Source organism: Ipomoea nil, unplaced genomic scaffold (genome assembly GCF_001879475.1).
Source record: "Ipomoea nil cultivar Tokyo-kokei standard unplaced genomic scaffold, Asagao_1.1 scaffold1895, whole genome shotgun sequence".
In the NCBI taxonomy this organism is placed as follows: Eukaryota; Viridiplantae; Streptophyta; class Magnoliopsida; order Solanales; family Convolvulaceae; genus Ipomoea; species Ipomoea nil.
Window position 1 is genome coordinate 1 of NW_017618323.1, and position 115000 is coordinate 115000.

At 35.7% G+C, this 115000-nt stretch overlaps 5 protein-coding genes, 1 long non-coding RNA gene and 2 other non-coding genes across 10 annotated transcripts; 2 read left to right on the plus strand and 6 right to left on the minus strand.

Annotated features, from left to right (window-relative positions):
- Positions 1 to 14235: 14235 nt before the first annotated feature.
- On the minus strand, positions 14236 to 15015 carry LOC109193541. The gene is made up of 2 exons (XM_019344379.1): positions 14611 to 15015; positions 14236 to 14526 (listed from the first exon to the last, which is right to left on the minus strand). The coding sequence occupies exons 1-2, from the start codon at positions 14743 to 14745 to the stop codon at positions 14242 to 14244; spliced, it is 420 nt and encodes a 139-aa protein (XP_019199924.1). The 5' UTR covers positions 14746 to 15015; the 3' UTR covers positions 14236 to 14241.
- An 8346-nt stretch (positions 15016 to 23361) lies between these two features.
- Positions 23362 to 40323, minus strand: LOC109193500. The gene is made up of 3 exons (XR_002056297.1): positions 40170 to 40323; positions 31642 to 31648; positions 23362 to 23371 (listed from the first exon to the last, which is right to left on the minus strand). It is a non-coding gene; the product is annotated as an uncharacterized LOC109193500 (long non-coding RNA).
- Positions 40324 to 45847: 5524 nt separating this feature from the next.
- TRNAY-GUA lies at positions 45848 to 45932 on the plus strand. The gene is given in 2 exon segments: positions 45848 to 45884; positions 45897 to 45932. It is a non-coding gene; the product is annotated as a tRNA-Tyr (tRNA).
- A 57-nt stretch (positions 45933 to 45989) lies between these two features.
- Positions 45990 to 46060, minus strand: TRNAD-GUC. The gene has a single exon. It is a non-coding gene; the product is annotated as a tRNA-Asp (tRNA).
- Positions 46061 to 58056: 11996 nt separating this feature from the next.
- On the minus strand, positions 58057 to 63221 carry LOC109193598 (probable galacturonosyltransferase 11). The gene is made up of 2 exons (XM_019344477.1): positions 62613 to 63221; positions 58057 to 59718 (listed from the first exon to the last, which is right to left on the minus strand). The coding sequence occupies exons 1-2, from the start codon at positions 62766 to 62768 to the stop codon at positions 58264 to 58266; spliced, it is 1611 nt and encodes a 536-aa protein (XP_019200022.1). The 5' UTR covers positions 62769 to 63221; the 3' UTR covers positions 58057 to 58263.
- A 3800-nt stretch (positions 63222 to 67021) lies between these two features.
- Positions 67022 to 71807, plus strand: LOC109193599 (ADP,ATP carrier protein ER-ANT1). Of its 2 annotated transcripts, none has more exons than XM_019344478.1 (5): positions 67022 to 67241; positions 68223 to 68516; positions 69263 to 69634; positions 69893 to 70747; positions 71295 to 71807. In XM_019344478.1, the coding sequence occupies exons 2-4, from the start codon at positions 68259 to 68261 to the stop codon at positions 70199 to 70201; spliced, it is 939 nt and encodes a 312-aa protein (XP_019200023.1). In that variant the 5' UTR covers positions 67022 to 67241; positions 68223 to 68258; the 3' UTR covers positions 70202 to 70747; positions 71295 to 71807. The 2 variants fall into 2 exon arrangements, with proteins under 2 accessions (XP_019200023.1, XP_019200024.1); XM_019344479.1 differs by having other exon boundaries at positions 68232 to 68516.
- LOC109193600 lies at positions 70458 to 71802 on the minus strand. 2 transcript variants are annotated; one of them, XM_019344480.1, is made up of 3 exons: positions 71430 to 71802; positions 71253 to 71338; positions 70458 to 70995 (listed from the first exon to the last, which is right to left on the minus strand). In XM_019344480.1, exons 1-3 carry the CDS (start codon positions 71776 to 71778, stop codon positions 70711 to 70713), a joined length of 720 nt encoding a protein of 239 aa, XP_019200025.1. In that variant the 5' UTR covers positions 71779 to 71802; the 3' UTR covers positions 70458 to 70710. The 2 variants fall into 2 exon arrangements, with proteins under 2 accessions (XP_019200025.1, XP_019200026.1); XM_019344481.1 differs by having other exon boundaries at positions 71253 to 71322; positions 71429 to 71802.
- Positions 71808 to 91439: 19632 nt separating the features above from the next.
- LOC109193495 (truncated transcription factor CAULIFLOWER A-like) lies at positions 91440 to 97678 on the minus strand. The gene is made up of 8 exons (XM_019344336.1): positions 97200 to 97678; positions 93618 to 93696; positions 93447 to 93511; positions 92861 to 92960; positions 92677 to 92718; positions 92515 to 92556; positions 91892 to 92016; positions 91440 to 91798 (listed from the first exon to the last, which is right to left on the minus strand). The coding sequence occupies exons 1-8, from the start codon at positions 97382 to 97384 to the stop codon at positions 91684 to 91686; spliced, it is 753 nt and encodes a 250-aa protein (XP_019199881.1). The 5' UTR covers positions 97385 to 97678; the 3' UTR covers positions 91440 to 91683.
- Positions 97679 to 115000: the final 17322 nt, after the last annotated feature.

Genomic DNA, 115000 nt, shown 5'->3' on the forward strand with positions numbered 1-115000 from the left:
CCGAACCGCAGGCAAGAAGACGTACAGATGCAGGAGGCTAGCCAGGAGGCCTCATCTGGGTATAGCGGGTCGAGATCTCACGACGACGACGCGCTCGGGATACAGCCCAAGCCGCTCAAGCCGCTGAGCTCAACGAGACCGAGGATTACTCTATAACCTCCAGGCAGAATTTGCGCAATTCAGAAACGCGCACCTGCAGCAACCCCGGTTGGACAACCGACCCTGCACCAGACGCCTTTCACAGCGGCGGTAATGGCTCAGCCTTACCCGCTCGATTTAAAGGTCTCTGGAGAGAAGAGCTATGATGGCCGATCAGACCCTGAGGCTCACGTCAACGATTTCTACAGCAATATGACGCTGAAGGGTGTGTCGGACGCCATGATGTGCAGGGCTTTCTATTCCACGCTTACCGGTCGAGCGGCGGAGTGGTTCCGAACTTTGCAGCCGGGTTCGATCGACAGGTTTGACACCCTGGCGGTCAAGTTTGTGAGGAAGTTCATCACTTCCAAAGTGGTGAGGAAGCCTTATATGTATCTGGAGAAGGCCAAGCAATGAAGGCGAGAGCTTGACGACTTCCTCACCAAGTGGAAGGCGGCGGGGGAGAGCCATGGACGATGCCACCGCCACCACATGTTACACATCTCTCTCCGGGCGGGGGTATTTATTAGGACTTCATTTTACACCCCCCGTCCACGTATGAGGAGGCCCTTCGAAGGGTCACAGATTATGCCAATGCTGGCGAGGCGAACGCCGTAAAACGCTCGCAGGAGGTCGGATCTTCATCTCGTAAACCGGCCGGCCGGGCGGAACACGATCGGGTGATGACCATCCCGATCCCGCACCAGGACTGGTGAGTTTACGGCCTTGAACCGATCCGCAGCGGAGGTCATGCAGTATGCTCAGTCTTGCAACCTCATTAAGCTTCCCCATCCCGATCGAGATGGTCCTGACAAGAGTAAGCATTGCGCTTACCATCGATGTGCTGGGCATGACACTGAAGAGTGTACCCATTTGCTCCAACTGTTGGAAGAATTGCTCAATCTAGGGAAGTTGGACAAATGTGTGGGGAGGAGAGAGGACCCTAAGAGGAATACCGATCGGAGAGAACAGCGGCGCTCTCATCACCGCTCCGATCGGTCGGGTCAGGACCGAAGAGACGATCGAAGGGATGATCGTCGCGATGACCGACGGGACCCTGACCCTCCATCTAGCAGTCGACCAGCAGGAAAGCCGACCATCCACGTTTTTGGTGGATTGGAAGACGCTTCCCGACCGCGAAGTAATTGCCCGGTCGCTATAGTGGATTCCGGGAGACCGGGAAGAGGCAAAAGATGGAGCCCATAACCTTCACCTTGGAAGATCAACCCAGCAGTGGTGACCACGGCATAGAGGCGCTCGTGGTCACAATTGATGTGAAAGGGACGGACGTCCAGAGGGTTATGGTCGACACTGGCAGCAGTGTGAACGTCCTTTATTTGGACGTGTTTGAAAAGCTTGGATTAGACAGGAAGGAGCTGACTCCGGTCGGTGTACCACTGTCTGGCTTTACCGGGGCTCTTATTTACCCCGAGGGAAAGATAACGCTCCCGGTCGAGATCGGCACAGCCCCGAAGTCGACCAAGACGGAGTTAGAATTTGTTGTGGTCAACCTCCACTGCGTCCACAACATTATTTTGGGCCGACCCGCCATTATGAAGATCGGTGGATAATTTCAATGCCTCACCTATGCATGAAATTCCCACCCCCAAGGGGGGTCGCGTGGTCCGTGGCCATGTCCAATCCGCCAGGAAGTGTTACACCCGAGCGGTTAACAGACGCGATTCTGGTTCGTCTTCCCGGGTGAACACCATAGCCAAAGAAGAGGCTAAAGATCGGAAGGAACAACCAGAGCCTTCCGAGGAGATAGAAGAAGTTCCCCTATCCGAGGACCGACCGGATAGGAAGATCAAGATTGGTCGGGCCCTCATCCCTGATCTCCGAGCAAAAATTTTAGCCATACTTCGGGAGTATGCCGATATCTTCGCTTGGGGGCCCGAGGACATGCCCGGGATCGACCGGTCGGTTATTTGTCACAAGTTAGCCGTCGATCCCGCAGCGAAGCCGGTGGTGCAAAAAACCCGGCACCTTTCTTCCGATCGCCGCGAGTTTGTTAGAGAGGAAGTCAAGAAGATGGCGGCGATCGAGCACATCCAACCCGTGATTTATCCCGAGTGGGTGGCTAATATAGTTCTTGTTCCGAAGCCCCCAGCGTGGAGGATGTGCATAGATTTTACCGACCTCAATAAGGCCTGTCCGCTCGACCCGTATCCTCTACCGAGTATCCACCAGATGGTCGACGAGACGGCCGGGGCCGAATTGATGAGCTTCATGGATGCATTCAAGGGTTATCATCAAATCATGATGCACCATGAAGATGAGAGCAAGACAGCCTTCGTGACCCCGGACGGGCTGTATTGTTACCGAATGATGCCGTTCGGTCTCCGCAACGCAGGAGCCACCTATCAGAGAATGGTCAATATGCTCTTTGCCGATTTGCTGGGCCGAACGATCGAAGCTTACATTGATGATATGTTGGTTAAGAGTCGGGACCGATCCGACCACACTCGGGACCTCCGGGAATGTTTTCAGATTATGAGAAAGTACCAGTTGCGGTTGAACCCAACCAAGTGTACATTTGCGGTTCAAACCGGCAAGTTCCTCGGCTATATGATGACTAAGAGAGGAATCGAGCCCAACCCGGCCAAAGTAAAAGCGATTCTGGACATGCAACCACCTTCTACCGTTCGGGAAGTCCAGCAATTGACCGGTCGGTTGGCAGCCCTCAGCCGATTCCTCTCCAAGTTAGCTGAGCGCGCTTTACCTTTCTTCAAGGTATTGCGAAAGGTCAATGGATTCGTCTGGGACGAAGAATGCCGAGCGGCTTTTGATGAGCTGAAGGAGTATCCCATGTCACCAATTGTGCTCTCAAAGCCCGAGCTCGGAGAAGAGCTAGACGTATACCTCGCCGTTTCCGATCGTGCAGTAAGCGCAGTACTGTGCCGAACCGATCCGGAAGGGGTCCAGCGACCGGTGTACTATGTAAGCCACGCGCTACATGGTCCCGAGCTCCGATACTCCCGGTTAAAGAAGGTCGTCTACGCCTTGTACATCGCCGCGAAGAAGTTGGATCCCTATTTCCAGGGTCGAGCAATTCGCGTATTGACCGATCAGCCGATCGGGCCAGTCCTCCGAACTGCTTCGTCTTCCGGTCGCCTAGTCAAGTGGGCGTTGATGTTGACCCAGTACGCGATCGAGTACCGACCAAGACCAGCCATTAAGGGTCAAGCTTTAGCTGATTTCTTGGTCGAGTGCACCGCCCGAGATACCCGACCCCCTGAAGTTGCGGATCCCGAAGCTGAGTGGTGGACGTTGGCTACTGACGGGTCGAGTAGTAAGAAAGGCGCAGGAGGAGGAGTGGTGGTCACGAGCCCGGAGGGATTCAAAGTTTACTTTGCCCTAATGTATCAGTTCCATTCGACCAATAATGAGGTGGTGAGCTGTCGTAGGCTCCCAAATTAAAACCTTACAAACGTAGTAGCGGGAGTAAGGATCGATCCCACGAGGAATAACTAGTTTAACTTTTGTGCTCAAGGAAATAATGGGGGGTTTGGAATATATCGAGAATAAATATTAAATAAAAGAGAAATTAAATAAACGAGAAATTTAATCGAACGAATAAACAGTGAAAATAATATATCGAAAACACTTATAATAAGAAACCTTGGTCAGTAAAGATCCACCACCGAGTTTAACACTGATCATTGATTTATAAAGTAATTAATATGCAGTTGAATATTTGTCGTGAAATTATTTCATTTCCGTTTTCCCTTAGTTGTAGGTAACTAAAGCACACGCGGTTTAATTACCCCTAACTACTAAATAACCTAAGACAAGCGCTATAGATTTAATTTAATAGCAGCAATAGGAACTAGGAAAACCGACAAACTAAATAACACAAGCACAAGCGGTTGCATTTAATTTAGGAAAATATTCTACCCGAGTCCAATTATCACTAAGCCGTCAATAAATAACCCCAGTTGCTACTGAATATTAGAGTAATTTGTAGCACAACATTATCTAATATAGCAAATAATTATATCAAATAAATAACTAGTAGGTCTCCCTAGCAATTAAATGACACAATTATTTCAAATAACTTAGAAGAATATTTAATACTCAAATGCATAAAAAATATATAATAAAAATAAATAAATAACCTTACAGCGTAATGAACTCCGGGGCTTCAATTCACTAAACCAAACAAGAAATTAGCCGCGAATGGCATTGATAACAACCTTAAAGAATATTCGAGAGGGGAAGAATGAACATTTTACAATAGAAAACCTTAACTATTTATATATTTTCCCAATCATTTTCTACCACTCATTTTTCCTATTATTTTGCCTTATGCCTGAGTCTTCCACAATTCCAGCCATGTTATTATGATGCATGCCTGTAAAAAAAGAAAAAATCAATTATAAAGTTTAGATTTATAATATATATATATATATATATATATATATATATATATATATATATATATAAGTAATTATAATGTAGTACGCATTATATGTATACTATAATGCACTCTATATTATATATATTATATTATATATTATATTGTATATATATATATATAGTATTAAGTACGTAGTATGTACTCTTATAAATTATATATTATATATATTATATATAGTATAAGAATAGATTATACTATGTATATAAAAAGAACTAATTATTAGATAATATTAAATAATTATATAAAAAATATTATAAAGATGTACCTAAAATATGAGTGTAAAATATGCCCATCAAATTCCCCCACACTAAAACGTTTGCTTGTCCCCAAGCAAAAATATTATTTGCGAAGTAAATAGAAATGAAATTCCCAAAACTCATAACATATCATGAACAACAATCTGAAGCACCCTGCAATTAATAAGTTAGCACCCTGTTTGAAAATGGAGAAAACTAAATAAGTAAGCCCTCACAGGAATATCACTCATCACTCAAGTGTTTGATGGGTATAAATTTCACTCAAGTCATTCCTATAAAATTGATCTACCATAGGCTTGCATATCTTCTCAATCACCACTACAAGAGTCATGCATGACACAAATCATAAGGACTTTTCACAGGTTGTAATGGGGCTAGGGTTAAGGTAGGGAATTTTTAGGAAATTAGCTTAAACAAAAGCTTCAAACTAGAGGAACAAATAAATACAAGTAATCCAACACCCTCAATTTCCAATCAAAAAACACATCCCATTGAGGTACAGAATGCTTCCTCAGTATTACCAGAATTTCCCCCTTACTTCATTTATTTAGAAGTAACTTCAACTCAAAATCAATTGCTGATTCTTTTCATTTTCTCATAAATTTCAGCAATATTTTTCTTTTTCAAACATATATTCTCCATTTTTCCATTTTCATTTTTTTCAAATTTTCAATTTTTCCTCTTTTTTTCATAGAAGACCAACGACATATTGGCAACGAAGATACAACCCACCTCATTCTCCATCATATTAACACAAGGAAATGACCTCCCCCACACTTCTTCCTCACAACCTCACGTAGATTACAAGAATAATTCAAAATTTGCTCCACTAGTTATTCAGCTGGGTGAAGGTATTATTTTTAGATATAAAAGGCTTGTAATGTGGTTCAAAATAAAGAAAAGAATGGCCATAAAGCTCAAAATGGTTAACAAAGGGAAATAAATCATAGGACAAACCGGTTATTTGGCTAGTGAGGCTCAAAACCAAATAATGGCCTTAATCACACTTGAATCATGCATGGTCTAATTAGCTTTAAAAGAGAATCAAGGCAAGTTCTAGAGAAACAAAATTATGGAAGAAATCACACAAAAGAAAGAAAATAAGACCGAAGTGTCAGTCAGTGGCTCAAAACACTCACAGGTTTATTGCTTACTTAATATAGCCACTACATATCAAAAGAGATGCTAACAAACTAATCACAACTTGCCAAACTATTTATTCAATCATGTTATGCATTCCAAGAAAGAAAAAAATATATTATTTTTCAAAATAATACTTATTTTGCATAAAATATTAATAAAATATTTTTTGAAAATTATGAAATAAAAAACAAATAATAATAAAAATTTGTTTGACATAAGAAAACAAACAATAAAACTAAATTAAGTAAACAAATAATAAAACTAAATCTCCTCCCCCACACTTATTATCAACATTGTCCCCAATGTTGAATAAAAACATACAGAAAAAGGTTATTGAATGAGAATAGGGAATAAAATAAAATAAAATAAAATAAAATAAAAATGGAACAAACACACCTTAGGTTGCCTCCCAAGCAGCGCCTTTGTTTATCGTCGTTGGCTCGACTTATGATATATCCTTAAATTTTCATCGTCTTTTTGAGTACCTTCGATGATTATGAGTATTCAAAGAAACAGCCCCTTCATGCAGATTAGGACTCAAAGATGATTTATTATTTGGTTCTTCTTTATTTTCAATAGAAGCAATTGCATTAAATTTAACAAGTTTCAAGGAATCAACAAAAATTGCAAAATTATCATCACTAGGAGATTTCATGGTATCATAAATATTAAAGTTCACAAATTTACCATTAGACTCCATTGTAAGCATGCCACTATGAATATCAATTTTCGTTTTTGCGATTTTTAAAAATGGTCTTCCTAACAAAATATGAGAAATTTGATTATTATTTTCCATATCAAGGACATAAAAATCAGCAGGAAAAACCAAGTTATTAACTTTAACAAGCAAATCCTCAACCACACCCTAGGATATGTAGTAGATCCATCAGCCAATTGAATTACTATACTAGATTTATTCAGCGGGTCCAAGATTTAAAGAAGCATACACGGAATATGGCATAACAATTAATAGAAGCTCCTAAATCTAACATAGCATTTTCAAGTTTAACACCACTTATCATGCACGGAATAGTAAACATACCTGGGTCTTTGCACTTTCAGGAAGATTGCCTTGACTAGCCATAGAGACATTCTCTTGCACTTTCACTTCTTCAACTCCTTTATTTGGTTTCTTTTTCAAAGTGCATAACTCTTTAAGAAAGTTTGCATAGCGAGGTACCTTTTTCATAGAATCTAAAAATGGTTTATTAGCCTCACATTCACGAAATGTCTCATATAAATCATTATTTGAGTTTCCTCTTATTGGTTCTAAAAGAGCTTGAGGGAATGGGGGTACTGGTTCATAATCAGAAAAATAAGAAAGCATACCTTGGGACGTCTCTTTATTATTGACATTGATACCTGCACATACTCCCTTGTTTATATCGACGTTCTTTTCCAGCGACATACTTCTCACAGTAATTGCATTTACATTCTCTTTAGGATTAACGATCGTTTGAGAGGGTAATTTGCCAGAACTCTGTGCTTCCAACCGGACTTACCGTAGTTGCTAGTTGGCCACTTGCCTTTTAAGTTTTGTATACTAGCCTTTGTTTCTTGAATACTAGCCCTTGTCTCTTGTTGAATAGTTGTGTTTCTTGTTGAAACTGCAAAGTGTTAGTAGCAAGAGATTTAACAATATCTTCTAGATTTATACCTGAGCTAGAGCTTTGGGCTGGCTGTTGTCTTGAAGGAATGGTTGTCTATACTGCTGAGAATTGGGATAATTCTGAACAAACTGGTTCCCTTGTGAGTTCCCATAGCTAAGGTTCGGGTGATCCCTCCATCCAGGATTATATTTATTAGAAAATGGATCATACTTACCTTGAGGTTGTCCAGGAAAACCTCCAGCCATGTTGACTTGTTCGACTTCTTGAAGAGTTGGGCAGGCATCAGTTTGGTGCCCAACTACCGAGCAAATTCCACATGCTTTTACAGTTTGCATATTGCCTACTGCTAATTGACGAAAAAGAGTAGTTAAACCAGTAATTTGTTGTTCAAGAGCAGAAATATTTACCTCATTCACTTGCTTAGACGGTTGGACAAGTCTATTGCCAAACTGTTGAGAATTCGCAGCCATGTTTGCAATTAGAGTTCTTGCGGCGCCTGGTGTCTTGTCAACTAAAGCACCACCGCTTGCGGCATCAATCATGCTTCTATCCATTGGAAAGAGTCCTTCATAAAAATACTGAATGAGTAATTGATCACTAATTTGATGGTGTGGGCAGCTTGCACATAGTTTCTTGAAACGCTCCCAATATTCATACAATGACTCTCCATTGTTTTGCCTTATACCACAAATTTCCTTTCTAATGTTGGCCGCCCTTGAAGCTGGGAAATATTTTTCAAGGAATAGTGTCTTTAAGTTATTCCATGTGGTGATGCTCCTAGAAGGTAGATAGTATAGTCAATCCTTCGCTGAATCTTTCAACGAAAAGGGAAAGGCTCTTAACTTGATTTGTTCTTCAGTAACCCCAGTGGGTTTCATACTCGAACACACCACATGGAATTCCTTTAAGTGCTTGTGAGGATCTTCACCTGCAAGTCCATGAAAAGAAGGCAAAAGATGAATTGATTTCAGTTCGAATTGTACATTAGCATCTAGAGCGGGAAAAGTGATGCATAAAGGTTGCTGATCCAAATTTGGAGCTCCAAGCTCTTTTAAAGCCCGATTTTGAGCCATGGGTTCCTCTTCTAAATCAGAATTGGTAGAATCGGTAAAATCGGTAGCCAGATCACTAAACTCCAATTTTCTCAAAGCTTGTTTCTTCCACCTGCGTATAGTTCTTTCAATTTCCGGATAGTACGGCAAGAGTTCTTGATTAGCAGATCGAGTTATAGGCATAAACAAAAAGAAAATATATTTTGATTTGCAATTATGTAAAAGTAATGAAAGAAAAGAAAATTATTATTTTTATTTTCGTTTGGGACAAATTGAAAAACAGATGAACAAATAAATAATTAAATAAACACAAAATAAACAAGAAAAGCTCCCCGGAAACGGCGCCAAAATTTGGCGAGCTGTCGTAGGCTCCCAAATTAAAACCTTACAAACGTAGTAGCGGGAGTAAGGATCGATCCCACGAGGAGTAACTAGTTTAACTTTTGTGCTCAAGGAAATAATGGGGGGTTTGGGATATATCGAGAATAAATATTAAATAAAAGAGAAATTAAATAAACGAGAAATTTAATCGAACGGATAAACAGTGAAAATAATATATCGAAAACACTTATAATAAGAAACCTTGGTCAGTAAAGATCCACCACCGGAGTTTAACACTAATCATTGATTTATAAAGTAATTAATATGCAGTTGAATATTTGTCGTGAAATTATTTCATTTCCGTTTTCCCTTGGTTGTAGGTAACTAAAGCGCACGCGGTTTAATTACCCCTAACTACTAAATAACCTAAGACAAGCGCTATAGATTTAATTTAATAGCAGCAATAGGAACTAGGAAAACCGACAAACTAAATAACACAAGCACAAGCGGTTGCATTTAATTTAGGAAAATATTCTACCCGAGTCCAATTATCACTAAGCCGTCAATAATTAACCCAGTTGCTACTGAATATTAGAGTAATTTGTAGCACAACATTATCTAATATAGCAAATAATTATATCAAATAAATAACTAGTAGGCCTCCCTAGCAATTAAATGACACAATTATTTCAAATAACTTAGAAGAATATTTAATACTCAAATGCATAAAAAATATATAATAAAAATAAATAAATAACCTTACAGCGTAATGAACTCCGGGGCTTCAATTCACTAAACCAAACAAGAAATTAGCCGCGAATGGACATTGATAACAACCTTAAAGAATATTCGAGAGGGGAAGAATGAACATTTTACAATAAGAAACTTCTACTATTTATAGCATTCTAAAAATAAACCTAAACTATTTCCTACCACTTGTTTCCTACTTTTGTGCCATATGTTGAAACTCCTTGTAATAATGCCTTGGAATAGCTCCCATTGACTTTATTTTTGGTGTTGCACCATACGTTTTGTTAGGAAAGCAAACAAATTAAAATATTATATTTATTTAATTTATTTGTTGATTTCTAATATATATATATATATATATATATATATATATATATATATATTTATTTATTTATTTATTTATTTATTTACTAGTAGTACGTAATATATATATTAGTATGTATATTTATTTATTTATTTATTTATTTACTAGTAGTACGTAATATATATATTAGTATGTATTCTTATATATTATATAATATATATATATATATATATATATATATATATATATATATATATATATTATATATATATATATATATATATATATTATATTATATTATATATATTATATATTATATATTATATATTATATTATATATTATATTATATATAAAAAGAACTAATTATTAGATAATATTAAATAATCAATGCAAAATTATTATAAAAATGTACCTAAAATATGAGTGTAAAATGTGCATATCAGTTTCCAGTGAGTAATCCATATTGTAAATATAACTTGCTTATTTTTTAATGTTATTCATTTGTAGGTACCTGAGATTAATGAGGTAGTAGCTGGACATAGTGATGTACAAATTGAAGACCAGTTAGAAGATATAGCAGTTGAGACACAAGTCCCATCTTTTGTACTTGATGAGATGGTAATTAAATGAACTACTTTGAGCATTTAATACTGTAATTTTCTCAGTTGAATTTACTATTTTTTCTGATGTAATTTCAGGAGTTAATGACATCTCAACCAACACAAGTAGCTCATAGGCAAGGCCCTCCACTGCCAAACTTTATTTCCTCACAACAGGTTAGAAGTTCTACTCCAAATGTCATCACAAGATCAGGGAAGAATTTTGTAACGGTTTCAAGCCTACAACAGGCTCATGCAATTCAAAGAGAGGCTAGGAAAAAGAGAACAATTGAAAAGAAGAAACAAAACTGAAAGTGCATTTTGGTATATTTTTGTATAGTCATATGGAATTTCACATGTTGTAGAAGTGACTTTGGTTTACTTTGGTCTAATTTGGTAGTAGTTGTCACCTTTGTAAACTTTGATATGTGATCAACTTTGATATGTGATCTTTTGGTAAAGTAAACCAAACAATGACACTTTTGTTAACTTCAACATGTTAATGAATTGACTTTTTTTAATCTTTATTTGTTAACTTTACACCTTAGCAGTTTGGTTTGCAGTTTTTGGTCAGTAGCAATGTAGCATATATTATTCAACTTGGCAGTTGGTTTCTGGCAGTAGGCAGTAGGCTTGTGGCCTTTGGTTTGGCAGTTGGTTTTTGGCTTTTAATTTGGTTTGACACACTCACTTGGAGTTTAGCAGTTTGGTTTTTGTGCATCTTAGCAGTTTGGTTTGAACTTTTTGGTCAGTAGCAATGTAGCATATAGTATTCAACTTCGCAGCATGCCATTCAAGTAATTACTTGGCAGCATGCCATTCAAGTAAACAAAGTTTACCTTCCATACAAAAATATACTTCCATACATAAACAATGCTTACATAGTTGATACTACCACTAATTTCTAAATCCTAATGGAGCTGGAAAAGCTTTGGACTTGGTTCACCAGTTTTCATCCCAAGTCTCATACAAATAAGGGCAACTGCAATTCCAAATGCAAACCCATAGAAAAAGTGACTGGGCTGGGACGGCGTCGGAGATTGGACGCGAAAAGAGGACGGTCGGCGGAGAGCACTGGGCTGACTGTGGAGATGGCAGAGATGGCGGTGTCTGAGGAGAATGGAGATCGGCGGAGAGCACTAGGTTTGCAAAGAGAGAATGTCTGAGAATGGCGGTAGCGGAAATTTTGTCTTAGAAACTAAAGTGTTTGACGGGAAAATTTACAAAGAGGGAAATTTCTCCCGCTTAAGTGTTCTAACTAAAAATTTGTAGAGGGAAACAATTGAATTGAAGGAATTATTTTGATTTTGCAAAAAGAAAAATAACATAACATATACTATATACTATATACTAATATAATTAGAAAAATAACAAAATTTTATTTTAATTTTATAATAAGTTTTCATTTTTTCAAAATTAAATAAGTATATTCATACCAAGACTATGTGGTCTAATGGTACCCGGGTTGGACTTCCATTTGGAAGGTTGTGAGATCGAGCCAGTAACATTTAAAAAAAAAAAGTATATTCATGATTTTGTAGGGACCGGATCCACCATAAAAAAATATTAGCTTTATTACCCAGGTTGCTAGACCCAAAATAGTACCAGCGAGTATATATGTACAGAACGCGAGATTCATAATTTATATACTGTAGATTCATAAAATCTTTACTCTAGATTCATAATTTCTAAATCGTAGATTCATAATTTAAATACAATAGATTCATAATTTAAATACAATAGATCCATAATTTTTATACAATATATTCATTATTTCTATACTGTAGATTCATAATTTCTAAACTGTATAGTTATCAAATTATGAACATATAGTTTTATGAATTGTGAATACATAGTTCAACAATTGGGAATATGAACATCATATAGAAAATTATGAATATAGAGTTCAATCATTATGAATATGAATTTTCAAAAATTATGAATATATAGTTCGGTAATCATGAATATAGAACAGTGTGCACCATGCATGGTGCACACGGTTGCACAGCATAATTTGCCCTTTATTACTCGGAGGTTTATTACCCAAACAGCTGGCGGCCCAATTATTACAAAGATCACGGCAAAAGAAATGGGCTATAGCTTACTGTACGATATCAACTATTCTTTCATATCCATTCTCCACGTGTCTCATGCATGCCGGAATGGTCGATTACCAACATATAGCTAACCTTGTTAGTCATGCGCTAGCCGGAAGGGTCGATTACCAACCCCGGCCCCTATCATACCGCCCTTACCCTCCACACCATACCGCACCATTCGGAACACCACACCGCACCGCCGGGGCCATTCTAGGCCATGTCGGACCGGCGCGACCGCATAGGGCCCCCAATTTTTGGAAGCCCAATTTTTTTTAAAAAAATATTATAGATATAATCTATTATTTTTTATACTTGATAATAATTATTATTATTATTATTATTATTATTATTATTATTATTATTATTTTGAATTCATAGATTGGTCTTAATTGTAATTGAAAATAAAACTTTAATGAATTGAAATTGAAATTTTGGTGAATAATTTTATATTTAAATATTAACGAAAATAGAACTATTAAATTAACTTTTGAACAACCGTTTAGCTTAGTTTGTTATGGCTTGGTGGGTGTAACACTTTAGTAAACAAGAGTTGGTGTGGTTTGGTGGGTTTAGCTTTGTTTGTTAGATTAGAAATCTTGGGTTCTATCCTTCTTAAGGGCATCCTTAACATATTTCATACAATTATTGTCTTGGTTCTCAGAGACAACACAGAACCAAACTGGTTATATCCTAGATGTTGTGCTTAAGTACATAAGTGTTGGTGTGGCTTGGTGGGTTTAACTTAGTTTGTTATGTTAGAGGTCATATGTTCGACTCTTGTTGTTAACATACTTGTTTATATTTTATAAAATAATGATGCGCAAAGACAACGGTTTTTTTTATAACCGTTGTCTTTGTAGTGTTGTGTATTTAAATACGCTTAAAGACAACACACCAACGACAACGGTAAAAAAACCGTTGTCCTTTAAATAAAAAAGAGCGTGCAAAGACAACGGTTTTTAAAAACCGTTCTTTGTAGTGTTGTGTATTCGAGTGCGCTTAAAGACAACACATCAACGACAACGGTTAAATAAAATCATTGTTTTTTTTTAAAAAAAAGAGCGCACAAAGACAACGGTTTTAAACAACCGTTGTCTTTCTAGTGTTGTGTATTCCAGTGCGCTTAAAGACAACACACCAATGACAACGGTTAAAAAAACCGTTGTCTTTTTAAAAAAAAACGCACATAGACAACGGTTTTAAAAAACCGTTGTCGTTGTGGTGTTGTCTTTTCACAAAATGCACAAAGACAACACACTTACAACAACGGTTAAGTAAAAACCGTTGTCTTTGACAAAAGTGTTGCATCAAAGAAAACGGTTTTGGACCAAACTGTTGTCTTTTATACAAAAGACAACACTTTTCTTAAAAACTGTTGTCTTTCTAGTGTTGTCTATGTGCATTTTTCTTGTAGTGTAAACAAAGTTAGGATCTATCTTACTTGGCAGCATGCCATTCAAGTAAACAAAGTTTACCTTCCATACAAAAATATACTTCCATACATAAACAATGCTTACATAGTTGATACTACCACTAATTTCTAAATCCTAATGGAGCTGGAAAAGCTTTGGACTTGGTTCACCAGTTTTCATCCCAAGTCTCATACAAATAAGGGCAACTGCAATTCCAAATGCAAACCCATAGAAAAAGTGAAACATAGACTCCAACTTCATCTTCATAATCACACCATTTTCTTTTTCAATTATGATTTCTAGCCTTTGGATTTCACTCTCCTTCTTATCCAATCTTTTCAATAGCACTCTAATAATTCTGGAAACACGCTCTGAGACATCGGAGTCAATCCATTCAAAATACCTACAGCTGCCATTACCCTGAAATGAGTGTAACAAACAAAAACAAATGAACTCTGTGTTTGTAAGAGTTGGTATTCAAGTAAAATGGTTTTGTATACTTACTCCATAATGTGGACAAGCTCTATATCTCTTCCCTGGATTCGTAGTACTCCACGACATCTTGACCGGAGCCAATTTGCCGCACCAACATCGCACTTCTGCCATCCATTGTGTTGAACCCACAGTGCTTGAAGACATTATCTTCAATAGCGTCTTCTATTCGAAGAGGTAGAAAGCTGTCAATGGCAACTTCAATTCGAAGGTTAGGGTTGAGGAGTGGTGGCGGAAATGCGAGACTTGGCGGAGGAAGGGTGGAAAGACAGTTGGCCGAGTAAATGAAATGTGAAATTACATGTATACCCATGCTTTAAACGGTGTTAGAATTACAAACTCACGGAAGGACCAAAACGACTACGGGTCGAATAATTGAGGGACCAAATGTGTCCAAATTAGAAATTAAGGACAACATTACATGGGAATAGAAATTAGAAATTCCCCCCATTTTCATGGAATTAAAATCACATGCCCCCCCCCCCCCACCCCCCCTCCCACCCGGTATTTTAATTCCTGGAAAAAAAAGATAGTGACGAGTCAAAATTACCCCTTCCTTTTTTAACCTAAAATTAATGTCTAACAACAATAATGGACATTTTTGACTTTATACTACTTATTCCCTTTCAATTCCCATGTATACCAAACATTGGAATTGAAATTACCAGTAATTCTATTCCTGTCAACCAAACACTGGAATTTAAATTCCCACTTTATTCCCAGTAATTCAACTCCCATGGAATTACAATTCCTTTCCCACATAATTCCCCCCTCCAACCAAACGCCCTGTTAAAGTTTGCGTAATATTGTAAAATAGTGTAATACAATTCCTAATAGAATATATTATTGTTTCCTACTTTCTTATTCGTACTACAATTCTACATTAAAATTCTTATTTGTATTAAAAAAAATATATAAAAGAATCTGTAATTCGAGAAGCCATTATAAGGAATATTTTGCAAGAAAAAAAAAAAGAAAAGAAAAGAATCGGTTATTTATAATTTAGATTAAAATTACAAGTCGTTATTTTAATATTAATCTAATAAATATAATAAATATTTTGCCAAAAAAATGAAAAAGAATCAGTTACGTTATTAATAATCTATATCTATACTATTATTAAATACAAAACCATCCTTTTTAACTTTCCACCCGAACACTTAATAATAATAAGGTTAGGTTGGTTAGCAGTAAAGAAGGAGAAATGGAAATGAATACGTAATTTGAGAAAATATAATGTTCGCGTTATTTTACTAATAATCTAATGAATATGAATATAAGGAAAATTTTGCAAAAAAAAAAATGAAAAAGAATAAGTTATTAATAATTTAGATTAAAATTACATGGTGTTACTTTTTTTTTTTTAATATAAAAAGGAAGGGGGAAACCCAAAGAGACTACAACATATTATCTACGGCTAAGAGTCTCACGCCATCTAGACACACCAGATTTGTCATCATCAATTAGTCCTAATATTTCCTCAGGTGGTTTCCAAAGGATGTGCAGACCAAACGGGAGGTGGGCAGAGGTCTTAGCAAGGGCATTCGCTACTTGGTTTTGCTCACGAACAATTGATTCGACCTGCTAAACCTCCATGCTCCGTAACACTTTTTTACATGCTTCTAGAATATTATGAGCCGCTATCCTTGGTCTATCATCTCCATTCATGTACCTTATGACTTCCTTTGCATCACTTTCGAATACTGCCCTTCTGGTTCCCATTGATGTTGCAAGCTGGATACCCTTCAAAAGAGCTCAGGCCTCAGCTTCTAATGGAGAGCAATTGCCAATGTTATATGTGAAGCCCATCTTCCAATCCCCAGAGCTGTAACACCCCACTTTTCTAACTCTTAATTACATCTCTAATCAGTCATTAACATGACTAGGCAGCGAAAAACTAGAAGTTAATTAGTGGGAGTGTCACCGCCACAACCACCACTCTTTGGAGATTGCACAGGCTAAAGGGGGTAAAACTGGAAATAAGATTAAGTTTGGAAACTAAATATAAATACTGGAAAAGTAAGGGGGGAAAATGTCACCCCAACACAGTCTACATCAATCCTCAAACATAAAGTCATAAGTCTAAATCCATAACATGATCATAATTAAAACTAGAGTTTAGACATCTCAAACTAAGAGACTACTCTAACTCGATCTCTTCTCACTGCTGGGCCCACCTGAAAGGGGTTTTGCAAGCAACACATAGACAAACAGGAAGAACACCTATTAGCATGAAGCTAAGTATAACCACACTCAACCCTGTAAAGCATTCCAGCATACACTTTGAAAACATTTGATGCCTTTATAGCAATAAGCTAATCTCAAATCATCTTTAGATTATCATATTCTTTCTAGATGCTTGCGCCCTATAATATCAGCTGGCATGCTTATATATGTATATGACTGATCACGTATATTCATCAACATATAGACTTCTCAAATAACTCAACAAACAACTTATGCTTACGGATTGAATCAAGTTAAAGGACCATACAACAGGTATTTACATGCTTTCACACCCTTATTACATAACTTAATAAGTAGAGTTTCTACTACAACACGATAATCATGCTCAAAGGAATATCTTAAGTTAAACTTCTCATTAAACAATCTCTTACGATGCTCTATTCGCATACAATCATGTATAACATTATGATCATACTTCTTATGAAATCTAGTGCAACAACATATTCATACTCATATGCAATCTCGTGCAATTATATATTCATACTCTTATGCAATCTAGTTCAACAATATACTCATACTCATATGCAATCTCGTGCAATTATATAATCATAATCTTATGCAATCTAGTGCAACAATATACTCATACTCATATGCAATCTCGTGCAATTATATAATCATACTCTTATGCAATATAGTGCAACAATATACTCATACCCATATGCAATCTCGTGCAATTATATAATCATACTCTTATGCAATCTAGTGCAACAATATACTCATACTCATATGCAATCTCGTGCAAATATATAATCATACATTCATACTCTTATGCAATCTAGTGCAACAATATACTCATAGGCATATGCAATCTCGTGCAATTATATAATCATACTCTTATGCAATCTAGTACAACAATATACAAATACTCATATGCAATCTAGTGCAATTATATGATCATACTCTTATGCAATCTAGTGGAACAATATACTCATACTTATATGCAATCTAGTGCAACCATATACTCATACTCGTATGCAATCTCGTGCAATAATATAATCATGCTCTTATGCAATCTAGTGCAATAATATAATCATACTCTTATGCAATCTAGTGCAACAATATAATCATACTCATATGCAATCTCGTGCAATTATATAATCATACTCAAAAATATGTAATACTATGTTAATGCAAGGATTTGAACCCAAGACCTTTCCTATTAAAAAGCACATGCCTTACCAACTAATCTAGCTAACTCATTACTTGTTGGCATTTGCTAGTTTTTTTATATTAATACTAAAACCTATACTATATATACACATATACATACAAAGAGTATATATGGGGTAGGGTGGGGTGAGAGGGGACAGCTAACCCCCCTTTGGCTCCGTCCCTGTACTCTTATGCAATCTAGTGCAACAATATAATCATACTCATATGCAATCTCGTGCAATTATATACTCGTACACTCATTTATAAATTAGAGTACTTTCTGTGGAGGTTTCTTTGTTACTTTCTCGAGTCGCTCTTGACTCTCTTTCTTTCTCTCGAGTCTTTATTGACTCTCATATTTGAGTCTCTATTGACTCTCTTTCATGAGTCTCTGTTGACTCTCTTTCTGTAACACCCCGAAAATTTTAAAACTTTTGGATCTCATAATACGAAAGCAATTCTATTAAGTAGATATCAAATGAAGCATTCTAACATAGAGTCGGGGGTGTTATGCCACATCTGAGCTGGAGAGCTCAGATGCACAGGCTGTTCTAACTAACTATCCTCAAATATTGTCATTACATCATCAAGGCACGCAGGCCGAAAGGAAAGACTAACTATCTAATCCGAGTTCTTCTAGCGCGCTTCAGGAGCTAATCATCTGTGCCTGAAAGCCAAATATATCTGTTCAGCGAATGATGCTGGTAACCCACTCTAACGCGTTAAAATACAATATAGGTAAATATATATACATAGATACAGTAAAACCATTTTGAAGTAGTAAGATATATACTTAGGAGACTCTAACTTTAAAACCAGGATTATACTCGACAGATAGGGATAAATTGTAACACCCCAGATTTTCAAGACATTTAAAACTTATAATAAAGGTAGAATCTTATTAAATCCCAAGATATAAATACAAGCGTTTCGGGGTGCTATGCCACACCTGGGCTAGAGAACCCAAGTGCACAGGCTAACTAACTAATATCCTCAAAGCGTAAGTACGTAAACGTGGCACGCAGGCCAAAAGGGAAACTGTCTACTTCTAAGTTCTAGCGCACTCCAGTGACTTAATCTTCTGTGCCTGAAAGCCAAATATATCTGTTCAGCGAGAGATGCTAGTAACCCACTCCAACGCGTTGAAATACAATACATATAGCAATATATATATATATATATACGAAAACCATTTTGAGCATGAGAATATAACCTACGAACTCTAGTTTTAAAACCGGGAATGACTCGACAGATAAGGCCAGACACAAGCAGCAGTTATAACGAGCATATGCAGTTCACAACAGATAAGGCAAAGCATAACAATAATCATAACCCGACATGAACAATCCCCAATATAAATCCCATAGTCACATCCCCCAAGACACTCATAATCACCACTCATCCGTATCACAACACATAACACACTTTGTTGGCGCCACAGGACCAATCGCATGCCCATACATGAGGGTCAGCGCATATAGCTCTGACACGGCCCCGCAGCACCCTGCCCCGTATCGCAACACGGAGGGGTCGATCGCAACCGACCGATGAACCGCAGCTCATCATAATGTTTGATCGCAACCAAACAGTGGACCGCAGCCCAAGAGAGTGTGTTATCTGACTGTTGCCAGGAATTCCCATCTGACTACAGCCAGCCTCTGAACCGCAGCTCAGGAAAGATGTCACCTGATTGCAGCCAGGAATTCCCATCTAACTACAACCAGCTTCTGGACCGCAGCCCAGGATACCGTCATCCGACTACAGCCAGGAATTCCCATCTGACCATAGCCGGCTTCTGAACCGCAGCTCAGGATACCCAATCCGATCGCAACCGAATTGGGGTAACACGCACACATAACACATAGCAAGCACATGCAACCCACATTACACCTTGGGAAAGGGGATAAAACGTATAACAAAACCTATGCGTGATCCATCACTTACTAAGAGTAATCCTAAGGGGTTCATACTTCTTCCACCTAGGTCAACGGGATACCAATTCAACTAGCATGCAATATAATAGACTCATAAACCTACGAACGGTACCCGAAATATCAAACTAGACATAGGCACGAAAAACGGGGTCCGTTGGGACACCACGGGGATCGGGGAAACATCAAACGGGGAAGCCGGGGTCCCGGGTGGGAACAAATTCCAGCGGGTAGCCGGTGGGTGGTGGGCCACCCGCCGGAGTCACTGTTACGGGCAGCGGGTCGCCGGCGGGCAGCTGCCCGCCCGCCGGCCACCCGCTGCCAGGCGATGGTTCACGGCGCCGGGTAGGTGGCGGGTCCCCTACCCCCCACCTACCCCCCACTGACTCTTTTTCATCACATACGTCCCGGGAACCGTTGTGGAACCCGAAACCATGCTTAGACACTTTACAACGCAATTAACGACAACACGTAGACAATTAACGGATCAATTACGAGAAACGGACGACACATAACCTATCATGCTTTTCTAAATATACTCAACACCCAAACATGCGATTTCCCCACCCGATAATCCAAGAATAAGATCATACGATACAACCTAGGGTTCTAATTACTTTTATATCAACAAGAATACGATTCATCTTCTAATTGCAAGATTCGGTAAGGATAACACACAAACATCAAGGATGCCAATTAATCATCAAGAACCACACATAATCATCAAGAATATCATCATTATCAAGAAACTCCCAATTATCAAGATTATCAAGATTCCCCATGGAATCATCAAATCGACATCAATAATAATCACCATAATTTCGCCATTCACAATAACATGGGGGAAACCCTAAGGGGAAATCATAGCTATGAAAATAGGTTTTGTTGAGACATGGGTTACCTCTTAGCCTTAATTAATTCCTTGGCTATGAAGGATCTTTCTTTAAGCTTTCTTGCTTTCTTGATTTCTTCTAAGGGAATTCTAGGAGCTCTCCTGGGGTGATGGGGCGTCTAGGCGTGTGGGCAGTTCTAGGTGTCTCCTAAGTCCCTTATTTATATATTTAGGAGTCCTAATTAGGAACTAATATTATAGGCTTGCTAATTCTATTCCTTTTGGAACTAAGGATTGGGTTTAGGGATAAGGGTCCATGGTTCATGGTGGACCTTTATTAATTAATTAAAGGAAACCTAACCGAATTAAATCATATTTAATTATTATTAACGGGATTAATTTAATAATTAATCCGGGATTGAAGGCCGTAACACGGGGTGTTACATAAACACATTAAACAACGATAATCAATTTATAGAGGCAACATCATAAATACACACATCTAAGGTCATAGTTCACTTTCAAATCATTCACATCATCATTCGATCAATATCCTTGTCACACAAGCACACTTTGGTGGCGCCACGGGACCAATCGCATGCCCCAAACATGAGGGTTAGCGCATATAGCGCTAACACGGCCCCGCAGCACCCTACCTCATACCGCAGCATAAAGGAATTGACCGCAGCCAATTGTATAGACCGTCGATAGTTTCAACGGCGAATCATAGCCCTACACACCGCTGACGCGTTCAGTCTGTGGACTGTGATCCTCTTTTGGGGACTGCGACCCTACACACCACTTGACGAGCTCAGTCGGTGGGTCGTAGCTGATCATAGCCCTACACACCGCCTGAGGGACTCATTCGGTGGACTGATCAATCAGAAGCAACAACAGAACGACTGACACTGAAGATCTGCTTTAAGAAGTTGTTTACTTAAAAGCTGTACGCGGTTTTACAGAAGACAGATTTGGAGATTAGATCAGCGTATCTGCTTTGGAAAGGTATGGACCGAATCTTTAAGATTACATTCTTCAAATATTGTCCTACCATCTACAATCAAAGACATCTATGGAAGGAGTGTTCTATCGACGGAACTATAAGTATCCTCATTCGAAGAGAATTATAGTTACGCTTTCAAGAGAGAAGAAACACTCCTTATCAGTTTTGTGAGATCAGCTCTTTGATTCCTATGCCTCTTCTCAAAACAACATGTTCATGGTGATTAAGATGAAGAACTTGAGAAGAACCACTGCTGCTTAAACGAAAGGACACTGTGATCACACTGTTGTGGGAACAACTGTAAAAAGCGTCATTGAAGTGGACTGCATCAGAGCTGGCTCTCCAAGTGAAGGGATTTCATTGGACTTCTGTATGCATGACTCTCCACCTTCAACAATCCACTAAACCTGTGTAGACTGGGTACGTACCTTGTGTGGGGCACTTGGGTGAGATTATTGTTTCTCTACCTTTATACATTGGATTATGATTTAGTGGATTGGACGCTTATGTGATCGTCCCCCAGACGTAGATACACACTGTATCGAACTGGGTAAACATCGTGTGTTTTGCTTTGTGCTGTTATCTCTTTCTTTAAACATCTCTATGATCTGTTATTACTGACTGACTTCATCGCTGAATCTGTCAGTCCTTTTCATCAGTTGGTTAATCCAGTTAATCCTCTAAGAAAGGGACACAATCGTGAGGAACGGCGTTGAACAATGGGTGACTATTATCATCAAAGTATTCTCCTTGTAAAACATAGACATAGTTTTTTGAACCATTTTTCTCTTGTAATTCTTTCTTGTCAACCCTATTGAAGTTTCTTTCTAACTAGCATATATAATACTCTTAACAAGTAATTTCCAAGATATTCCATTTATCATGAATTATTGTCTTACCCTTGAGGTCTTTTAACCATATAAGAATATTTCATGTAAAATAACATCAGACTACGTAACAGCTCTTCTAGCTGTAGTAGATAAGTCGGTGTAGTTCCAACGGCTCTAGTGTCTGATCTGCCAGATCTTCAATCAGCATCATAATTTACACTAAAGCCTAACCTATCTATTTTACTATAATAATTCTGTCAATTACAAGCTAAAGTTTACAATACTAAACACTAACAAACTCCTCGTTTAGATTATTTAGCAAAAACAACTCTAAATAGATCAATACATTTAAACAACCAAAAGAAAAACTTAATAAAACAAGTGGTTGCGCAGATAAGATAAAGTCCTTTCCAAAGGACAATTGTTTTAAAGTTACAGACTCAAAGAGTCAAATAAGACATCAATCATAAGAAGGTCTGCAAAAGGGAAAAGTGTCAAATAGGCTCTCGAACTTTAATTGAAAAGTCAATTAGCCCCCTAAACTTTTAAAAGGTGCAATTACACCCATCAACATTTTATTTTGATGCAATGAAGCCCAAAAACCGGTAAATGACCTGCTATCACAGGTCATTAGGTTTCTGGAAACATGCTAGCAAGATTCCGGTGAAATAAAGTGAAGTAGATCCTCGCGAAGCCGATTCAATTGGCGAACCAGGTGACAAAGGCGCCGACGAGGCTAGCTATTTCTATGGGAACAGATTAATGTGATTCCCTACACCTGATCCCTCGACGACTGCTCCGACACCGCCGCCTCCCTGGTTCCCCTCGGCCACGACCCCGAGACCGTCAAACAAATGCTCCACATCAGCGTATGCGAAGTGTTTGCGAAAATGCTTAAAGAAGCTCCGATGAAAGTCCAGACTGTCGTCGCCTAGGACACTTCCGAGCTCGCCAAACATTTCCCCAAATCCCAAGATCCTTTCGCTTAGAACAATATAATCCGATTACTAGTCAAACATCGAGCTTTGTCTCCTTCTCCGTAGAGAAGGCGACCACTGGGTTAATATAATCCATCAGTGGCCAAGTTTGAGATGGAAGTTATCGAAAGCTGAAAACAGAACCATGGAGTTTTTGCTCTGTAATTTCATCAATGTGTCGTTGCATCTGTGGAGCGAGAAGATTCTTCCAATCCCCAACCATTCCTCTCATAAAGAAAGAGGAAATGAGTTTGGGATAATGTTGAGCGTAGGCCAGGTTGGCCGAGTTCAGCCCATGCTCGATTCGAAACGTGATACTATGACTTACAAATGAGGAATGTCGTTAAATGGTTATGTAAAGGGTGCAATGCGACTCCAGACTTGTGGTCCGCTAAGTGACCGGCGAGTTTGAGGCCAATGAGGAAAGGATGAGACAGTATGCGACGTGGTGCTCCAAATCCTAGGTCAGTTGATTCACTACGGATTGGAGTATAAAGACACTCATTTGTGTCTTGTTTAGACCTCTCTGATCCATTATCCATAGCTCTATCTCATTACTACACAATCAGTCCTAATTCATAATTTGTCTTGTTATTACATTATCCGAATCTTTGTAATAGCATTTCATACGCAATTAATACATTATTTGTCCTTGTGACTTATATTCATACACACTTCGTCCCTTTATTTCGTTACATCATCATCTACATTGATTTAATCCTATACTTGTCATAATTCGTTCATTTAATCGGGTTAATTAATTCGGACCCCCGGGTTAATATAATCCATCAGTGGTCATGCTTGAGATGGAAGCTATCGAAAGCTGAAACCAGAACCATGTAGTTTTTGCTCTGTAATTTCATCAATGCGCTGTTGCATCTGTGGAGCGAGAAGATTCTTCCAATCCCCAACCATTCCTCTCGTAAAGAAAGAGGAAATGAGTTTGGGATAATGTTGAGCGTCGGCCGGGTTGGCCGAGTTCCGCCCATGCTCGATTCAAAACGTGGTACTATGACATACAAAGGACGAATGTCGTTAAATGGTTAATGTCTACCTACTTATCACAAATTGGTTTTAAGTAAGATGGGACAACCAAATAGTCTAAAAATTATGTGGTTAAGCATGTTTGACTTACATAAAAACACATTGTTTTATATATACATATATATATATATATATATATATATATATATATATATATAGTTCAATAGAGAAAACAAAGTTAGACAAGATAATATAAATCTTGAGCGAGCCACTGTACTCCAAGTCTCCAACCACATTTATCACTTGAATTCATTCAGCCAGACTGGGAAAAATAACTAAATAAAGATGTCATTCTGTGTACAGATTCGTATTTGCTTTCCTATAAATATGTCCAATAAATTAAATACATCACTATTGTTGAATTAACCTCTGATGGGGAATATACATTGAGTTCAGACTCTCCGTATGTTCCGTACTCCTATTTGGATCGGGATCAAACGGTTCGCGTCGTAGTCATAGTCAGCGGATCATGGTCAAAGATGACGGGTCAAACCCGCCATCTTCTTGTGACCTATAAAAGGGCCCTTAGCCCTCATAGTGGGGGTCCTTCTTTTCACTCTCCACTCTCTCCCTCTCTACAATAGGCTCCTTGTTCTCCGTTCTCTCTACAAAAGATACAAAAACATTAATAAAAGAAGCACATTTGCTCTATCTCTAGTATATTGTTAGTACATTACATACATACAATATACACTACGAGTACACCGAGAATTAGTACTATCATTTTGGCGCCGTGGCAAAAAGCTATATTCCTACCATTGTAACAAAGGGATCGGGCAAAGTTGGTTTAAGGTTCGAACCCAGGCATTCCCACTGCCAAGAAAGGATCCCGACCACTGGACCGCCTCACTTGTTGGTTCACCTTTCGCATCTTATTCATCTTGATGTTTACAGGGATCCTGGGCATCAGTTTCTTATTCGAAGAAGATACTGCAGTCACATAGCCGCATGCAACCACCGTCCCTTCCATCGCAACTCTAGAAGCTCGCCGCCGGCAAGAGTCTCAGGCCACGACACCATCCGCAAGTTCTCTTCACCACTGCCTTCGGGGTCACTGCCCACTTGTTTCGCACCATTTCTGTGATCCTTCAAGTTTCTTGAATCAGACTCACGCGGGTTTGCTGTTGCCGCTTCACCGACAGAGCAATCAACGAAACCAGTGAAGTAGAAGCCATCTTGATTCATCATATGGATCTTTGTTGTTCGAGTTGGGCAGAGAGTATTTTCCTTTTCAGCGGCCTCATCTTCATCATGTGGATCATCTCATCGCTACCATCACCGTATTCCATTTGTTCGTCTTCAGTGAGGCTCTACCCACCATGCAGAGCCGGAGCCAGCACCAGGTCCTCCGCGTCATTTCTTGTTGTGTTTCTTCCTGCTTTCATGAAGAACACACAAGTTAAAGGGGGAACAGAGGGGATATGGCAGCATAAAGATAAGAACAGAGGGGATATGGCAACATAAAGAGAAGAGCAAGAGATAGTGGCAGAGTAAAAGAAAAATAAAAGTTAATATAATTATCGTATTCTTTTGATTGGTTGCATGTGGCGGTGAACTTTAGGAAACAAATAAAATAAAATTCAGACTTTGCATGCAAGAGTGGCGTGAGGATCGAGTTAGTGGAAAAGGAGAAGCGAAAAAGGAAAGATCAAAAGGGAAAGAAAATAATGCACTGCTAGATAGCCTCCGGCCTCAGCACAAACTTCTCGATCGTTCAGTAATGTATGCTTCCCGTGTAACTTTTCCCTTATTATTATTATTATTATTATTATTATTATTATTATTATTATTATTATTATTATAACAATAATAATATTGAATAAGTGGTGCAAATCAATAGGCTGACTAAGTATTAGAACTTAGTCAGCATTAGGTAATTAGTTACCTACATTGAAGGGATGTAGGTTATTTAGACTTCCAAGTCCTCTCACTGCTCAGTTGACGTATCATACACCATCTAAAAGTCACTGAGAGAAGGGAGAGAAACACAACCAAAATCTGCGGTGATTTACAGCAGCCCGAGGAACTTCCGTTCGTGACCCACGCGTCCCAGGCAAACAATTTCTAAAGCTATGGCTGGATCTTTTCCGCATTTAGAATTTTTTAAAATAAAAAATAAAAAAAATTTACAATTGGTTTTTTTCTTTTCCCGTCTGGACTGCTATTGTTCTTACCGTGTTTGTTCGCCGGAATTTGTTCGCCGGTAATGGACGTCTTCGCCAGATTGTGTTCGCCAGTGATGGACGGTGTCCTGGTGGCACCGGCTGACTGTCCGTAGAGGACGGTGGTGGTGGCGGAACTGGGTTACTCCCGGTGGTGACGCCACAGGCTGCCTTCAGTCACGCCTGCGATTGTGCAACCCATTGTTGAGATTCCACAAGCTGTTGAAACTCAACCATTGGAAGAACAAGTTCAGGACTTACAGCAACCTCCTAAATTAGACTTTGAGCCAATGGTTGAACCAATTCAGGATTTTCAGCAAGATCCTGAACCCACACAGATTGAAATTGAACATATTCAAGAACTACATCCAGTTCCTGAAGAGGTAGTTGCGCCACAACCTTCACAAGGTACTGGTGTTCCAACATTAAGACGGTCTACTCGGGTAAGGTGTTCAGCAGTTCCTAGCTATTATGCACCGTATCTACAAGAATCTGACATTGGAGCTGAAAATGATCCCATAACGTTTTCACAAGCTACGAATTGTGCACAGTCCGATTTGTGGTTAGAAGCCATGAAAGATGAAATGAATTCCATGAAGAGTAATGGAGTTTGGAACCTTGTTGAGTTACCTAATGGGGCCAAGCCGATTGGCTGTAAATGGGTATTTAAAACCAAAAGAGACTCATTAGGTAACATTGAGAGGTACAAGGCCAGACTCGTTGCTAAGGGATTTACTCAAAAAGAAGGAATTGATTACAAGGAGACCTTTTCTCCTGTATCAAAGAAAGATTCTCTTCGAATCATTCTGGCTTTAGTTGCACACTTTAATCTTGAGTTGCAACAAATGGATGTGAAAACCGCGTTTCTAAATGGTGATCTAGAAGATGAAGTTTATATGAAACAACCTGAAGGTTTCTCTTCTAGAGGTGGTGAGGATTTGGTGTGTAGGCTTAGGAAGTCCATATACGGTTTAAAACAAGCCTCCCGTCAGTGGTATATTAAGTTTGACGGGGTCATTTCATCATTTGGTTTTGTTGAAAGTCCCTTAGATCCTTGTATATACCAGAAAGTTAGTGGGAGTAAAATCTGTTACCTTGTTTTATATGTGGATGATATCCTACTCGCCACTAATGAGGTGGGGATGCTTCGTGACGTGAAACAGTTCCTTTCCAAAAACTTTGATATGAAAGATATGGGTGAAGCATCTTATGTCATTGGCATAAAGATTCATAGGGATAGGTCCCGGGGCATACGGGGTCTATCGCAGGAAACCTATATTAACAAAGTTTTGGAAAGGTTTCGGATGAAAAACTGTTTACCGAATGTTGCTCCCATTGCAAAAGGGGATAAGTTTAGTTTGGACCAATGTCCTAAGAACGACTTGGAGGAGGAGCGTATGAAGGATATTCCATATGCTGAAGCGGTTGGATGTCTTGGCTATATTCAAGTTTGTACAAGGCCCGACATTGCCTTTGTCGTTGGTATGTTAAGGCGGTACTTACATAATCCAGGCTTAGACCACTGGGGAGCTGTGAAGAGAGTTCTGAGGTATCTCAAAGGTACTAAAGATTTCAAGTTGGGTTTTAGGAAGACGGACATCCTGGATGTTGTTGGTTATTATGATGCGGACTTCGCTAGCTGTGTTGATTCTCGTAGATCAACTTCCGGGTACGTCTTCATATTGCCTGGTGGGGCAATTTCATGGAGAAGTGTTAAACAATCCTTAATAACTACTTCTACCATGGAAGCCGAGTTCATGTCCTGTTTCGAGGCTACTTCGCGAGATGTGTGGCTCAAGAATTTCATCTCCGGGCTTAGAATTATGGATTCTATATCTAAGCCATTGAAAGTTTACTGTGACAACTTAGCTGGAGTCTTCCTAACTAAGAACGAAAAATGTGGGAGTCGAAGTAAACACATCGACATCAAGTTCTTAGCCATTAGGGAGTGTGTCAAGAATAAAGTTGTATTCATTGAACACATTAATACTGAGTTGATGCTAGCAGATCCCTTGACTAAAGGCATGCCTCCGTCTAAATTCAAGGATCTGATTCAGAAAATGGGAATTTCGTCCACTTTGTAATTTTGTATATACATTCAGTTTAATAATGAAATTCTTTTGCAATTAAGTTTTTCTTCAGCTACTTCAGATATTTTCTTTGAGTGTGTACACAATTCAGTTTATCTCAATAAGAAAATATACTTCAGTGGACTTGAAATGAACATATGGTTTGTTTCATTAAGTTTGATTACCTAAAGGACTCAAGGACAGTTTGCATTTGATCATAATGGATATTACTTGCGCTAAAGAGGACATGTCATTATGGTTGGTGTAAATCTTGTTCTTGGGTTCCGTATTTGCACCAAGTGGGAGAATGTAACGTTTTCCCTTAATATTATTATTATTATTATTATTATTATTATTATTATTATTATTATTATTATTATTATTATTATAACAATAATAATATTGAATAAGTGGTGCAAATCAATAGGCTGACTAAGTATTAGAACTTAGTCAGCATTAGGTAATTAGTTACCTACATTGATGGGATGTAGGTTATTTAGACTCCCAAGTCCTCTCACTGCTCAGTTGACGTATCATACACCATCTAAAAGTCATTGAAAGAAGTGAGAGAAACACAACCAAAATCTACGGTGATTTACAGCAGCCCGAGGAACTTCCGTTCGTGACCCACGCGTCCCAGGCAAACAATTTCTAAAGCTGTGGCTGGAGGTTGGTGATCTAACTCTTTAATTCATAGCCACGTATTTATTGTTACAACATGGAATTATGTGCTTACATCCCGAGTAGGTGATTGGACGGGACTACTAACAGAGACCCCGCTTTCCCGGCCTCATACCTTCACTTTCCCGGTCGACCCATGATCGGGCATAAACTTTAAAGAGCAATAGGCGCTTAGGTTAGCTTGGAGGACGATTGTCGTTCATAATGGTGGTTCCGATCAAAGCAACGTGCATCCATCCAAAATAAGTATATTACATGCATGAAGATCTCATATCTCGGGGATTTATAGCCAAAGCTACAACAACCTCCAGTGTTTGATCGTTCCTGAACTCCAGAACTGCGTGCCTCGGCACTGTGGATAGTCTTGTTATTCATGTTCTCCCGAGCATACCATGGCGGAGCGGTCGTTAGCCTCATTCTTTCTCAGGGCTGATCGGCCGTGCTATGGACCTCCCAGTCCAGTCGGGTTTAGCTTGCTGAAAAGATTAGAACTTTAGTGTATGAGGAATGATCATCATATTTTCTTCCGAGCGACCACCGGCCCCCAGGAACAAAGGTTCCGTTACCGGTCTTCTTCGAACAGGCCGGTGAATCCGAGTGTGCGCATCAAGCATATTCGATGAAACAGAGCACTATCATAGGCAAGAATGAGAGTTGTCGATCGCCAGATAGACAACTGGAATACCGTACGGGTATCAAACAAATTATGAGGCTTATCACATGTCATCTTCCTGAGTTACCAGTAGAGCAATCAGCTGGTCAGGTCATCGAATCTTTGTTGTCCGGTTCCGCCAGTCGGTTCCGCGCAGTTCAAGTCAGGGTCGTGAGTTTTGTCATCGGATGCGCGGGCTTCTTATCGCTTCCCGATCAAGTTCAGATGAAGTTTAATGCATAGATGAATGTCATCATAACCGAGGCGATTGTAAATTCAGAGAATTCACCAAGCAGAGTACCAAGTCCGAATAACGAGCATTGTTTTCGGAATATCATAATTGCATACCCAGCAGTGCGGAGAGCCAGTCAAATCTGCTGATTGAGAGTTCCGCACCGATCAGCATTTTGTCGAGGATATTAAAACCATGCAGAGAATGCCGACCAGTCTGCGCCGATTCCACTATTCATGTATTTCCGAGCGCCCCGGCTATCGCGATAGCAGTAGCACCGACAGTTTCATTTTGATTCACCAGTCAGCCTTGTGACCTCCGACCAGCAAGTTGATCGGCTCCCCGAGCAGCCATTACGGGCTTTGGTGTTGCTTTATTTCCCAGGTAACCATCACCAACCAAGAACCATTCCCAACCGGGCAGAAAGCGTGAATGCGGAGAATAAAGTGTTAGACTAAAATATCACATGCATCATATAATATGTGATAATAGGATCGACTAACCTCCAGCCATAGTTCTTGTTACGGTTGAGCGATCTGGACTGCTGCAGAGATAACGAGTATTTTGTCTCTCACTTTACTCAGCTCTCTCTAGATGGTGTATGAGGTATGTAATGTGAGCAGTGAGAGGACTAGTGACCTTATATAACCACTGACCATCATTGTGGTTGATTGTCTTTAGGTCTCCTAAACCCTAACCAAACTCCTAATCATAATGGTAGTCTAGCTATTAGGTTATTAGTGTTGCACCACATATCAAACACTGAATATTATCATAACTTATCCTAATATTATAATAATAGTAACGGATAAACGTTACATTCTCCCACTTGGTGCAAGCACTACCACTCAACAACAGAAAAACACCAACCATAATGATATGTTCTCATTAGCACGAGTAGTATCCATTATGATCAAATGCATATTGCCATTGAGCACTTAATTAGGAAACAAAACCCAACGAAATAAACCCTATGTTTATTCCAAGTCCCTGAAGTGCATTTTCTCATCAATATGAAGCAAATGAAGGTGCACACACTTAATTGAGAAAATGTCTGAATGCCAAAGAATTTTATTGAAACTTAATGTATATACAAATTCCATAGTGGGAAAAAGTCCCATTTTCTGAACCAGATCCTTGAATTTAACTGAAGGCATGCATTTAGTCAAGGGATCTGCTAACACCAACTCAGTATGAATGTGTTCAAAGAATACAACTTTATTTTTTTGACACGCTCTCTAATTGCTAAGAACTTGATGTCGATGTACTTAATTCTAAGCCCAGAGATAAAATTCTTTAGCCAAACACCCTGTGAAGTTGCCTCGAAATTGGAAACGAACTCGGCTTCCATGGTAGAAGTAGCTATTAAGGACTGTTTAATACTTCTCCATGAGATAGCCCCACTAGCCATAATAAAGACACACCCTGAAGTTGATTTTCAAGAATCAACACAGCCAGCGAAGTCCGCCTCTGAATAACTGACAACATCTAAATTATCCGTCTGCCTAAACCCAAGCTTGTAACCTTTGGTTCATCTTAGATACCTTAGAACCCTCTTTACAGCTCTCCAATAGTCTAACCCCAAATTGTGTTGGTAACGCCCAAGCATTCCAACCGCAAGAGCAATGTTCGGCCTTGTACAGACTTGAATATATCCAAGACATCCAACAAGGGGTGTTCTCCATGGATTCTTTCTCCAAGTCATTTTCTGGACATTGGTCCAAACTGAATTTATCCCCCTTAGATATGGGAGCAGCGTTTGGTGAACAATTTCGCATATGAAATCTCTCTAAAACTTTGTTTATATAGGTTTCTTGAGATAAACCCAGTATACCCCGGGACCTATCTCTCTGAATTTTAATGCCAATAACATAAGAGGCATCACCCATATCCTTCATATCAAAGTTCTTAGAAAGAAATTGTTTCACATCACGAAGCATCCCCTTATCATTGGTGGCAAGTAAGATGTCATCCACATATAAAACAAGAAAGCAAATTTTACTCCCACTCACCTTTTGGTATATACAATTATCTGAGGGATTTTCAACAAAACCAAATGAAGAAATTACCCCATCAAACTTTATATACCATTGACGGGAGGCTTGTTTTAAACCGTATATGGATTTCTTAAGCTTACATACTAAATGCTCACCACCCCTAGAAGAGAAACCTTCAGGTTGTTTCATATAAACCTCCTCTTCTAAATCACCATTTAGGAAAGCGGTTTTCACATCCATTTGTTGCAACTCAAGATTGAAATGTGCAACTAATGCCAGAATGACCCGAAGTGAATCTTTCTTTGATACAGGAGAAAAGGTCTCATTGTAATCGATTCATTCTTTTTGAGTAAATCCCTTGGCAACAAGCCAGGCCTTGTATCTCTCAATGTTGTCTAATGAGTTTCTTTTAGTCTTAAAAACCCATTTACAGCCAATGGCCTTGGCCCCATTAGGCAACTCAACAAGATCCCAAACTCCATTGTCCTTCTTGGAATTCATTTCATCCTTCATGGTTTCCAACCATAAGTCAGACTGTGCACAATTTGTGGCTCGAGAGAATGTTTCAGAATCATTTTCGGCCCCTATGTCAGATTCTTGTAGATATGAAACATAATAACTAGGAACTGCTGATCGCCTTATCTGAGTAGACCGTCTTAAGGTTGGACCCCCATCGCCTTGTACAGGCTGCGGATCAACTACCTCTTCAGGAACTGGTGGCAGTTCTTGAATTGGTTCAGTCTGCATCGGCTCAGAATCTTGTTGTATATCCTGAGTTGGTTCAACCATTGGTTCGAAATCTAGTTCAGGCGGTTGCTATGAGTCCTGAACTGGTTCTTCCAAAGGTTGATCCTCAACAGTTTGTGGAACCTCAACGGTAGGTGGTATATCTGCAGGCAGAACTAAAGGAGCACTGCGGATAAGTACAACCCCACCAGATGACATAGAAGGTTGAGAGTCAGTATGATCAAAGGAAGGAACTAAGTCCTTAAACCGATCACTCCCACTAATCAAGTCATCTTCAAGAAATTTAGCATTCCTTGATTCCACTATCCTAGTAGTATGAGATGGACAATAGAATCTATAACCCTTAGAAGATTGTGCATATCCAATAAAGAAAGCACTAATCATCCTTGGGTCAAGTTTCTTCTCGTGTGGGTGATATATCCTCACCTCAGACGGACATCCCCAAACACGCATGGTGTCTTAGGGACAGCCTTGGTTGGAACACGATTTAATATATACGTTGCCGTCTTAAGTGCTTCATCCCACAACGACTTCGGAAGCTTAGAGTTGCTAAGCATACTCCGCACCATATCTAGAAGAGTCCGATTTCTTCTTTCAGCTACACCATTTTGGTCCGGAGAACCAGGCATGGTGTATTGGGCAACAATCCATGCTCTTGAAGAAACTTAGCAAAGGGACCAGGTGCTTGTCCATTCTCAGTATATCTACCATAGTATTCACCACCCCTATCAGACCTAACTATGTGTATTTTCCTGTTACATTGGTTTTCAACTTCAGCTTTAAATGATTTAAAGGCATCCAATGCTTCATGTTTATGATGAAGTAAATACACATAGGAATATCTTGAAAAGTCATCAATAAAGGTGATGAAATATTTCTAACCAGGTATTGTCATGTCAAGACAACATATGTCAGTATGAATAATTTCCAACAACGTTGTACTTCTATTGGCACCTTTCTTTGACTTGTTTGTCTGCTTACCCTTAATGCAGTCAATGCAAGTCTCAAAGTCAGTATAGTCTAGAGTAAAAAGTACTCAATCCTTTACTAACCTTTTAATACGCTCAAGGGAGATATGACCTAATCTCCGATGCCACAACATTGAGGAATTGTCGTTAATACTACACCATTTGGTGCCGTTTTGAACATGTAAAGAATTGTAAACTGAATCATTCTTTAATTTAAGACGGAAAAGACCATTGGACAATGTACCAGTACCAACACAAGTAGAATAATGAACTAACTTGATATTATTGGTATTAAATTCAAAAGAATATCTGAAGGGTACAAGTTTAGATACTGAAACTAAGTTCCTAGAAAAACTAGGAACATAAAATGTCTTTTCTAATGTCAATACAAAACCATTGTCCAAAACTAAATTGCAAACTACGACAGCTTCGACTGGTGATGTAATCTTGTTTCCAGAGAAGATGCTGCACTCAGTTCCCATCGGCTGTCTCAATTTTGTCAAAACCTACGAAGAGTTTGCAATGTGGATTGTAGAACCAGAGTCAACCCACCAAGAATTAGTATTAACTTCTGACATGTTAGATTTGAAACAAACAAAAGAAGATGGAACATACCCAAGCTTAGCCACAAGATTTTGTTCCTCCATTGCACACCTGGTTATCAATTCATTGATAGACCAGTCCACTTTTTGTGTGATGTAGGAAATCTTAAAAGGATTGTACTCCTGAGGGAGGGTATCAAGTGCAAAACGCACCAAATAATCATCTGGTACAATGATTTCCAACTTCTTTAATTGAGCCGCAATATCCCTGAGTTGCACAATGTGTTCACGCGTTCCCTTGACAATGAAAAGACGCAAATTTCTAAACTTCATGATTAGAGTTATTGCCAAAACTTTCTTTGATACAATGAAGTTATCATCGATAGCATTGAGCAAGGGCTTAGCTTTCCTAATGTCCTCAAAGCAAAAACAAATTTTTCTGGAAATTCGTGACTTAATGAAGACCACACATAATCGATTGGATTTCTCCCATCGTAATCCAGTAACCTCTGGGGGATCCTCATTGAGAACAGCGTAATCCAACTCTAACAATCTTAATTGCAGGAGAATAGCATCTTTCCACTCTTTGTGGTTATCTTCATTAAGGATTGGAACATTAATTTGTGTTTGGGTGATAGGATGAGTTACTGTAAAGAATAATAATTATTGCTTGGTTAGAATTTTCGAGGCACAAAAAATTAGAGAGAGATACTGAAGTACATAATATTACCAATGTAAAATTATGCAAAAAATAAATTCGGATGCCATAAAAATTGCCTGTGGGCTAAATTTTTACGCATAATGAATTTACCAAAACTGAATGGTGGAAACGGAATGGGTGCGATTTTGATTTTTCCACCCTTAATGACAAAACTACCAAAACTATATGCCGATACATAATCTCTGTGGGCAAATTATGATCATAGTATGGTATTTCATCCTAATTCACCCTACAAATATAACAAAATTGCCTGTGGGCTAAATTTTGCCATATCACGCAGAGTGAATTACAATATTCTTGCATTAACTTTATGTGAGTAAAATTTAATATGTAATTTTGGTAAATTAAAGATGTTGTGGCTACTCTTTAATTAACCAAAGAACATAATCACATTAGCAAGAAGGCCTAATAAACAAACAGATTAAACCAAAATATGATAGACAATTCTTAGGTATACTCCCAAGAAAGTTGGTCGAGGTGAAGCTCGGTTAAAAACCAACTCCTTAGACAGAGTAGCGTCGCAAAGGGACTAGTAGCAACAAAGCTTTTAAGCCAGGGCCATAGAACTAGTATTCCTCCCCAAGAAACTTCTCTAATTCATGGGTTCCCTAGAACGGATAAACGTTACATAAAGTTGTTCAGAAACCAACATTGCAATAGCATCAATGGTTCCCTAGTTCAACCTTCCTCGAGAATCGCCGAGCTAATATCGCCATTTGAGTAATCAAGAGCTGTCACCTTGGCTTGTTCCCAATCTAAGAGTAAGTATGTATACATATTTGTATTCCGAGCATCAGCTAACCGCTGTAGTTCCGAGCGTATTTCTAGGGCCACCTCCGGGCATGTCTCCGATCATTTCTTGGCGCAAAGTTCATCACGGCCTCTCAAGAAAGGCGCACCAGCCGGGAAGTTACCGGGCATCCATGGCAAAGCTGGTTGAAGTTTTCTGCTCGAAGGGTGAGGTGGCGGACAGTCAGTTTCTCATATGGATTGCACTACGAGAAGGGACTTCTGTGTTTCCCCAAGCTTGAAGCTTTTTGTTACTTCCAGAGCAATGGTCGACCGTTATAACTCCTCCAACTACAGTAACTGGACAGACTAGTACAGTAACTGGTCAGACTAGTAATCTTTTGTATTGTCTCGCAGAGCATGAGCTCGAAGAAGATTTTCAGTCTGGAAGAATCAGTGTCACCCGGCAAGTATCCAGTTCCAATCAGATGTCAGATGATCGCCGGCCCCTCTTTAACCGCAACGATCATTTGTGCTATGAACTGCATGTTAGATATACAATAGTCTAACTATATGAACCATAGTATACGAGAAACCTAACCTTGTATGATATCGGAAGCGTAGCCGTGTTGATCTCCAGCCATAGTTGATGTTCCTGTTGTGTTGCCTCCTAACGGTAGACCGTCAGCCATGTTTTGCCTCAGACCTGACTCAGAACCCTAGATGGTGTATTGGTATCTACTGAGCATTCTGAGTACCATAACTGAATGTGATATCTAATCCATAATCCTGTATCCCATCAATCCAGGTTATATTAGGCACAGAGTTTGGTTGACTAACAACTACTAGTTATTAAGTCCAACCAGACCACTTAATAAGCCTACTCAAGTTGCACCACTTAATTAAGGCCCTAATATATAATATATAATATATATTATTAGGGAAAATCTTACACTGCAACATTGCTAAGCGTAAGTCCGGTCGCACCGACAGCAATAGGCACGGATTTCTCAACTTCGCTGACCGGTGTTGTTGATTTCACTGATGTTTCAGAGGGTTATCCCGAGCATGGTAGAAGCTGAGTTTCATTGACTGACCGATTGAGAAATTAGGATCGGTGATGATCGTTCCTTCCTCTACATACACGAACTCTGAGATGAAAGTAGACTGTATTTTGGGTGTAGTCGGGTCCGGGTCTACATTAACAGACCGGTAATATTAGCATTTGATTCCCGAGCAGATTAATCTATTGAAAATCCGATTGATGTCCATGGCAGAACCATTTTTAGTATTTAGAGGATATGATGGTCGGCCTGTTACGAGGTGTGTGGAGCCAAACACGCGTTATCTTCTTTGAGCAAAAGGCACAACAAGCAGTATCCCAATATCTTTAAAGTTGTAACACTTTAATTTATATTTAATTGTAAATTGTAGTAATTCTACACCATAGAGTGTATAAGCTAAAGTGTAGGTTGTATTAGTCACTTAGTTCTAGTTTAGTGACTTAGAAAATTGTAATAGTTAGCACAATTAAATGTACTAAGTCCGGTTAGGGTACGGTGGTATTTCCACCACTGGCACCTTAAGCTCGGCTAGGTTGGGCACGCCACCACCGACATTGTTAAGTTCGGGAAAAGTCCCGGCATCAATCCCTACTAAATAGGCAATTTTGGTATCCGGACCAATCGGATGAGGCTCCGAACTTACGACCGCAAGGTCGCATAAACTATAGTTCCAGTTCCATACCGAAAAGACAGGACGAGGTTCCTATAGTTTCGGTTCCATACCGAAGAGACAGGACGAGGTTCCTATAGTTCCGGTTCCATACCGAAGAGACAGGACAAGGTTCCTATAGTACCGGTTCCATACCGAAGACGACGAGGTTCCTATAGTTCCGGCCCAAGCTCGAAGAGGACAAGGTTCCTTTTGTTTCAGTTTTGTACCAAAAAGGACAAAGGTCCTCCAGTTCCAGTCATATGATAAGTCCGGTTAGATCGGCATTGCCACCACTGGCCTAGATATCCCGAGATCGTATCTCAGCTTTAAGCCTTACGAGGTAGGCACTTCTTCGACCATTTAGGTTGGCCTTGCCACCACCGGCTCAGCTGGTTCGAGATCATGATCATGTCTCGGTTTTAAGGCCTACAAGGTAGGTATTTTTCGACCGGTTGGGGTGGCCTTGCCACCACTGGCCTAGTTAGCTTGAGATCGTATCTTGGCTTTAAGACCTACGAGTTAGGCAATTGAGCCCGCGAGGTCGGACTTCCGACCCAGTTCAAAACTAATCTGGTGATTGGTCAGTTTTTTTATCGCTTAATCACACCCAAAATCTGATCGCTCGATTGGTAGCGTATAAATCCTCTATCGCGTTAGAGGTCCGATCCCTTGATCGGTATATTTTAGATCTAGCAAAGTTTCAAAGTCCTATAGATTAGGCAAGTCGCCCGGTGGTGCACCGCCGCGGTCAGCTAGATCAGGTCATTCCCGATCGCAATCAAAGTGAGAAGGCAAACTCGAGAACCCACCGCATCTACACCCTTATGCTGACGATTCTCGCACCTAAGGGAGTGGGGGGCTACGCTGTAGAGTAGCTCGTTCGCCAAAAGCACTTCTTGTGTAGACCGATTTTCCCGGTTCCGTCATCATTTCCCGAGTTAACCGACCTTCCCGATCTCGCTATCATTAGACCATCGAGTCTCCTAGTGTCCCTTTGTCTAGGATTTTTGATTCGTAAACGAGCACATCTCGCTATCGTTAGACCATCGGGTCTCCTAGTGTTAGATCGTAGAAAGTTCGATCCCTAAATCGAAAATTAGTTTAACCTCCCGTTCGTACCCAGCAACCCGGTCGATAGACCGATAAACTAGACCTCTAGATCGCAGCTAACCCGATCTCCCGATCTTAGCCAGCTTCCCGTCTGGGCAACCCCCATTTTAGTCCACCAGACTGCGTTTAGCGTTGTGCTCTTTTTTCCTTGGCTAAAAATTTTTCCCATTGGGTTTTTTATTAGCTGAAGGTTTTTAACAAGACAACCGACGTAAGTCGCGGACCGAAGTCAGTTTTCCAGCCCGAACCCTTCCTCATTAACTCATCTTCAGGGCACGGACTGGAGGGGCTTCTTGATGGGAAATATACCCCGAGTTCAGGCTCCCCGTACGCCCCGTGCTCCTATTTGGGTCGGGGTCAAACGGTTCGGGTCGTGATCATAGTCAGCGGGTCAAGGTCAAAGATGACGGGTCAAACCTGTCATCTTATTGTGACCTATAAAAGGGCCCTTAGCGCTCAGAGTGGGGGGTCCTTCTCTTAACTCTCCACTCTCTCCCTCTCTACAATGGGCTCCTTGCTCTCCCTTCTCTCTACAAAAGATACAAAAACATTAATAAAAGAAGCACATTTGCTCTATCTCTTCTCTAGTATATTGTTCGTACATTACATACATACAATATACAATATGCACTACGAGTACACCCGAGAATTAGTACTACCAACCTCTAATTGCAAGATTTTGTGAATTATAATTTGAGAATTATTATATCCATTTCAATCCACTATCTACAAAATTTGTTGCCCACACAATTTTAGGATCTTAGCTTGGTTTCTATAAGACATAGACAAAAAATTGTGAATTATAAAATTATTTTTTTTGGTACACACTGTTGGTGATAATGAACCAAAATCGATTTAATATCGCAAAATAATATTTATATACACACACATAAGTATATAAAATATTATTCAATATATATCCGAAATATATATATATATATATATATATATATATATATATATATATATATATATATATATATATATATATATATATATATATATATAGCTAAAATGGTTTTTCGGGCGGTAGAGAAAGCTAGAAAACTCTATTATCAATATTGGAATTATCAAATTTAGACCCCTAGAAGAAGAAATTTTGTTTCTCTAATTTCACGAAAGGAAAATCTTTTTCGCTCCGCTTAGCCTTATCCCCCTCTAGGGGTATTTTAGTGATAGGTTCTATAGGAACTGGACGATCCTATTTGGTCAAATACCTAGCGACAAACTCCTATGGTAAGTAATCATGCATTACAATCGGAACTCCCAATTCTCTAGCAAATATAGCTCTTTTCATCATTTCTTCGCATGTACCTGCAGTAGCATTCAAGTAATGTCCTTTGATTTCACCTGTTTCAGCCTGTGATTTATAAATTGCTGCTTCTTCTGCCCTAATAGTGCCTATACCTTCAACTCGTTCTAAAAAAATGGGATTCTGTGTAATAAGTTTTTGATATTCAGCAACCCCTGTTAAAAAATAATTGCAAAAATCCAAACATTTATCTATCCAGCCATGGGGTAGTTCTGAAAAAGAAACAGTTCGAGAAAGTTCAATTGGCCGAAATGAATTTCTAGACTCGCAGATTTAGCGACATCAAGTTCGTAAAAATGACCAAATTCTTGTTGGGGGATAAGGCTAAGCAGAGCGAAAAAGGTTTTCCTTTCGTGAAATTAGAGAAACAAAATTTCTTCTTCTAGGGGTCCAAATTTGATAATTCCAATATTGATAATAGAGTTTTCTAGCTTTCTCTATCGCCCGAAAAACCATTTTAGCTATATATATATATATATATATATATATATATATATATATATATATATATATATATATATATATATATATATATATATATATATATATATCTACGAAAAAGATATACAAATATATATCAACCAAAATTGGAACGTATAATCCTCATATTATAATTGCATAATCCAAAACCGAAAGATGGCTCGTCTATGAGTATAGGATTTTTAGCGCGAGTCAAGAGATCACTCTTTCCTTAAAAACCTTATTTTCCACCTCCCAAGAGTGCTCAGAGCGTTGTGGCCTAGGTTCGAACCTATCAAACTAGAGCAATTGGCCTTCCAACTCAAGTTTGAATCAAGCCACCTATCAAACTAGAGCAATTGGCCTTCCAACTCAAGTTTGAATCAAGCCTTTTCAATCACCCCCTTTGCGCGCAAGAGAGAGCCTTTATGCTATACAATTCAATAAGCCTTTAAAGGACTCTTGTATAAATAGTGGGACAAATCCTCTTCCCAAACCAATGTGGGGCAAAAGCTCACTTTTTCCCTTAATTTTCCAACTCAATGGGTCTACTTTGAGAATCAATATCTCATTCACCTATTATCCGTTTTGAGCGTACAATATATCAATCTCTTCGTCTCACTACGAAGAACCCAAATCCACTTTGACCCGACCCAAATCGGAAGTGGACCCTACTGATAATTGTACCACAAAATAGTTACTTAAAATGTCATTTTAATGCTATTTTTTCAACACACATGACATTATAAAAGCAAAACTTAAACAAGAATATGACCCTGTTTGGTAAATGGTTGTTAGCTGTTAACTGATTGGGTTAATTAGTGGTATAACTAGTTGATAACATTAGCTTATTGTAGAAAGGTGTTTGGTAAATTAACTGTTACCTGATAACTGTTTAGTATAATTTCTTTTCTCAAAAAACTAATTGAAAAAATTGCTTTGAGTAGCTTTTTGAATTTTAGCATTTTGAAGTTACAGAAAGCTAATTAACCAAACACTTATATTGATTTTTTTAACCAAGTCAAACTATTAATAGTAATCAATTAAGAATTAAAATTAACTGATAGACTAACATTTTAGCAAACATAGCCCATATAAATCTAGAACAAGCCACCCAATTACATCAACAAAAAAGTAATAGCTTAGCTTGATTCTATTCGGCAAGGCAAGAAAAATGACCAAACCAAAATGTCGATAAGCTAATAAAATGTTATCTCTGCAGTCTACACTCATTTGCTTCCCTAATCCCTAAACATATGTGCGATTAAACACGCCCACCCTATTTTCAAAAAAAAAAAAAAAACACTCTCATTAAAGTCAACCTTTAATAGCAACGTTTGAGAATTAAATACATTTCAATTCCCATCAGTAATATTTTGTTGTACAATTTTAAGATCTTATATAGCTTGGTGTCAGTAAGACATACACCGTATACAATTCAAACATATGAATGATGTAATAATAAGTGTGAATTACAAAGACAATTTTGTTATTGAAATTGGTATATAGTCACTCATATATACTATATCCAATGAGCGTACAAAAAATAGCATATATAAATCTGATCGACTTTTCGCCACTTTTTTTTTTTTTTTTTTTGAAAAAAAAGGTTGCAAAAAGTTGTTTTTTTTTTTAAATGTACATTGACAAACTTGTAAATAAACTCATAAGAAATCGCGACCATTTTTAAACAAAAGGGACGCATTTTCTTTTAAAAAAAAAAATACATGTCGAGTTTCCGAGCAGAAACGCAGTTAATATAATTTTTTTTTTAAATGTGAATACTTTGCATAAATTCTGTGCTCTCCATAGTGAAAGTTCCAGCTGTGTAGATTTTAGGAGTTTTAATATTTATTAATTTATTTTTTAAAAATTAGTTTTTTGAAATAAGGCGTATTTATAACCGTGTCTACTGAAAAGGGTTGCGGATACCCTATGTTTTTAAAAATAAATAAATAAATAAATTCGCGACCCAACAAAAAGGGTTGCGAAAAGCTCAATCATATGCGACCCTTGTACAAGGGTCGCGGATACCCTTGTATAAGGGTGGTAGATTAGCAGTTTTCTTTTAGCAGAAGCTGGTTATTTAAGGAGGATTTTTTAAAGATAGGGACCACGGGACTATTTGTAGCGATACCCACGAATAGAGCGAATATTAGCTTTATGACTCTTGGACAGTCAACGGCAGATCAACACAACCATTATATTAAAATAACGAGTATATGAAAAAAAAAATATAGAGAAAATATATGGAGAGAATTAATATGTTGCATTGCTCAGAATTGTTTGTCCTTAGGGGTCTATATATATATATATATATATATATATATATATATATATATATATATATATAGAGAGAGAGAGAGAGAGAGAGAGAGAGTTGAGTTCAAATGAGGACCACTATATTATAGAGGACTGTGCGGACTGGTGTAGTCGTGTGCCATTAGGCTGTATGTCGTGTGCATGGCCTAATGTAGTTGTGTGCCATAATTTGTATGTTGTGTGCATAGGTTTGTTAATTAATAGAGCTTGGGTTCGAAACATGATGTTTACATATATTCTTGTATGCCATTGTATATTAAATTGTGTGCATGATACTAATTTGTTGTGTGCCCGTAATCAGTCCGCACAGTCCTCTATATATTGTGGTCCTCATTTAAACTCAACTATATATATATATATATATATATATATATATATATATATATATATATATATATATATATATATATATATATATATATATATACACATATATATAATTAGGTTCAAATGCGGTTGGTGCGGTTGAATTTAAGCCATTGATCTTGCTTAAATCAATGTCCAAGATTACTAAGATTAAAAAAAAAATGCAGTGGCAATTTGGTCATTTTTATATCTAGGGTGCGTGGGTGAAATTATTTCTCTTTTTAAATTTTTTATAATGAATAATTTTAAAAAAATAAAAATAAAAGCATTATAGACATCTAATTCTAAATTAATTAAATGCATATGTATTATTTTTTGTTGTAGCTACTACTTTATTTAATTTAATAAGAGTAATTAAGTGACGTACATACTTTTCATCAACAATAATGAAATCATAGAATTTTTTTTAATTTACATTCGTTGTTGAGACAAATTATTTTGAGAGTTTGTACAATTGTTACAATTAATGTCAATAGAGGATGATAATAAATGATTCAAAATATATAGTTACAATAGATATTGTTATAATGATATAGTAAAAATTAACTTACAAATTTCTTTAGAAGTTTTCATGCATTGATAACATTCTGATGTGTAAACTTATGGAGCTAGTGGGATGTCAACATTGTCACTTCGTTAGAAAATGATCCTACCGTGTTAGAGTACAGGTGTAATTGTATTTATGATTAACAACTTTGTAGTTAGGTCGCGCAGGCTTGACAACGATGTAAGAATAATTTTGTCCGATAAAAAAAATAGTATAATATTTGTAAAGTAATGTACAATTGTACCATTATAAAATATACATACCGATAATGCAAAAGTATAATTGAAATATTAAATTTTGTTCTGATCTAAATAATCAAAAAAAGATTAATTAAACGAAAAAAAAAAAAAACTTAACCTAATTTTTTTTTTTATATTCATAAAAATCAAATGATTTTTAAAGTTCTTGATTTATAATCTTTGATTGTTAACTTTGAATGTTATGTATTTAGCTGGACTAATTATTTGAACAAAGTTTATGTTAAATTTTATATTATATATTTTTTTAAATATATTTTAACATATTCGTAGTATATGTTCAACAATTATGTCAACTCTAATTGGGATGGGATTCGAACCTAAGACCTTTCTTTTAGAAATTAATGAGTAAGTTAAGAATAATAAATAGTTAACCGAATATTCCGTTACTAAAGTTTATACTAATAAAATTTATGTTATTTAAGGGAAGAAAATAATATAATAGAAGGTAAATAAAGAAAATCATTAAAAATACTAAAATCAAAAGGGATAAAGTACAAATAAGCCACTGAACTATTTGAAAAACAGCAATTAAGCCATCGAACTCAAATAACCATCAAATAAGCCATTGAACCCGAGAAAAAAGAGCAAATAAGCCATTGAACCCTGAAAAAAAGAGCAGTTAACATTTTTTACAGGTTAACTCTAGGTTTTTGCTAATTGGATTGCCAAATGTTTATTTTATTTACGTTTATTATTATTATTTTTAATAATATTATCCACTTGGATAGTATTATATTTTAAAGTAATTATAATCAAAATAGTTTTGTCTTGTCGAGATTCGATTTATTTATTATTATTATTTTTCACTGGATCTTTTGTTTAAAAAATAATAGTAAATAAATAAATTAGATCTAGACAAAACAAAACTACTTTGATTATAATTACTTTAAAATATTTTACTATGTAGGTGGATTATAATAATAAAAAAAGGTAAATAAAATAAACATTTAGCAATCCAATCAGCAAAAACCTGGAGTTAACCTGTTAAAAATGATAATTGCTCTTTTTTTCCGGGTTCAATGGCTTATTTGGGAGTTATTTGAGTTCGATGGCTTAATTGATTTTTCCCAAATAGTACAGTGGCTTATTTGTACTTTATCCCAAATCAAAATAATATGAACCATTCATTTTAAAAAATAATACTACCGACATTTTTTTTTATATGTAAATGTTGATATATAAGTAATTAGCATATAAGTCTCAGCATACTATGGATAAAAATAATAATGTTGAGAATGTTAATGTGGGTGAAGAGCTATATAATAAGAAGAATTTTATTATATATTATAAATGTTTTGTAAGAAAATTATAAATGATAAGAATCAAAATCATTGAAAGTTTGTAAGGATGTATTCAATTTAGAATTTCAATGACTTTCGTAGATTTTTTAAAATAGAAAGTTATAAAAGTCTATAAATGTTTTTTATATAGACTTTTATAGAGTCTTATAAAGTTTTAAAAAGTTTTGAACAACTCTATAAAAGTCAATTAAAGTTTATTAAAATTTATCATTTTAAAAGTCTTTAAAACTCTACAAAAGTCATGATTGAATACACCCTTAACAGTAAAGTTTTAATTTCCTTACCTTGAAGCCATTGATCGTACTATACATAATAACCAGTTTGCACCATCGGTGCAAACCCGACCTTAGCTCAGTTGGTAGAGCGGAGGACTGTAGTAAGTGCTGTAAATCCTTAGGTCGCTGGTTCGAATCCGGCAGGTCGGATTTTCTTTTCGTATACATTTTCTTTCATCCTTAAAACATAAAGAAATAAACGGAAATCGCCGTTGCCGGGGATCGAACCCGGGTCACCGCGTGACAGGCGGAAATACTCACCACTATACTACAACGACTTTTGGATTTTCTTTTAAAAACCGAATACATAACCAAAATATTTAAGTTCAAATCTCACTTCAAATACCAAGATCAATTAAGACGATATAGTTCATAAAAATGTGGCTAAATGTATATACTTTCCCTATTTATTGCAACTCAGAAAGTCAATATCCTACCTCCGAGATTCAATCCTATAACCTTCCTTCAAGAAGAGTAACAAAGATGCATCTAAGAACACAAGATAATTAGCCATCATCATTTTGCTTAAAACAATTAAAATCAAAACAAAAGTCAAAAAGTATTAATCTAAACTTAAAAATCAAATTACTAATAAGATGGAATGATACTCATTTTTAATTAAGGAATAATATCTGTAATTGTAAGGTAATCAAATCTCATAGTTGTGTTTTAAAAAGTTGTCAATCAAACACTAACTATGATTTTGATTCACATTCACAATCAAAACAAAAGTCAAAAAGTATTACTCTAACTTTATTCCATTTGTGCATATAAGCATTACATTTTCATCTTGGCTCGACCCGTCTCACGACGAGACGGTCCCACACAAATTTTTGTCTTACATTTTTTAACTAGTTTTTTACGCGCATTGTGCAATTGAGATAATGCCCAATGTTTTTTTTTTTTTAAATAAATACTTTAAAGTATATCAAGGCAAGATTATATTGGAATTGTTCATGCATAGATAATTGAATGTTGAATTTGCGTATTTAAATAGGTAATTTTAAGTTTACAAATACAAGATAATATAGTCAAGATTAATTATAATTGTCAATAAAATAATTGTATAGGCATGGTTGAAACCAAATACAGGACATAAGGGAGAGCAAATAAAAATTAGGGCATAAAATATTAAATATATATTAATATTGAAGAGTTAATTGCTGATTGCCAAACAAGAACATTGTGAGATAGTTTTCCACTTCAATTTGTTGTGTGCGTGATTTGAATACTCTCTTTGTCAACAAATCTCTCAAGTAGTTAATATGATTGGTTTTAATAATTATATATTTTTAATTTTTTCATGATATTAATAAAATACTTGGTAAATAAATATATAACATTATTTTGTATTATAACTTTTATATTTAATTAAAAAAATAGTGCACAAAAAAGATAATAGACAATGTGGTGAATATAATCAATTGATGAATTTGAATGTAAAGAATTTTTACATTGGAGAAAAATAAAGACAATATAACTAATAAAATTATTTCTCTTAATTAATTTATTGATAATGAATAATTTTTTTAATAAAGACATTATAGGGACAATGTAGCGAATATAATCAATTGATGAATTTGAATGTAGAGAATTTTTATATTGGAGAAAAATAAAGGCAATATAACTAATGAAATTATTTCTCTTATTTAATTTATTGATAATGAATATTTTTTTTTAATAAATACATTGTAGACACATAATTCTAAATTAAAGAAATGCATATGTATTATTTTTTGTTGGGGCTACTAAATTATTATTTAATATTTAATTTAATACGAGTAAAATAGAGTACTAATTACGCCAACTTTGATTGACATGGGGTTTGAACCTAAGACCTTTATTATTGAAATCAATGAGTAAGTTAACGGTAAACTAACAGAAATTAACAGAACAAATAATATTTAACGGAAAAATTAACGGATAATCATATTCATTAGGGATACATTAGGAAATCTTAAGGAAAAATTAAAATCTGATCAATCTGAGTCATTCATTTGATTAAAAATTTTGTTGTCATTTTTTCTACCCATTATAGACCTAACTCTCTTGGGCTTTATTAGTATATATATATATATATATATATATATATATATATATATATATATATATATATATATATATATATATATATATATATTATAGAGAGAGAGAGAGAGAGAGAGAGAGAGAGAGAGATCAGGTGCGGGAGAGGCTTCCCGTGCGGTTGTGCGGTTGGACTCTCATTAAGCATTAAACTGACACACTTTAAGTACACAACACACGCACATTAAGCACACAAACAAAATACCTTCAGAACACAAACCAAAGCACCTTAAGCACAATCCTCACGCACCTTAAACACAAAATTCACGCACCTTAAGCACAAAAACACATGCATCTTAAGTTTCAACAACTACTCACATTAAGCACAAATGCACGCACCTTAAGCACAAGACTCACGCACCTTAAGCACAAGACTCACACATCTTAAGTACAAAACTCACGCACCATAAGCACAAGCCTCACGCACCTTAAGTACAAAACTCACGTACATTACTCACCGGAGTCACCGCACGGGAAACATGCACCCGCACTGGAACTTAATTCTATGTTCCCAATCTGGTAGGAACAAGGTGTTAGGTGAGAATATGTGGTCAAATATATCCACACTATTGAATGTTTGATTTTACACGGCCAGGATTAGATCCGCGTGTTTTATTATTTTATGGGATTTGTTGGGTTTTATTTCGTAAGTGAATATGCATCGGGGCAATTTCGTAATCTATTCAATAGGAGGGTTGTGCCATTTCTGAAAATACATTCTTTGTGCGTTTCGATTCCCCTAGCCCGTCAATCCACAGTGTAACACCCCGTGTTACGGCCTTCAAATCCGGATTAATTATGGAATTAATTCCATTAACAAATAGTTAAAAAGAATTTAAGTTGGTTAGAATTCCCTTGATTAATTAATGTGGTCCACAATGGGCCATGAACCCTTATCTCTAATTAAGCCTTTAATCCTGTAGGAGTAAAGAACGTAGACATTTTACTATTCAGATTCTAATTAGGAATCCTAAACCTATATATATATGTTAGGAATAAAGAAAGAGGGCCCATTATTAATCAGATTCTAATTAGGAATCTTAAAACCTCTTACCTAGTTAGATTCGTATTAGTGATCCTAACCTATATAAAAGGGGGATTAGAAGGCATTAGAACCCTATCACCTATATCTCCCTCTCCCCACACGAAATCCCCTCCAAGCCAAGGATTTCTCCATCACCAAGCTTAGGGAGGATCGATTGAGGAAAGATCTTAGGAAGGTGTAAAGGAGTTTTAATTAAAACTACCAGGTAACCCATGTCTTACAAAACCTATTTTCCTTGCTATATCTTATTTATTGGCTCCTTTGATGTGTGATTCTGTGATTGAGTCTTGATAAAGCTTTGCCTAGGATTTATATTGTGGTTATTCGATAATCTTGGTGATCTTGATGTTGTGATTGATTATATGTGTGATCTTGTATTTAATTATGTCTAGAGCTTGTCCCTAGGGTTTGTATCTTGAATCTCGTTGTTGCGATGTTCTTGGTATATTTGGGTGGGTTTATGCATGATCGGGTGTTAAGCCTAGCCTAGGACTTGTCTTTAGGGCTTGCATATATATTTCTTGATGTTCTTGAGGTTCCGGATGCTCCCGAACCGTTACTTGAATTGATGTTGAGTCTTGACATGCTTAGGAATCGTGTTAGAACGTATTTGGAATGATTCTTGGTTTAATCTTCGTTAATTGAATCCGTGATGTTGTTGTTGCGTGTCAGAATGTGTTTGGACATGATTTTGAGTTCCACGAGTGAACCCCGAAACAGGAATTTTACCTTCGTACCAGTGGGGGGACGAATTCCCACCACCTACCCGCTGCCCCGTATTGCCCAGTTCCAGCGGGCAGGCGACTGCCCGCCGGGCACCCGCTGGAAGTTGAGACTGTCACCGGCGGGTGGTCGGCCCACCCACTGGAAATTAATGGTGGGTCATGATGTTTTTTCCCGTTTGATGTTTTCCTGTGTCCCGTTGTGTCCTGTTGTACCCATTTGTCGTGTATGAGTCTCGTTTGATGTTTTGAATACCGTTCTAGGAATTTATGTATAGTGCGTGCCGTTGTTGTTATGTCTTGATTGTTATTGATTGATTATGTGTTGATTGATTGAATGATGATGAGTATCGTGGTTATTGCGCAATGATCGGTGTGACTGATGATGATGAGATTGTGATTGGTGGAAATGAATTATTGGCGGAAAGCACTACGAGTGCTCGGTTATCGTGCTAAATGCATGGACCACCCTTAGACTAGCTGTCTAAAGGCATGGGTCAGGGTATAAGCATCGCGGTGTCATGTTAGAGCTATATGGGCTAACCCCTTGGTATTGGTACTAGAGGTACGGACCATGTGAATGACACTTCGGTGCTACCATGTTGGTGGACATGTTGGTGGTTACGGAGTGGAGCATGTAGTTGCTCCGGAGGAATAAGGAGGAGGTATAAGAGTGGCCTGGAGGTACAGGTTGGAACTAAAATAAGGATGGAGTGGAGTGAAAAGGTTAGAAGATGGATTGTGTGACTTGATGATTACTTACTAATTGATTGTCTTGAATTCCTTTGTTGTCTCTATTTGTCATGTATATGCTTATCTGTCTATTACGTCTTGTATCGTGTTCTTAGGATGCATGCTAGTCTTTATGATTGTTTATAATGTCAAGTCTGTTATCGTGTCTCGAGTCTTGATCCTGGTTTTAAAGCTAGAGTTGCTTAGGTTATATATGTATTCCGGTTTCAAAATGATTTTCTTATATCTACTAATATTGTACTTAGTGCGTGGGAGTGGGTTACCAGCATTATTCGCTGACGGTTGTTACACCGCATGTTTTTCAGGTACCGATCAGTAGCTTCAGAGTGCGCTAGACGGACCTGCTGATTTAACATTAGTTAGTCCTAGTCATAGTTGCTATGGCCTGTGTGCCTTGAATTGTATTTGAATATTAATTATGGATTATGCTTAGATTAGTTAGTTGTAGTCTGTGCATCTAGGTTCTCAAACCTAGGTGTGGCATAACACCCCGACTCTTATGATTAGTTTATGCCATGTTTAGATGATTAATAATAGCTTTGCCTTGATTTCATAAGCTTTAAATGTTTTAAAAATTAGGGTTGTTACACACAGAGTCTACACATTCTACTCCTGGTTGTCCCCAACGAAGTTTCAGCGAACGTGGTGCGAATCAAGAGTATACGTCGAGATGCCCAGCAATACACGGAAGCGAACTCGGGAAGCAGAAGCTCTGGCAATGCAAACGTCTGAGGAATGGCATTTCCCCCAAGTTTGATGTAGCATTGTAAAGATTTATAAGGGTGAAAATTAGTGATTAATTATTTGCATGTGCAAACAAACTGGGAATTTAAACTCTGTACTCATGGGTTTATTAATTTCAAACGTTTTTTTTTTTTTTTTTGAGGTGGGGGGTTGGGGGTTTGCTCCTTCATATCATATGTGCGACAGTGTAGTGTTTGGGATGAAGGGAAATACTCCATGAGGTGAAAATTAATGGGTACCCGTATTTTGAGATTGGAAGCAGATACAGGTGGGGTTTCCATTCTCGAAGGGGTTTTTGGGTTTGATAGCAAACTGATAGTACGTTGGGGTTTTGTCAGTTGAGTTTGGGTTGCACGGGAGTTAGTTGGTGAGTTTGGGTTTAATTTTATTGATCAAAGCTGCTAGCTTCCACTTATTTTGGTAGTATGCATTTTTTTTTGAGCTGCACACTGCGTTGCGTGCCTTTTCCTGCAAGCCTAGGTAGGGGTATGTGCCACTTGGGCCTAGGGCCTAGATTCTATCCGAGCCTCCGGGCCAAGTTAGTACAAAGAGAGTTCTAAGTGCGAAAACGTGCAAGAAATTCTTATTTAGATAGCAAGGAAAACGTATGTACAGACTATATATGAATACCTCGTGGTGATGTTCTTGCGTGATCTTTCTCAAAAGATGCACTAGTTATTGGAAGAAACACCTCAGGTGATGTGCGTTCCAGAGGTGGCTCACTGAATGCCCATGCATCTTTTCTAGTTTGTAGGTGTCGTCCCGCACAATGGCCGGCACCTTGTAGGGCCATTCCTAATTCTTAGCCAGCTTACCCCCTTAGAGAGGTTTGCTAGCCTCCCTTCTGCGTAAGACTAGGTCACCCACCTGAAACTTCTGCGGGCGTACCCGGGAGTCGTGATGTTGTTTGGTGATCCTTTGATATTCCGCTATGTTTTTACGGGTCTGCTCCCTCATTTCCTCTATGTTCAACTCAACCCTTAGGTTTTCATCATTCTGCTCAGGATCATACCGCATCGCCCTGCCAGATGGCATCAGCGCCTCGTGCCATGGTGTGGTTCGATATGCCCATAGGATTTCCATGGGCATATGGTGTGGTTCGATATGCCCATAGGATTGATGACAATCCCTCGTGCCATGCAGTTCCTGCCGCTTCGACTTTCTTTTTTATGTCATCCAGTATTATTCGGTTGGTATTCTCAACTTAGCCGTTCACTTGCAGGGTATGCCACGGCCACCTTGGTGTGTTCTACCCCAAAGTATGCATAGAACCTTCCGACGTCGGGGTTGTAAAATTGCTTACCATTATCGGACACGATTTGCAATGGTAACCCGAATCTTGTGAATATGTTTTCCAGATAAACTTGCGGCACTCATGCCCCGTGATGGAAGCTAGGGGTTCTGCCTCTACCCACTTGGTGAAGTAGTCTATCACTATTATGAACTTCAACCCACCTATCGCTTTAGGAAAGGGTTCCAATAGGTCGATGCCCCACCTCGCGAACGGGATCGCTGAAGTGACTGGGGTGTAGTAAGATGCCGGCCTACCGGGCAAGATTGCGAACAGTTGACATTTTTGGCATTTTCTCACATATTCCATGCAATCAGCCCTGATGCGAGGCCAGTAGTAACCCTATAAGATTATCCACCTAACGAGTGTCGTTTCCCCTTGGTGGGCGACGCAAGAACCCTCATGCATCTCGGACATTACTCGCTTGGCTTCTACTCAGGTAAGGCACCACAACAATGGCCCCCCGAAAGACAATTTAAACAATTTACCTTCTATCACCTAAAATGAAGGGGCCATCATCATTACCTTCTTTATTCAAGCAGGATCATTCCGATTAACCCCATTAGTTTTGTTAGGAATATAGCGGAATAGTGCGGAAGCGAAGAATCGAAAATTGAGAATTATAGAAGTTAAATAATAGAAATAAGGAAAACTATATAAATGACATATGAATTATTAAGGATGGGAAAATATATATATATATATATATATATATATATATATATATATATATATATATATATATATATATATATATATATATATATATATATATAAAAGTATGTGAGAAGAGAGGAAATTGGAATGAATCAATTGAATGAATAATGTAAGAGGTGTGAATTACAAAAGCAATTGCCTAACCTATTTATACAATTTATAAGAGAAAATTGTGCATGGAAAAAAGGAAGGACATGTGCAGTAGCTGCAACGTGGGGAGACATGCGGCAGCAACACTTTGAGAGCCAAAGTCGGATGATGTGCATAGTGGAGGATGTAATTAAGCATGCAACGTGGAAAACGGTCTTCATGAATTTGAGCCACAATTATTTTCCTAACAATTATACAAAAGCATCTCGTGCATCCATTCATCCTGAGCCGGGAGGATGGCTAACACCTCATCTTTTTCGATACTGGACTGTCGACTTCTATTACCTAGGCTATTCTCGAACTGTACTCGAGGTGTTCGTCCACCCCTTGGGTTAGGCGAGAGAGAAGGTCTGCTTCCTCATTTTCCATTCTCGGGATCTGCTGTAATTCTCACTGTTCCAACCCCGCAATTAGTTGCACCACCACCTCCTTGTATTTCCTCATCCGGTTTTCCTTGGTTTCGAACAGATTGTTAACCTACCCTACTACTAACCAGCAATCAGACCTGATCCTCAGGCGGCGCGCTGATAGTGTTTTCGTGAGCTTCAGTCCTCCTAATTAGAGCCTCATATTCCGCTTCGTTATTAGACAACTGAAAATTGAAGAGGAATGCCCGGTATATCTTGAACCCCTTAGGTGATACTAACACTACGCCTCCGCCGCAACCTTTCCCACTAGAGGCTCCGTCGGTGAACATTTCCCATTCTCGTGGGGGTAACCTTAGTCCCCCTCCCCCCTTCCTCTAGGTTCTTGGGAACCGTGCATTCCACTATGAAGTCTGCCAAGGCTTGTCCTTTGATGGTCGTTTGGGGTCTGTATTCAAGGCTGTACTGGGTGAGCTCGATGGCCCATTTTACCATTCTCCTAGACGATACGAGGTTCCTCATGACCGATCTGAGGGGCTGATCCGTCAAGACCACAACATAGTGGGCTTGAAAGTAATATGCCAATTTTTTAACTGTTCGAATTCTCCAAAGGGATGTACCTCAATTCTGCGTCGTGTAGGGCCCGACTGGCATAGTAGATGAGTTTTTGGATGTCATCCTCCTCTCGTAGGAGGACTGAACTCACAACCGCTGGAGCTATCCCATGTAGACATACAAGACCTCACCTTTCTCCGGTTTGGACAGGACGGGCTGAGGCTAAGTAAGCTTTGAAATGGTCAAATGCTTCCTGGCATTTGGCCGTCCATGTGAAGCCTACCCTCCTTTTCATGACCTGAAAAAGGGTTAATGATTGTAGACTTGCAGTATAATTGACAAACAAATAATACCCGGAGTATCGGGTTATCGATCCACAGGGAAATGGGGCGTATTAAGCACTAGCTACTAGCGTATTAAGCACTAGATAGCTACTAATCTATTCATGTGAAGCTAATCCTAAGGAATATCATGGATAGTTGATTAATTGCAAAACTAAAATAAAAGAAAAGTATGCAGGTTTGTGAAAATAGTTGGGAAAGAATGAGATTCCTAGGATTCAAGTATTTAATCACATAGTGCCAAACTTAGGAACAATATTAAAATCTGAGTTTAACAAGTGTGAGAATGCAAATAGTGGGAAGAGTTACTCGCGTAATCTCTAACCTATGTGAATATTCACTCCCGTAATATAAACACCCAACAATATAAGAACAAGCATTCATAATAAATCCCTAATTACTACCATCTCCCGTTGTACAATAACTAAGGACCAAACTCCATAACATATTTGCCCTCTCCCAAGGTGCAACAGTTAAGTGCAATTGTGTGTGTCCTAAATTATGCCCAACTCCCGTTGTGACACAAAGAAAGCAATGAAACAAGTAATTACGGCTGTTAACTACTAGCATCAAACGATATAATCACAATTGCAACACAAGTTATAACCCAAATAATATATATATATATATATATATATATATATATATATATATATATATATATATATATATATATATATATATATATATTAAAGAATCATAAAAGTAGGTACATTGGTTCATAAATACTTTTACCCAAGAATCTCTAAGAAAACTTAGCCACACATGGCTAAGATGTAATACATAGCAACAATTAAGAGTTTACAAATAATCTAAAAGAGTACAAGAATTAACCAAGCGATTCTCCGAAATCTCCTTAGCTTTCTTCTTGCTTCCAAAGACAATTCGTAGCGCTCTCAATTCTCCTTCTTCTTGTCTCCAAAACTCAGCATAGGACTTCAAGAGTTGAGGAAGACGTCCTTTTATAGCGGGAGTCAAGCTAGGGGCTAAATAGGAATTTTCCTCGCGATTTTGGAAACTGGCGAAATTGCACTTTTCGCCCAGCCCACGACGACTCGATGCGTCGAGCCTATGGCGTCGATTTTCCAGGTTGCCTGCTGTGACTTCTCGACGCGTCAAGTTTTGACTTCCAACTTTCCAGACCCTACTGGAATTATTCAACACGTCAAGCCTAAGGCTCGATGCATCGAATCCTCAGTTCTTCTCGGACTCGACTACTGATTTGGATCGACGCGTCAAATCATCTGTGTACGCGCCTTTCTCTAGGCCTCCCTTGCCTCTTGCTTTTCACACCCCCCCCCCCCCTCCCCTCCTCTTTGAGCTTGGCCCCAAACCAAAAATAAATAGAGGTCCACTCCTTCATAACCCCCATCAATAAATAAATAAATAAATAAATAAATAAATAAATATATATATATATATATATATATATATATATATGTATGTATATATATATATATATATATATATATATATATATGTATATGTATATACACACAAACTTTTGTAACTTTTAATATACTAAATTTAGAATAAATACATTTTGCAAATAAGGACCTAATTAATGTTGATTTTCTTTTTAATGAGATGTCTGTCATACCTCATCACCACTAGTGTATAGCACCTATACACCGACGAGTGCATCAAATATTTTTCTTTTTGTTTTTATATCATTTAGACTAACTAGTGATATTCCTGACATTATTCTATTTTTGAAAGTTTCTTTATAATATTGGGTAACACTTTAGATCTATTTTCACATCCTCTTTTTTTTTTTTTTCTATTTGTTTATTGTATTCTTCTATTTCTTACTCTATTATGTATATGTTTTTAATAGCTTGTTTATGTTTATCAACAATTCAACATGATATTGTTTTCCTGATCTGATGTATTATCAAAACAAGTAATATATATTTTCTTTTATGGTCATTACGAATTTTTCTTTAATTTAATTGTTCACTTTCTAACTTGTTTTTGTTATTAATCATTTTATTTTTATCTCTATCTTTAACATATATGTCTTACTAGTTGAGGCTTCATTGTCATTCATTTTTATGTGAATAGGTAAGTTAATAATTACCTAACATCTCTAGCTCTTTAATTGTTTCGTCAATATCTATTAGATCAATATAATTTCAATTCCTTTGTCAAAATAATACTTAAATCTTCAAATGAGACAAAGAGAAAAATCAAATCTAACATTACGAATATACTTGGTATCTGTTTTCAAAAATAAAAAATAAAAAATTATATATATATATATATATATATATATATATATATATATATATATATATATATATATATATATATATATATATATATATATATATATATACATACATACTTGGTATCTTGGTAAGTAGTGATGGTAATTTCATAGAAAAATAGATTGATATTTTTCTTTTGGTGCGTAGGAGGGACCGGAAAGTCCCAAGGGTTAGTAAACTCTTCCAGTTGCAATATTAATGGCGTTAGTGCGTCACGCTTAAGGATGTCTCTTACACCGGTAGGAGGGTGAATCAAAATCGATGTACCCCACTGGTTGTCTTGCCCCATGTTAGCTAGGTAGTCAGCACATTGATTACACTCACAAAGCACGTAAATGATCTCACTCTCTTGAAATTGCTTCATTGTGAATTTGCAGTCAGTAATCAATGTGTCAGCTTCCGGTCTGTACTCCGTATCCCTCACATAGTCGTTATACCCTGCACATACCCTGCACCACGGTGCACATAGTATTGTGGGCCCCGCGCCTCCCAAAACGACGTTGTTTTGTTAAGTTGTATGGAAAGTCAACGCGACAGAGTGTATGTGTATTATGTTATATAATTATGTACATTATGTTATACAATTATGTACATTCTGGTATACAATTATGTACATTATTTTATACAATTATATACATTTTTTTTATATAATTATGTACATTCGAACACACGATTTTTTTAACAATTAAAAGTTTGTGTATTCTGTTATACAATTATGTACATTCTCATATACAATTATGTACATTTTTAAAACATGAAATTTTTTTTTAACAAGTTAACAGCAAACACAGAAAAGCAGAATTTTCAACAAAAAGAAAAGTGCAAAACCACGTTGTTTTGCACCTGGACGCACAATACAATGTGCACCCTGATGCACGAAATAAATTGCCTCCATCACATATATACATCACAATCACTGGACTTCATATATAGAGCTACATGCACAAAATCTCTCTTACAATCTCTCACACATAACACACAAGAAACATATATGAGAAAGATATTCAATCTCTTAAGTAAATCATTCTTCTTACAAATTTACATTATATCAATAATTAGTGGTTCAATCCAGGAAGAAGTGATGTTTACGGTTTACTAAGCTATTAAACAATCAATACCGCACAAAGTACAAGACTTCAATCCATAAATCTATATAATTCAATCAAGCCAAGATTTTCTACTTCACTAGAAAATGCAAATGCCATAAGCCCAAAAAAAAAAAAATAATAATAATAATAATAATAATAATAAGAATATAATTTCATGCATAACCTGGTGTCCTGAAAACAAGTTCCTTTTGGTATAGAAGAATCATTTTTACTCTCCCAGCTATTAAAAATTCATGAGAAGCCAAAGAAGGTCAAAATTTCCTAAACCTAAATCTATGGCAATGCCAATATCAGGGATGGAATAAGTTTAACAATGCCAAAAAAGAATCATTTTTCACCGGTTAACACAACCCTTAATGTATAAATTGCTGCGATCCACATACCGTTCCCATAAAGGCTTGTAACTACTAATCCCCAAGTTTAGCCATGGCTTCATGTTCCCGTTGAAGTGAATCACAGCTGCGCTCTCGATCAAGTTCTTGTCGATGTGAAGGTCGTACCCCAATCCCAGAACGTGCCATCTCCGGTCCAGTGGCTCTGTCCTCCCGTAAAAGGCTAATAGGCCCGGAGGAAGGGTCCCCGTCTTCCAAATGCTCCCATCACCGTTCTGTTCTTGCCAGTAATGGTATTGTGCAGTCACGTTTGCTTTCCTCCACGCGATCAAATCGAACACATTCACACCGAACGCCCACCCGCAGGCCTGCGGGTCAAAGTTTGAGCTGATGAGCGGGTTCGAGAAGTTGAGATACTTGTAGAAACGGTGATAGGCTTCCAGACATGTTTCCACCGCGCCGTTCACGTTCCCGTGCAAATCCAACGAGAAGAGCGGCGTGAGATCCTTTTGCACGACAACATCGTCGTCGAGAAACACTACCTTCTCCAGCTGGGGGTAGATTTCCGGGATATAAAAGCGGAGGTGATTCAACAAAGATACGTACTTTGGGTTGCGAAGCTTTGGCTCGATATTCGCATCCTCGGACCCGCCAAAATAATATTCCTGCACGTCCGCTTCTTGCAGCTGCTTAACGACGGGAGAGTAAGAAGCATTCAGCCATCTCAAGTCTTCGATATTTTGCACCTCGATCGTCGACCCTTTAAAATCATTACTGAGAAACCAAGTTTGCATCGCTCCATAATGCACCCCGTTTGTCACGATATGGAACACGAGCTGCTGGGGATGATTAGCGTTGGAAACGGTCGAGTTAACCACAGCCGAAACCGCCAGCACGTTATCCGAAAACACGCAGAAGTGGTACAAGTTGTTGTCCACTAACCGAGGAGAGTTTCTCGTTTTATCCGCGAGATCCCGCAGCGACATTTTCTTAAGCCAATCAGTCGTGAGCGTAATATCTAGGCAGTGAAGGCTTTTAGGAACCGATTCGGCGATTAGCTGTCCAAACGCTGTACTTTGAACGGACCCCGCATTCGCACGCTCTTCGAGAGCTTGGATATGCGACTTCATTGTCATCATAGTGGTCGCTATATCATAGTGCACATCCTGTGCCTCAAAGATTAGCGACGATAAGCTTTGAATGATTGGCTCCGCTTCATCTAAAGAGACGGGTTCTTCCCTCATAGCAGCCTTGGAAAGCAGAAACTGACAACTTCTTATCTTGACGCTAAGCTTCCACGCAAGATGAAGATTATTGTGCTCCTTTGCTATAATCACATAAGCCTTGGCAAGTGTCATCTGCTCCGTTAATTGTCGGGCATATGATCCCGCACTCGATATTTCTTGGGTAAAATTTAAACGCTCATGTACAACCTGATCATTTCTGGAACCTCTATCCTGAAACCAGAAAATTCAATATAACGGGAGAGAGTTAATAAGGCATTTCAAGAGTGAGGCAACATAGTGACAGAGAAAGTACAACGTGTTTTGAGAATAAAGGGATATTCTACATTATATATTCTTTTTCATACGGGTTTCATGGATAGATTTGGTTAAGTACTGTCTGAGTTTTTTTTTTTTTTTTTTTTTGAATGCTTTCATCTAGTACAGTTAACAATAGGCTAGCTAAAAACAAGTTGAAACCCAACTCACAGAAATTAAGAACAGTTCAAGTAGAGCCAGCTAAGCTGTTGTTCAGACATTTTCAAAATTATTTTTTTTTATGGAAGTGAATGAAGTATATTGTATTAGTATGCAAGCATTATGTTCTGCTCCCTATTTTTTGGGTGTTTTTGTGTGTTTAGGATTTCAGAAAAATAACATAAATCTTTCATTATCACATTTTCTCATAAGGACATTAATACTTTTTGGAGGAAAGGGTTAAGTAGGCCCCTAAACTTTATTCGAAAAGTTAATTAAGCTCCTGAACTTTTAAAATGTGGAATTAAACTCATCAACGTGTTATTTTGGTGCATTGAAGCCCAAAAACCAGTTAGTGACCTGTAATAGCAGGTCACAAGGTTCCGGCAACACTCCAAGGACTAACGCCGGCAAACGCTCGCCTTCTCTGATGAAAAAGGCAACCAGCTTGGTCGCCTTCTCCAATGAAGGAGACTAGCTGGTCACCTTCTCCGATGGAGGAGGCGACCAGGAGAAGGCAACCAGTGGTTGCCTTCTTCTTCTTCAAGAAGGCGACAGCTGGTCGTGGAGAAGACAACCGGGAGTCGCCTAGGTCGATTTTTTTTCTTGAACAGTGGTGGTGGCGGTTTACGGTGGTCAACGTGGCGTACGACGGTCAACGGCAGCCACATCATCATAATTTTAGTGGTAACCTATAGGTTACCAGTAAATAGGATTTACTTGCCTGATTTTTATAAGTTGGAGTGTTTAACTGAACCTTTTAAAAGTTCAGGAACCTAATTGCTCCCTCGCGTAAAGTTCAAGGGCTTATTTGACCATTTTCCTATTTTTGAAGGACCAAGAACATTTTGATCATCATATTATCATTCCTTAAGTAATGCAAAGCTATGTATAGCTCTAGATATTGGCAACACATTCAAAACAAAACAAAAATCACAAGCCCCAGTTAGAGCCATGACTCTAATAGATACATATATTTACTTGAATAATTCATGGGAATCATTAACTATCATATAATATCCTCATAGCTCACCACCCTGTAACACCACAAATTCAGGTGCAATTTAATAAAGGGAACAAGAAAATGTGAGAATATGAAAATGTATAAGTAAGCTAAAGTCCAGATTCTCATAGCAACTTCCAATTTGTTTGTCAATTTTAATATTCAATGTTAACAAAGTAAAATAAGTGTGATGTATATGGCACTTATCCTCTTAACTACAGCCACCTTTTTATATGAAAAATCACAAATCCAGAAACATATTTACCAAGAAGAACCCCAGAACAACGAAGCCAATTACAAAAATCCAAGTTATCATTAACAGCCATTTTATATATTTGACAATTTTAAAATTTGCAAAGTGTAAAAATCAAAATTTAAATGATCATATGATACAGATTCCAACTATCGTTAAATAATCACACCCAAGTAAAGCAAGATGCTTGATTTGAAATGAAAGTGCAATACAACTTAGACATGTTAGTGACCTTCAAAAACACATTCACTATTCAATGTCCGAAGCATCTGACTAAGTTCCATGTACCGTTTTAAATTGTATCAATTAAATTTGAAAAGAGACCTTAAGCTGGTTGAGGTTAGAACCGGTTGTTAAGAAGGATATGGCAACCAGATAATCAAAAAACTCCGTGGTTAAGCATGCTTGACTTACAGGATGGTGACCTATTGGGAAGTAAGCATAGTGTAGCGCTGAGATCCATCAAAGAGGAAGCCTAATATGCTACATGGGAGATCGGTATTAAACCTAGTTCTTTAAAAATGAATTATAAACTGAAAATGAACCAAGCCAAATCTGAAGATTCAAATGAAAAATATAAATAGAGCTCAAGCAAAACCATATCACATCTTCATAAAGATTAACCAAGCAAAAGCTCAGTACAAATTAGGACAACGCAAGTTGAAACAATCCTTTGCATCTTTTAGTCGTTAATGTTTTGCAAATTTACACCCTTGCTGGTAGTTAAATCTCTTACAGAGTCAAAAAGTGAAGCCTTGGCAACATGTATACATGATGCAAGGTTCAAAACACCATGGCTAAACCCTCGAGCTCATAAAAGTGCAGGCACTACCAAAACATTGAATATGAAGATCACTGGAATCATTTTAAAAAGGAGTTAATACCAGTTGGGGTCCCCACATTTAGTCCTAAACTCTCAATTCAACAACCTGTGCTCCTTCAACTTTCAAATTAACCACTTATAATCTTTTTAATTTCCTAATTTTTAACCGGCCCTAGTCCTAACTTTGCCCTTACTAAACTAATGGAAGGATCACTGTTGATTAAATTTGAAAGTTGAAGTACCATGGTTGGTTAAATTGAAAGTTTAAGACTAAAAGTGGCGGTACCATTATACTCCGAGGACCCAAGTGGTATTAACTCTTTTAAAAAGCCAACTTTATGAGTGCAAAAGCAAACATATAAGAAATCAAGTTGTACATCATCCTAAAACCGCACAAAGAGGAGTTCCATTATCCCAAATTTCAAGCTTAACCAATGCAGCCAAAGCAATGAGCAATGTTAGACTAGAAAATCTGAGGATGGAAGAAAAAAGAAGTAATTTTGAATTGAATGAAATAGAAAGCACGTAAAATTTGAAACAGTTGAAAAGAGTTATTCAAGCTGAGGACTCACCAAATTTTGCTGTTCTACATGATCCTTACTGTCATGCAGGTGATGCAACACAAACAAAACGAAACCTGCGACAAAGAATATTCCGAGTAGCGTCCAGATCCAACAAGAGAACCTCCTTCGAACCGGGCGCCGATAATCGGCCGCCCGCCGCCGCATTATTCACCGGCCCCTTCCACAACTCACCACCGCAGGCAAAACCCGGCTTCCAGATTGAATCCAGAAAAAAGGAAACAAACAAACTCCCCAGATGAATCAGGAAAAGCTCAAATCTTTGACCCCAAATCAAGAATCCCAAACACTGCCCTTCACTCAATACAGCCTGGACTCAAAGATTTTGAAGCAAACCCATTCACTCAAATTCAAATGAAGAACCTCATACTGGGATCTCTACAATGCGGAAACCCCAAATATTTGAATACGATCTCTGGGGGCAACACAAAGTGGGAGCTATGCCTCGGGAATTGAGGTGAGAAAATCAGAATTAATGGAGCGTAGCAGTGAAGGAAAGTATACGATAGATGTTCAAAAGTACTGTAGAAGAAGAGAGGTTTGACACATGAAATGTCAGGTTGTGAAGAGATAAAAATGCGAGAGGGTCGTCCCATTTGTTCAATGTAGATAGACGGAAGGCGATCAAGCAAATCCAATGGAGGGCGGAGCACGTGCACTGCATCACTCAAACAGCGCCTTTTTTACCCTGCCCAAAAAAATTATTTACTCCGAATTATTTTTAAAAAACTTTGATGATTTTAGTTTTGATGGACTAATCTTAGAGTTATTGTGGAGGTAAATGACAAGTTGTGCAATCAGTTTATTGGTTAGATTCTAGTTTTCATGTATACACAAAAATCCTATTTGGTAACATTATTAAGAAATATCAACATCATTTTCGAAGATTTTATGATGTATATATATAAGAGCATCTACTATGGTGGAGTTATTTTATGATTTTTGATGAGTTTTTGTAAGTGTAATTAGGAAATAGAGGATGAGAGAAGAAAAAAAAAAAAAAAAAAAAACCAAAATTGATTTTAAAATAATAATAATAATAATAATAATAATAATAATATTTAATAGACCTGTCAAGCACGCCTGACGCGCCACCGGGCGCGTGCAGTCGTGGCAGTTGTTGTGCGCGTCTCTCCTCATTTATTTCTTGGGAAGAGAAATAACGCACCCTTTGTAGAAGCTCCCCACTCTCTCTCGCTTGCATCTCTCTTGGCCAATATAGCATTGTGATCTCAAAAAGCGTGAAATAACTCTCCATTATGCGCTGATATTGTTGCTCTAACTACATTCATTCTATTCATAGTATATTCTCTAAAATACAAAGAAATATGATACAATCTCATATCAAGGCTATGCATTACTTAATTAGAGTGGGTCATTATTCTCGGAAGAGGATGGAGGGGGAAGAGTTGATAGTGAGAGGGGAAGGGGGGGTATTTATAAAAGAGAGATGGAAGAATAGTACACAATGAAATGATATTGATCAATATTGCTCTCATACATAAATGAACAATGAATATATAATAAGGAAAATGTATAATAGAGCAATTAGTACACAATGAAAGGGGAAGGGGGGGTATTTATAAAAGAGAGATGGAAGAATAGTACACAATGAAATGATATTGATCAATATTGCTCTCATACATAAATGAACAATGAATATATAATAAGGAAAATGTATAATAGAGCAATTAGTACACAATGAAAGGGGAAGGGGGGGTATTTATAAAAGAGAGATGGAAGAATAGTACACAATGAAAGAATATTGATCAATATTGCTCTCATACATAAATGAACAATGAATATATAATAGGGAAAATGTATAATAGAGCAATTAGACAATGATCTTAATATATTAAGTAATCATCATGCTTGGACACTAATTTCAGATAAACAAAAGGAATTGATACTTGTTGTTGAAGTGTTGTTTCCTAGAATGGAGCATAGATTTGTGTTAGGCATATACATACTAACTTTCTAAATGATGGTTTTTACAAGGCATATACTGAAGCAGATCGAAATTGTGGACTATGTGTAAATCAACAACATAAGCAGAATTCAAAAGGCATAGGGAGGATTTAAAGGAGTTAAATGATAAGGTTGCTGGGTGGTTAGCTGCTAGAGATGCTAGACACTACTGTAGGGCATTTTTCAGCACATTTCAATTCCTAAGTCTGGTATGCTTTTGAATAATTTGTGTGAATCATGGAATGACACTATCCTAAATTTCATAGACAAGCCTATCTAGCTATGTGTAAGAAGATAAGAAGAAGTAGAACTGACTTTGGTCTAGTTTGGTAGTACTAGTTTAGCTTTGTACTAGTTTTTGGGAATTTTGGCAAACTTTGGTATTTTGTTTGGCAGTTTGTGCATCTTTTGCATATGTACACATTTATAAACTTTGGTATTTTGTTTGGCAGTTTGTGTATCCTCAAACTTGTACAGTTTGGTGAACTTTGACTTTTTGTTTGGCAGGTTGTACATCTTTTGTATATGTACACTTTGGTAAACTTTGCCAGTGAATGAATGAACTTTGGTATTTTTCTTGTTTGGCAGTTTGTGCATCTTTATTTATTGATCTTTATTCATGAATTAATGTGCATAGCTTGCCATTGAACTACCATTATCTAGATGGAACTAAACAAAGTTTCACTTCAATACAGTAAATACACATAGCATTCAATTCAACCAAGTCTCATTCCAAACAATATAATATCCAATTTAATAACTAAACAAAGTTTACATAATCAAAGTACTACATCACTACCAGTAATTTATAAATCCTAGTTCAGCTGTAATAGCTTTTGACTTGGTTCACCAGTTTTCATCCACAGTCTCAAACAAACAAGGGCAACTGCAATTCCAAATCCAAACTCATAAAAAACTGAACTTTCGACTCCAACTTCATCTTCTTAATGACACCATTTTCTTTTTTAGTAACTGTTTGTAGCCTTTGGATTTCACTCTCCTCCTTATCTAACCTCTTCAATAGACCTCTAATCACTTTGGAGACACACTCAGAGACATCAGAGTCAAGCCATTGAAAATACCAACAGTTCCCATTCCCTTGAGATTAAGTGTAAGTAACAAAAACAAATGAAGTTTGTATTTTGTAACCCTTATAATACTAAAGTCAAATGGTTTAAGTTTTGTACACTTACTCCATAATGTGAACATGCTCTATATCTCTTCGTTGAATTCGCATAACTCCACGGCATCTATATCGGAGCCACATCGTCGCACCAACTAATATCGCACTTCTGGAATCCATTATGTTGAACTGATAGTGCTTGAAGACATGATTGTCTTAACAATGGCATCCTCTGATATGAAATGGCATCATTCTCTTCAACGGGTTACAGTTATGGAAAGTGGAAAGCTAGGGTTGAAGATTCGGTGGTGTAAATGGCAGACGGAGGAAGAAGGGAGAAGAAATCGGGTAAATATATTCAGTGGTATGTGAAATTCCAAAAACATCCATGGTCTAAACGGTGTTTACGGGATTAAATAACAGAAGGACTAAATTGACTAACGTAAGAAAAATTGAGGGATCGAATCTGTCAAAATTGAAAACTAGGGACTACATTGCAAATGCGCTAATAATTGAGGGACCAAAAGTGCAATTCCTCCTATATACACCGTGAATATTTATAAATTTATCCTCTTTTACTCTTTGATGTGACAAACAATAATGAGCTATTTTCATTATGTGTGGTCTAAAAAAGTGTTCACATCAAGCTTTTGAGAGTAAGAGTAAAAATTGCGAGTAACAATGAGAGAATACAAAAGAGTGTGTTTGGTTCACATGATTAGACAAAATGAATGAGAATGTAAATCATACACATTGTTTGGTTGACAACTCTTTAAAACACAGGTATACTCCATTACCTTATAGTTACAAAACACATTACCTAATTTAAATCAGGTATCATCCCATTAATTCAGTATTATCCTTCATCATTTCATCGTCTCCTCGTTGTATTGCTTACTCCCTTCATCGCCACTCTTAGATCAATTACATTAGTTTTTTTTTATTTTTTATTTTTAAAATCTTTATTCCGATTATAGGGTCATACGTAATAATCAAACATCAATATTGATAATAATTTCAATTTCACATTACTACTAAATATACAAAATATTTTTACTAAAACTCATCCAATTACCAAGTATTTAATATTAATTCCGATTCCGTAGTTAAAACCAAACACAACCCATAGTATTTTTCTTTTTTTGCAAAAAAAAAAAAAGTATTTTCCTTTTGAATTTAAAAAAAAAAAAAAAATGATGATGACAAGAGGACGAAGCTCATGGTTATCCCACGTCAGATTGTGTCGGACCAATCGTCTCCGCCCGCCAAATACATCACAATCTTCATTTCAGAACTTCAAGGAGTATTTTCAGAAAATATTTAGAAATTTTTCGGTTAGGATTCCACATACTTAGATTTTACACGACGCGCAAAACAGTCCACATTCAGGATAGTATAAAAACTGAATATTGGTTATTTGATTTTTGCGTGCCGCTTTCATCCTCCTCCTCCACCGTCAGCGAAAGCTCGGTGGTTAGTTCTTCTTCCGCTCCATCGCTCCGTCCGCCGGATACCCTTTGCCTTCTTTGGTAATTATTTCTCAATATCTATATAGTATATATCTATAGTACATATATCTGCTCTTATTGAATATTGTATTGCCTATCTTCATTATGAATTTTGTTCTTTTTGCCAATGGATTTGTTGAATGTATTGGTTATCTTGAAATGTATAGAACTGTAAAGAGAAGACCCAGAGGGCCAGATTACAATTTGTTTTGAATTAAGGCTTTTATCTCGATTTGAATTTTGAGGAATCAATGTAGTTTCTTGAGGGGAAAAGGGGGGAAGGAGATGGGTAATCGAAATCTTGAAGTAAATTTCCCCAGCAAGTTTTGAATTCTAATTATGTTTCTAGAAACCCCTATGGCTATACCCGTAGTTGGTTCTTTCTGCATCCCTTGAGAATTCAAGAAAGGGAGAAAAACCGAGTTTGAATCTCAACACCAAAATATTTTCAAAAGCTTAGATTCAAGGCTGAAGATTCATTTAAAATGACTGGAATATTAATATATTATACCATTGTATAATTCCTTTGCATAGGCCATTTGGTGAGGCCTCATTTTGAAAGTTAAAGACTGTGTTTGGGTGTGTGTATATTCTTGCAAGACACCTTTGTTTCCAGAATCTTTTTAGGCACTATTTTCTTGAAAACATAAATCCTCTCTAGGGTGCCTTTTTCCTCCCCATTACGATTCTTTTTTATCCCTTAATAGACTTGGGATAAAATCTTGTTCATTGTTTGTTCTAGATCTTTCTGATTTTTATTAAGTAAGAGGCTATTATTACTTCACTTCTACCATTTGTTAGCATTTTTGCTTAGGGTGTCTTGAGTTTCTACTGTGATATCAAATTAAATTAAAAGGGTAATAGTGGGTGCTGGTCACAGATTGCATCCTAGATTCCTAGCTTTCATTTCATGTTAATTCTTGAAATTCTGTAATTGCTTCTGAACCTCAGCTGATACATTTTCTAAGTTCAAATGGTTAATTTATTGATTTGCCTGTCTAGCTTTTACAGGAGGAAAGAGGGCAAGGGTGGGTGAAGATGGAAGCTCAATCAGAGAAATTTTCTGTCAATTTTTTGATGGGAGGAGCAGCAGCGGTCTTATCAAAAAGTGCTGCAGCGCCAATTGAAAGAGTAAAGCTTTTGCTGCAGAATCAGGGAGAGTTGATAAAAAGTGGACAGCTAAAAAGGCCTTACACGGGCATTGGTGACTGCTTTCAGAGAGTTTTGAGAGAGGATGGTCTTGCCTCCTTCTGGAGGGGTAACCAGGCCAATGTCATACGATACATCCCAACCCAGGTAGACATGCATCTTTTTAATCACCTGTGTACTTTGGGTGATTTTGGAGACCATCTTACGGTCCGTTTAGAAAACCAGAAAATGACTTATGGTGTTTAGAGACCATCTTAGAGGTCATTTTCCGGATTTTCTCGTGTTTGGGTATTCAAGGAAAATAAAATCAAAGGAAAATATTCCTTTCTTCCTAGCTTTTTAGTCGGAAGATATTTTTTGAATTTTTTATTTTCCTGTATTTATCTTCTTTCCCATCTCTTTACAAGCTAGTTTTCGGATTATTATTACCACCACCACCACTTATTATTATTATTATTATCATTATTATTATTATTTTTATTTTTATTTTGTAACAAAAAATCTGTTCATTTTCAAGAAAATGAACTAAAAAAAAAAATGCAATTTCTTAACTTTCAGCCAAACAGAAAAATATAGTTTGTTGACCTTCAGCCAAACATTAGAAAATTAAAATTTTTTTTCGAAAAATGAGTCATTTTCTATAAATCATTTTTTCCAGAAAACATTTTACAGGTTTCCAAACTGACCCTTAATCTTTTCTAATTTTCCAACTAATGTCAAAAGCTTCACATAGTTAATTTGTCATAACGACTGTAGATTAAATTTTGTATACTTTTTGAAGCAGTTGTAAGTCCAATTTATATTTAGCTGTTGTTAATCTTTCGAAACTTGTATTTGTATGTGCAATGGCAACGTCTGTTTGTTCCTGATATTTCGTAGTTTCTTGTTCACAGGCTTGCAACTTTGCATTCAAGGGTTACTTCAAAAACTGCTTTGGATATTCAAAAGAGAAAGATGGGTATATGAAGTGGTTTGCTGGAAATGTCGCTTCAGGTAGTGCTGCTGGAGCAACCACCTCATTATTCCTTTATCACTTGGACTATGCTCGAACTCGGCTGGGCACCGATGCAAGGGAATGCCCCATTAATGGAAGACGCCAATACAAGGGACTGATAGATGTTTATCAGAAAACATTGTCAAGTGATGGTATTGTTGGGCTCTACCGTGGATTTGGGGTTTCAATTATAGGAATAACCATGTATCGGGGCATGTACTTTGGAATCTATGACACCCTAAAACCAGTTGTTTTATCTGGAACCTTACAGGTTAGAAAATCCTAATTGGTAATCGTTCTTTGCTTGACTAAATGTGTTGTCTGCATCTTTCTGTGCTAGCTAATCGGGATTGATAATATCTTACGTATAAAGGCCTTTCATGCAGCATGATAGTGGGTGATTGTTTGATTCTAGTGTTAGAAGTTATATATGCTTAATCACCTTAAAGATTACACAATTAGTAGCCCTCTTCTCCTTTCAAATGTAGCAAATACAATGTTATATATTTATACCTCTTTGTATTTGCAGGACAATTTCTTTGCAAGTTTCATGTTGGGCTGGAGTGTGACCACTATTTCTGGGGTTTGTGCCTACCCTTTTGATACACTGCGGAGAAGAATGATGCTAACTTCTGGGCAGGAAGTGAAGTACCGTAACGCCCTTCATGCACTAAGAGAAATCATTCGCCTTGAAGGATTTGCAGCACTTTTCCGAGGAGTTACAGCAAACATGCTTTATGGTGTTGCGGGTGCTGGAGTACTTGCTGGATATGATCAGCTGCACAGAATTGTATATAGATCTAGTTATAGCTTCGAGTCTCGAAGAGCCTTCAAGTAAATTAGTTTGTGCAGTAGCCAAACTTCTTAGAACGAAAAAGCTCAGAAGAGATCACTCTCCGTTCATAATGAAGGAAGGAGAAACAAATAGAGAAAAGCCAATTTTGGGAGATGAGACTGACTTCTTAGTGCTGATTAGAACTTCTTAGTGTGTTCTCTCTGTACAGTTCAATGTAAATGTACATATAGCTTACAAGCAAGCTATTTTTCTCACCATAATAGGTTAAATGTGAATAGTAGCACACCCACCATATGTCTGAATTGATTCATTTTGTCATTAGCACAAACAAAGTTGGCTCTGTTTCTTTGAGGAAAGATCAAATGTATAGAGACAGTTTGTCAAAGTTTTTACATTCAAGAATCTACCCTATTTAGAACATTGATTGTGGATGTGGAATGTGCATAACAAATAACGTAACAATTTTGTTCTCTCTTGCGAGGCAGCTTTGTATCTAGGCCATCAAGACTCGAGATGCAGAGGCAAGAGTGAGACGATTGAAGTATTTTTTGCTAAGCCAGCAGCCAGAAGTCCTTGTGACGCTTTGTGGTAATCAAATATCCTCCATGTTTCCTGCTTTTCCTCCTAACTGCTATTGTCATACAATTGGCGTTTTGAATACAGTAATTGACAACCTTAGGGCGTGCCCTTTTCCCGGACCACATGGTATGCAGTCTCCACATCATCGACCTTTTTCTTTGTCCCAAGACCAGCAGAGACACCTTCTGTTGCTTGGCTGCTTCAACAATAACTGGCCCTTTCTCTTTTCCTTCTTGCAGTTGTATCTCTACTTGCACCTATTTCATTATATCATGTAGTTTTAGAACTTTTTTTTTTTTTTTTTTTTGGTTAGGCTATGAGGTGTCCTGAGCAGGCCCTAACTGTAGGAGGCACCCGTACTCAGACTAATCCCCATTCGCACTGGGCCGGCCCAACTAAGAGGCAAAGTGCTGGCCAGATTGGTAGTTTTAGCACTTTCTTTAGTTTGCATAATTAATGTGGCAGGCATATCATATTAAGTAGTTGTGATAGAATATTGACGACTGATACTTACCCCCGGTCTTCTTGTTTGACACATGTTTTTCATTGAGGAAAGAAGTTCATAGCTCCTTTGGTCGAGTTCATTGTTGGTGTTTCCACCTGTTTTGGTTTATAAAAGAGAGATAAGTTTTGGTTTATATTCACAATCGAGGAGAAGAAGGGAGAGATCGAGAAAGCTAAGAAGATGAACCTTGTTTTGATGGCTTGGTTACATGCACAAGTATGACAGTATCCTGGCTCTGAACAGTGTGGGAAAGCGCCCATTGCAGAGCGGCTTTGGCTTCGAGGCTCTTATCGACCACAACCATGACTCTGTTATTCCCGCCTCCGCATTGATCAGATTCTGGCTTTGACCCTTGGCTGTTGAAGCTCATCTCCTCGCTGTTCTTGCTGGAAAACTCAGGCGCTGCCTTTTCATCAGCTCGTATCAGGCTACCGGACTTCTTGTATGGCTGGATAGGCGAGCGGGCACAAACGTGAGCCACTGTGCGTCGACTCATGCAGAAACCTGCTCGCAGCTTAGCTCTCACACCAATCATCCTTGGTACTGCACCTCTGGTCTGTGGGATTTGGTGTTTGATTTGTAAATTGTAATATTGTTTTGGTGGGGAATTGGAGATTTTATATGAGTGAGAAGTTAAAGGTCATGCAAATCACTATCTTGAATCTGTTTGTTTATTGAATTTTCTAAGTGGTGGGGCTCTTTGTAGTTGACATGCCTGCCATGAACCATACCAACTAGTCAATTGAATTATAAATGATGTTTTGGATGAGAAAGTTATATTTTTATCCAGTTTATAGGATTTAAGAATGTATTGTATGAGACAACTTTCTGTGAAATTTTTCTTTGTAATTGTAATATGTTATATATATATATATATATATATATATATATATATATATATATATATATATATATATATATATATATATATATATAATATTATTCCAAAAGGTTGAACCCCAACCCTAAGGGCCCCCCACACCCCGGCCCGACAGAGCATTTGGGAGGATGTAAATCATGGTGACTCAACTGAACATGAACCATAGAGGCTAGACCGGTGCTCACTGCGCACAAGAAGCCCCCCTCACTTCGAGAGGTTGCTCTCACACTGCCGCTGGTGAGACTCGATCCCTGGTATATAAATCTAATATTTTCCTTATGAATGGTTATATTATTTTGATTTTAGTAATTTTTTTAATAATTTTCTTTAGTTACCCTCTATTATATTATTTTTTTCCCTGAAATAATCTTACATTCCGTTAGAATAAACTTTAGTAATGGAATATTTCGTTAACTATTTATTATTCTTAATTTACTCATTAATTTATATAAGAAATGTCTTAGGTTCGAACCTTATCCCAATCAACGTTGGCATAGTTCTTAAACATATATTACGAATATGTTAAAAACAAATACAAGATAAAATTTAGCATAAATTTGGTTCAAATAATTAGTCTGACTAAATACATAATATTCAAACTTGAGCATCAAAGATTATAAATCAAGAACCTTGAAAATTATTTTCTTGTATTTAAAAAAAAATTAGGTTAGTTATTTTTTTCTTGTATAAATCAAAAAAATTAGGTTAGTTATTTTTTTTTTTGGTTATTTTGATTATTGAAAATTAGATATCTATAATGCCTTTATTTAAAAAAAAAATTATTCATTATAAAAACAAATAAAATAAAAAACATATATAATTTCATTAATTATATTGTCTTTATTTTCTACAATTCAAATATTCATTACCTTCAAATTCATTAATTATATATATATATATATACTGGTTCAAATGCAGACAGTGCTTCCCGTGCGGCCGGTGCAGATTCACCATTAGGTATGCAAAAATGCATCACATAGTGTTCGAAAATGCACCACACACAAAACAAATGTACCACACTACACCACACCTAATGGTGCATTTCTGAACACTTTGTGACGCATTTACGTGTACTTAATGGTGAGTGACAACATGACCGCACGGGAAGCACTGTTCGTACGGGAACCTAACGCTATATATACATATAGAATTCAGTTCCCGTGCGGTGTGGTGTCTCCCATGCGGTTGTGCGGTTAAATTTGAGTCATTGATCTTGCCTAAATCAACGTCCAGGATTAACAATGATTAAAAAAATGCGGTGGCAATTTGATCATTTTGCATCTAGGTCAAATTTAAGGTGCGTGATTTTTCTTCTTAAGGTGCGTGGTTTTTGTGCTTAAGGTGAGTGGTTTTTGTACTGTGTGGCTTAAGGTGCGTAAGGTGTTGAAAACTTAAGTGCGTCGATCTAAAGCTTTAAGTGCGTGGTTTTCCTTCTTAAGGTGCGTGGTTTTCCTTCTTAAGGTGTGTGGTTTGTATGCTTAAGGTGTGTGATTTGTGTACTTAAGGTGTGCCATTTTAAAACTTTAGGTGCGTGGTTTGTGTTTTTAAGGTGCTTTGTTTGTGTGCTTAAGGTGCGTGGTTTGTGTACTTAAGGTGCAGCATTTTAATGTTTAAGGTGCGTCGTTTTGTGTTAGCCACACAACCACACGGGAAGCTATCTCCGCACCAGAAATCATCCCTATATATATATATATATATATATATATATATATATATATATATATATATATATATATATATATATAGACACATTTTATATATTAAAAAATATATATAAATTGCTATACTTGATTAGCGAAATGTAAATTACACCTTTATAATATTTTATTTTAATTATAAAACTAGTAATTTATTAGTTCGCCAAGCAACTTGTGCTCAGATGATATGTAGTGACTCTCCCATATGAGAGGTCATGAGACCGAGCCTCAATGGAGGTGGTGTTGACACTTTGTGTTTTAACAGATTGAGAAAGTATAAATGAACAGATACTACAATGTAATAGAGTCAGTAGTACTAAAAAAAATTAATATTAGTACATATTGAAAAAATATTTTTTTTTGAGAAAAAATATATTTATAAATATACTCATGCTTTATACACTTAAATATTTTTTCGTGTTTCATGTTTTGCATTAAGTGAAAATTATTGTTTCCCATAAGACTTAGGACTTTTAGGAGAGATTTAGAGAACGTTCGTAAATCGTAATGTTTCTAATCCCTTTGGACTTGAATGAGAATCTCCAGTCCAATGGGGTCCACCGGCTAACTTACCCAAAAATAATAATAACAATAAAATAGTTTTTGTTTTTCAAAAAAAAAAGAAATTAATAGTTTTTCCTGTACTGTGCTTGACTGTTTGTGCATATCCGTGAGAGGGACCAAAAATGATAAATAAGTGAAACAAAACCTATTTCTATGAATCTATTCATATCAACTCTACTATTTTATTAAACACAACATGTTATACCTAATTAATATTTTATGTCAATAATGTTTAACATTTTCGTCGATTCAACGTGAAGCCAATTAAACAACCTTAGCTTAAATTCAAACATCTTATCACAAAACCAAACATGAAATATGAACAGTATTTGCAAAACTATGATCCAAATTTAATCATAAATTGATAAAATATATATTCTAAAAATTATTTCAAAACATTCAAAAATGGACATATATTTTAGATATTTAAGTACTGAAATGTGCCTCTATTAATCAATTCCTATTTTGTATGCTCTTATAAGGGTGCCTTCCAATCAATCACTAACTTCTTTTTTTTTTTTTTTTTTTAAACAATCAATCACTAACTTAGATATTTAGGTGTTGAAAATGTAATTTTTTTTTTCTTTGATTTATGAGAAACCGTGTAGCTGCTACCTCAATGAAACTCATATGTGATCGTAGTTAGCAAAGGTTTACAAGTAGGTAAATTAAACTAGCTTAGGTAAATAATCAAGAAGACCAATAGATACAGGGACGGAGCCAAAGGGGGAGCCCCCCTCACCCACCCCCACCCCATATATAATTTTTGTATGTATATATGTATATATAGTATATTACTTAGTATTAGTAAAATAAAACTATTGAATGTCAGTTAAATTAGATTAGTTGGTTGATGAGCACATGTTAAGTTATGATGAATGAATAGGGGTTTGAATCTTGGTATTAATATAGTTGGGTTTTTTTTTTTTTTTTACTCCTTCCCCGTAGTTTCAACACAGTCACGTTTTTAAAAACTTTTTAATATTTAATACACACATATATATAACATTCTTTTATATTAATAATGAGATGTGTTTATTATTTTTTTTTAAAATTATCTCTTTTGTTTTAATGTTTCGCCTATACTGAATTTTTTTTTTTGAATCCATCCCTACTTCTTTGCCCCCCTCAACCGAATTTCTGGCTCCGTCCTTGAATAGATAGCTCCCACGGAGAGTTGAACTTACCAAGTCAACCATCTAATCAACTTAATTGGAGATTTCCCTTGAAAATGTAATTTTTCAATATTTATATGTAATCAACGTTTTTTAATAGGGTTTGATCGAAATTCAACTGTATTAGCCTTATTCAGCAAAATGTGGATACTAATGCAATATATATGGGAGGGTTTAAATGAGAAATGCTTTCAAGGAGCTGAGTAAGCTAGGATTTATCTTATACATCTATTGGCAATTTTTACTGTACACCATGGTTTATGTAGCAGCGTGGACCATGCATAAAGTATGTATCACTTTAATTATACTTCATTTTCATTTGACAATATTGCTATGTTTTTTAGTTTCATTTTCCTTTTACACTAGTTTCATTATAGAAATATTAAAGTATCATTTTAATTTTACTATAGTTTCATTTGATAATATACATTATTGCTTGAGTTTTTTTTTTTTTTTTTTTTTTTTTTTTTTTTTTTTTTTTGGTTTCATTTTCCAATTTCCATACACATTAGTTTGACTAGCATTTTGTACATGCAATGCGCGAAAATTCATGCCCAATATTAAAATATTGATAAATACAAATAATTAAAAATTATAATTTGAATTATATATACACAAATAATATATGTATTTTGTACACACACACACATATATAATTTATCATTCATAAAAATTTAATTAAAATATAATTAAGTATTAAATTAATATATAATAATTTTAATAAAATGATAATTAAAAATAGGAAAAGATATGATAGATATAGGTGTATGGTAATAATGATGTGTTTGTTATCAATATTAGAATTAAAAACTAACGGTGTTATAACGGTGTAAGAGTAGTTTTGTCTAATAACATTGAAATGTACAACATTTAAAGTAAAATGTACACATTTATTTGCATACAAAAAGTCAAAAAGAGGGACATAAATCAATGATATAACTTTAATTGAGGCTTATTATGTTTTTAGATTATAGAAATGTTGAAGTATTATTTTAATTGCACTTCAGGTCATTTGACAATATATGTTATTGTATGGCTCTAGATTTTGTTTCATTTTCCACGCACACTAGTTCCATTATAGTAATATTGAATTAAAGTATCATTTTTTTTTTTGAAATCTTAAAGTATCATTTTAATTATACTACAGTTTCATTTAACAATAATGTGCTCTGCTTTTTAGTTTCATTTTTCACACACACTAGCAAGTTTCATTATAGTAACACTAAAGTATCATTTTAATTCTACTACAGTTTCATTCGACGATCATGGTCCACACAACGATGTGTGGACCATGGTCCACTGTATAACAACTACCATCTATTTGGGTAGATCAAGTGTTGAGGCCGGGTTACTGAAAATTAAGGAGAAAATATGCATGCGGCCAGTCTATAAATATTATAAATTTAAAAATTTACAATAATTATAAAATTGAAATGTTTTTCTTTTTTTAGCAAAAAATCATCAACTATTCTTCCAAAAGGCTGAACCCCAACCCTAAGGGCAAAAAATATCAACTATTGATAAACTTGATGGACGTCTATGGTTCGTTTTTTCTCCCACAACTTATTATCTAGAAATGATTATATTAGCACCAAAATATTAACCAAGTTTTGTATCACATCGTGTGTGACGTATTCTAACCAATAATAATTTGATATACTATACCCACCATATTAATTAAGAGCAGGATGCATGAAACCATCTAGACATTCAATCTGCTAAGAATTCTACGAACAATTATGAATATGTTGAATTGGAGTATATATGGTCATGAAAAACATGAAAAATGTCAAAGTTATTAGTCAGCTAGCTAGCTGATTAACAAACAGTAACGCAAAATTATTTATGCCAACAACCTTTGATAGGTTGGCACAAGAACGACCATACAGTTATGTCAAACTCACACCTAACTACTTCCATGTCTGTACTAAAGACGTGACAACCTCATAAACTTCTTCATGTTTTCTTGTTTGGATTGACGAATTTTCAAGTCCAAATTATATGTCTATATTACTCCTTAAATGCATAGCTCATTTCGTAGGAAATTCACATCTTATCAAAACACATTATTGTACGTATTCAACAGTTGAAGGAGAATATTTCTCACGTTAATGCATTAAGTATTGAGTTGGTAAACTTGAGACCTATTGACAATAAATTAAAGGTTGGATTTTCATCTATATATGTAGCACGGAAACATAAATGAAAAATGAGAAATGGAGAAATGAAAATGTAAAACTGGAAACTGCAATTTTAAAAAATATAAGAAATGAAAATGCGGAGAAATGTGCAGTGGCGGACCCAGAAATTGTCCAGTGGGGGCGAAATATTATAATTTAAAAAATAATTAAACACTTAATATAGTCATAAATAATTAAATATTATTGGATGTAGGCGAAAAATAAAATACATTAAAACTTTATAAAAATACTCATAACAAAATATGAAACATAACTAATTTGAGAGTGGATGCGAGTCACCGCCCATGGGCAAGTATTTGGAACTTGCAGGTCCCTCCTAAGGTGAAGAGATTTTGTTGGCAGTTAGCGTCCCTCTATCTTCCCACACGTGATATTTTGTTATCTAAGAATGTTGCATGCCTGGTGGATTGTCATATGTGCAGGCAGGTACAGGAGTCGGCCATGCATTGCATCTTTTTGTTCAGTGCGGGGAGGCGGTTCGTCTTTGGAACATGTTGGGGATGCCACATGTGTGCAGCTATGATGGTAATCATCTCGGTGACTGGTTCTTTTGGGCTTTGGACACTTTAGATTTGATTGCTAAGCCTAGGTTTGTGATGGCATGTTGGGGTGTGTGGTGTGGTAGAAATGAGAGTGTATGCAGGGGTGCTGTCTTTGACTTATCTACTGTGGTGCGTAGGTCTATGGCGTTTCTGGATTGTTGGAGAGATGCTAATGAAAAGCTACAGGTTGGTGCTGACCATAAACACACACATGCCGTGACCTCTTGGGCAAGACCTGTGCTTGGGAGGCTCAAACTCAATACTGATGCTGCGTTAAGGGAGGTGGATAATGCAATGGGGTTCAGATGGGTTTTGCGGGATGATGGTGGTATTTTCCTTGCTGCTAAGAACGTCAGAGTACCCGGGTTGTATACTGTTAGGGAGGCAGATGTGCTATCTATACAGGAGGCGTTGAGTTGGCTCAAGGGCACTGGTTTGGGTGCTGTAGATGTGGAAACTGATTGTAAGATTGTTTTTGATGCTTTAACTTCGGATTCTTTTATTTCTGTTTTTGGCTATTTAGTAGATGATGTAAAGAGCTTGGCATCTGAGATTGAGGATGTGCAGTTCTGTCATGTTAAGCGATCTGCGAATTGTGCTGCCCACGCTGTTGCTAGGGAGGCCTTTTCTGTGTCAGGTTGCAGTGAGTGGTTCACCTGCTTTTCTTGTTGACATTCTTGCTTCCGATTTAATGAATTAAACTTTCTCTTTCAAAAAACTAATTTGATAAAATAATTCAAATAGAAAACACATTATAAATTACAGATCTCATTATTAATTATATATATTTAAAAAAGACTTATTAATTATATATATTTAAAAAAGACTTTAAAAAAAAAATATATGTATTTAAAAAATCCAAACAGAAGGGATTAAAAATCAAAAACACTATGTTGACAACCAAGGATTCAAACCCCCAACACTTCGTAACATTAAACACACACCTTACCATCTCACCCAACTCGCCTATTGTGTACTCTTATCTGTTATTTTATATTTATATCTAAACATGTATATATATATATATATATATATATATATATATATATATATATATATATATATATATATATATATATATATATATATATATATATATATATATATATATATATATATATATATATATATATATATATGCACACACACACACACACACATATATACATACAAGGGCTATATATGGGGTGGGGGTGGGGTGAGTGGGGGCAGCTACCCCCACTGCCCCCGTTGTAGGTCCGCCCCTGGAAATGTGCAAATATATAGATCGATGTTGCGCTTGTTGTCATATCAGGTATGAATAACAATATTAACTTGCGACCATTCTGACGTGGTCTTCCACATAGGGGATGTTGGAGATCAGATGTCGATCGGGGATGAACTTCCACCTTTTGAGATGGGGAATTCTTATAGTCACTAGCTAACTTTAAAGAGGATGAACCTATGGCGTAGATAACTTGACAATTGATTAGGGTTCAGACAATTGCATCCTTAAGCTCTTTGCGCAACTTTTGGTCAATTGACCTTGCATCTGATGACCAAGACCTTGCATATCACAGCTAGCGTCAAAACTGATTGTAGATACCGACTTAGAACTAGCGGCTTTATTAGGCATAGCGGTGTGCTAACTTAGAGCTAGCGGCTTGGGCGTAAGTCTTCTTGAACACGAGCATGATTCCATTTGGATTGGTGTTAAGAGTTATGTGGTTTGATCTTTGAATTGGTAGAAAATATTAAATTTAACACATATGAATTTATAAATATTCTTTAATTGACTCGAAGAGAACCTTGAATATGATAACAAGGATAATCATTATTGAAATGAGGATCACTATTTAGTGGCGAAAATGTGAGGCTTTCTCTTTATTTCATACTCTTTAATATTAACTCAATATTAATAATTAAATATTTGAGATAATATAAAGACTTATCCAAAATGTATTGTGTCATTAGTATGTCCAGTTTATGATCTTATCACAATTATAATACTTTAAATAAGAATATATATTGTTGGCCAGCAAGCGACCAACAACTGCCAAAGGTCATAAAATCAACATATATAATTTGACTAAATCTTTATCAAATTAAATTAATTGGGAAAATAACCTAACCTAAATTTATTCAATTAACCTAACCCAATGTATATCATTCTATCCCATTATTTGAGCTTATTAGCTGTATTTGGGCTTAATTTTATAATTTTGTGACAAAAGGTGAAATCGCCCACCTCAGACGCCCCACACCTGACCTGATAATTTGTGGAGGGTAAAACCATGATAAATCAATTGTACTTAATTTTATAATCTATGTATATGATAATTTGTACATGAAAGGTATATATATGTATAGGGAGAGGGTGAGAGGGTGGGGGATCAAATTGCAATGTAAAAAAAAGGAAAACCAGAAACAAATGGCTGCCTAGGCACAATTTCTAGCCCAATTCTTGCCAATTCAATGCCTATATTAATGGCCCAAAATGTAAGCCAATCCACGACCCATCTCAGTAACCTACAGCAAAGCAGTCTAGTTTATTTTTACACACATTGATTCATTATAATAACGCTAAAGTTATCATTTTAATTACATTTTAGGTTTATACTATCTAGTGTTCTTTTTATACACACAATAAGTTCATTTAAACAACATTAAAGTATTAATTTAATTCCAAAACACACTCATTTAACAATATACATATCTATATGGGCTTTGCTATTTAGTTTCATTTTTTACATACAATAGGCCGGTTTATTTCTACAACACTAAAATATCATTTTAATTTTACTACAGATTTATTTGACAATATACATCATTATGAGTTAGGCTATTCAATTTCATTTTATATACACAATAGATTCATTATAGCAACACTAAAGTCTCATTTTAATTTTACTACAAGTTCTTTGACAATATACATATTTGTGCAGTATCAACATGGTCCACCATATGACGATTGTCATCTTGTAAGGTGAATCACTGACATAATGTTCATTTTTAATACATTGCATGTTTATATTTAGAAAAATTTCAATTTTGGTCATATGACTATAGGGGGTTTGTTAATTTCAGCACTTGACTTTCAAAAGTGTCAATTTAGTTCCTTGACTATGCAATTTTTATCAATTTTGGTCACTCCTGTCAAATCGTCGGTCAATTTCGGGGGAAATTTTAACAGTTAAAATAATAAGGGTATTTTAGTCATTTCAGATTTTACATCAAGTCAGGTGTTGAAATTAACAAAGCCCCTATAGTCATATGACCAAAATTGAAATTTTCTCTTATATTTATTTGAAAGTTCACTTTTTGTGTACTAAAAGTTCATTATTTGGTATATTAATTACCTAAAAATGAACTTTTGGTATATTAAGAAGAAACATTTAGGGGCCGTTTACTAACTGAGAATTTCTGAAAATTTCCGAAAACTGAAAAATAGAAAACATAAAACATGTTTACTAACACAGTTTTTCATTTTGAAAACTGAAAATAATTTCTGAAAAACTGGAACACACTTAAAAACTGTTTTCGAAATGAAAAACAGAATCATCTATCATCTATTTAGTTATATGTCACTATAACCACATTACTATGATTACATTTATTATCATCTTATTTTACTTATCACTATCTTCTATATTTTCTACTTACTTTACTTATTTAAACATAATTTATTTGCTTACACTTTACAGGGCGTTTGGTTGGGAGGAATTTAAATTCCATTCCACTTAATTCTCATCTAATTCCAAAGGCTACTAAATTCCTTAGTTTGGTTGGAAGGAATTGCAATTCCCTCATTGCAAAAAAAAAAAAAAAAAATTCTCATGCCCCCCTTGGGATTTTAATTCCATGGATCTTGGGAAGAAAAAAGATAATGATGAGACAAAATTGTCCTCCCATTTTTAACCTAAAATTGATGTCTCACAACAACAATGGACATTTTGGACTTTATACTCCTTATTCCCTTTCAATTCCCATGTATACCAAACATTGTAATTGAAATTCCTAGTAATTTTATTCCTGTAAACCAAACACTGGAATTTAAATTCTCACTTTATTCCCAGTAATTCATCTCCCATGCAATTGCAATTCCTTTCCCACGTAATTCCCTCATTGCAACCAAACGCCCCGTTAAAGTTAGACATTATTTACATTATCAAAATTAAGAATTAAACTCTATATAATGTTTTAGATTTTGATTGAACTCAATAGATTATTAGTTTGAATATTTTTAATTATGTTACATCATAATACAAGTTCGGTCCAGCTATCGGACATTGAAATCTCACATATATTAGAATTCAAAGTAAAAGTTATATGTTCATATACATGTCTTTCAAATGAATATATCCAAAAAAAATATATATATATATTTTAAATATTAGCTCAAAAAATCTTAATTTTATCTAAACTAAATTTTAGGTGAAAACTGAAAAATTAAAAAACAGAAAATAGAAAACAGTTTTCTGTTAGTAAACAAGTTTTCTAAAAAGAAAATAGAGAATGAAAACTAAAAAATTAGAAAACAGAAAACACAGAACAGTTTTCTGTTAGTAAACAGACCCTTATCTTTGATCTATATTGCAATGTTGAGCATAGTCCACAGTATAATTTGCCACAACAAAGACCCCACATCCCTGTAAAATAATGTTCCATACTTATTCATTTGAAAAATTTTCATCTTTTTAGAAATGATAAAATAAAACAAATGTGTTGAACTTTAAAAACCACTTGTATGACACTTGTGCGATACATAGACTAAAAATTATAAGTAATTTTGATCTTTTTAGAAATGATAAAATAAAACAAATGTGTTGAACTTCAAAAACAACTTGTATGACACTTGTGAGATGCACAGACTAAAAATTATAGGTATTATAACTATTAGAAGAACATTTTGGTTTTATATATGAATATATAGATATGTGTTTTTTTGTGTGATTACAATCTAATCTATCTGTGATATGAAAAGATGGAAGAAAAGCTCTCGACACAGCGTTCGACGGAGGATCACGACCTACTGGAACAGAGCACGAAGAAGTCTAAGCGGAATGATTCGCCTGAGGAGATCGCACCGATCGTGAGTACTTACGCCGGGATGACGGAGGTGGAGATAGTGCACGAGACATCGATGTACCCGATGGCAAAGGGCGGCGAGATGGTGCCGCTGACGGATCACACTGCTGGGATCTCTCAGGTACCGTCGGCCGTGCTTGAATCGACTCAGGAGCCAGTGGCCCCGAGACGCACGTACGCCGAAAGCGTGACTGGGAGGAGCGCGGCCAGTCCGGAGCCTCAACGATGCGCATCAGATCAGGTGGACGGTTACGAAGACATCGTAGTGGAGGAGGATGATGACCCTCTGTGTCCTACCATCAGATTAACGAAGGAGGAGGTGGAGAAGATCAGGGCCCCGTGGCGGAAGGCGCTTATCATCAAGGTTATGGGCAGGCGGGTAGGATACGCGTATATGCTCCGAAGGTTAACGGCGATGTGGAAATCGAAAGGCAGCCTAGACCTGATTGCCATTGCGAATGATTATTACCTGGTACGTTTTGGATCTATCGATGACTTAGAATTCGCGATGTATGAAGTCCTTGGATGGTGTTGGATCACTACTTAATAGTGAAGCCATGGGAGCCATACTTTGATCCGATGAATATGACACAACCAAAATGGTGCTTGTTTGGGCCAGAGTTCCATGCATTCCTGTTGAGTAGTATGACATAATCTTTCTTAGGAAGCTTGGGAACCGAATCGGACGGATAATACGCGTTAATCAAGCCACCAGTATTGTGTCTCGAGGTATGTTTGCAAGGATTTGCGTGGAGATCGATATGCGGAAGCCCCTTATTTCCAAATTTACATATGAAGGAAAGGTGAGGAATGTGGCTTACGAAGGCATACACTTGGTATGCTTTTCATGTGGTCTGTATGGACATGCAAAAGAAGGTTTCCCGATGTTACGCAAGCTAGTGGTGGAACATGGAGGTGCTGCGGCGGGGGAGGAAGCAAACCAGCATGTTGACACGAATCCACCCAAGGAGCCGAATGATGCCACAGACCCCAAGGTTCCTTTCGGAGTTTGGATGATCGCGCCACAACGCAAGGGCAGGCCTCCAGCGTCTTCTTCTGATTGCAACCAGCGCCTCAGGAGCAACTGTGGGGGAGGGGCAAAAACTAGAGATGGAGCTGGCATTCAAATGTCAAGGTTCGCGCCCTTGCATACAGGGGACGACAATGTGGCTGTTGAAAAGGCAGTGCATGATCTACGGAGACACCTGGGGAGGCCATGAGGGACAATTAACCAGCCACGGCTGAGGAGGGTGATAGATGGGTACCTCGGAGTAGCCAACTGCAATCGACAGTAGGAGATAAGAGAAGGAGACCTAATGTGATAGCCAGAGAGAATCAAATTATGAATGAGTCATCGCAACCGCAGGGGATGGCCATCGTTGTTTCGTCATCCGAGCCTAGAATGAGGCGGGTAAGTGGTGGCAGCTCCAAACGCACAACGGAGGAGGACGAACATGTCGTTGTCCGGGGTGCGCAGGGAGGTATGGTGATCAGATCATCGCGTGTCTATGTGGGAGACACGGGAGGCACGGCTCCTTCGCCGATATGGCAATCATCAAAGGAGCATTTTGGGGACCCCCTAGAACATATAGATGACGAGGGAGATGTGGTCATGGACCTTGATGAGGCCCCTGTGCAGCGCGAGAATAGCGGTAACGGGGGTGCTAAATGAGCATCCCCGCTTTTGGTTTCTTTGGACTTATTTTTCTGCCTTCGGCTTTGCCTGGTTGTTTTTGTTTTGTTTTTTCCTTTCTCGCTTCCCCTTTTCTTGTTTTTATGAATTGCATATTTTGAAATTTCCAGGGTGCGAGTGGCAAGCGGTTCCTGCGCGCCCTTAATCATCTTATCAAGACTCACAGACCACGCATCTTGGGGCTTTTTGAGCCCAAGGTTTCAAGTGCTCTTGCAAATGAGATATGCAAGAAGATTGGTTTCGATGACTGGATTCGTGTTGAAGCCGTTGGTTTCAACGGTGGAATCTGGGTCTTCTGGAAGGACCTGGTGCGGATATCGGTTCAACGTACTCACCCACAGTTCATTCTTCTGCAGGTGGAGACAGATAACCAGCCGCCTTGGCATCTGGCCCCGGTCTATGGGAGCCCAGCACACTATCTGCGTTGATGACTATGGAAAGACCTCAGACATTCGGTGCAAGGTATCATGGGGCCTTGGCTCACAACGGGAGATTTCAATTCGGTCCTCAACAAGGACGAGACAAATAACTATAGCGTCTTTTTTTTCCATCGGACATCGGACTTCACGAACTGGATCCAAGAAGAAGGGCTCGTAGATTTAGGTTTCTCGGGGCTGAAGCTCACTTGGGTGAAAGATGGGAACAAGGATACCCTCAAGGGAGCGCGTCTGGATAGGGCCATGTGTAATACAGACTAGCGTACCAGATTTCCAGACGCGCGTGTTACTCACTTAGCACGGATTGCCTCCGACCATGCGCCGTTATTAGTACAGGTGGAAGGGGAACGACGAACATTGACGCTAGCGCCTTTCATCTTTCAGACTGCTTAGCTCACCCACGCTGATTTGAGTGGAGTAGTAGAGTGCACTTGGAAGTCTGAACAAAGTCTTTTAGAGAACACAAAGGACCTGGCTAGTGTGCTAGCGAGGTGGAACAAGGAATCCTTTGGCAATGTGTTTAAAAGGAAAAGGTCTCTCACGGCAAGGATACTTGGTATATAGAAGATCCTGGCAACAGGCTATTATAAGGGTCTCGCCAAACTCGAGGCTAGGATAAAGGAGACTCTTGAAGATACCCTTCACCAAAAGGAACTCATTTGGTTTCAGGAGTCCAAGGAAGACTAGATCTACTCTGGGGACAGGAACACATCTTATTATCATGCAGCGGCTACAGTTCGTAAATCCCGAAATACCGTCCAAAAACTTATGAATGACGAAGGAATCTGGCTGTCCAAAGACACTGAGCTTCGAGAGCACATCTGGAATTTCTATGTCCAGCTGTTCTCGAAGGATACCGAGGAGGACACGGGGGCCCAGCTGGGTGCAAGTTTTCCCCGCATTAGCAGTCTGGACTGGGTATGCTTTAACAGGATGGTCACGATTGACAAAGTCCACAATGCGCTTAAGGATATGAAGCCGTTTAAGGCGCCTGGGCCAGATGGTTTTCGGGCTGGTTTTTATCAGCACATGTGGGACAAAATAGGTGAAGACATGTTTAGGCTGGTGAGGGAGGCCTTCATGACAGGGACAATTCCAGCAGATATAAACGATACCCTTATTGCTTTGATCCCCAAAGTACGATCCCCGGATAACATCAAACAATTTAGACCTATTAGTCTTTGCAACGTCAGTTGCAAGATCATCACCAAGACGATAACAAACAGACTGAAATGCATCATTCCCAAGCTTATGGGGCCTTTTCAGAGCTCTTTTGTTCCTGGACGCCAGATTTCGGATAATGTCCTTATTTTTCAGGAAGTTATGCATACCATGCGAGAAGAGCGAGGCACGAAGGGATACATGACGATCAAACATGACCTTGAGAAAGCCTATGACCGCCTGTCTTGGAGTTTCATTCAGGACACTCTGGAAAAAACGGGTTTTACAGCTATGATAAGGGACCTCATGATGAATTGTATTAAAACTTCCAGGTTGTCTGTCATCTGGAACGGGGAACATCTGGAGCCCTTTCACCCTGAACGGGGCATTAGGCAGAGGGCGATGCTATGTCACCGGCAATCTTCGTGTTGTGCATGGAAAAACTGAGTCGATCTATTGCCTCCGAAGCCACTAAGAACATTTGGAAAGGTATAAAACTTGCACCTAATGGTCCGATTCTAACTCGTTTATATTTTACAGATGACACGGTCCTTTTCACGGAGGCGTCAGACGAACAGGTAGAGGTAGTTAAACAGTGCTTGGACCGCTTCTGTAAGGCATCGGGGCAGAAGATCAGAGTAAGTCCCAGGTTTTCTTCTCAAAGAACATGGACTCGGGGCACGCGGACATCATTGCAAGTCGCCCGCAAATCTCTTGAACAAATGACCTGGGCAAGTACTTGGGGGTACTTGCCCTTCACGGCCGAGTTACTAACGCCACTTATTCAGATTTACTTGACAGGATTTCAGGGCGCCTTGATGGCTAGAAGGCGAAATCAGTTCTGAACGCCATACCTGTCTACACCATGCAAACGACGACCCTCCCTAAAGGTATTTGCTTTGAAATAGAGAAAAGGACGAGGAAGTTTATCTGGGGTGCCAAAGGAACGGAGAACAAGTTAAGTTTAGCAAATTTGGAGCTGGTCACTGCTAACAAGGATGTTGGAGGCCTGGGTGTTAAGCGTCTTCATGAGATGAATGCAGCATATATGGCTAAACTGGGTTGGAGGCTAAAGGTGGAGGCTGATAGCCTATGGGTACGGACCTTTACCACGAAATACAACAGAATGGGAGGGATTCAGAGTGAGGTGTCTGGCAGACGCAGTCTCTCGAACGCTTGGCGAGGCATATCAACGGCTTGGGGCCTTATGGAAAAGGGTCTGACACGGGATATTTGAAACGGGAAATTGACTAAGTTCTGGATGGACGCATGGATCACGCCAGAGCCTCTTTACAACCAGCTCACCTCACCTCTAGCCCTCCCAATTCTATATGCAAATGTAAGGGACTTTTGGGATGAGCAACGAGGATGGAAATGGGAAATCCTGGAAAACAAACTGCCAATGGAAGCAAAAGAGAGACTGATGAGCTTCATCCTAACGGAAGAGCACTTGCCGGACGGGATAGGATGGGGACCGGACTTCAGCGAGAAATTCACTATCCGTTCGGCGTACAACATGGTGGTGAACAGTTTGTCCAACGCTGACGATGGCCAATGGCGAAGGATTTGGAACCTACGGGTTCTGGCGAAGATAAACATGTTTATTTGGCTCATCCGTCACGGGAAGATCATCACCAATGCAGAGAGAACAAGACGCAGGTTAACGACCATGGTTGCAAAAATCGCGCCTAGGCGCTAGGCGACTGCTGGCCGCTGCGAGGAAGGCCGGAATCGGCCTCCTACGTGACCGGCCGGCTAGGCGGCCGCCTAGCTGGCTGAACTGGCGCTGCAATTGTTTTTTTTTTTTTTTTTTTTTTTTTTTTTTTTTTTTTTTTTTTTTTTTTTTTTTTTTTTTGCGTTTTCAAGTGGGAAAAGTTCAGGAAGGCATAACTTTTGACTCGGTTGTCCGTTTTGGACAATTTTTTTTTTCAAATCGCGTATTTTTTCGAGATCTATCCACCGCAAATAGCTGAAGGCGGTTTGGTCCACTAATTTCTCCAAAAATGCTTCTTTTGCTCTTAATTTTAGTTTTTTATGTATTTAGATTGTTTCAACAATCTTTTGAACACTTTTACAATCACTTACATAAATATTTTGTAAGAAATAACTATGGAAACCTTATATTTTATTACTAAATTTTGAAAATTTTTAATTTTATTTTTAATTAAAAAAAAATCGACGCCTAGGCGCCAAGTGGCGCCTAGGGGGTGCCTAACGTTTTTTGCAACATTGTTAACGACTAACACATGTTGTTTACGTTGTGCAGGTAAGACAGAGGACCTTGACCACCTCTTCAGACTTTGCCCCGCGCCCGAGTGCATTTGGGAGACGGCCCTCCAATAGTGCTTGAATGCTCGCCTGCGATCCTTGGCTTGGAGTGACTGGTTAGAGACAGACCTGAAAGGAGAAGCAAGGTATGGCTTTGGTGATGACTGGCCAGAAAGGTTTTGCACACGACTCTGGTGGATTTGGCGGTAGCGCAACGATGAAATCTTCAGAGAACATACCATAGCAATAGGACATCAAGTGAAGTGGCTCAAGCACTACGATGCAGAGATCAAGGCAGCTTTTGCCAGGCGCACGTCTCAAGCTAAGGGGTACAGCTCACCTGCAGATGTTCGAGTGGGATGGAGGAAGCCAGATAATGGTTGGTTGAAGCTAAACACTAATGGCTGTTGCAAAGGGAATGGCGCAACTGGTTGCAGGGGCCTGCTAAGGGATTCGAACGGGAATTGGTGTCGTGGTTTCACTCTCAATATCGGACGTTGCCAAGCCATGGAAGCAGAAGCTTGGGGGATTTTTTGCAAGGTTTGTACATGGCGGTTGATTATAACGCTACGAGACTAGTGGTGGAATGCGATTTGAGGAGGATTGTTGAAACTTTGCGCCGGCCAATGGACTACCATGTGAATTCCAATCATGTTATTAGGCAGTGCTGGCAAGTGGCTGAGCAAATCCCTGAGGTGGTTTACGCGCATGTCTTCAAAGAAGGAAATAAGGCAGCTGATAGTCTAGCTACGGCAATGCTCTCACATCCAATTGGCCTTCCGTTCTAGCTAACACACCCCAGGAGTTAAAGGAAGTAATCCGGCTTGACAAGTTGGGCGCGAACGTTTCCAGACGAGTCCCCAGAGATATAACGGGGGTGCTTGGTCTAATCTATCTGTAATATCTGGTTAATATGATTATGCCAGCATCCTTGATTGGGATGAGACTCGAACCTATAAATTTTCGTTTAGAATGGTAATAGTGATGTCATTAGACCACAAGGTATTAAACAAAGTAGCATTCCACCCATGCGATACACGAATAAAGTTTATAAAATGTATATAATGCAACACAAATAAACATATATATATATATATATATATATATATATATATATATATATATATATATATATATATATATATATATATATATATATATATATATATATATATGAGGGTTCCAATAAGAACACTTGTTTAGGTGAGAACGTGATAACAAATCGTGTGCATTCATCTAATATATTTAATGGTCGAGACTAAGTGTGTGCGAATGCGGATTAAATGTGTGCAAACGCATTTGAACACACTTAATCGTGTTTGCACACATTTAATCCGCGTTCACATACACTTAATCTAGACCATTGAAATTAATTAGATAGATGCACACGATTTGTTCTCACATTTTCACCTAGACAAGTGTTATCATATGACCATATATATATATATATATATATATATATATATATATATATATATATATATATATATATATATATATATATATATATATATATATATATATATAAAATCTACACGATGTCATCTTCTCCAGTAAACCATCTCTGATCTATTGTATTTGCATTTTGTTCAAATAATGGAAGACACAAAATTGTCCCCTAAAAGACAAAACAGTAAACACTGAAAACACAAAAATATGTTCTAAAATGCTCAACAATTTAGCACAATCACAAGAATGAAAGCATATGCAATTCTTCAACAAAAACACAAATGTCACCAATTTCTCTCTCTTTTTTCCTTTCACTCTCTTTTTTTTCAACAACCAATTAAACATTCACCAATCCAAATTCCAATTCAAGAATAAGCCACTCATGATATATGGGACAAAAATTTCATCACAGACATTCCTCATATATTCATGGCTTCCCAAAGATGAACAAGCCTTCATGGCTTCATTCAAATTAACAAATCACCCGGCCTGAGCATTCAAGTAAACCAAATTCTCAAAAACATGCTTCCAATAACTTCACAACAAGAGTTCTATCATTCACAAGCCAAACCAAGCAATCAAAATTTCACAAATTCACAATCAATTTCATCATTCAATTCAATTTGAACAAACCCAATTGAAATTTTCCCAATTCTAACCTAGGACATCAAGCTCATTCAATCTCAAAGATAAATCATGTAATCCACAAATTGAAACCATACAAATGTTCTTCAAACTCAAAGAAAGCATTATCATCACACAAGAGTCATCATGTTTCAACAAATCAAGCATTCCCCAAATTGGATGTTTAAGAGAGAGAAAACCTTGAAAATATATGCTTAAAGATGTAGAGATGGAAGTTCTTACCTTAAATTGATGAAAACTTGAACATATTTTGCCTTAATGATTCAAAAAGTTGGATGGAAGATAAGTTTGGGAGTGAAAGAAAATAAGGGAGGGAAGTGTTTTAAATAGGAAAAATCCCACTAGGCTCTTTACGATCTTCCCCACGATCGTGACCAAGAAACTGCAGCTACCACGAACCTTATTAACTAAAGTTTCTGTTTTTAAAAAGGCAAGAAATTAGTAGAGAGCAACAATCTTATTAACTAAAGTTTCCGCATATTTGTTCAAAGTAGAAAACATACTTAGATATACATATATATTTTAAAAGATTATATATAGAACAAAAGGTAACTACACTACTTGCTCCCTATATATGCACCAGCAGTGACAGTGTTATACATATAACCCTTCAAACTATATGTGTATATATATGTATATATATATATAATTACATATATAGTTAGCCTTGTAGGTGGCTAAGCATCCACTGGGGCATGGCACTGGTGTTGTTCTGCTGCTGACGCTGAGTTCCTTCTGTTTCTCCATACTCTCCTTCACCCTGATATTCTCCTTCACTGCAAATATATATAATTTTCATTTATTCCGTACAAACCGAAGATTTTCAGTACGGAATTGAAGTATGTGCTCCATCTCAACTAACATAGTACCTGCTGAGGTGCACGAGTGGCGGCGGCACAACATAGGAGGAATTTATGTCGTCGTTAGGCTGCTCCCACTGAACCTCCTGCTGCTGCTGCTGCTGAGTAGCCATCTCTTTCTCCCTCTCCTTGATCTGTGTATTCATGGGGGGTTATTATATATGAGCAATATGGTAAGAGATCACTACTGGAAATTATAGAATTTCCGACCACCTGAAAGTGATCTTAAACCAAGTTGAAACCAAAAAGTGGTTGGAAATAGCAACAAAGGTTTTTCCGGATACTAAAAGGGATCGAAACAAGATTTTCGACTTGATTTAAGATCACTTTCAGGTGGTCGGAAATTTCATAATTTCCAATAGTGGATATAAAAGTGCAGCATTTTAATTTGAGTGATTTCAGAGAGAGAAATTTGTTGGGATCAAGCCCTTACCACTTCGGCCAAACTTTTGGCGTAAGTGGTAAGCACTTGATCCTAATCAGGAATATCAGGGTCGGGTCACGAGTTCGAGTCCCAGCAATAACGTTTAGAGGGAGAAAATGTGTGGCATTCGCTATATAAGTTATAGCTTTTGACCTTAGTGGTAAACGTTTGATCGTAACAGAATTGAATTATATTATTAATGACTTGCCTTCTTAGAAAGCTGATTATTTTGGTCCTGCAATGCTTTGTCCTGCAAACATGAAACACCACAGCACATGAGGAATTAATCCAAAATATATATATTATTTTGTTGTATATATAAAGGGATGTGGATCCCATGCAGGGAAAAAGTTGCATATATTATTGTCACCTTTTTCTGGAGCACAGAAATGGATTCATACATGAGTTGATTCTACAAGGGAAACACGCACGTACCACATCAGTTAACCTTCCTACCAACCAAACTAATTAACAATATAATATGGAAGAATTCTCATAAAAATTTAAGGGAATTACTATATATAGATAGATAGATATGTCATTTTTTAATTTACCTTTTTTGACCGAATATTTTTGAGTGCTGAATCAAGTTGGCGCTCCAGATTCTGAAGCTCTTTGAGGCTTAAAGAATCTAGGTCTTCTCCCTCATAATGCCTGCACATCCATCAGATCAGAGGTCACACACACTTAGCTTGTTATCAGTAGTAATCACCGTTTTGGTCCCTCGACTACTATACCGTAATTATCAAATTAGTCATCGACTATTAATTTTGACCAATTAAATCCTCAATGATTTCAATTCGTAACTGATTTGGTCTTCCATAATTACCAAATTGGTCCTCAATTAGTTTGACAGATGACCAAATCAGTTACGGAATCAATAATTAAGGGTTTAATTGATCAAAATTGATAGTAGAGGACCAATTAAATAATTACAGCATAATTGAGGGACCAAAACGGGATCAAAATTGATAGTTGAGGACCAATTGAATAATTATGGTATAATCGAAAGACCAAATCAGTCATTAATTCCTTGTTATCACGGCTAAATTCTCAGGACTCGGGATTGGAGGCCACCAAAACATAATACACACACACACACACACACATATATATATATATATATACACATCAACTTACCTTTGGTTTCTTTGTAGAACCTCCATCCTAGCCTTGAGCTTTGCATGCTCCAGAGTCCAACTTCCCTGAAAAAAAAAACGTATATATATGAATTTCATATACTACCTAATAATTATTAAGACTGAGCTGTGAATTGAAACAAATTAAAATTTAATAATTTGGCATACTAACTTGTGAGTTTTGATCTGTAGAATTCAGTTGCCTCTCTGCATACGAGTATCTTTCATATCGTTCAAGAATCTTTTCCATGCTAATAATTAAATAAAAATTCAAAATGGTTAGGGAATTTTGCAACATAAATGGATTATGTTATAACCCCACTAATATAATTAAAATCTGATTTTATATATGCAATTCAAAATTATGGAATATATGTAGGAGCTTTGAAACTCTGAAAATTAAAGTATTTATACAAGTGAAAAAGCTCATCAGTGAATATCCTCTTACAAAATAAATAAAACCTTATTCTACAACCTACACAGCACAAATTCCAATCCCATTTTGATAGGTTAATAACTACCCTGTAAGCTATTTACTGAGCATCATTTAGTAAAAAATAAATATATTTACACATTATTTTAGTTCTATTCAACCTATGAGCATCTATTTGGAATGGTAACCAAAATGCTATCACGCGGATAGATGACTATTAAGCATAATATATATAAAATAATAAATGGACAATTTCAATATTCGTTTGAAGAATACATCCTTTAATTTGACATTAAAACAAGGGAAATGTTATTAGTGCAAAAATTTTAATTTAAATGAGACACATCTTTTAACTTGGTATCAAAATAAATGAAAAATTATAACTTTGAAAAGCTAAACTTTTAGAATTTTAGCTGAGGCAAAACACATTTTAAAATTATTTTTAGTTTACATTTCATCACTCTTTATTTCATTTGATTGACTATGAAGGTTCTGTCTCGATTTGTATGTTATAAATACTGTCAATTGATCAAATTAAACTTTTTTCACTTTAATAATTTCATATAAATTTAAATTCAACCTTTTATGCTTTAATAAAACTTTTTAATATGGTTTATAAATATATAGAGTTTATCACTAAAAGTAAATTAAACATTAAAAAACCAAGATTATGATCAACAAGGCCAAGTGGGATTGATCCAAACAGGCCAAATTTAAGAACATTGTAACGAAAACTGACACTTTTACCCATCAATTAGGGGCGAGTATGGATCTACCAAACTCATCCCAATCCATCAAATATGTCAAATTTGCTCACATCCCATCTTCATTCACTTGAAGTAGATGTGATGCCACCACTAGTGAATTGGACGCAGATATGAGTCATATGACATCAAAATTCATTATATACAATCCGTTATGTTATACACACACATATATATATATGTATGTATGTATAATTATATATATATATATATATATGGTCAGTTTTCCGTGCAAACAACGCTTTCGGTGTGGCCGTGTGATTACTCACCATTAGTTACGCATAAATGCACTATAAAGTGTTCAAAAATGCACCATTAGGTGTGTTGGATTTTGTATTGCATTTATGCATTTCATTCTGATGCATTTTCGAACATTGTGTGGTGTACTTATGTATACCCAATGGTGCAATTTGCACTGGCCGCACAGAGAGTCCTGTTCGCATTTGATCCTATATATAAGGGCTTGATCAAATGAGGATAAGACCCTCTTGTAAAGAGTGAAGATAGATCTCATCTGCCATTTGTGTTCATCAATAGTCAGTGGCGGATCCAGAAAATAATGTGAGTGGGGACGTACTTAACTTGAGATCTCACTTCTAAGAAAAGCTAAAACATATTAAATGTTACAGGTGAGTTTTGAACCTTAAACACTCCATTTTCATATTAAAGATTCAACCCATTGATCTACTAAACACTTCAGTGATTTATCTATGTACTTATATATTAGTAGAGAGGGTTGAGGGGGGCAATGGCCCCCACTGCCCCCACTGTGGCTCCGCCACTGTCAATAGTTGAGAGTTTCAGTAAAAAGAAACATTAATTTTATAATTATTGAAAATTTTCAGTATTATAAAAAGAATCACATTTTTATGTTATTTTCAACAACCATAAACCGTTGATCTACCTAAATGAATGGATTATATTAGTCATCACTTTTTAAGTGGGAGCATATTCTCACATTAACCTTACTCTACACACTACACAAACACACTACCTAGTAGCCCACTTTTAGTGCCTTATGCAACCCAAATCTAAAATTATAATTCAATTTAATTTTTAATTTTTCTACACTTAGACTAAGGTTTTAAGTCTCTCTTTCTAGATTGTTGTTTTCGATTTGCTGCCTTCTTTGTTCTTAAAGTCAGGTTTGTTCTTTATTATTATTATTTTTTTTATGGTGTCACACTCACAAGTTCAAAACTAAGTTGAAAATGAATGAAGAATTGAAAATGAATGAAGATTTGTAATTTAAATTTGTTTGAACTTTAAATTAATTATTTGTATTTTAACAAAGAAAATTGAATAGTTGATTTTTTTTTTAAGGGGGTGCTTGAAAAATTGTGATTTAAATTTTTGAAAACTTAAAATTTTATATTGCAATTTATTTTATTTTTAAAAATTAGAATTTGGCATGAATTAGATCCACACCCTAACGGATGTTGATGCAAATGAGATTTTTAAAATCTATCTTTAGCGGATTGGATGTGAAATCAACCCAAATCATCTTTCAATCCGTTGTGTGCTCACCTAGTGTCAACTATTGTGATATAATTAATTCTCTCAAATATTATTATAGTGGCGGGCTATTTTATCCAAGTCTATTTACTATTTACTATTTACGATTGACATCCAAAATTGTTAAAAAAAAATGACAATATTAATTAAATCTTTCAACGTCATCATTTTGAAACGCAGGAAATAAATAAGATAATTTTTCAATTCTCATCCAAGAACGAGAATTGAAAGAAATTATCCTGTCTATTTTGTATACTTAATAAAACGAAAATGACATTAAAAATTTTCAACCCTCATTTTTTTAGAATTTTAGATTTCTACTGTGAATAGTTAGTGAATTTCGATTAATAAAAATATATAGTTTAGAGATAATTGTGGAGAAAAATAGATGCACACAGGGCCGGATTTTAGGCTGTGCAAGCTGGGCTACCGCACAGGGCCCCCAATTTTAGAGGGGCCCCAAATTTTATAGGTCCAATATTTAATTTTTACCTAGTTAGTTTAGAAATAAAAATTAAGAGTTTTCAATTAAACTTAAAAGGTTCTATGAAGAGATGGTAAAAATGTATATTTATTGTATTTTAACTTGGAGGTCAAAGGTTCGAAACTTGCATGTATTGATTTTAAAAATTGTGATTTTGGTAGGGCCACATTTATTTACCAGAACAGGGCCACCAAAATTTAAAATACGGCCCTGGATGCACATATAATTGATGGATAAGTATAAGCTATATATAACACCCTAAGTTGAAGAAAGAGTGGCATTTTTTCCTTCCTCTAACATATCAAATCTGCAACTATTGTTTTCTTATGGAAATATTAAGATTTTCGACATCGTATATGTCGCCCAACTAGGTAGCGGTATTGATCATATGATTGAATGAGTTAGCTATCAAACTGATAAAAGAATAAACCCCCCATTTTCTTGGAATCTCAAGAAACAAATCGAAACAAGAAGAAGAAATCAAGATTGGAATAGTGGGTTTCCAGGCAAAAACAGTATGTATACGCAGATTGAAAAGTAGAAGAAAAAAGGTCGTACCAAGATTCAGTGGCGTACTCGAAGAGCTTTCCTTTGGTGGAGAAGACGATGAGTGCAACCTCGGCATCGCAGAGGACGGAAATCTCGTGGGCTTTCTTGAGCAAGCCAGTACGGCGTTTGGAGAAGGTGACTTGCCGGTTTATCTTGTTCTCTATTCTCTTCAGTTGCACCCTCCCTCTCCCCATTCTTTTTCAAACTCCGATCCGATCCGATCCTCACAGTTTACTGCTACTACTACTACTTCATGGAGGAGGAGAAAGCGGTTGTGAACTGGTGCACATATATATAGACGCGGGTGGCGGTTTTGGGTGGGGGATAGGCGGTATTGGGAATACCGGAGTGGTTTCGTCGGATTTGTTTTCGATCGTTCATTGGCTGGAGGGCTGCGGGGGTCGTTAGTGTCCTTCTTGAATCCACAAGTTTTAGAGAGTTGCGTCTTGGAAGGGTCCCGGCGAGGATTACTTTTATCCAGATGTGACCACCCTCCACTTATCATTTTTGGTTTATCACGAACCCATATTACCATTTTGTGTTTTTTTAACTAGTAATTCACCCGCGCGATGCACAAAATAATTATGTTATTATAAATATAAATAAAAAATAGAAAAACTAAAATATTTTAAATTATTTAATATAATAATATTTTTTAGCTTCCATTGGTCAAATATTTATTATTTTTATAGAATACAAAATTACAATTAAAATTAAAATTATAATTTTGTATGGTTAATATAATCTCTAATTATGTGCATATTCAAATAAACTTATAGAGATAATTTACATAATTACATTGATTTATTCTTAATTGTATTTCATCAATATTATAATTTTCACAATACAAATAATAACTAAGATAATTACATTTGGAAAGCAAATTTCAAATTTTGTATGTGTAAATTTAAACTCTAATTGAACATATTTTTTATATGATTATATAATATATAGCTATTTTATTTTTCAAAAGTATATTTTTTATATGATTATATAATATATAGCTGTTTTATATTTTAAATGTTGTGCTTTTTTTTTTTTAATAATAAAGGATGTTGTGGCATTAATTGTAACATTAATTTTTTCCCAAACCATATAGCTTTATTATATAAAGGATTTTACCGCCCAATATCCAGATTCCATCGTTATGCAAGGTGGACACGATTCTATGTTCATAATTACTAAACTATATGTTCATAATTATAAAACTATATATTCATAATTATTGAATTTCATATTTATAATTATTGAACTCTTTGTTCATAATTATAAAGTTATATATTCATAATTTCTGAACTTTATATTCATAATTATTGAATCTCTATATTCATAATTACAGAACTATATGTTCATAATTATGTTCATAATTATAGAACTATATATTCATAATTTTTGAACTATACATTCATAATTACGAACAGTTTTGGAACCGTGTGTCCACCTTGCAAGGTGGACACCGTTCCACAACATAATTTTCCCTTTGGATTTTGGAAGGTCAAATTATACACCGCTGTTGTGGTCCTTGTGGATCACAGTCCAAAATAATGTTGTTGAATTTTATAAGTTAGAATAATGTACATTATGAGTTAGAATAATGTATTTTATGTGTTAGAACAATGTACATTATATATGTTAGAATAATCAAACTTTTAGGGTAAGATAATGTACATTCATGCTTTAGAATAATGTACATTATACTTTAGAATAATGTACATTATGTTTTGAAATAATATACATTATGAGTTATAAAAATGTATATTGCAGTGGGTCGCGTGAAAAAAAAAAATTACGTGAAACGATGTCGTTTTTGAACCGTGATCGACACAACTGTGTGGACCACGGTCCACATAATAACTATTGCTTTGGAAGTCCCAAAATGCTACTCTTACTGACCTATTTTATTTTTTCTACTTACTATTTTGTGTTTAATAATACTTTTACAGGGCGTTTGGTTGGAGGGGGGAATTATGTGGGAAAGGAATTGTAATTCCATGGGAGTTGAATTACTGGGAATAAAGTGGGAATTTAAATTCCAGTGTTTGGTTGACAGGAATAGAATTACTGGGAATTTCAATTCCAATGTTTGGTATACATGGGAATTGAAAGGGAATAAGTAGTATAAAGTCAAAAATGTTCATTATTGTTGTTAGACATTTATTTTAGGTTAAAAAAGGAAGAGGTAATTTTGACTCATCACTATCTTTTTTTCCCAGGAATTAAAATACCAGGGGGGACATGGGATTTTAATTGCATGAAAATGGGGGAATTGCAATTCCATGGAATTGCAATTCCCTCCAACCAAACTACGGAATTTAATGGCCTTTGGAATTAGGTGGAAATTAAGTGGGAAGGGAATTTAAATCCCTCCAACCAAACGCCCTGTTAGTATAACATATAATTGATTTACACAATTTTTATTTTTAAATTTTTTTTTATAATTCTCTTTCTTCAACTAAATTAATATATTTAAAAAATTGTCTAAATCATCGCTTCATTGTCAACAATAACTTTCAGTCATACGAAATAGCCACGATATATAGTACTGTATGTATATGTTTCTATTGACATGATAACATTTTCTATCATCATAGTTGGTGAGGTTGATCCAATTAAAATTGTGTACTTTTTTTTTTCTTTTTGTAATAAGTGGATGGTTAAATCATATCATCCCCTAATTGGATTATAGTCAACATGAATACACGATTTTATTCCTTCATACTTGCATATCAATTATGGCATGTTTAGTTCATGGAATAGGTCAGGAATAGAATAGACATATTCTATCGTTTGGTTGGATCATTTTGTCATGGGAATAACATGCCTATTGGATCATTTTGTCATGGGAATAACATGCCTAGGAATGAGCTATTACCTTCGCAAGGGGAATAGCCATTCCTAGGGGGGGCCTTGGTATTAGTTATTCCCATGCCCTTGAGAATAACTTTTATATCACAAATACCAAAAATACCCTTTACACATTATATAATATTTATATTTATTTAATAAATATAATGTATACATTTAATTAATTATAATTTTTATCCATCAAATATATATATATATATATATATATATATATATATATATATATATATATATATATATATATATATATATTTAAAAAATAACTATATAAGACTCCTTAATTATGGAGCCTTGTCTTCTAATTAAGTAGCCAGTCCATCTGCATGCCTAGCGATGGGCATTGCAAGCTTGCCTAGCAGATGAGCATTGCAATTGAAATTATGGAGCCTCGAGGCTCAATTCCTTACTTCTCCAACCGATGTGGGATAAGTGAAAAAATAAATATAAATATAAATATGTATTTGTATAATAATAATAATAATAATAATAATAATAATAATAATAATAATAATAATAATAATAATAATAATTATTATTATTATTATTATTATTATTATTATTATTATTATTGTTGTTGTTGTTGTTGTTGTTGTTGTTGTTATTATTATTATTGTTATTATTATTATTCTCTCTCTCACACACACATGCATATACATGTATATAAATATAAATATAAATATAAATATAAATATAAATAAATATATATATATATATATATATATATATATATATATATATATATATATATATATATATATATATAACATTCAGTATATCATAATCATATTTATTATTATTATTATTATTATTATTATTATTATTATTATTTTGTATAAGGGTATTTATGTCTTTATAACCTATTCCATTTCTATTCCTTTAACCAACCAAACACTGAAATATAATTACTAAAGTCTATTCATTCAGCCAACCAAACAACAGAATACAATTCATATTCTATTCCTTACTTATTCCATTTCCTATGGAATAACATTCCTATTACCTCCAAATTCATTCCGTGAACCAAACGTGCTGTTAGTGTTACGTTTTGATGGTAAAATGTTGGACTTGACATTCCAAACCTTTGACATACACAAACACACACACACAAATATATAGGGGTGAATGTAAATGAGAACAATTTCCTCTTGTAAAATGTGAAAAATATTCTCAACCATCCATTAGGGTTGTGTGTGTGTGAGAGAGAGAGAGATTAGTTTTATAATTATTACAAACTTTTAAAATTGCAATATATATATATATATATATATATATATATATATATATATATATATATATAGAAATGCACCAGAGTTACAATCAGGTGGGTGCTCAATGCATTTGGAAATGTTTTACAATGCATTGATAATTGCTTGGCGGTGCATCTTCTCATTTTCATTTGTTTTCAACCTTTAATTTGTATGCATCGCCAAATACTCCTAAATTGCACCATCAAACATTTTCAAATATATCAGACTTGACAATCAATGAAAATCAGGTAGTGCACAATACATTTCAAAATTATTTTATGGTGCATTCATACTGGCTTGAAAGTGCATCCACATGTTCGCACGGAAAGACTTGTCGCATGTGATCCCACTCCCCCCACCCCCCCCCCCCCCCCCCACATACTAAATGTGCATTTCTAAAAAAAAAAAAAAAAAAAAAAAAAGCGATGACATTTTACAAAAGTGCACATTGTAATAACTAATTGTGCATTCTTGTAATACTAGTTTTTTACGCGCATTGCGCGATTGGGTCCCAATGCTCAATGTTTTTTTTAAATAATACTTTAAAGTATATCAAGACAAGATTATATTTAATTGTTCATGCATAAATAATTGAATGTTGAATTTGCGTATTTAAATAGGTAATTCTAAGTTTATAAATACAAGATAATATAGTCAAGATTGATTATAATTGTCAATAAAATAATTGTATAGGTATGGTTGAAACTTGAAACCAAATACGAGACATAGGGGAGAGCAAATAATAATTAATTATGGCATAAAATATTAAATATATACTAATATTGACGAGCTAACTGCTGATTACCAAACAAGTACATTGCGAGGTAGTTTCCCACTTCAATTTGTTGTGTGATTTGAATACTCTTTTTGTCAATAAATCCTCCAAGTAATTAATATGATTGGCTTAATTATATTTTTTATTTTTTAAAAAACAATTATTATAATAATAATAATAATAATAATAATAATAATAATAATAATAATAATAATAATAATAATAATAATAATAATAATAATAATAATAATTATTATTATTATTATTATTATTATTATTATTATTATTATTATTATTATTATTATTATTATTATTATTATTATTATGTATACTCTTAGGTTATTTTACATGTTAATCTAAACATATAATTTTTTAAAATATCTTTTTACCAACCATTGATATAATTCGCTAGTAAAATTCGCTAACGCTAACCGCTAACTGCTAATTGTCAAACAAGGACATTGCGAGGAAGTTCTCACTTCAATTTGTTGTGTGATTTGAACACTCTCTTTGTTAACAAATCCCTCAAGTAGTTAATATGATTGGCTTTATTAATTATATATTTTTTAATTTTTTTATGGTATTAATAAAATACTTGGTAAATAAATATATAACATTATTTTGTATTATAACTTTGATATTTAATTAAAAAATAGTGCACAAAAAAGATAATAGACAATGTAGTGAATATAATCAATCGATGAATTTGAATGTAAAGAATTTTTACATTGGAGAAATATAAAGACAATATAACTAATAAAATTAATTCTCTTAATTAATTTATTGATAATGAATAATTTTTTTTAATAAAGACATTGTAGGGACAATGTAGCGAATATAATCAGTTGATGAATTTGAATGTATCTTAAATCAAGTCGAAAGCCTTGTTCCAACCACTTTTGGTATTCGAAAAAACCTTTGTTGCTATTTCAGACCACTTTTTGGTATCAACTTGATTTAAGATCACTTTCAGGTGGTCGGAAATTCCATAATTTACAGTAGGGTGTAAAGAATTTTTATATTGGAGAAAAATAAAGACAATATAACTAATGAAATTATTTCTCTTATTTAATTTATTGATAATGAATAATTCTTTTTGAATAAAGACATTGTAGACACATAATTCTAAATTAAAGAAATGCATATGTATTATTTTTTGTTTTAGCTACTAAATTATTGTTATTTATATATAATTTAATAAGAGTAAAATAGGGTACTAATTATGCCAACTTTGATTGGGATGGGGTTCGAACCTAAGACCTTTTTTATTGAAATCAATGAATAAGTTAATGATAAACTAACAGAAATTAATGGAAAATATAATATTTAACGGGAAAGTTAACTGATAATCATATTCATTAAGGATAAATTAGGAAATCTCAAGAAAAAATTAAAATCTGATCAATCTGAGTCATTCATTTGATTAAAAAATTTGACCGCCATTTTTTCTACCCATTATAGGCCTAACTCTCTTAGGCTCTTATTAGTATAGTAGATAGTAGATACAATGTTAAAAGTTGCACAGTAAAATTAATGACAATTACAAAAATATCACTGTGTATTTTTTTTCTTCTTAATTTGATCTGATCCGATCAATTTTTTTAAATGTAAAACTAAAATTAGTTCTATATATATAATATCAGAAAAACAAACAATTAATTTCCCTGATGTGAAAAATTCATTGGAAGAAGTCCCACGATGTACTAGTGTATGGTTATTCTTCCGATTTAGAGTGGGAAATGCCTGCAGCTTCCTTTTCAATCCTTGACTTATCAACAAACGGGTTACATCAACATGGAGATTATTTTGTTTTGATAATGAGTAATATTATACGCACTCTTATTTTCTATTCTATTATTTTATTCTTTGCTTAAATAGCACACTTTAATTTTTATTTTTTTTAAAAAAAATTAGGACATAGGTTTTATTTTTCTTTTTCTTATTCCTCCAAAGTAAGACACATGAAGGAGCTTTATTCCATTTGAGTCTACTTATCATTTTCCTTTAAAAACATCTCCAATGGGAAGAAGAAAAAAGGAGAGAAAGGATGAAAGAGAGGGAAGCAACAAGTTCCGGAAAGACTGTTCTTCGTGGAGCTTACTGCTTTAAGTGTTTGCGTGTAGCCACACACCATTTTCAATTATATATATATATATATATATATATATATATATATATATATATATATATATATATATATGGGTCGGGAATAATTATCGCCACCTTCAATTTAAATCAAAAAAAAAATTGTAAAAGCAGCCTCAACAGCTACAATTTTTATTTATTTATTTATTTTTTGCCTTGAGGTCATTTGACTATTGGTTTTTTTTTTTTCCTACCTCTATATATACCTATCTCAGAAATTTTCTCTACACTTTTATTTCCTCTTAAATTTTCTTACACTTCTTTCTTCTATCAAAATTCTCTACATTTCTATTTCTTCTCAATATGTTTTCGAATAGAGAATAAGAAAATTCAATACCCAAAAAGAATCCTTGAGAATGAGAAAAAATTACTTTCACAATAATTCAATATAATGTAATTTATTTATGTATTTGTATTTTTTTTTATGTATTCGTATTTTGTTTTTAATGTGATTTTGTTTGTTTCAATTATTAAAGAATTGAAATTTTATATTTAATTCATAAATTATGTTGTATATATTTTAAAAGTATTTGGGTTTAAAAGAGTTTCATGTCATATCGTGTCGATATGATTCGAAATCTGTTAACAAAATGTGTTTATCGTATCAACCTGTTTACAAATCGTGTTTGTGTTCGTGTTTAGCTTTATCATGTTGGTGTCGTTATCATATCAACTCGTTAACGAACTTGTATACATGAATTGCAAGGTCTAGATCCACTACAAGAAAAATCGCGAATGGGCAAAATTCCGTCGCAAATCCCGTTTTGCGACGGAATCTATTCCGTCGTCTATCGCCTTGTCGTATTTTGATAGACGACGGAATAGTTCCGTCGCAAAATAAGGCGACGAAATTCACGACGGAAAAAGGCGTTGCGAATTTGCGACGGAAATATTTCCATCGCAATTCCGTCGCGATTCCGTCGCAAATTTGATCGTGAATATTTTGCCGCCAATATTTCGCGGATTTTATTTTCTCTTTGCGCCAAGAATCGCGACGAAATTTAATTCTGTCGCCTTTTCCGTCGTCATTTTGCAACGGAATCTATTCAGTCGCAGTTTCCGTCGTGATATTGCGACGGAATAGTATCCGTCGCTATTCGGGATTTTTCTTGTAGTGATCGAATACCACCAAACTCAAAAGTTGAAAAGTTTGGGGTTGGAGGGTTGAATTTCAACTATTTATATTTGTGATGGAAAAGTCTATAGGAATATTATTCTGATAGAGTCTATAAAAGTTAATAAGGTTTCGAATACCAATATACTTTTAAAAGTATGAATCAAATACTAGTAAAATTTTAAAGAGTCTTTAAAAGTCTAGATCGAATACCACCAAACTTTTAAAGTTTTTAAAAGTCTCGATTGAATACACCCCTAAGTCTCAAATGAAAAACAAGCTATAATTTATAAATAACCATTCATTAAATATCATTATAAATCAAGACTACAATTCATTAAGTCACGACTATAACTTCATCACACTATTATTGAAATGATATACTGAAAACATATATTAATATTAGCATCATTTAAAATATCTCATTAAATATTTTTAATAATATATTTTGTGACATTTATTTTATTTATACAAAAATAGAGAATAATAGTTTAAGTGATAATTGATTAATCGGTATCATTTTAATTAATGAATCTATAATATTGTTATAATGAATATAAACTCATAATTGATACATAACAAGTTTTTAATGAACTTATAATCTATACTATATATAAAAACAAAATCCTGAAATTTTAACTTCCCGTCCAATTCCTAAAAAATCTCTCTTCCCAATAAAATATATTAACTTCTACTTTCCCATTCGTACAATAATTATGGGTAAAAATTATATTCTAAAATTATAAAATAGGGTAATACAATTCCCTTTGCACATCAAATCTATATATTACAATTCCCTTTGCACATCTAATCTATACTATATATAAAAACAAAATCCTGAAATTTTAACTTCCGCCCAATTCCTAAAAAATCTCTCTTCCCAATAAAATATATTGATCTTTCCATTCGTACAATAATTCTGGGTAAAAGATGTGAAGTGTCAAAAGTTCGGCAAGGCATAATTTTTGACTCGGTTGTCCATTTTGGACAAATGTTTTTTTGAAATTGCGTATTTTTTCGAGATCTATCTACCGCAAACCGTCGTAGGCGGTTTGGCCCACCAATTTCTTAAAAAATGCTTTATTAAATAGTTTCTAATAAAAAAAACTATGTGAACCTTATGTTTTATTAATGAATTTTTAAAATTTTTAATTAAAAAATTGTCCCGTGCATTTTTTAATAATCTCTATTTATAATTGGCCAAATTATTTAATTATGGTAAATTAGGGAATAATTAATGATGGTAATAGAAATCTTAGAAGAATATAGAATTGAAGAATATTTAATTATTGTTATATTCTTCCAAAAGGAAGAACCCCAACCCTTACAAATCATGGTGACTCAACTGAACATGAACCACAGAGGCTAGACCGGTGCTCACTGCGCACAAGAAACCCCCCTAAATTATTTAATTATGGTAAATTAGGGAATAATTAATGATGGTAATAGAAATCTTAGAAGAATATAGAATTGAAGAATATTTAATTATTGTTATATTCTTCAAAAAGGAAGAACCCCAACCCTTACAAATCATGGTGACTCAACTGAACATGAACCACAGAGGCTAAACCAGTGCTCACTGCGCACAAGAAACCCCCCTCACTTTGAGAGGTTGCTCCCACACTACCGCTGGTGAGCCTCGATCCCTGGTCATTCTTCCAAAGTTTCACCTCTATGACCAGTTGAGCTACCCATGCGGGCTTAATTATTATTACCTTATTATTGTGACTCACGGATTACAATACAAGAACATTTAATTATGGTTATATTATTATTGTGTGCCTCACGGCCATTATATACTAACAAAACTTGAAACGAAACTAATAATAATAATAATAATAATAATAATAATAATAATAATAATAATAATAATAATAATAATATAGTGGTAAAAATAATATCTAAAAGTAATTAAGTGTTAATAATAATAGTAAGAATATTAACGTAAGAATTATAATATAGAATAAATCGTAATAATTAATAACTATAGTCTAGGATTAAATTTGGAATTATCAGAAAAAATAAGCGACCTCTGGTGAAATTAACTCTTAAATAATTATATATCAATTTAAATATTCTTAATATATTACACCAATTCCATTCCGTGCATCGCACGGGTGAAAATACTAGTAATGTTATAATAACGATCCATGATTCAAAATGATACATGAATTCATGATACAATTTGCCAATGGAGTTTGGGAAACACGAATTTTGCTAAATTGGGCTTCTTGATGGGCTACAATATTTTATCGTAAATGCTTCAATTAGGCTTTAAGTATGTGGTCCCAAGACTCCAGCCCAACTAGCATTTTTTGGCAAATTATGCCGTGCATGCACACGGTTGCAAAAACGACATCGTTTTGAGGTGTGACTTAAAAAAAATAATTATTTTCCATTGTTATTAACGACGTTATGTTGTTCATGAACTATATATCCAGAATTAGTGAACTATATATCCACACCGGTTACTGGTACAGTGGTACTCTGTTTTGGCTTATGACAGTTCGCTGCGTTTGTGTATTCAGAATGAATGAACTATATATTCAGAATTAATTAACTATAAATTCAGAATTAGTGAACTATATATCCAGAATTAATGAACTATATATCCAGAATTAGTGAACTATGTATCCAGAATTAATGAACTATATATCCAGAATTAGTGAACTATATATCCATAATTAGTGAACTATATATCCACACCAAAAATGGTGGAAATCCCGTCGATTGGAGTTAAAAAAATAAAAAAATTGATTGGTGGAGTTAAACCGTGCCACTAACGGCACCGTTACTCCACCATAGTGAAACAGCGTCGTTCGCAACTGTGTGCACCATGCATGGTGCATAGCATAACGACGGGCATTTTTTCAATCATTATTGTGTGGACCATAATCCACACAAGTTGTGTGGACCATATTTTGTATATTGTAAAATAATGTACATTCAGTACAAAAATAATGTACTTTTAGTATATTAAAAATGTACATTGTATTCAGGGGATGTACATTATTTGTGTACTGAGTGTACATTATATTGTATAAAGTACATTCAGTACAAAAATAATGTACATTTGATATATTAAAAATGTACTTTTTGTTATGGTCTACGTAACGTTGTGTGACCATGGTCCACACAATAATTTGCCGCATTTTTCATAGGTTTGGTATTCTTAGGCAATTTATATCATGGACCAATCTTTATATAGTGCATTAGGGCGCACAATCCCGCTTATCAAAAAAGATGTCGTTTTGTTAATTTGTGTGGGGAGTTGACGTGATGGAGTTTATGTGTATTCTGTTATACAATTATGTACTTATACAATTATGTACTTCGAAACAGGGGAATTTTTTTAAGAGTTAAGACTTAAGAGTTTATGTATATTATGTATTATGTTAGATTATGTGTATTATCCTTTCAAAAAAGATTATGTATTCTGTTATACAATTATGTACATTCGAAACATAAGAATTTTTTTATTTTTTTTTAAAGAAGTTAACAACAGACACGGGAAACGGAATTTTCCTAAAAAAAAAAAAAGTACAAAACGACGTCGTTTTGGGCAAGGGCACATCTACATAGCATTATGGACAATAAAATAAAATGACGAGGTACAGAATTTCATAACACAAAACATGTTATTAGTCTAGTAATTTAGATTTTTACCACCAATATTTTTTTTTTTTTTTGAAAGGTACGACCAATATTATTGTTCCTATGTTATATATATGTCATATGTGTGCATGATTGCATCGTACTCCTGTTAAACTACAATTTTTCATGGAAACTAATATAGGCGAAATAAATTATAAATTAATTCCAAGTAATAAAAAGATACTCTATAAAAAAGAATTTAAAATAAAATAAGATACAAACGTACTTTTTTTAGTAATTAAACTTCATAACTAATATGGATAGGGGCAGGTCCATAATTATTTTAGTGGGGGCGAAACATTAAAAATAAAAGAGAAAGTTTGAAAAAAAAATGAATATTATTTGATATGAGTGAAAAATAAAACATATCAAAACTTTATAAAAATATTCATAACAAAATATGAAACATAATTAATTTAATAAAATAATTCGAATAAAATCAAATTATAAATTACACATCTCATTATTAATATAACAAAAGAAGGTTATATGTGTGTGTGAGAAAATCTCACTATTAATATTTTAAACGTCATAAAAAACTGTGTTGAAACAATAGATACACTATTAATATTACAGCAATAAGAACAAATTCAAACCCCTAATCTTTCCTAGAATCAAACACATAATCTACCAACTAGTCGAACTCATCTCTTGTTTGCATTTATCCGTTTTCTTATAGTTATACTAAAACATGTAATATATATATATATATATATATATATATATATATATATATATATATATATATATATATATATATATATATATATATATATATATATATATATATATATATATATATATATATATATATATATATGTTCTCGTGCGGGTGAGGGCTTCAGGTGCGGTTGTGCGGTTTAATCTGAGCTAGTCATCTCGCTTTAATCAACGTCCAGGATTATCAAAGTTTAAAAAAAAAAACGCGGTGGTAATTTTGTAATTTTTGCATCTAGGTCAAAATTAAGGTGAGCGGATCTGTGATTAATGTGCGTGAGTTTTGTGCTTAATGTGCGTGTGTTTTGTGCTTAATGTGCGTGAAGTTTGTGCTTAATGTGCGTGGGGATGTGCTTAACGTGAATAGTTGTTAAAACTTAAAATCTGTGAGTGAATACTTAAAGTGCGTGAGTTTTGTGATTAATGTGCGTGATGTTTGTGATTAATGTGCGTGGGTTTTGTACTTAATGTGCGTGAGTTTTGTACTTAATGTCAGTAGTTGTTGAAACTTAAAGTCTGTGAGTTAATATTTAAAGTGCGTGGGTTTTGTGCTTAATGTGCGTGAGGTTGTGCTTAATATGTGTGGGTTTTGTACTTAAAGTGAGTGAGTTGTGATTCAGATCTAACACTTAAGGTGCACCTTAGCTTATACTTCTTTGTTCCAGGCACACGTTTTTTTTTTAATTTTCATTGATTTGAGCCGTTGATCTAAATTTGATCAACTGCTCAGATTTAACCGCACAACCGCACGGGAAGCTATACCCGCACCTGAACCCTTCAAAAATATATATATATATATATTGGTTCCTGTGAGGTCAGGTCTTCCCGTGCGGTCAATGCGGCATACACCATTAGGTATGTATAAATGCACCATACAGTGTTTGAAAATACACCAGAATAAAATGCCAAAGAATACACCACACATAATGGTGTATTTACGAACACTGTGTGGTGCATTTATGCATACATAATGGTGTATGTCGCATTGACCGCACGGGAAGACCTGACCCTATATATATAGACACACACACACACTCACACACACACAAAAGTGCATCCACCTGTTTCTCGTGAGTCCCGTGAGACTCTTAGTAAATGTACACAAGATACTACACGAATGCACACAATGTATGTAGATCGTGTGCATTCATGCGTGGCAAATTGCATACAATCTAGTCTGTGTGCATTCTCGTAATAACTTTTGTACATTTATGAAGGGTCTCAGGAAAGAGATGATCTCATTTGATTTTATATATATATATATATATATATATATATATATATATATATATATATTTATTTATTTATTTATTTATTTATATATTTCGAGTAGAATCTAATTACATGAACTTGGGAGTTTATAATTTAAATTATACAAAATTTAAATTTAAATCCTAAATTATATTTTTTAGTCGAAATACTCAAACTTAAGTCTTGTTTAAGATTGTCTCAATTTTTTTTTTATTTTTTTTGAATAAATATATTTTTTAGTTCAATTAAAATTTAATACATTTTATGAGTTCATAACAAATTATATTTTAGTTAAATATTTTTTCACGTGAGATAGTCTTACATAAAACTTATTCAATACTCAATTATATTTTTGCTAAAAATAGGTGAGCATAACCTAATTCATGTTTCCGGGCATAACAACCACAAAATACAGACATTCTTTATCTTCTCAGCTCGACAGCTTCCACAATGTAATAGTGCATTTGACCAACATTTGGGGGAGAAAAGGTGATTTTTGTGAAACCTTAAAGAAATAGAAAAGCCCAACATTTTTGCTTTTGTTCATATTTGTGTTGAAATCCAACACGTACTGCTGTTGGTTGGGCTAATGGCCAGCAAATGATGCTTTAATCAATCATTTCATTAGAGTGCAGAAAAGGTTGTTAGCACCTCACCATCCTACAATTTGGGACCTACTGCTGCCTGCTACCTCATTTCTTTGATAAATTAAACAAAAAGATAAATATATTTTCAAGTGTTGTAAAATCTTATGTGGACATTATTTTAACTTTATATTGATGATACCGTAGGATTCTTCATACTGAAGTAAATTTATAAATTCTAAGTAATTGTGGTAAAATTATTATCTAATGAGTTGAGGGAATTTATTGACATAAAACTTGTAATCGTTATGATGTGGGATCGTGTCCACCTGGACCGTGTCTACTTTGCAAGGTGGACATGGTTCTATGTTCATAATTACTGAACTATATGTTCATAATTATAAAGCTAAATATTCATAATTTTTGAATTTTATATTCATAACTAGCATTTTGTACGCGCGAAAACTTATGCCCAATATTAAAATATTGTTAAGTAACAAAATTTAAAAAATTAGTTAAAATTATGTTTCACAATTCCTTAAAGTGATCCAAACAATATATATATATATATATATATATATATATATATATATATATATATATATTATATAATAATAATTTACAAATAATACTAAGCTAACACCCACATATATGATATATTGATATGTATACACAAATAATATATATACATATTATTTATAATTAAAATTTAATATTCATATAAATATTTAATTAAAATATAATTTAAAATTAAATTAATTGTTATATGATAATTTTAATAAAATGATAACTAAAAATAGGAAAAAAATATGATAGATGTAGGTGTATGGTAAGATTGGTGGACATATTAAATACTAACGGTGTTATAACGGTGTAAGGGTAATTTTGTCCAATACAAATCAAATGTACAACAATTAAAGCAAGATGTATATATTTATTAGCATATAAAAAAGGGACAAAAATCAAGGACATAACTTGTATTGACACTTATTATGTTTTTAGATTATTGAACTCTATATTCAGAATTATAGAACTCTATGTTCATAATTACTGAACTATATGTTCATAATTATAAAAGTATATATTCATAATTTTTGAACTTCATATTCACAATTATTGAATCTTATTCATAATTACAGAACTATAAGTTCATAATTATGTCACAATTCTATGTTCATAATTTTTGAACTATATATTTATAATTATGAACAGTTTTGGAACCGTGTCCACCTTGCAAGGTGGACACGATTCCACAACATAATTTGCCTAAAACTTACCTGTAGGCTAAAGTTTTAATTCTAATAAGTAATAAATCCAATTAAACCCTTATGATAGTATTTTATCTCAATTATCAACTAACCAAAAAATTATTGTGAAATAAAACTTGCCTGTTGGCTAAAGTTTTACTCAATTAGATCCAACTGAAATTTTATAATGAAACAATTATCAAATGAGTTGAATAATTAAGTAACATAAATCTGTTAAAATTATATGTTAAGTAGTTTATCTTGATCACATAAAGTTTTAGACATATAAGTTGTGATTAATTGTATGTAATATGATGTAATTTAACCTACAAATAATTTTGTTATATTTGTATGATTAATTGGGATGAAATACTGAATTGTGATCATAATTTAGCCCACAAACGATTAAGCTACTTGTCTAACCAGAAATGAAATATGTTATCCTTGGAATACATGGGAAGGGGTGATATTTTATTTTCCAAGTAGATGGGATGATATTTTGTTTTCTATGAAAATTGGGAACAAACTATCATATGATAGGAGTATGTTGTCTTTATAGAACATTCTTAATTACCTATGATTAAAATGTTTATAATAATTTTTATATTATTATTATAATAAAATATATATTTATAATATTTAAATTTATTATATTGTATTTTATATAAATAATAATATTTAATTTAAAAATCACTATTACTTTTGATAAGCCAATAACAATTTTCAGGACCGTTCCAATAAAAATGGAGGTCCTGTACGACATCGCAATTTGGGCCCCTTTTCAAGTATTTCATATATATAAATAATAGTTGTTCAATTGTATAAATACGTTGCACTACTCTAAAGGAATCCCTTGTTTTGCCACAACTATTTGCAATATCATGCATACAAAGTCAAGTTAAGACTGTGACTACCACTACAAGTATAAAATGCTCTACAATTTACATCCAAGAGTCTTTTTTTGACACCTTGAACCACTCCTCCAATTGTAAAAAAAAAAAAAAAAATTATGGTCCTATTTGGTAAATGGATGTTAGCTGATAGCTGATTGGGTTAGAAGGTATGACTAATTGATAACATTAATTGATTGTATAAAAATATTTGGTAAATTAGATGTTAGCTGATAGCTGTTTGGTATAATTTATTTTCTCAAAAAGCTAATTGAAAAAATTGCTTTGAGCATTTTTTTTAAAAACTTTTTGGAGTTACAAAAAAACTGATTAACCAACCACTTATATTAATTTTTTAACCATGTCAAATAGTTAAAAAAAAAATCAAATAAGCCAAAATTAATAGATAAGCTAACTATCTTACCAAACATAACTAATATATATAACTCATAATATATTATATATGTATATAAGTATATAATTTTTTTTTTTTAACAATTGGTCCCAAAATTTGGGGGCCAATTGTTAAAAAAGAAAATAAAATTAATATATACGCATACGCTGCCTGATGTATAGTATATGTATATATATGTTCTCTAATTGGGGCCCCCAAATTTTGGGGGCCCTGTGCAAGTGCCCTGGGCAGTCATGCCCAGGGACGATCCTGACAATTTTAATAAGCAACACACAAATTACACATATATTAAATCAACAAAAGCGCGTTAGCAAATTGGTACTTCTGTTTGGATTTCTTCAATTCCTACTTGTATTCAACATTTGATTTAATAAAATTTTGTCATTTGGTTTTAAAAAAAAAAACAAAAAAACAAAAAAACAAAAGCGCGCAATTTGAAAGACAAAAACTATAAAAGCATAGTTCCTCTTAATAAATCATATAATAATATGATAGTAGTAAAAATGAGACCAATACTTAACCTCTAACCATACCCAAAAAATGTGTCAATTCCTAAAAACATAAGAATTTCAAATTGTATTCTTATATATTGAACGCCTTTTATATTTATTCTCAAATAATATAATTAAACGCTATTTTATTAATCTGGTTTGACTAGGTTCATTATAATTGCTTATGTTACTAACAATTTGGCAAGCAACTTTGAATTCCTGAGTGGCATCAGAATTAAGTTATAGACATCTTTACGCAATTTTTAAGTTTTTCTTTGCCTTCCTTTTTAATTTCTTTAGATTTAATCTCTAAGACCTAATCAGCTAATAACCATTCACCAAACACCTCATGCATTTATCTTTTTAAAAGTATATACAATAATAAACCTAGACTCGAACACATGACCTTTGGGCC

Coding starts and splice junctions, on each gene's coding strand:
- LOC109193600 (XM_019344480.1), bottom strand. CDS start 71,778: ATGATTGGTGTGAGAGCTAAGCTGCGAGCAGGTTTCTGCATGAGTCGA. Junction 71,339..71,429: donor AACCAAGCCATCAAAACAAG/GTTCATCTTCTT, acceptor AAACCAAAACAG/GTGGAAACACCAACAATGAA. Junction 70,996..71,252: donor GTCAAACAAGAAGACCGGGG/GTAAGTATCAGT, acceptor ATAATGAAATAG/GTGCAAGTAGAGATACAACT.
- LOC109193541 (XM_019344379.1), bottom strand. CDS start 14,745: ATGTCTTCAAGCACTGTGGGTTCAACACAATGGATGGCAGAAGTGCGA. Junction 14,527..14,610: donor GAGCTTGTCCACATTATGGA/GTAAGTATACAA, acceptor CACTCATTTCAG/GGTAATGGCAGCTGTAGGTA.
- LOC109193599 (XM_019344478.1), top strand. CDS start 68,259: ATGGAAGCTCAATCAGAGAAATTTTCTGTCAATTTTTTGATGGGAGGA. Junction 68,517..69,262: donor TACGATACATCCCAACCCAG/GTAGACATGCAT, acceptor TCTTGTTCACAG/GCTTGCAACTTTGCATTCAA. Junction 69,635..69,892: donor TTTTATCTGGAACCTTACAG/GTTAGAAAATCC, acceptor TTGTATTTGCAG/GACAATTTCTTTGCAAGTTT.
- LOC109193495 (XM_019344336.1), bottom strand. CDS start 97,384: ATGGGGAGAGGGAGGGTGCAACTGAAGAGAATAGAGAACAAGATAAAC. Junction 93,697..97,199: donor GAGTACGCCACTGAATCTTG/GTACGACCTTTT, acceptor TTTAATTATTAG/CATGGAAAAGATTCTTGAAC. Junction 92,961..93,446: donor GTTCTACAAAGAAACCAAAG/GTAAGTTGATGT, acceptor ATGGATGTGCAG/GCATTATGAGGGAGAAGACC.
- LOC109193598 (XM_019344477.1), bottom strand. CDS start 62,768: ATGCGGCGGCGGGCGGCCGATTATCGGCGCCCGGTTCGAAGGAGGTTC. Junction 59,719..62,612: donor ATGTAGAACAGCAAAATTTG/GTGAGTCCTCAG, acceptor TTCTGGTTTCAG/GATAGAGGTTCCAGAAATGA.